The sequence below is a fragment of the Chaetodon trifascialis genome, chromosome 4, assembly GCF_039877785.1.
Source record: "Chaetodon trifascialis isolate fChaTrf1 chromosome 4, fChaTrf1.hap1, whole genome shotgun sequence".
Lineage (NCBI taxonomy): Eukaryota > Metazoa > Chordata > Actinopteri > Chaetodontiformes > Chaetodontidae > Chaetodon > Chaetodon trifascialis.
The window spans coordinates 8088889-8233067 of record NC_092059.1 but is presented as its reverse complement, the minus strand read 5'-3'; the positions used below and the strand labels follow the sequence as shown (position 1 = coordinate 8233067).

General features: G+C 43.0%; 5 protein-coding genes across 8 annotated transcripts; 1 reads left to right on the top strand and 4 right to left on the bottom strand.

Annotated features, from left to right (window-relative positions):
- The first annotated feature begins 4282 nt into the window (after nt 1-4282).
- Nucleotides 4283-49929, top strand: polrmt (polymerase (RNA) mitochondrial (DNA directed)). 2 transcript variants are annotated; one of them, XM_070961637.1, is made up of 21 exons: nt 4283-4476; nt 5165-5263; nt 5674-6557; nt 6782-6915; nt 12943-13129; nt 16229-16378; nt 18355-18522; nt 18991-19161; nt 20194-20433; nt 21745-22506; nt 22826-22948; nt 24567-24689; nt 25690-25869; nt 26963-27049; nt 29206-29319; nt 38998-39050; nt 41953-42051; nt 42409-42481; nt 44206-44297; nt 46584-46657; nt 49097-49929. In XM_070961637.1, the coding sequence occupies exons 1-21, from the start codon at nt 4335-4337 to the stop codon at nt 49144-49146; spliced, it is 4005 nt and encodes a 1334-aa protein (XP_070817738.1). In that variant the 5' UTR covers nt 4283-4334; the 3' UTR covers nt 49147-49929. The 2 variants fall into 2 exon arrangements, 1 of the variants encoding a protein (XP_070817738.1); XR_011602141.1 differs by lacking the exons at nt 38998-39050; nt 49097-49929 and having other exon boundaries at nt 4311-4476; nt 46584-46614.
- A 6999-nt stretch (nt 49930-56928) lies between these two features.
- On the bottom strand, nt 56929-97351 carry hcn2b (hyperpolarization activated cyclic nucleotide-gated potassium channel 2b). Its single transcript, XM_070960259.1, has 8 exons — nt 96461-97351; nt 94387-94810; nt 88543-88704; nt 79746-79964; nt 70079-70225; nt 69232-69472; nt 64413-64577; nt 56929-60919 (listed from the first exon to the last, which is right to left on the bottom strand). Exons 1-8 carry the CDS (start codon nt 97315-97317, stop codon nt 59949-59951), a joined length of 3186 nt encoding a protein of 1061 aa, XP_070816360.1. The 5' UTR covers nt 97318-97351; the 3' UTR covers nt 56929-59948.
- Nucleotides 97352-98965: 1614 nt separating this feature from the next.
- On the bottom strand, nt 98966-112154 carry bsg (basigin). Of its 2 annotated transcripts, XM_070960456.1 has the most exons (9): nt 111928-112128; nt 105959-106309; nt 104303-104471; nt 103227-103315; nt 102907-103043; nt 102399-102675; nt 100494-100518; nt 100322-100394; nt 98966-100145 (listed from the first exon to the last, which is right to left on the bottom strand). In XM_070960456.1, exons 1-8 carry the CDS (start codon nt 111989-111991, stop codon nt 100334-100336), a joined length of 1173 nt encoding a protein of 390 aa, XP_070816557.1. In that variant the 5' UTR covers nt 111992-112128; the 3' UTR covers nt 98966-100145; nt 100322-100333. The 2 variants fall into 2 exon arrangements, with proteins under 2 accessions (XP_070816557.1, XP_070816558.1); XM_070960457.1 differs by lacking the exon at nt 105959-106309 and having other exon boundaries at nt 111928-112154.
- A 995-nt stretch (nt 112155-113149) lies between these two features.
- Nucleotides 113150-119921, bottom strand: LOC139330606 (E3 ubiquitin-protein ligase RNF126-like). The gene is made up of 9 exons (XM_070961608.1): nt 119812-119921; nt 118227-118285; nt 117085-117145; nt 116404-116639; nt 116214-116282; nt 116049-116118; nt 115819-115912; nt 115033-115148; nt 113150-114931 (listed from the first exon to the last, which is right to left on the bottom strand). The coding sequence occupies exons 1-9, from the start codon at nt 119884-119886 to the stop codon at nt 114749-114751; spliced, it is 963 nt and encodes a 320-aa protein (XP_070817709.1). The 5' UTR covers nt 119887-119921; the 3' UTR covers nt 113150-114748.
- Nucleotides 119922-127940: 8019 nt separating this feature from the next.
- fstl3 (follistatin-like 3 (secreted glycoprotein)) lies at nt 127941-142652 on the bottom strand. Of its 2 annotated transcripts, XM_070961522.1 has the most exons (6): nt 142530-142652; nt 132344-132385; nt 131714-131899; nt 129799-130014; nt 129480-129707; nt 127941-129345 (listed from the first exon to the last, which is right to left on the bottom strand). In XM_070961522.1, exons 3-6 carry the CDS (start codon nt 131892-131894, stop codon nt 129293-129295), a joined length of 678 nt encoding a protein of 225 aa, XP_070817623.1. In that variant the 5' UTR covers nt 131895-131899; nt 132344-132385; nt 142530-142652; the 3' UTR covers nt 127941-129292. The 2 variants fall into 2 exon arrangements, with proteins under 2 accessions (XP_070817623.1, XP_070817622.1); XM_070961521.1 differs by lacking the exon at nt 142530-142652 and having other exon boundaries at nt 132344-132562.
- Between the last annotated feature and the right edge of the window lie 1527 nt (nt 142653-144179).

Here is a 144179-nt window from a genome sequence, read left to right as displayed (position 1 = left end):
GTAAGTGTATGAATAGAGATAATATCTCTATAATGAGGCCTGTTTTGTACCATCAAAGTCTTCAAAAGGGTCTGAAACCCGACCTCCCTCCTAGCACTGACAATCCCTCAGTAATAGCTCCCTATTATTAATTGTTTTGCCGTCCTGCTAAGTCCTTGTCTCCCTCTTTCTCTCCCTTGCTCTTGTAGTTGTGTTTTAGCGGCTCACCCCTGACCTGGTGCTTTTAAGTCTACTGACATTCTGCCAGTTTGTAACTCAGCGGTAGGAAGGTGTTTGTTTTCCTTTTTTTCAAATTAAAGTGTTTCCAGATACAGAACAATCCACTTTCTCCTTGTTGCAGATGCTAAGCTGCAGGGAGTTACAACACTCACATAAGGAAATTGTCTTACACATATTATTCATGGGCAGTAAATTCTTATAATTTCAGCGATTATGCAATTTATACTTTGCGTGTCCGCAGCCTGTGTTGCTGGGTCAGACCCAACACAGGTGTGCTTCATATCTTTGAGCTGTCTGGTGTGGTTGGCTGACAAACATCCGGACGTGGTTAAAGGAACTGACCAGACCACCCCAGCTGAGCCTCACTGAGGACATGGCCCTTTGCATATCCTGCTTCGTGACCATTGTCTATTGTCAGCGGTTTGATGATAAGTAGGCCATCTATCTGATGCTGTGAAGAGTTCTGAGAGATCCAGCCTCCCAGGTCTTCATAGGATAGCAAGAGATCCACCTGACTGATAGAGTCTGATGAAAAAAATCTGACTTGTCAGGGGTGATAATACATCTGTGCGCTGCTATCTGACACATCAGAAACACATAACAGAGGACATGGATAGAACAGGCTGCTGGTGGTGGTGAGGATGGAAAAAGCACTTTAAAAATCTTCGCTGACTCAGCGTTTCTTCCCCTCTCCTAATAGGTGCAGTAGCTTTGTGTTGATTGTTGAGGTTGACCCAACATCATTAAAGCCTTAAGTATACATCATTCTTTCAAATTATTCTATTAAGATACATTTGTAAATAGCACAGTGGTAGCATGACACATCTTAAGACATTTTAACTGACTCACTAATTGAATCCATCTTAGAATGCACGTGTGAGGAAACCCAGTAAGAGCCGTGTGAGTCACAGCAGTCCCGTAAAGGTCTGTGGATCAGCCCGAAGGATCATTTTGATGTCTGTGTCTCTGTAATGGACAATAATGGACATGAAGTGTGTGATGTGATGACTAAGGTTTCATAACAAATGTTATCAGACTTTCTGGAAGTTTACAGTGGATTGTAAAAAGTGCTAATGTGCCGCATGCCTCAAAAGTGTCACGTGAAAGAAAATGTTTAATAAAGTCTTCCTAAATATGACTTCTCGGATGTCATATGTGTGGAGCCTCACAGTGAAGTTCCTTAAGAAACACTTTTTTCCACATGGTGACAGGTTACTAATTCCATGTAAGTGGTGCAGACACACACACACACACACACACACACACACACACACACACACACACACACACACACACACATGCCAAAGGCATTTACCAACACAAGCATCTCACAGAGAAGTATCTCCATCAAAAACAGCCCTCTCTCCATCTGTTAAACAAATAGGGAGCCCCTACAAAGGTGTGCAAAAGAATCCACATGATCAAAGTGTATGAGAATGGCAGCCTTGTGCTGGCCTGGCCATTATCAGGCCCCATGAATGCCTGTCTTCTCCTCTTTTGTCGGTCGAGGCATTGACAGTCACTCACCCGGCAATGACTGTCACACCAGCGCAAAGAGCCAGCCGCCGACAGGGGCCAACCACATCAAACGAGGCTGTCAAGGGGCCCTGCTCGTGAACCGTGGCAACAAACACCTCCTGATCCTCACCTACAGCTCAGCAGCAGACACCCACCGCTGTGCTCTCAGCCACTGCCTCCACTGAGAAAAGATGTACTGCCTGGACCTCATTTCCCTCTCTGCAGCCCCCCCTTCTCTCTCGCTCTCCCTCTCTCTCTCTGTCAAGTAGCGCTTGTGTTAACCTCCAGCCTGCCGAGACACAAAGGGCTGCTAAAGTGTTTAAGAATGCTTTATGGATGCATGACAAGGGGAGGCTGACACTGCTGGGGGTCAGAAAGTATACAGGATGTGAATGAGATACATTCAGTTTTACTTTCAATTTGGAGCTGAGTCACACTTGATTTAAACTGTACGATGTTTGAACCTCAAAAGTCGACTGGGAGAAGAAGACAATCATTTTCAGTGAGCTGTGACAAGTACTTTGGTCAAGGCAGCCTGAGTGCGGGTTGCATGTGTGTTCTACCAGCTTCAGGTTACATTAATGGAAGTAAAAGCATGCAGTGTTTTTCCTCAGTTGATGAGCAGTTTATGTTAAGGACCACAATAACTGCACAACAGTAAAAGTCCTGAGACATCATATGGAATTTTACGATGTGTTTGAGTGCCAGTTTCTGTGCTTGGAAAGAAGCTTGAAACACTGTGAATTTCATTTTACTTCAACTTTATCATTTATGTCAGAGGTCCCATTCACAACACTGGCTGCTGCATATTCAATATTTCTGTCTACATAAGAAAATCTAGTACATGAAGTAAATTTGAGAGCTGGACTGTCAAGTTTCAGCCAATTTTCTGGTACGTAAAACCAGCACACAACAGTAAGTTAAACTAAACTATATACAATACCAAGGATTTTAAAGTTGTATGACCAAAATATTTGACATCTCAGAGAATTATAGATTTGTGTAAAATAACGTGAATGTGAGTACAAACATTGCTCGTTTTACTGTACAAAACTCGTTTTCACCTTGATCTCCTGTTTGACCTCTAGTCCTGCTTTGATTGGCTGTGATGAGACTGCCACCTGTAGGCCAAACACAATTCACTATCACTTCTACCTACAGTGATGTCTATGGACAAACCAGTCCAGCCGCTGAAAAGACAGAAAAGATAAAGATTTTTATGAATATTCAGCAATATGCAAGTGTAGCCCTGCCTATGAAATATTGAAAAAAGAGAAAATACATTAATAAGTCAATCTAACACGATGTGGGTGATAACTAAAACCTGTTGTCTAATTACTGCGATCCCTTTAAACAGTTCTAATTATGGCCTGAATCCACTCCAAGGACCATTTGCAAGGATGGTCGGAGAGACAAAAGCCCCAAAAGACCCTGGCTGCAGACAAGATGGCGGACATGAACCTCGATGCTCATCCTTATACAGGAAGCCATGTATCGACTGCAGGAAGTGGTAGCTCTATTTTGCTTTATAAAATGACTTTCAGTGGAAGAATAACAGCTATTTATTTGGAAACTTTAATTAAGCACCTTACTATCAGCGACTGAACTCAGGGGGATAATTTTTTCTGCCTTTCCCATCGTGTCGTTCATTTTTAACCTTTATTCGAAATGATAACTTTTTTGATTTATTTAAAAGATGTTTGAAAATATGAGCATTGATTTTGTACACACCTAATTGTAACAGATGGAAGATTTGTATAAACTGAGCCTTATTTCTAACTATCGTATTTAAGGTTCATGTGTGTTAGTGACATGAATTGTCAGTGTGCATCTTAGAAGTACATTAACTTCACCTTCAATTTGTAATGTTTCACTGACCACACAAGATCATCCACTGTATAACTTAAAGAATTGGTAATGGATAATTACTCAAGCTTACTTACTTGAAATTCACAACTCGCAGTAATTATAATTAATCATTTGTTTTTATCCAAAGCAACGTGCCTATGAATTCACTCACCGATGGCAGTTTTTTGGGTTCAGTATCTTGCCCAAGGATAACTCAGCATGTGGACTACTGAGGCCAGGGATCGAACCACCAACCTCTTGATGGGTGGATGAGCGCTCTACCTCCTGAGCTACAGCCACCCCAGGTGGTGTTTCACAGACTCAACAAATACTGCATGACTTCAAGTATGTGGATGCCTGAATTTTCAACTCATTGACAGTTGAGCATGTAAACCGTGGGCCTCACCAAAAGTAGTGTGGACAGGAGTGTCTACATACTTTTGGCAATGTAGTGTAATCAGGCCATAATCTAAACCTGTGCTGACATATTATCAGTATCAGCTGTTAAGATTTATAACAATGTAGAGCTTGTCCCAAATAAAGTAAAAAATAAATATATACGACCGTCATCTGGAAAACACAAACCACTGAAGAGCATAAACTTTAGCACATTTACAAAAACCACACTCGATTTATCTGCGATCTTCTGACCACGCCTTAAACCCTGATGATCGCTCCTTGCGACTAGTTTGGTCTTATTTAAGATGGCGGCCTAGTGCTCAGAAGTAGTGCGGTTATTACATGTCAACATGTCACTTCTCAGAGTATGTGCTTTTGCCAAATGTCTGAACCGTCGCAGTTTGTTTGAGAAGTGTGCTTTTCGCGTGTCTTTTGCGGACTGCTGCCAGCCGTGTGTGTCCAGGAGGAGCGGCGCAGTCCGACGAATATCAGGTGAGCTCAAGGAGTCTCACGAGCAAGTGCACTTGTATGATAGACAAGTTCACTCAGTTTCTCCGAGGACTCTCGTGTTAAATGCCCATGTACTTACGTGTTAATTCAACACTGAACTGCTCTTGTAATGTCGGGCTCGCGCATTGTTGGCTTAACGTTAGCTCATGTAACAGGTAAGTAAATAAATTGTTATTGAGTCCAGCGTGGGGGTGCTTTGTTTGTGGGCACGAGCTGGCGGTAAACGGTTTTTCACAATTTGTCATTGAAATTCGTCATTTGTCATTGCGTTTCATTGAAATATCTTAAGATGATAAAATGGCCACTACTGGGAAAACCTGCTCTACCGCTATCATTGATCACCCCCAGGCCCTAATTTAAGCCCCGATACAGGATCTGATTTAATTAAACTGGAACATTACTACTCAGCTGCGGAGTCACCATTTTGGCAAACTGTGTGGTACCTGAAGGTCAGGTGATGGAGCGGCTCAGCCAAGACGTTGTGGGTTCGATTCCCAGCTGCTCCACGTCTTTGATCGGGACTCTGAACCCCCAAATGCTCCTCATGTGAATATAGAGGAAAAACATATCAAAATCCACCTGATGCTAGTAATTGGCTGGGAAGAGGAGGCATATTTATGCAGGATGCTGATTTTCAATATTCATCATAACCTCTCTCTTGTTTTTTCAGAGACACCCTTTCATCTCCAGAGAAGCAATTTTTCATTTGTAATCCCAAAGATAGAAGATGGAAAGAAACGTGTACTGGAGCAGTCCCACTTGTTAGACGGTATGTTGTTGTAAAGGCAGATTGTCATGCTGCTATATTCCTGATATGTTTCCCAATACCAAACCACACTGAGTACATATTTTATTTCATATCAAATACTGGTATATCAGAGTTCTCTGACAGGTCTTTGAATGCTGCCTGTCACCCCATACTGTTTTGTCCAAGACTCCTGATGAATATTCTGGTGCACTAAAGGGTCCTGGGGAGCCTCATGTCACAATAATTGCTTGAAAGTTTTGCAGTATACTTCAGTGTGTGTCCCAGATGCTACAGCCTGTCATATGTTAGAAGACTCGCAAGGCTTAATCAGCTGTTGCAGCCTGTAATTCTTTCTGTAATTCAGTTTATTACTGTGAAAAATGGTTGTCAGTAGTTTTACATCAGATGCCCTCTCTGTTTCCCTCTTTCAGTGCTTGAGGCCAGGATCCACCAACTCAAAGCTGACGGCGTTCTAGATGTGCAACATGCAAAGGTGCAATTTGTCAAAGCCTGCTCCTCTGGAGGAGGGGTTTTTTCTGGTAAGGGTCCCAAAAGCAAACCTCAGGAGAGACCTGACATTCCTAAATCAGGACAGACTGCTGCTAAAGGAGCTTCTACCTCTCAGCCCAGCCGCTGGATGAAGAAGTTAACCGACGAGAAGAAAAAGAAACTCAAGAAACAGCAGCACCTCCAGCAGACAATACAGAAGAAGAAGAATGTGAAGGAGAAACCGAGTGCCAAATCTAAAGGTAGCAAAGGCAGCTCAATGCTCCCTGGAACAGCACATAAAACTATATCTACCACAGCTAAAAAGACTGTGCCCTTGAATAAGAAGAGCAAAGGTGACATAAAAGTGTCTGAGGAGATTTGTGCTGCTGTTTCTTCAACTGTTACCTCCACTGCTGTTCCTGCTGTTGCTGCTGCTGCTGCAGCAGCAGGAACAGCAGCCATGCCACATAAAGTGTCTAAAGGGAGACGGAAGAACTCTAAAAGTCAGGCCCCCGATGCAGAGGGCCAAAAGGCTGATGCCCTGGAAGAGGCCAAGGAGCTTGCTGAGGTGGAGAGGAGGCTCAGTCAGCAGGTAAGCCAGTGGACATCTTCTCAATGTACCTCAGAGCACCTATGGGAGGACAGTGAAGCAGCTGCGTGTGGGGACATCCAGCTGAGCATCCGGTCTTACCTGGAGGCGTGTGTGTTTGCTGGGGACATTGAGAGGGCACACCGTTTCCTGCTCAGCCAGCACAGAGTTAGGAGTCGCCGGAAACATCTGAACACAGACATCTACAACATCATGATGAGGGTGTGGGCCAAGAAGGTGAGTTCAACACCACGATACGATAGCCGGCCTAACACAGCATTTTCAACATTACTTGCACTGTTACTCTTAGTTTTTGTATAATAAATACTTGCACGTTCTTTCTCTTGCACTTTATTAATGAGCCACACCATTTTGATTCGTTTTTGTGTTGAGTTTGGTACCAAATGTACGTGGAAGCAAAGTTTAATGGTCCTCCCGTGTCTGTCTTTCTCTGCATGTAGGGCACGTTAAGTCAGATCGGCCGCATGTTCATTTTGTTAGAGGAGTCTTCTCTTAAGCCGAATCTGGCATCCTACTGTGCCGCCCTGGAGTGTATGGGCCGCGATCCCAAATGCTCCCCAAAGAGGGTCACAAGGTATGCACACACACTCACAAACACTAACACACCATCTGCAAATAAGGTTCATTAAGAGCTGTGTGTGTGATCACATTTGACATGAGATATTTGTTCAATATCATTTGATATTTAACAAGACGGCTGTTACTGTCAGGACTCAGAGAGCTGAGTTTTATATGAGCACAGTGGCAATACAGAGGCTCACCAGCAGGGGTCATCTTGTGTTCATGGTTTAGAGTTGTGCCATGCCATAGATGACTTATCAGGGAGGGACAGAACCCGACTGTGTTTGTGCCAGTTTCTTCTTCTTCCTCTTAGTAGCCGCATTATAGTATTAAACATTATTATTTGTACGCCGCAAGCTAGAATGAGAAATGAAACTTGGCTCAATAACTGGAAATAATGTGCTTATCATAAAATATGAGTTGAAAGGCCACGCCTCGTACCAAGTCCAGGTCAATGTGCTCTATATAAAAATATGTGGACCGTAAAAGTCCACCGTTTTAAATGTTTTGAAAAGCAGTAAAATCAGTAGAACTTGTTGGATGTTGACTCTATCAACACCAAAAATGGGTGTACAGCATCACAGCGCTGAGATTATAAATGAGCAGGATCATTTGAGAAACATGGCTCCACCAAAAATCTTCACAAGAGCCAGGGCTCAGCAGTAATATGGCCATAAGTCATTAATGATTTGTCGAATCATCAGAAATTGTGATACATATCTTCAGGCAGTGAGTGGGAATAGGCCTACGTGCGTACTCTGGGGGCAAGTATTAACCAAAACCAGATCAGTGGAGACATCCTACTCCATCTCCTGACCATACACACCGAGTTTCATTCAAATCCAGTGACGGGGGGAACTTTTACTGCATGATTATTGAGATGCTGCAGGCTTTGGTGATTCGCCTCACTCCCTCTTTAAACAGCATTAAATGAGGTGAATGAGGCCTGAAAACTTGCAGCTTTAAGGGCAGATTGAGCTGCTTCCCTCTGTTGAACGAATATGAGCGTCGCAGCGATTGTCACTATTTGTGGCCGTTTTTATCTAAAAATAATGCTGTCAGAGAAGAGGTAAAGCTTGTCTAGTTGTCAGTGATGTTTCCTCTGGTTGTGCCTTATTGGTCAGCTTATTTTCAAAGCATCCACTGCATTTGCTTCTTGCTGTGTTTATGTCAAGCTGCATCAGCTCAGCTCCCAGTTATCCTGATTACTAAGAAGGTCTGAACATGTTTCTCACTGACGAGAAGAGAAGTTAGTCCCATTGATTCCAGCTCCACATTTGTTATTAATATATATATTTATACTTATTCATGGGGCGGCATGGTGGAGCAGCAGGTAGTGCGAGTGCCTCACAGCAAGAAGGTCGCCAGTTCGATTCCCGGGTTAGGCGGGGCCTTTCTGTGTGAAGTTTGCATGTTCTTCCCGTGCATGCGTGGGTTCTCTCCGGGCACTTCCTCCCACAGTTAGGTTAACTGGTGACTCTAAATTGTCCTTAGGTGTGAGTGTGAGTGTGAGTGTGAGTGTGAATGGTATGTTGCCCTGCGATCGAGTGGCACCCGGTCGAGGGTGTACCCTGCCTCTCACCAGCTGACAGCTGGGATAGGCTCCAGCCCCCCCGCAACCCCGAAAGGGATAGGCGGTATAGAAAATGGATGGATGGTTGGATGAATGGATGGATATGTCAGTATAACATATTGCATGGCGTCTCCTACAGTCTGACTGTATTATGAACTCATGGTGCCTTTGCTTTGGGCAGCCATGATGCCATGTTGTCAGATCACCCCAAATAAGTACGGAAAAGACTTTATGTTCTCTGCCATAATACTAATCTTACTGAAAATGTAAAAGTTTTTTCATTGTGTCACGTTGTTCACTTTTGGGCTGTTGTTGATTTAGCTGAGGACAGCAGGGTTGGTCAGATGCTGGTTTTAGCACTTTGTTAAAAAGGCTTTAAGGAGGATTAAGGAGCAGCACAGCCTCAGGAGTCCCTCATAGTGGTGAATGTGCATGTGGATTTTATTCGTTTTATATTGTTTTTTAATTGGTTTTGCACCTTATATAATCTTTGATTCTATCTTCATGCTTAATTGGTTTACTTTTGTGGCTGTAACAGTATGATCTGCACTGGGATGCTCACCGCTCTGAGCCAGACGCGTGCCAGAGAGTTTAGTGTTCAGTGTCTCTCCTGTGTCAGGCTGACAAATACGAGTGTTGCGAACACTTTACACCTCATTCTGCTTTCCCTCATCGCTGATATTGTTCCCATGGCAACCAAGCAAACAGCTTTTTCTTGAATTATGTGTTGGATCACCGAGGTTTCTGTAATGGCCATTGTAGCTTTCCACTAGGCCTCTTAAAATTGTTTTGCAGCATGTTGACAGTGTTAATGAGGCTGACTTAGACTGACTGAATTGTTACAAGGCAGCAGAGCATTGTGGTGTATTGAATTTATGTTTAGACGACTGACAGTCCTTATCACAGAAAATTTGGGACGCCTGTAAAACTTAAATAAAACAGAATGTGGCCATTTAATGATTTGATTTTTGTAAATATCTGCTTATTCTGAGTTTGATGCGGCAGCATGTTTCAAACCAGTTGCGACAGGAGCAACTCAAGACTGGGAAATATGTGGAACGCTCCAAAAACACCTGTTTGGATCATTCCACAGGTAAACAGGCTCATTGGTGAGAGGTGAGAGGATCGTGAATGGGTGTGAGTCTGGGTTTTGTAGCGAGTTGCTGCAGCTTTTTCATCATGGACAACTTTGACAGCCAGCAGCCCAGTTGTGTCTCTGCGATAACGAGGTCATCCTGACAAATCATTGTTAAGTATTATTAACTGAGCCGTCATGTCACTGACTGTGTGTCAGCCCCACATGAAGGTGTATTACGTGACATTTATCGCATACAGAATACACCTGCTGGGCCGAGCTCACAGCCTCAGTTGAAGGCTACATGTGTCAAAGTGTGTGAGCCTGTTTGATGGCAGCCAACACAATCAGCTGGCCTGCTGCCCGGGCAGCACAGGGCTCATATCGAATTTTCTTTTTTTTTTTTTCTCAGGGGTCTAACATTAGTCTGGAGTTAAAGTGGGAAAAGCTACAGAGCACAATGGATTTGTTTAATTTATCCTAAGGCATGATGATATATAGACCCTGCTGAAAATGCGCTCTCGTAAGACATGCGCCGTCTTTGAAATGGGCTTCACGAGCCATGACCCAGATCAGGCGTCGCCTCCTCCGCAGTCTGCATTTAAAGAATGTGTCATAGCGTTTAGACAAAGCTCTCTTACTCCAAAAGTCCTTCTGATAGCAGGGGACAGATAGGTTTTTCTCTTTAATTCACTTTGTAGGACACTAATGGAGTATCTTTTGTGGTTCACCGCATCCCAAAATCCCTTTTACACTTCTCAGGTGTTTAGTGGCAGTTTAGAAGTAGTTCAGGTTCAGCCCACAGCCTTCAGTCTTCTGAAGATCTGACCCTCATAAGCTGCGTCCATTGAATACAGCCCCTTGTGCAGTTCCTAATCACACCAATCAGAATAGCCTACAACATGATTTTGCGATGAAATCCTGAAATCATATCACTCCACTGGCTTTATTAGGTATTTGAGAGCTTCATCCCAGTCACATTGAGAGCTGCTGCAAAAACCGCACACACACACGCACACACATACAGGCATACTCTCCTCCTGGACCCCGGGGGACATCACCCTATGCAGCGTGGTCCAATAGCGGGACAGGTGGCAGGGCAGGAGGGCCGGTGGTAGGTATCTGGTTGGTCCATCGATCACTGTAAGCCGATGCTTATATGACGTTGTTGTTCTGCTGCGGCGCTCGTCAGCTCAGCGTCTGGCCAGGCAGCCTCTCCTTCCTCTTACCTTTCTCACCATCATCAGTTTCTCTGTCACCCAATTTGTTTGTTGTCGGCCTGTTTTACTGTGTTGTCTCCCCCTTTATTATGGCCCCTGTTCTCTCCTAATATCACTCCGACGCCTCCCCTGCAGCATCCTTGTCCTCAGTGTAACAAACTCTCTCTCTCTCTCTCTCTCTCTCTCTCTCTCTCTCTCTCTCTCTCTCTCTCTCTCTCTCTCTCTCTCTCTCTCTCTCTCTCACTCACTTATCCCTTTAAGTTTTCCCTTTTGTAAGTGCTGTGTCCTCCAGAGCTCTTTGCTCCCTTGGGTGCAGCAGAGCAGTCACCAGGCTGATTATGCTCTATCTTTCAACCTCTGTGCTCTCTTTGTTCCTCTGGACCACACTGGCAGCACCCAGGCTAATCCGCTCTTTGTTCAAGGCTCTCTCATTTACTCAGACCAAAATTGCACATTGCATCACCAGAGACTCCGAGCAATGAGTGAAAACACTCCAAAATTTGACCTCCTTGGCTTGCTTTAGAAATATTTCTGAATACAGTCTTGCCAATTTGAAACTCTAGACATATAACAGAATATTGTAATACACATTTTCTTAGTATTATTTATTAATTCGTGTGCAGCACTCTGCTCACTCCTGATTAGATTAAGTCGATGGAAGTTGCTGAGCCAAGGTTTCCTCCAGATGGCAATTAGCGTGCTGTTTTTTTTATAATTGTTTTAGGAAAAGGTGCGCAAGGTGAAGCAGAGCTCTCTCATCCTCTGTGGTCGATGGCAAATGGGTTTTCCTCACTTACGTCTCTTGGCTGAGTCATGTAGTTCTGTAATTAGCCTCTAGGGAGCAGTGCAACCAAACATGGTCTTCAGGCTCCTCTCTTTGTTGGGCAGAGGCTTTGTAACTCTAAGTGTTCATGGCATGAACAGCGTTTTACCACTGTAGACATGCAGCATCTTTAATTACACATGTAAAAAATAATGTGTAGTTACACTCTAGGTCATAAAAATAGATGCATACATTACTTGGATGGCATTCAGTTAGTGTGTGTGTGTGTGTGTGTGTGTGTGTGTGTGTGTGTGTGTGTGTGTGTGTGTGTGTGTGTGTGAGTGTGAGAGAGAAATACGCTGCTAATTATATGGTTTTTTTACCCTTTGTTTCTGTTGACAGTTGTATAATTTGTAGTAGCCAATTAGTCTGTGCTTCCTCTTAATGTCTGGCTTTGTGAAAAATATCGCATAGGCCCAATTCATGGCATAGAGGAGTACATCAGTGTACAGTAAAGTAACATTATTTAGCAAAAATCATGAATATTTTAGCACAGACAAATAATTTATGTCTTTAGAAGTTGAGTACCACCTATCATAGATGATTAAAGCTTCACTAGCCTGAAAATATGAATTCACAGGCCTTCTTTGCCATCATATATGAGATTGAGTTATGGAGTAATCTTATTATTACAACTCATTTGTATTCCAGTGACTGGTTGCACATTGGCATTATCTGCATTGTGCAGTCCACTCATGGAGGCCGTGCTCTCTCCAGGAGATTCCATTTAAATAAACATTTCACTGATGTCGTCGGTGCCCATCTGCCTCTGGATCTCTGACAGAGAAGCCTGTCAATGCAAATAATTGATATTCTACAACTGTAAATCAGCCGTCAGTCAGGGAAGGCGAGATATATACGATGATCCCACAGACAAGAGTTTTTTTTGTTTGTTTTAAGATGAATTAATCAGAGGCCCAGCAAGCGACCTTAGTCAGTAGTTAGTGAAAATCTTCTTCCTGTATCATCCAGTGAGCTGGTTTCTGATTTGGCTGCTAAATGCTGTTTGTATGCTATACAATAATGTATTGAAATTCCTTCTGTTGTGTTTGACAGCTTAACCAGATGCTGTCTTCTCTGTTTACTGCTACTATAACACTCCCCATTGATCATGCTATTGGCAGTTCTCACTCATGGAGCTCATATGAGTCACTGGAGAGGGACTGGACAGCATGTTTCTATCCCACATCCAATAATTAAGATTCAAAAGCCAGAAATCTCAGAACCTGTTAACAAATTTAATGAGTCACTAGTTCTGACAGGCATCCCCGGGCCCCTACAGATGGCCAAAACGTGCCGAAGGGCCCATAAAACCATGGTACGCTGACTGTATGTCTCTGTATATGCAGGTGCCTGAGCCAGATGGAGGAGGATGGCCTGTGTGTGGATGATCTGTTCAGCCAGTGTATGTTCCAGCAAGATGAGAGAGACATGGTGCTAAACGCCATGCGCGCCGTCCAGCCCGACTACCAGCCCAAGTTCAGCGCGACTGCAAGCCAGTGCACTTCGCCGCTGGTGCAGGACTTCTACACTCAGGTATTACAGGCTGGCTGGTAGCAGTACGTAGCATTGCAATCTTCTCAGTAGAACTGTATCATGCTGAAACAATATTCTGTTATCAAGGTGGTGCTGTCTAAATTTGTAATATTAATACGGAGCTTGACCTTCCGCATGTTTGTCGTTATTGTGATTTAAGGTAATTTTACATTTCTGCATTTGTGTTTGTGTCCTTCCTTTTCTCACCGGGTAAAGTGAGAAAGGGTCTGTTATTTAAGAAAATGGTGATGTCATGTATTTCCATGCATCAGAGTTAAGCAGCATTTTTATCAAAATCTGTCCGTTGGTGGGTTGTTCGCTCATGTTGCTTTCAATCAAATCTGATCAAACCGGGCCAACAGAGTCCACATGAGGGAGATTAGAGTTTCTGACTTAATGAGTAATAACTGAGAATGACAATTTTCCAGACTTAAATCTGGTCTCGGATATTTGTTGTAATTTAAATACCTAGTTGTGAAACAGTACATTGGTATATATATTTGAATATCATCAGCATATTGAAGGAAAAGTTTGAGGATGTGGAATGTATTCAGCAGAGAAGGTAAGATCAAGAAGAGAGCAGACTTCTGCGTCTGCGCGGCTGCCATGACAACCAGTCACGTTAGCCTTAGCATCGGAAACAAGCTAACTCTGCCCAGCTGCTACATCACGGTCGCTTACATACGTACACGCTGCGGAGTGTTACTGTAACAGTCACCATATTAGTTTTATGGTTATTTGTTGTCTTAGCCGTATCTGCTGCTGTTGGCAGCGGCGGTATGGGCAGTTTCTCCTTTGTGATTGGCTGTTGCTCCACCATAGCTTTCACTCACCTCCTGATGCTGCTCACAGAGCTGTTTGACTGAGCGGCAGCCAGCAGCGTGAGCCGAGGGAGCTGGCGGTTCACAGCGTGCGTGAGTAGTGATTGACAGATGTCAGACCCTCCCTCAGATGCTCCTCTGGCTCTGATTGGTTGTTTTGTGTCGGGTGCGGTGGATTCTTGCAAATTGCAGTAGGAGCAGTGGGTGGGACCAATGGAGCTGTTTTTTTCACAGATTACATGTTTCATGTACTGCTGTCTGGGCATAGAGACAGTTTTAGCAAATATGACAAAAAAATTGCTTTTAGACAAGTTACCTATTGCAGCTTTAAGCATTTAGAAATGAATGGACTTTAGCATGCATCATTATATTATAGTATGGGAGTGTTGTCCCAGTAGTAGATTTATGCTTATAATTATACTTACTTACGTTCACAGAACATAAAATGACTATTTGTGTCACTAAAATAAGTGCTGGCTGCTGGACTTCATGCCTCAGTCTTAAATTAAATCCAGTGTGTGTATCTGTGACTGACATGCTGATGTTGGGATGGGAGAACTTTTATTATTTTACTCGAAAAGGATGAGATGTAGAATAAGCATCTTTGCCCTTACATGCACATTTGCACAGAAAGAAAGGATTTTCAGTTTAAAAGCAAAGCTAAACAGTATTATAGTTAAGGAGATGTACCCAGGACCTACACAGGGCTTTATGTTATGGTGATGAGTATAAATGCAGATTAGAGTTATCTTTGTGTGTTTTGAGAGTCAGAGCATCAGAGCGCTGGGGAAGCTGTCAGAGGGCTCCAGCGTGACTACGAAAGATTTGATTGTCACCCCTTCACAGCCAGACAGGCTCTGGCCTATTTATAGTGAGCCAACTCTGCTTTCTAATGGGTGCTCCGCTTTCCTTGCCTCTCCTCCTCTCACCTCTCCTCCCTTTTTCCCACCTCCCTTCCCCTCGTGATTCTCACACGATTCATTAACAGCTTTTGTTCAATCGAAGTATTTATAGCCTCGATCCTCGCACCACAGTCCTCCCAGTCCTCTTCATCTGCAGGACGTATTTTTTCTACTTTATCTAACGGTTGGCCCGTTTGTGTGTGATTGTGACAGTCAGCAGGTCATATATTTTTATCTTAAGAGTGTGTGTGAAACTCTACCACTCGCTGAAAGTGACTGCTCCATTGCTGCTGCCGTTCGATTGCGTTTGCAAGGTTGACCAACTAGTCGGTTGTTTATCTGACTGTGACTTCTTGGCAGGTTGATTTAATGACTGAAAGGCTGTCCAAATAACTGGTCCACCAGATAACAGAGGAGCAGACTGGATGGTCTCTGGAGGATCTTGAATCAGTGTTAGCAGCAGACACACAATCTAATTAGAATATTGTTTGTTGGTGTGAGATGGAATTTTGATTAAGCTGATGCTCGTACAAAATGCAGTCTGATCTAGTTTCAACTTGTCGTCTGTGATTTATGGTATCCTATCATTTGATTTTTATTTGCATGGAAACTGGCCTTTGTGTGCCCCCTTTAATTAAAACATTTAAGTTTGCTTTCCTCTACTAAAAGTAGTTTTTTTTTAAGTTAAGTTTATGCTTTCGAGACGGTCGCGCCTGCTCATTTTTCACTAGCTATCTACTGATTTCACCCCAGTCTGCTGATAATTAGTTGTCTTTTTGCTCATGTGTTGTTTCGAAGTTATAACACTGTACACGAACTGTGTGGTGAGTAGTTTCTGTGGTGGAGTTCCTTAAGATTTGCTCTATCTGCTGTCCTTTTGAGCTAATAATTTCTATGAGCTAATAAATGTTCTTACTGCTGTATAACAAGCACTCGTGCCTCCAACCTTTCTACAGTGTGTACGGATAATATCCTCCGCTCTTATTGCCTTGGCAATGTCGTTATCTCTTTAAACAGTGATTGACTTTTAAAGCCCGTTTTATTTCTTTTAGCAAGAAATCTGGCAGCGTCTGACAAGTGTGTTGCTCAGTTGGTCAGTGCAAGCCACTCTGATCTGGCGGGATGTAAGGAGCAGCGTATTTGGGGGGTCTGTCAGCAAGATGTTTTGATTGTGAGGGGTTGATTTACTAAGCCCACACACAAACACACAGCTATTTCTGATCAATACTGGCTTTAGAAGACCACTTTGAAATTAAGGCCCAGATTCTTGAGAGGTTAATCACAGGGCAGCAGCAGCCCTTGTTGTCACACTGTAGGAAGCATTGGTTATTTCTGTCTCTGTCTGTCTTTATTCCCGTTGTGTGTGTGTGTTTTAGAGGGCAGACCACCGGTACCCCAAACTGGACTTCACTCGGGAGGAGCTGCAGGAGCGTTTCAAACAACAGCTCAACATGGAACAGGCCTGCAACATCACCATCGACTCTGTGGAGGCTGCCAAGCACGTCACTGAAAACATGGTCAAAATGGTAAGCAAACCCACCTGTTGCCTCTCTTTTATCTTACTAGCAATACACAAGACCACTAGAAACCTTAGTTTTATAGTTCTGGGATGCTGAAAATCCACAAATACTTCTAAATATGTGTGTTACAAAATGAGTTGGTGGATAAATAAATGGTGGTTTGGTGCCCAGTCTTAAAAATCTGTGCCAAACAAAAAATCCTAAAATGTACTAGCCGTCCAACACATGGTGTTTTATCCCTTAAACGCAAAGTGCTGCCTCACAATGGAAGAAACAGCCTGTACTGTAAAAGGTGCATATTATCTTGGCAGTGCTGTGGTTTGTTTGGAGTAATTATGCTCATACGTGTAACACAATGTATACGATAATGATGTAGTGACATTTAAAATGCTTTCTCTACCAAAGGATGTCCATTGTCTCCGATGAGTAAAGTTTCTCTGATGTAAACTTTGAAATGATATGCATTTAGGACTGACAGGTTCGAGGGAGAAACATCATATTCCTGCGGTGTGCCTTCTTTCCAACTCTGGCATTTACAGTCCAGCTTGGCTCGTCTGCCTCTGCAGATGGGCTACGTGGGAAGCGAGCAGGCTGAGAGTCCCTGGTGGTCAGGAAGCATTTACAGACAGGCAGGGCAGAATAATAATGTATTGTAATGGTGGCCTCTGAGGAGAATGCAGTCACCTCTCCATCCACAATCCAGACTGTGTCTCTGCCTCAGTCAGAGTAAAACTCTTCAACTGAAGAGTGAACATTTACACACAGAGCATACATTCACTGCAGTACCTCCACAGGCACATGTATGTACATGAGCAGACACGTTACCCATGTACAGATTTGACATTTTCCATTATTCAGTTCGTGTCATGTCAGTCATGAAAACCGAGAAGCACATCTGAAAGCTTTATCATAGTGCACCAAAAGGGAAATGTAGTAAATAATGCTGAAGCAGACGCTTGTTCGGCTGCAGGCTTTCTCCCACGTTCAGAATACATCAGATAGACATATGTTTGTGCAGTATTGGTTTAAATGAAAAAGGAAGTCAACGAATACGGCTGAAAGATAACGAGATCTCTTCCGTCTGGCTGTCATGAAACAGGAAGGTTATTGAGAATTTATGTGTGTTTTCCAAATGATAAGATGACTTCAGTAACAGCGCTGGAAGTCAACCACAACCAATGCAAATGAAATGGCCTCAGTAAAGAGACATGCCAGCATTTAGCCATCTTTAACACTTTATTACACATATTCACTCTCTTGCCAAGAGTTTGATTAGAAGATCAATACCGCTCTCATGTTTCTGAACTGAATATGAAGCTATACCCAGCAGCAGATTAATGTAGCTCAGCATAAAAACTGGACGCAGGGGGAACAGCTGGCCTAACTCTGTCCACATAACTCCTCGCAAACCCACAACTCGTCATTTTTACATTCGCTGCAAGATATAATTTTTGCTTTAAAGCATCTGGAAGACAGATTTTTTTAACCTTTTGCAGTATCCAAGGCTAGCTGCTTCCCCTTTTTTCAGTCGTTGTGCTAAGCTAAGCTAACCGTCTACTGAGCATACAGTATTGTCTCAAAACTGTTTTATTAACGTGGATCTACTAGATTATCATCAGTGAATGATGATTTATCATTAGTAAATCGTATACCTCCCAAATGCAAGGCGTCTCTGTCTTGCCTGTGACCCGGTCGTGTTCCTCAGTGAAGAATAGTCTGTTTTCTCCTCCGTCATCCGCAGCCAAACAAGTCTTACCATCAGCTGTAATGCACACTCATGTTGCACAGTACCTTGTGTCCACTGAGAGGTGGCTCCATCTACTGCCTCATCATTTATGACGGCTTTCCATCCGGTCCTTGCAGTATGTGACAAACAAGGACTGTTGCCGGATTCTTCGTTTTATTCGACACTTTCTTTGAGGGTTTCCTGCTGGCAGCTACCGTCATGAGATTGATGACCTCTATTTGCGTTGGCCTTTCAGAGGGAGCTGCTGGCGGATCAGCGGGCACAGTGGCAGAAGATCCTCCTCCAGGCCCTGAGGGAGAGCAAGATGATCCTGGCTAAGACCAACACCAATGACTACAGGCTTAACCTTTATCCCTATCTCTGTCTGCTGAAGGATAGCGAGTATGTTGACATCATGATACAGGTAATGTGTAGCACCTTACCCAGCCTGCTGCTCAATGACATGCCCAAAGTCTCGGCTTTAACAAAGACTAGTCAGGGTTTGGGTGAAAAAGACACGTAGTGATGTCACTGCTGCTGCGCTCCTTTGTTTTCTCGACACGCCCGCTGCGCAATACGATCCCACCAATCTGAGAAACCACAATATACAAATCAAGCGGCTGACGGTGACAACAGCTGCAAAAGCATCAGGCTTGTTCTTTGGCAGCAAAGGAGAGCGCGCTTTGATCAGACACCTTTGCTTCCAACGCAGACAGACACACAGGATGCTAATTCTGAAAAGACCATTTTCACTTTGATTTCCCCTCTGACTGAAGGATTTCTTTTTCATTAAACTGAATCTGCCAAAAGATTTTTTTTTTTTTTTTTTGCAGAAATGTCATAAATGTTTTCTTCTGTTTGACCTTTTGAAATGTGTCCCGCTCTTCTCCAGAGTGTAGCCAACCTGCCTCCCAGTGGAGAGTCACTGAGGATTTTAGCCAGAGATCTGGGAAACAGGGTCTTTACCAAGTACTCTGTGCGGCAGAAGCACCAGAATCAGACGCTGGAAAAGCTGGCCAGCATTTACTACGCTTACACAGACCTGCTGGCCAAAGACACCAAGGTAGAGAAATAATCATGCTCCACATTCTTCCCATATGTGTGCTTCTTATGTGTATTGTTTTCACAGCTCCTGTTTATCTGCACACTTTGCAGTATGGTACACGACAGTATGAGGCCAACTTGATTGCGTACCTCCTACATAATCATATGTACTGTATTAAAATTGTTTAAAAAAAACACACACAAAATACTTACTTGATGCTATAATAATTAAGAAAATATAATTTTAAGTTGTAGCAGGCTGTGTTCACAGCAGACAAGGGTGCAAACTAAAGGTCAAAGGTGCAGTATAACGGCTCCAGCTACACAGAAAAGAAGAAAACACAATACATGGCTCTCAATTGGAGTCACCAGCGTATTGTATCGAGTCGAACGGTAATTTTTTCTGAATCATCACACATCTCCTGCACTTTAAGAATCTGTGGAGAAATCATGACAAGCCGTCAACCTCAGCAGAGAGTTGTGTGAGATAAATGAGTCAACTAAAACGAGAGACCAATGATTAGCTATTGATAATCGCCACAGATGTTTAAGCAGGTGGAGGACTTTGCGACCGTGTTCGCCACCTCATACCCTTCGTACCCTCACCTCACCTCACCTCACGCGTTCATTATTTTTTAGTGCGGTAGATGACAGCGTTTCCTCAAAGAGGTTTCACGGCCAGTGTTCCACCAGTGTTTTGATGGTTCTGGTACGCTAGGGAAAGAGGCGAGTGTCATCAAGACTATAATAAGCGAGAGCTCATTATACTGCGGCGGCATGGTCAAGTAGAAGTTAGTTAAGGTGTTTGTTTTATGTAAGTTAGTTCACATGCAGCCTTTGTAGTTAAAATGAGGCCTGTTACTGTGTTTTTTGTTGTTATGACACAAAACTCTTGCCTGAGTTTTCACTTTACATATTTACTTTTTCATGCTTCTGAGGCCGCCGTACATGTCACCTCACATCAAGTCTAAACAGTTGTGGCTTTATAGTATTCAACATGTTTCTTGAACTATGAAAACAAATGAAAACGACCCTCTTCCATTCTCCATAGGAGTATGACGTCCTTCCCAGGGAGCAGTGGTGTAAGCTGGAGATGGAGCAGAGTTCAGGACCCGTGCTGCAGGGTGGAGAGACCTCTTGGCCATACATGTTAACTCTGGAGCTGGGCACTTACATGGTGGACATTATGGTCAAGAACCTGAAAATTAATAGTGACATCCTGAACCCGGCTTACGACAGGAAGCTCATCCCCATCCTCTACCACATGTACACCTTCCGCAGCACACGGCAGGTACAGTATGTGTGCCCACTCGGTCTTTTCCAAAGGGATATCAAAGGAGTTAGCTGCCCTGGAGTTGGTAGCGATTATGCTAAAGCGATGGTGCCAAACAGACAGAGCTTTGATAACCTGGTAACAGGATTCCTGAGCATTAGCCCGGACCCAAAAAAGATCCTTTCAGCTGAAATTTATGTGGAGAAATGGTCAAGGATTACACTTAAAGGGATCTCCTGGAAACTAACATTGAGAGAAATATCGAAAAGGATTAAAAATAAGTGAGGAGCTGTTCATTATAAGAACCCTCCATCAGTCAGATCAAGTTTTGACTTTTTTAAAACTGCACAGTCTGGTTGAAAGATTTACAAGGTGCCATTAAGTAGTTGTAAAGTTTAAGTTTTCATTAATAGGAAAGGAACCATAGTGGAGCAGAAACAAAGGAAACACCTGAAAACACTTGACCTTCACTTTGCAGACGAACACTGGCTCTAAAGCCTATTACCTTGTACACTTGTGTTCCCCCTGCTCCAGTGTAAAGCTCCAAAGAGTGTGAATTATAAAACTGTTCCCCCCTTGTGTGAGTTGGCAGGAGGAACAGTGGAGTAAGATGAATAGGTTCCAGGCTAATCCCTTTTTTAGTGTCCCCTTAATTGGCTCGCTGATTTAGTGCCATGGGACCCTGCAGGAGGGTGAGCCCGCTGTGTCAGGGCAGAGAGGCGCAAAGAGAGGAGAAACGTGAACTTTTTTGAACTTTATGGACTTTGACAGCGGGGCATACTGTTGCAGAATTTCGTTCTGGTCTGTATTTTACGTATATATATATCTCTTCCCCCTCTGCTTTCTTTTCTCTTATTCTCCCCCTCCCCTGTCTTTCTCTCTTTGGAGGTTAGCCCATCAGGGGAGCATCCTAATGATTTTACAGCACAGCATGACAGTCTGACTCATGCAAGCAATGCTGAGGTGTTTGATTTTTCTGTCAGGTTACTGTGTGGTTTTTTTTTTTTTTAATCATGTCCTTTATGTCCTGCATGCTGTAAGCATGACACAATAACTGTTAAACATTACAGCCATGACCTGGGAAAAGCTTCATCCTTATTGTGCTAATTTGACTCCTGACCAGAGTTTTACATAATTAAATTAAAGAAAGAAGTTCCAGCAGATAATCTGCAATGTGGACGATCCAGTAGAAGAAGCAACAGTTCAGTCATCGCTTTCAATAAAGTGAAAATGCGATGGAGGAACATTTGTTTTTAAGAGCAACATTTTTTGTGTCTGCTCATTTAAGATTTCTGCTTCCAACTGGACTTCCTGTGTTTCACCCTCCAGATCGGCTTCATCAAGCCCCACCCCATACTGTCCCAGATGCAGCAGGATGCCATGGAGACCAAGCTGACCTTTGACTCCTATGTGATGCCGATGCTGTGCCCTCCTGTACCCTGGACGTCTGTCAAGTTTGGGGCCTACCTGCTGACACCTACCAAGCTGATGCGCACAGTGGATGGAGCCACACAGCATACGGCGTTGTTGGAGAAATGCCAGAACCTCGATGCAGTCTTGGACTCTCTCAACCAGCTTGGGAACTGTGCCTGGAGGATCAACAAACCCTTGTTGGATATTATTATCTCCATCTTCAATGATCGGGGTAGTGATAAGTTAGACATCCCTCCTCCTCTGTCAGAGGCCCCCAAAATACCCCACCTCAACTCCCACGATCCCGCTTACAAGAGGGAGGTGATTAATGCCAAAAAGAAATGCAGTGAGATGCACAGCCTGCGCATGGACGCTCTGTATAAACTCTCCATCGCCAACCACGTGCGGGATGAGATCTTCTGGTTCCCTCACAACATGGACTTCCGGGGACGTACCTACCCCTGTCCTCCGTACTTTAATCACCTAGGAAGTGACGTCACACGGGCTATCCTTGTGTTTGCAGAGGGGAAGCCCCTTGGTCCGAAGGGCCTGGACTGGCTTAAGATCCACTTAGTCAATTTGACAGGACTGAAGAAGAGGAGCTCACTAGAGGGGCGGCTGGAGTACGCCGACAGCATCATGGAAGACATACTGGACTCCGCTGACAACCCTCTCAATGTTTGTCTTTATTGCTTTTTCCTTTTCATTGACAGTTTAGTCCCCCCGTGCATTCATAGTTTCACATAGCAGTTGTTAGAACCACTTATTTTTGAAGTATCCATAATTACATTTTACAAAAACAGCGACTTTTCGATTTCTGAAATATGCAGATTACAGCGTAACCCCTGTCTCTTTCACTGGGGTAACGGCCACTTTAAGCAGTGACAATATCTAAAGGGGAGATGAATATCTGTCAAAACAAAAAGCGAAAATGCTTTTGGGGCATTGTTTATGTACGCAGGATAATGTGCCGTGTGCTTGTGTTTGTCTTTCTCAGGGTAAGAAGTGGTGGATGAATGCTGATGAGCCTTGGCAGGCCCTGGCCTGCTGCATGGAGATAGCCAACGCCGTGAGATCTCCAGATCCAACACAGTTCATCTCTCATTTCCCTGTTCACCAGGTGCCGTAAAACACTTGAAAGAGTTATTTATCTGTGTACAGAGTTGCATTGTGATTTGACTGTCATGTTCAATCTCCGATGTGTTCTTACATAAGACTGCATCAAGCTGCAAACCAAAAATGTCAAATTCATTATTTCTCACTCAGATCAAATAAAGAGGAAACGTATAAAATAATAAGGACTGATTATGTTTAGGTGTAGTTCCACTTTATAGGCTCCTGAAAATAAGGTGTGCCACTCAGTCATGTTTTATAATGCTGTTTCAGAGGGCACATCAAAGTTAACAAGGCGGGACCTCCCCAGCCATCTGTGGCCATTTTACATTATCAGCCATAAACCTGTAGCCCTAATCTTACCAAGCAGACCGCAGCCTCTGCTATCCAGCATTGGGATCTGTCATATAAGCACTCTTCTCTTATACAAACCAAAGCAGTAAATAAATCCTCTAGAATAGCGTCAGTCTTGGGTGTTTATTTACTGCACGATGTGGCCCTGGAAGTGTGCAGCCTTATGTCAGGAAATGAGTGATTTACAGGTTTAAGCACCTTGTTAGTGGCCTTGTTATAATGCAACTTTTGTTACTCTTAGGAATACTCATGTTCGGTAATTTCTTTGAATAGTTAATGTTAATTAGACCAAACAAGTTATTGAAAATTGTGTCAACGAAAGTGCCAATAAAACTGCAGATAATACAAGTGGCAATAATTTTCCTGACTCCGGGCTTTAAGCATAATGAAAAGAATAAGACAAAAGAAAAAAGCGGTGTAATCAAAATGGTTTAACGTATTTAGCATCTCCTCGCGGCTGTATTAAAAGGCTTCAGGGCATTCACTGAGTGCAGCTCTGAACCTGCTCAGGGACCGCACATGAAATTTAGCCTTTTGGCTAAATCTGTCACAGTTACATTAAATTGATGGTAATTAATGTGTGCTATTCCTGATGAAGTAAATAAAGGAGAGGACAGAATCTACACAGCCAGAAGGAGTCAGTTTGTGTGAGAGACTTTGAGTGCAGTTACAGGAACGTTGCCAGCAGCAATGCAATATTTATATTAACATTTACCTGGTGAGCTGACTATGTGCACGTTAGTGGTACCCAGATGCAGTTAATCTCATTTAAACTGCTCAGTCTCTGTCAGCTTCAAGCATTTCATTTTTAACAGGGACAGTGATAAACCCCCGACAAGTGCAATATAAAATTAACCAGTTACTCTTGATTCAGTGTGACCGGGCGAATAATTTATCATCGGTTAATTCTTCTCTTCTGATGCCAAATCCAGTCCAGATGTTTCTTTGAATGATGCAGTTAATTCAAGATGCTCATAGATGGTTTGAGAGTCACTGAGTACAAAATTCACTTTGTGGCTTTGGGCTGTGAGACATTACAACATCTTATTATTGAACCATCAGCCTCAACCAAATCTCTTTTCTCATCCATTGAGCCCATACTTGTGTGTTCAGTTTCTCCCTTGTCTCTGTCTTCTTCGCTGGTCTTTCACTTCCATATTCTTTGAATCATCTGTTCTTTGACTCGTTCAGCCTTTCTCTCCGTCTCATTTCTCTCCTCCTCCACATCACTGCTTTAATCTCTGCTCTCCTCCTCTCCGCCTCTCCTCCAGGACGGCTCCTGCAATGGTCTCCAGCACTACGCTGCTCTAGGCAGAGATGTTATTGGGGCCACGTCAGTCAACCTCATGCCCTGCGAGGTGCCCCAGGATGTGTACAGTGGAGTAGCCCAGCAGGTCAGCACCAGCGAGCTGTTTTTGCTTTGCATTGTTTTGTTCCCTTTGAACTGCACTGGGAGAAAGTGAACTGTGGTAGATTTCAGCAGCGAGGCACGCTGCAGTCGCTCAGCTGTTAATATTCAGATGACTCACTATATCCCACAGTGAGTAACAGACGAGGCGCTGAGGATGCATTTCAAGTTTCTCACTTTAGGTCTTGCATTTAAAAGCGCTTAGTTTCTCATGCCTTGCATCAAAGTGCGGTGAGAGTGAACTGCCTCCCATATCCGAAGACTCAAAGGGCAAGTCTGCACACAGCGCTATCAAAGGACCCAGCCTGCTGTGAACCTGCATATTTTTAACCAGAAACAATTACCTAATTGTGATGTAGTGACATTTTAGTGCAGGAGGAATCAGAGTGTGCTGAGGAAAGAAAGTCTGTCCCAGGTCGAATCCTTCCAGGGGTAGTGACTGCAGCTGCACAATATAATGTGGATGCATCAGTGAGCGGAAAAGTGGAGTACAGTTTGCCGCAGGACACTGTCTCTCTGTTGTATTTTTACCTCTGGGCATTGCAGTTATTGTTAGATAATGCTGTAGATTATGTCAAACGTGCGGCCGACCAGGATGAAAGAAATCTTGTGTCCTTGTAAAGATAAGCTGTTCAGTAAGTAACATTTCCAGCAGTCACATTAGTGGAGACCAACTGAAACTATTTGAGCAGCAAAAAAATTGATTGTCAGCTGTTTTTTAAGTAATTTGAAAAGCAAATGTTGCTTAAAAAATATCACTATGAGAAGCTTTTCTTTGTTTTCTGTGAAAATGATTGGAATATCTGGGTGTTTTGGACTTTCGGTGATGTCGCCTTGGGTTTTAGAAAGCCTATTTTCCGCACTTCTGCCCTGATTATGTGTACTGGGATTCGAGCATAAAGTTTTAGAATATCCTCCACAAGACGTAAACAGAGGCTGTTTGACATTTGCATGCCACCCGTGTTTACCTGCGACATGTGTTTCAGGTGGAGGAGTTCCGAGCGCGGGATGCGAAAAGCGGTCTGAAGATCGCTCAGGTCCTGGAGGGCTTCATCAGCAGGAAGGTGGTCAAGCAGACCGTGATGACTGTGGTATACGGGGTCACACGGTACGGGGGACGCCTCCAGATAGAGAAAAGACTGAAGGAGATTGATGACTTCCCAAAGGTACGGTGGTTTGGAGAAAGGTGGTGGTGGATTGGTGCTTCCCTCACCCTGCATGCTGTTTTATTTTTAGTGTTGTGTCAATGTGGTATGACAGAGTAGCCTTTCAGCTCAGGATCCCCTCTAAATGGGCCTCTCCTCACACCTCAGGCTATACATTCTTACACACACGTTGAGCCCACGCGGACCCGTAATGAAGCACAAGGTCCTCTCTACTGAGGTCTATCCTCCCTGCATATTATAGCTCCAATGTCTCCTGCATGTGCATGAAGGCATTTATCACGCAGTTGACAGTCACTGCATACAATCTCAGCACAAAGGCGTTCTCCGTAACTTTGACCTTGAAATTAAGAGTACAGGTGAGCTGCGTGCACCAAGAGCAGAAGCTTTTAGGTTGTTTTAGTATTATCTTATTGCAGTGAAAGAAGATATTGCATGGTTGTATCAGGGAGGCCAGGAGATAAACAGACATATTTGATATCCTGTGCACAGTCATTATGAATCTATTTTTAGCTCAAAACCGTTTCACTTCGTTTGGGGTCGACATAAATGGTTCTTTGGTGGATACACCAGTTCTGTCAAACGACACCGTGGCAGGAGAATGGAAGCGCTTAATCTTCTTACAGCTCTGTAGTGCTTGTTATCTGTCAAATAGCTATATACTTCCTTACAATAGTTGGAGTTAATCTCATTGTGTGTATAGATGGGATCGGCATGATCCTGCTGTCAGTGTATCTACCATCTCACAGCCAGAGGACTGTGCTAAATGACTTCTGCATAATGTCCCTAATTGTTTAAACAGGGCATAGGGAGGAAGTGTAATTGTGAGTGATTACAAGGGGATGGATGGGGGGATGAGACGGTTCCTCCCGAGGAGGAGATCGTATCACTCTAATAATATGAGAAATATACTGCTTTCATTCAGCGCCAGAGCTTTTATCACTTATATTTGCATTATACATTTAATCCATAATGATAACTAAGTGAAAAAGCAAACTATAGTTTGTTTTAATTGAGAAATGCAGTGGAGCAAAAAAAGTAATCTGTGTGACTGTGTGAAAAAATACACAAGCATAATCATATATTGTATTTCCAGGATCATGTGTGGGATGCATCTCATTACCTGGTGCGCATGGTCTTCAGTGGCTTAAAGGAGATGTTTACAGGGACCAGGGAGATCCAGGTGGGTTCTGCACACCTACATAGAGTCAGATACACAGAATTTTTCTCACTGAATTACAGCCAATACAAACTGTGTCACTCATTGCAAAGCAGGGCTGAACATTCGGTGAATATATTGTTTGTAAATACAGTTAATCCTCTTATCTTTATGTTCGAAGTCCATCATTTTCTTGTCAATCCATCCATCCATTTTCTATACCGCCTATCCCTTTCGGGGTTGCATAGCCTATCCCAGCTTCAACAGGCGAGAGGCGGGGTACACCCTGAACCGGTCGCCAGTCGATTGCAGGGCAACACACAAGACAGACAGACAACCATTCACACTCACACTCACACCTAAGGACAATTTAGAGTCACCAATTAACCTAATGAGCATGTTTTTGGTCTGTGGGAGGAAGCCAGAGTACCCGGAGAAAACCCACGCATGCACGGGAAGAACATGCAAACTTCACACAGAAAGGCCCCGCCCAGGGATCGAACTGGCAACCTTCTGGCTGTGAGGCACGCGCACTACCTGCTTGTCCACCGTGCCGCCTCATTTTCTTGTCATTTTCTAATAATTTCCTGGAAAGCACTACATAATTTGCCACTAATTATGGGGAAAACAGCACAATAAACAATAATGAATTAACAGTCTTACGCTTAATTGAGTCCGAGAGTCTTTTAGTCAAGTTCAGACTCGTTTCCAGTCGTGAATGAATGTTGAATTTGGTTTATGTTGATCTATTTTTTTCAAACAAATTTGTCTTTAAATCAGCCGCTGTGTATAAATCCAACATAACTCTTACTAAAAAACCTGAAATCAAAGAACTTATTCTCTATTTTCCTTGTAATTAATACCAAATGACATTATTCTTTCCAGGAATCTTCTTAGGAAACACCTGTAAAATAAAATATTTTCTGACCTACTACTGCACATAGGTTCTTATTTTATTTTCATTAATGACTAGTCTTCATCACTATCACCCCAGCAGCCATATCCATTCATCACACAGACTCCATTTCTAGATTAGGACGTGCACCTGGTGGGGGATTGTGCATTATCTCCACGGGCAGAGGAGTCTGCCGAGCAAACAGAAACACCACCTACTGATGCTGTGTGTGTGTGTCCTTTGGGGAATGTGTGGGGACAGCCCAGTCTGAGATGAAAAATCCCCTTCCCATCATACCTTGGGGCAGACCTGATGCTTTTGTGTGTGTGTGTGTGTGTGTGTGTGTGTGTGTGTGTGTGTGTGTGTGTGTGTGTGTGTGTGTGTGTGTGTGTGTGTGTGTGTGTGTGTGTGTGTGTGTGTGTGTGTGTGTGTGTGTGTGTGTGTGTGTGTGTGTGTGTGTGTGTGCGCTGCTATTAAATAGGTCACATCCTCTCACACTTCGCAGCGGTGAGTTAGAGAGAGGGAGCTAATCAATCCCCGACGCTGTCATCCCTGACCTCTCCTGTGTTCTCTGTACATTTATTCTGTCAACACCTGCTCATTCTCCTCAAACTGTGCTCCCACCGCCTGTCCGCTCTTCCCTCTCCCTCCCCCTCTTATCAATCTATTGATTGATCTCTCACTCCACTTTCTTTGCTTTCATGTTCTCTTCATACCTGGGAATATAAGGAGGGAGGTGATGATGAACGGAGCAGCTTTGGGCCAGACTGCTACCTCGAGTCGCTGGGACGTATTTATCTTTCTTTCAGCTCTCTGTGTGCCTGCGTGTGTGAGGAGGCTCTTGTGGGACATAAACGGGGGCTTCTATTCTTATAAACTGTGCCAGACACTTACGCAAACATCCAGGTTGCACTTTTAGAGTAAGCAACAACTCCCCACCTGTTCCTCAGCGACTCGGCAACAATTGTTCGCAGCTCTGGGAAGTAGAACAGCAGACCTCCGTGCAAAGATCGTCCACTGATGCCGCGGAGAGAAAGTTCCTATTTTCTGTTTGTTGTTCCAAATGCGCCGTAGTTTCTTGATTTTATGAAATCATCCACCCAGCAGAACAGGAGAACTTCATCACCCACCTGTCCAAACTCGGTGATTTCAACTTGATTGCGCAATCCCCCCCCTCCAAACACTTACAAACACAGCAGAGGTATTCACACGCTTGATTGGTGAAGGGCTTTGAATATTTTCTGAGATTGCTCATTTTACCTCTGCTGGCATCCGTGTGTTGCAGGATTGGCTGACAGAGAGCGCCAGGCTCATTTCCAAGTCTGGCCACACAGTGGAGTGGGTGACACCCCTGGGTTTACCCATCATTCAGCCATACCACCGCACACGCAACCAAGTGGTAAGTCCCTTCTTAAGGCATGTGTGGAGGCTCTCTAGAAGTCTCTCAAAGTGAAGTTATGATAATTTATCTGAGCCTAGGATCATTTTTTTGGGATGTACTCCACTTTCCGTCACGCTGCAGAGCTTTTGCATGATTTCAAATGTAATCTCACACATTCTTAAGGGGAAGTATTTACGCTCTTCCTGTCCTCTCTTTTGTACAGCTGGTAGTAGAGCCTACCTGTCACCTTGATGCAAAGCGCCACAACCACTCTGCATCTTCACCATAGTTTCACAAACTCGATGATAGACCACTTTTCAGAAATTCACCGGCTGACCTTTCGAGCGTTCTCCTCTCGTATCTATTCCTGTTTGTCTTGCTCCTCTTTGCTCCTTCTCTCACCTTTCACAACACTCTCAATAGCCCCACAACTGACCTTTCCATAGCGCACACTGCATCCAGTTATTTAACTCACATAGATACAAGTACTTACAGTAGTCATTAATCTCTGTCAGGACACACCAATAACTGCTGTGTGTAGCAGTTTAGTGCTGTCATGTCGTAAGTCTTTTGACTCATCATTGTCTTTTTCCAGTTCTTCCATGAGGTCCTAACGTGCTTTGGGTCATTATCATAATTTCACAGTGTAATTTCCACTCATTATGTTTCATTGGACTTTGATGGAGTTCCTGATGAAGCTGATCATAAATGAGGGAGGCCAGTTAGCCGTGAGTCGGTTGGTTGGTTGGTTGGTTGGTTTTCAAGCTGGAGGTATACAGCGCACACATATGAGTCCAATGAGTATTTACACGCCAACATAAGAACCATAGCTCTCCTTATAGCTGCCATCTTAAGACGAAATGTAAGTCTTGTTGTTTATTCTCTGACAGCAAGCTGTTGTCCTCGCACGGCCTGCCCGCAGATTTTGCTTCACTCGTTATGGTCTGGCAAGGCTCAATAAGCATTTGCTTGAATTGGGGGCGCTGCCAACGTGCATAGACCAAAGCTACTTTGCATACGAATTGATCAGCCTTTTTTCAACTGCTAGATTATTGACGAGTGTTCTTCTTGGCTCGAATGTGAACATGACTGGATGCCAGTCACTGGGGTGTCCAGGTTTTCAATAAGCGCTTCAGGAATTCAATCTGGGGACAAAAGGAGAACTCAGTGATAGACCGGCGACTGCTCCAGGTTTTCCCCCAGACTGATAACTCAGCTCACTCAGATAAAGTAAAAAGTGAGCTTGTGGGATACATTGTAGTCTGACTCTGGGTTTAATGTGTCATCCCTTTGTTTTTGCCACAGTCCCCTCTCTTATTTCCCCACCTTTAGCCTGATTTCTTTTTCTTCTGCTCCACAAAAAAAATCCACCTCCCTAAAATAACCATTGTCTCAGTCCTCTTATATGCGGGACACCCGACCTATCATGAAGCTTTAAGTACCGGATGCTTTGCGGCTGGAATGTCCCGGCTGGGCTGTCCAAGTCTCGATGGGATTGGCGCGGGAGTGCACCACTGATGGTGTACTGTGATTGCTGTGAGTGGCCCAACTTTAATGGAGCTCAACAACATCACTAGAGTTGTCCGACACTATGGAGATCCTGACAGTAGCACGTCTTAGAGATATGTCAGTGTGGCAGCACATGTGCAGATAGCATGCTTTTGTGAGTGTGTCTGTACATAGAAAGGAAAATACTGCATGTATCTGTATGTGTGCCGTTATATAAAATCCATTTTGACCTCTCGTATCCTTAAGCTCATTAACTAAGTGAGAGGAGGAGACTGACATATGCGTTTGCCAACCACAGGCAGACAGCTCGCTCATAGGCTGACGCAGCATGACGCCTGCTCTTTTAGCATGACATCAAGCAGAAGGTTGTCTTCGAGGGGCACCTCACAAGCAGGTGCAAGAGAGAAGGGTGACAGATGGTGGGTCCCCCGAGGGTGCATCTCTCTCGCTTGGAGCCGGGCGCATTCCCTTGATTTGATCTGCTTCTTTTAATGTCCAGCAGGGACAAGGAAGCTGATTAGCTTGTACTTTTTTTTCCCAAGGCCTAAAGAAGAATAAATGAGTGAGCAAGTGAAGTGATGACTTCATGGATGAGTGAGGTTTTAGCTTACATTTCACAGATAACTTTCTTCATCCCCTGCAATAATTCTATAATCCAGTTGCATCACTGGGCAACAAAAATGAAACAAACTTGCAGAAAGGTCACCTTTCCCCTTCATAGCTGGATTAAATTCAATCTCCCAGCCTCCTCTCTGCCTCTTAAATCCAAGGCGACGGTGTTTCTGGGGGTCATTAGTAATTAGACTCGAGATAGAACGGGAAGATGAAGTGTGATGCACAGTAAGAAAACCAATAAGCGGAGAGAAAGCGGCCACAATAGCATCACATAATCAGACACGAGTGTGTGTGTGCTTGTATGTGCATCTTTGCGTTTCTGTTTGTTGGGTCTTTCCAGTGAGCTTACAGAGACGAGCACAAATGGCGACCTGTGTAATCGAGTATTTTCCATGGCTGATGGGGAGGTGAGGAAATTAGAGTAGGATGGAGTCGCTGAATGCAGCATGAACATGCATCAGGGAGGCTGCTTAACAGGATTGGGAGATACTAATCGGATCAGAGGTCACTCTGGCTCAGATTCCTTCTTTATTTTTCATTCCCCCTCCCAGGCAAGGTTACAGTGAAATCTCACTCTCAGAGGATGGTGACACAGGGGAGTCGCCAACTGGATTGGCTGGATTTGACTGGATTTGTGAGTTTATCGCGTGACTAAAAGCTTGTGATCTAGTGTCCTCTATGTGGAAAGAATCAGTTTGGTTAATGCACTCAAAAACGTAGTAAAGTAGCAGCTGGTGGTCTGATAGTGATACAAAAACAGTCCAGTGTCACCAAGTAGTTAAATATAATGTGTTCAAAGAGTTAATACCTTTAGATAAAAGAAAATAAATGAGCTTATTGATCATGGATGGATTATGAGACGAGGGGCCCCTGGGCACAGACACATAAAAGGCCCCCCACCCCTCCCCCACAGGAGCGAGACACCTAAACTGAAAGAGACACTTTTTGTATCTCTCTGTGTCTGTTTTGCGTCTCTTTGTAGTTGTTTTGTGGGTTTTTCTTTTCATCTCTTTCTGCCTTACTTGCAGTGGTTTTGCATCTCTTTGTGGTTGTTTTACATCTCTTTGTGATTATTTCATGTCTCTTTGTGGTCATTTTGCAGACTTTCTGGTCATTTTGTGTTTCTTTGGTTGTTTAGCATCTCTTTGTGGTCGCTCCGAGTTTCTTTGTGGTCATTTTTTGTGTCTCTTTGTGGTTGTTTTGGCCACTCTGTGTTTCTTCCATCCAGCCATGTTATTAATGATAAACCCATATCAGAATTATGAAGACTTCTGTTTCTACTAGTGCTGTCAATCGATTAAAATATTTAATTGCGATTAATCGCATGAATGTCATAGTTAATTCGCGATTGATTGCAAATTAATCGCACATTTTCATGGAAAAGTGGATAGGCTTGCTTTGTGCAAACGTTTTTTAATTGAAAACAACGTGTAGTGTTATATTTCACACTAACATTCTCACTTTGTGCAGTCATTCACATCTGAATCAATCAAATCTCACGCAATTTAACACTGTCAATAAACAGATGATAAAAAAATAAATACTTGGTCACAAAAAAGTCCCTTCAACAAACCTTTCTAAGGGAACAAAACAGGGTGATACAAGATAAAGTCACAAAGTGCACATCATTGTAAACTAGGACTCAGCCTATAGTGCAGTTAAACCATGGCTTAAACTTTCCTTTCTTAAGTTTCCTTTCAACATAATAGCATGTCGAAAGCCATCCATTGTCGCCTGGTTTTAACAAGGGGTGGCGGAGAATTCACATTCGCCGTGTGTTTGGCCATCAACTGGTATTTCAGACTGGATGTGCTACGGCGATAACTCAGTTCACACGGAAAATACACACAGATAACTTTGGTCTTGTCAGTCGACTCATCTGGCAACTTTTTGAAACTAAGCTTTCCGTTCAGAATCTTGTTCGCATCCATTTCGACATTTTGCGCTTGACATCCGCGCAAACCGGTAGCCTACTCCTTTACAGCTAGCAAGCAGACAAGACCAAACACGTGCGTGGTGCGTGCCTATTGTTTTGTTTCCGGCTTACAGTTGGATCCTGTAGTTTCTCTTACATTACTAGCAGTGGCCACAGCTTATAAAAAAACTACAAATTCACAAAGAGCGTTAATCTCGCGATAAAAAAATGGCGCAGTTAAAATTGATTTGCGTTAACGCGTTAATAACTCAATTTTTTTTGACAGCACTAGTTTCTACGCATTTCCAATCCCATCTTGCTAAACAGGCGATGTGCTGTGTCTGTCTGACTTACTTTTCCATTGTAGAAGCAGGACTGAATCAGACTCGGAGACACGCTCTGGGCCTGTACAGTCAGAATGAGTCTGCTTTTCATTCTAATTCAGGGGAACAACGTGTCTTTAAATGTCGGCTTGATGCCCTCCATGCCTCCTTTTGCTTTGGAACAGAAGCGAGCCGTTCTCGGGGGTAACGTGGGGTTTCGTTGATCTTGCAGAATCTTGTGGCATTTTGGGGTGAAATAATGAATGCAGCTTGAGTTTCAAGGGCAAACCCGAGCGGTAGGAAAAGTTTGGTGGAAAGGAGGTCTGGAAAAGGTCAGTGGAAGTGTGCTGAGACACAGGAGTGTGCGTGACTCTGACTCTGTAGCTGACTTCATCTATCTTCAGGGGGAGGTAGAGGCCTAGGTGACCCCGTACAGCATAAAAAGGAGGAGTGTGAGGTGTAACTGTTTCCACTTAAATAGATGAGACATGTGATATTAACCTCTCTGTGATGAATGGGGATTCCCCTCTCAGCAGCATGGCTTATATAGGGCTGTTGTGTCCACAACCATATGTGCCGCAGCTCTCAGGTGATTTAGACGACAGAAGCTTACTCCCCACAACACAACAGGGTTATCCAAGGCCTCATTCATCACAGCATCAGGTTTTGAATCAGGTCTTGTACACAAATCATGCACATATGCATTATGATGATGAGGAGTACGGCGTATAGTAGTGACCTCATTTACAGCATGGCAGTCCATTACTCAGACCAAAGGTAACCTCCATTTCTTTCACACCTCACTCCTTGTTACACACAAGTCCTCGATGGATGGATGGATGGATGGATGGATGGATGGATGGATGGATGGATGGATGGATGGATGGATGGATGGATGGATGAGATAGCAGCCATGGCACAAACTAATGGGGTTTTACCACACTGCGCTTCTATTTTAAAGCCATTTCTTGATAATTGTGTGATCCTGTCATTCATCACACGGCGACCTTCAAGCATTTGACTGGAGTCACCAAACCGAGTAGCTGGCAGGCTGCCTGAGGCGAGCTTTAATGTGCTTTCATCTATGTGAACACCTGTCACTTAAATCCCTCTATGTTCATGTCTTTTTTTAATGCAACAGGGCTGTCATACAAAAATATTAATTACAGAGAAGTCCTATATACATTATTGGAGCCTTATTATTGACAAATCACCTCTGATACTGTTTTCATGCTGGCTGCACGACTCGATGGTCCACCACTTTGACTCAAACTGAAATATTTCGACAACTATTGGATGTGAAAACTGCCATTACACTTTCTTCCAGATATTCATGGTCCTCTGATGATGAATCATACTGATCCCTGACGTTTCGTCTAACACCATCATAAGGTTTACATTTTTATTTTTTGGGGAAATGTTGTAACAATCATTGTATAGATTATAGATAACAGTTGGTGCAGATATCCATGGTCTCAACATCATGAATCTCATACATTTTGGACAGACATTCATCCCTCTGAGACAATATACAGCATCCTAATGATTTTCATAAGCCAACATGAGTTGGCGTTACTGTTTTTGGAAAGTCTCACACACTATTGGATGGATCTCCATGAAATTTGGCTCAGACATTCCAGCATCTCTCAAGATGAATTTTATAACCTTGATGACTCTGTAACTCTCCATCTAGTGCCATCATCAGGTCAGATTTTTAGTTTATCCAATACTGTAGATCATCCCTTCGTCGAATTTGGAAAATGTCTCCATTAAAAACAGCAAAGACAGATTTAAGTGGTGAGATCATACAGAGAGGCGTCCTGGAGCTGCTCCTGAATAATGAAACTATTACGACACCTGACAGCACCCGCAGTGATTTCACTGAGACATGGAGACATTCATTCACAGCTGTATACCTAACATTCAATTAAACCTCATCTGGATGCAATATCTCAAGCAAATGGTCCATCAGCGATGCTGACTTAACAAAAAATGACCAGAGTCATTGACATAGCACGGTGTAATTCTGCTCTAGAGTCCGTTTTCCCCTCTAAATGCGTGAAAACGCCTCACTATCAGGATTCACAACATATTGCACTCTTGCTAAAACCTTTACAGCTCTCGAGAGAGCGTCCCACATGAAATGTCTGGTTTCCAACTTTCCAGAAGGTCATTATAGACTTGGAGGAAAGAGCGTGGAGCTGAATGGGGAATAGCTTGAATTGTGGATGGATGTGCACTTCAAAGGGCTCGTGCGTCCTCAGTGTTCATCCCATAGAGAAGCGAGAAAGATCAAATAAAAGAGCTGTACATTAGCACCGAACACATGGTTATTAAAGACTCCTCAGGGTGGCAGTGGTCATGCTGTGGTCTCATTCGCCCCTGTTCATGAGTTATTTGTGTTATGGATGACAAACGAGTTGAACTCAACGACCCCATCCAGCAATGTCAATTCGTCAGAGTTTACAGTCAGTCCATGGCAGTATAAAGCAAACATTTATTTTCTTTCTGCTTATCTCACCCCACACACAGGCAGGACACACAGACCCCACACCGAAAGGCTCGTTTCTAATCACTGAGCCACCGTGCTGCCCACTATGGATTGAGCTGTTTCTTTATTTTGCCTGTTTGTGATGCGATTCCGTGTATTTGACCCAAAAACAAGGAACTGAATGCAAATCTGTCCTCATGTGAGCCCATTAATAAGTGGGAACAAACAAACTCAAGCACATTTTCTATTCATTCATGTTGTTGCGGGGAAATCTTTTTCTGAACAGTAATGATGATAAAAGCACTTTGATTTGTTTTTGTTTTTTTTTCAGAGTACAGATAGATCTAAGTGTTTGTAGGGCCCTGAATATGATTCACTTGAAATGGCAGAACATTTCTGCGCCAAAGCTGCTCTCCATCAGCGAGAAAAGGAAATGTGCTCGGATACATTAGTGTAGGCTGAATGCAAGGTAAACAGGCTAATGCAAAGTGCTCACATTGACGAGGAGCTGGCTGCCTGCTGCCAGCCGTATCTCTTTCCTGATAGTAGCCTGTCGTTCCCACCCAGGCACCGTTCCAAGGGTCAGGGAAAGACTGCCTCGGCACGGCTGATTGGACGGACCCTAAAGGCTTGGGAGATTAGAGGACTAAGTCTTCCCTCCACAAGAAACTAAAAGCTTGAGTGTCGGTCTCAGAGTGTAAAAAATGGGGGAATGAAGCAAACAGCTGAGATCAAAAGCAGGTATCTGCCTGATGCCCTCTCAGAGTGCACAGACGGGCAAATAGCCTGCTGTGCTTAATTTATCCCGCTGATGGGCCGTCGTTAGGGTTGTGTTGATAATAGTCCATTGCTAGTGACTTTCTGAAGTTGTTCTTTAAAGAATAAAGATATTGTGTAATTGATGAGGTCTTATTTTGTGTTAATGTGCGCTCTTTGCCACCGCTCTCCTTCTTTTTTTCCTCAATTAATTTGCTCTAATAGAGTCATGAATCACCATGATTTATTACCACCTACTTTGAATAAGCTGTAATTTTGTGGCATATTCTTAGTTCCTCCGTAATGAGTTGTTGTGGCGTTTCCTGTGCTTGATTTCCCTTCTGTCTCTATCTTTTCATCCTTGGTAAAAAAGCTCTACCTCTTGTCCAGTCCGGGTGTGGATGCGTATGTGTGTGTATTTCCATTTACATGCTTGTGTAGCTGTGTCTGAATGTGTGCAGGTAGGGTGAAAATAGACTTCACAGCCCAACAAAATAGCATCTTTACTTCCTTAATTCCTATTAAAAGAAGAGGTCACGTGGGGTTATAAAGCTCATTTTAAACTGAAAACCAGTGGCATCGGTTAAGCAAGAACCGAAGGAGGGATGGGAAGTCTTAAAAAGCTGTGTTGGGTGGGGTTTTGTTTACACTAACTTGTGCAGTTTTCCAGAAAATAAAACCCCCGTTTTGTGGAAACTTTACAGAAACCAGTAGAGGGACTGAGGCATGCCGGTAAAGACGAGGTCTCTCTAAAGTGCTCACACACACACGATCCAAATCTCCTCTTCCTCAGCAGACTGTTTACCCTAGAATAATGCACAGTACTATCCTGATGAGCACTTTGCCACAGTACAGCTCACTTTAATCTCTTTTTTAGCCAAGATCCACTGGGAGTAGCAACACTAAAAATATCCACACAGAGGACGCTGCAAAATGACTCTGAAATGCAGCACAGCAGGAAAAAAATAGTAATAAATTTCCTGAAATTTAATAGAATAATCCATATTTGAATATATTTTATCTGCGTGCTGGGTTTAATTCACACCTGCCATTACAAAGATGACGCAGCTTTTTTTAAATTAAAGCAGAGTTGAACCTCTGAAGCAGTCGCAGCCTTTAGGGTCAAATGGCCTCTAACAGCTTCCTGTTGCCACATCGTCTCTGACCCAGATAAGCAGCTGGATGATGGATACATGGATGGATGGAAGGATGGTTATAGTTCTACCTGCGTGTAGTAAATTCATTTCCACGCTGGATTCTGGTCCGGTAGGCTGAGAATTTGCGATGACCAATTACAGGTCAGCCTGAAGCATGAAATAAAGATGGATTTAACTTTGGTTTGATCACTTTCGTGGAAATTTCCATTAGGTGAAGTGACTCATGTCAGCTGTGGCCTTGTGCTGAATTTGTAATCTGCAAAATGTCAAGCGCTCCTCAAGTAACGAACTGGGTTTTTCACTTTTTCTGCATTTCAGTTTAAAACCTCGAGGAAACTCTCACCGATCAAACTGTAACACAGCCAACTTCAAACGTGCTACATTTAAAGCTCATTGTGCACATAAAATCAGATCTTCTCATCCTGCATTCCAAGTTTCATCCTCCTAACTCTTTTTAAATCCTCAATATCTGATCTGTCCATTGTTACCTGATGTTTGACACTATGTTGCTTCAAAGTAATAAAAACTGTGTGATACTTCCACATTTATATGTTGCACTTGCAAAATCATTATAAATCAATAAATCCATTACCAGAAAGTTAATCTGCAACTGTTTTGATAATCCATAAATATTTTATGCAAATTGTTTCAAGATCCTCCAATGCAATTTAATGCTTTTGAATATTTAAAATTGCAAACAAATGTCTGATTAATCAATAATGAAAACAATTGTTAGTTGCAGCTCTAACATTTCGGATCCCCTTGATCCAAGATGTTAGTGAGGCTGTGTCGTATTTTTAGGGAGTAAAATATGAATTATTAAACTGTATTTTGAGACATTTGAGACTCACGCTTGGACTTGGACAACCATCATCATCCTGCTAGACTTGAGACCATTAACCCTCCCATTTCTTTGCCTTTGTTCTCCAGCTGAAGAGTACGATGCAACACATCAGCCTCCAGATCCGACATGACATCAAAGAGTAAGTCTTCCTGCAGCTCACACCTGCTTTTGTCTGTTCCTCCACTCGCACACTAAAACTGACCCACAGCAGATGTAATGCTGCCGCTTTATTCTCTTGTGGTGCTCATTGACATTTTGTGCTGAAATGTCACATTAGTGACCTGGAACAAAGACAGAGGATAGCCGCCGAGAGAAATTGTGATTCCAGCAGGTCTTTTTGTCTTTGGCTGCAGTGAGTTTGCAGCCTCGACTTTTCCAAATGTGGCTTCACACTTGACAACTTTCTGCGTAGCTTTTAGAGGTGAATGGAAGTAGAAAGTACGGTAGAGCTCTCTTGAGGCAATTAGCTTACATATTGAAGACTCACAGCAGCACAAAAGCTGTCTCCAGTGGATATTTTCACTAATTACCTCCTCAAACTTGGATGTAGCTTCGCATTTGTCAAAAAGTAGGAAATGCCATCAGAAGTGTTTGGAAGTGTTTTGAAAGCGCAGTGTTACACGCTCACTTTCAGAAGGAAGAAGTCGAACTTGGGCTTCTGTGGTCCAAAAGCTGCAAAACTGCAAAATCGCATTACTGCCAAAATACATTCATTAACCAGAAGAAAGGGGGACTGTGCAAGAAAAGGGCTTTTTGAGTGGCGAAACACAAAGTCCAGATATGAGACGCAGCAAAAACACATCAGAAAGCGCTAAAAATAGATTCCAAATGAGGTTTTATAATGAGAAGTACGTGCGGTGTTATTTAACCGTGTGCTCAACGTGACAAAGAAAACCTGAGCGTTTTATAGTCACACTTCAACTAAATTCAGTTTAACAATACACATCATATTATCATGTCCAGGTGTAGCTTGTTATGTCAGATTTCAGCTGACAGGTGGCCTACAGAGATAAATATGCATTTGTTTTACTCTGAGGCAGTTATGCATGACAAATGACAGCGAAGCTTCATCCCTTTAATGCTGATCGGTTGATCAGAAGAGATTTAACATGAATATTTCATATTGAATTATTGTGCCTTTTATGCACCTGTGATTTACTGAGGGGGAGTCCACTTCGATAGATTGTATTTGACCTTTTGGGTTAAAAAAAAGGCAGAATGATGTGTGGTCTTCTCTGAATAAGTGCTAGATTGGGGTGTGTGAATGACTGCTACAGTGAGGAGACGAGATAGATGCAGTTTTAAAAGAGATGACAGAGGAAGGGTGATGTGTTTGTGTAGAGGACAAAAAGAGACAGAATGAGAGACAGCGGCGGAGACAGAGCGAGAGCACCGGACTGGAGACGGGAGATGACGAAGACTGACAGCCGTCCTCCTGAAGTTGACATCTGCAGTCCATCGCAGATCCAGCTGTGTGAATACTGAAACGCCAGCAGGAGCAGTGGAAGAGATGCTGCTCTGAAAGGCCGTCCCGTCTGAAACTTGAAATGTGCCGTCAGAGAAAGCGTCAGCGTTTCACGGGCTGACATTCTGAGCCGAACGTGACACTGTCGCCACGGCTGATTTTCCTCGGCTTCTCCTTCCGCAAGCGGGAGGACACACAATCGCACTCGCTGCGATCAACGATCCTAAAAAAGCTCGTCCGGCGTCTAAACTTGTAAATGGATTCACAGACGGGGCAGTGATAGCCTTCAAGCTCTGGCTTTTCTTGCCGTTTCCTCCGTCTCTCTCCTGCTGATTATCCAGGCCTCCAAACTGCACTGGAGGAAAAATCTTAAATGCTAAGCCCTGTGCCAGCTTTCAGTATCTCTTGTGATATGAAGTGAAGCTTCAGCTCTATAGGGAGGACAGCTGCACTTAAGAGAGCCGTGGTTGCAAACCCTTAGAGTACTGACTGTGCACCTTTCCAGTCTGTCAGGCCTCTGGGATTTGAAGGTGACATGTTTGTTCAGCGTGTGAGACAAAGGGAAGGGAAGAGGAGGAAGACACTCTCGCTCTAAGCGTGTGCTAGCAAATACATTTCCAGGAATCTTGTTTCTGCTCAGCTCGAGCCCAGAACAGCAGAACTAAAAGCACAAAGATAAAAGTCTGACATTTCCAAGCCAAAAATAAAGCGGACAGAAGGAAAACGAGACTGACAGACAGCCATCGCGTGTGCTTGTGTGGAGCTTTGGGTTTGGCCCAAGCTTTCTCCGCTCTGTCTCCATTCCCATTAGAGGAGCGTTCTGGTCTGTGGCAGCCCAGAGGATTTGAATGGCTCAGGCTCAGGGTAATGGGAACATGGGGATACAGATTGGCAGGATGCTTTTTTCACTGCCAGTCCCATCATCATCATCAGCAGCAGCAGGACTGTATTTATATTACCTTGTTCTATTTCTTTTGTATCACTTTGGTCTTGGTTTGCTCTCATATTGACTAATTGGAGTCCCCCAGAGGTCACATAGTAGAAAATGAATATTAATGCTGAAATCCATGCACACAGATAGACCTTTTCACAGCAGATGTTGTGACGTGTCACAGTAGGGAAACACGTCCACAACACAAGGATGTCCCCGTGTTCAAGGAGGAGTTCAGTGAGGCTCCAGCCAGCAGACGGTTAGCTTAGCTTAGCACAAAGACTGCAAACAGGGGGAAACAGCTAGCCTCAGCCTGGCGAAAGGAGCCTACCAGCACCTCTAAAGCTGCCGAAATGACAAGTTAAATCTTGCTTGTTTAAGAGTAAAAAAACAGCTTTTATGGTCCAGTTGTTTTTATGTTACTGTTACTAGCATGGGCTGTATTCTAATCGGTGCACAGACATAAAAAGGAATCAAAACATTGGTTTGCTAACTGTCTCCCTGGGAGTTATCAGCACGGTTCATAATGAGGCCACATCAGACTTGTCTGACGCATCCGGCTGAGTCTTAGAAAGCATCGAAGTACAGGTACTGTTACAGAAGTATTTTTTTTATGTCTATTCCTGGTTTTTTGTCCATTCTCAGGAGGCCGGACACAGTGAAACAAAAGAACGCCTTCCCGCCAAACTTCATCCACTCTTTGGACTCCACACACATGATGCTGACAGCGCTTCACTGCTACAGGTATCATTTGACGAACTGTAATAAGAGCGTGAATATCTAAGAGAAAAACATTCCTCGTATGCCCTGTTGCCTGTTAGGAGTCATGTGTCTGAAGACAGTCTGTAATGCGCTTCTGACATTGATTCCTCATGTGTGTGCACGCTCATTTTGAATGCAAGCACCACCTCAGATAAGGATTGGACCATATGCGTCGTAACATAAGCTCATTTCACAGAGTTGGCCTCGTGACAGGTGTTTGAATGAAGGTCCGCCATGGCTTTTCAAAGTCTGCCAGACTTTAATGACTGTCTCTTTCTTTTATTTTCTTCCCCTGATTTCAATCCCCGCTCCCTCTTCACCCTTTTGATCTCCTCTCAGTGCCGGCCTGACATTCGTCTCAGTTCACGACTGTTTCTGGACCCACGCCCTCACTGTGGACACCATGAATAAGGTATCAAATCACAATACAGCCTTTTTTTTTTTTTACTCCCACCTGTTCACATTCTTTCACCATGCCCTCTGTCCTTATCATCCTTTCAGAACTTGTCTGATTATGCATCATCAGGGTTTAGTATTCTCCTTTTTTGCTCATTAATTAAAGCTTAAGGTGATTTAATTCTTCTGGTCCTTGCTCATTCGGCTCATTTTTGCTGAATGGAGCAGAGGAATGATTGTGTGTTTCTGAAAGCACTGCGAGCTGATCTTGTTTTACTACTTCTACAGTGGATGCTGGTGATAAAAATACATTTACAGCAACAGCAGGGCTTCTGTTCAAGTGGAAAGATTAGCTTTGTGCAGCCAGTAACCAAATATTTTCACTGTTTCATACATTAACAGGCTGCTGGCTGCAGGTAGCATCATTAGACAGAGCCTGTTGTGCTGGATAAATGACTGTCTGCCCCTGCCTGCTGAAACTAGCTTCTCAACAGGCTCAGGCTGTGAGACAGCATAGAATAAAATGGACCAAATTACCATAAAGTCCCAGTTTTCTCTAGATGTGGCTTCAGAGCACAGTCACAGTTTTATGTCTTCACCCTATCTCAGAGGAGTTACAACCAGTGAAGCAGTTCTCCGTCAGTGCTTTATTCTCTTGATGTGCGAGTGTACGCCTTCCTCATTACATAGGTGATTGAACGCAGCAGCAGAGGAGGGGTATTAAATATCTTAGTCAACACCTGAGCAAACGATTATTTTTTATGGTGGCTGAATCTTCCTGCCAGGCTCTGAATGATGTCATTGTTAGTGCACACATGAGGGCAGAAAGCAAACTGTGATGACTGAGACCAGATCAGTCTGAGGAGCTCTTTTTGTTCTTTAAAGTGAACCAACAACTGAAGAAATGCATGAAAAATGTTCAGTATTTCAATAAGGAAACCAGCCTGTTAGCTCAGTTAAGATTAACTAAATTGGGGTGAAAACTTCTATCGTTTGCACTGGGGGAAGTTTTATCTGTAAACACTGCAAGCATCAGAGGTTTTGCACTCACACATACTTTAACATTATAGAAGATATCTGACATGAATTTAAGGTAAACAGCAGGAAGTGCATTCATGCTAACAATCCATTTCTGTATTTGACGTTATGTTTGTGAGCCTTGCTAACCCCTGCTTCCTGTTGATGGTCTGAGACCGATGAGTTCATTTCTTACCACCTGTGGAGCTAACGTGTTAGCGTCATTACTGCAGCTAGCTGCTGTTTCTCTCTGGAGTTCTGTGTGTCATGTTCGGTAGCCACAGTCACCGCGTGTTCTTGAACAATTTTACGTCTGAAAAATAATTTTCTGCAATTCTAAATATGCAAAATCTTGAGCACACGTCCTGGGAAACCCATCTATGACCTGCACAGGTGATGCTGTCGTTGTACATTCTCCCTGTTTTGTGTTGAACCATGCAGTTCTCTCTACTCACATTTGACAAAAACATAGTTCACAGTACAATTGAAGCAGGAATGGAGAGGAGATACAGCCAAAGCAGAACTCTGGAAAATGATCCGTTTGCTTGACATGGTGATAGACTGATGCTTGTTCTCCCTCTTCCTTCTCTGCCCTCTTCATTCCTTTCCTTTGCATCTTTTATCTCGTCAAGAGGCAGGAAAGTGTGGGGAGCTTGTCAGTCAAGTGTTTGGACCGCATTAACTCAAAGTATACATCCCTCTGCCTCTTTGTCCTCCCGTCAGGTCTGTCGGGAGCAGTTCATCGCCCTGCACAACCAGCCGATCCTTCAAGACCTGTCCAACTTCCTGCTACTCAAATACTGCACCAGACTCCCGTGAGTTTACACACCTGCATGCAGGAACACTTATGATTATTCACACCATAAAGGTATGAAACATGGACATAGTATCCATGACATCATCTAAAGGTTTTTAAAGAACTATCGTGAAGCTTCGCCATCTTGGCAGTGCTGAAACCTAGCAGCTAGCTCTCACTCAAAGCAGCCATGCCCATAATTATGCATTATGCATTTAATATAATTTAAATTAGTGAGTTTTATCAAAATTCCCCCCTGTATGGTTAAGGACATTAGCCATAGAGACCAGGTACCAGGCTGTAAACATTGCTTATGCTGCTGTAAAGTTGAGCATTTTAATATTAACTCACTTTTGGAATCAGCCTCAAGTGGCCATTCGTGGAACTGCAGTTTTTATCATATTGGCTTCAATTTTCAGCCTGCGAGGTTGTCCTTTAAGTCCTTTAAGTCTCAGGAGCCAACCACAATAAGTTAGCTGTCACTTTTACGGTGATAAAAAAAGGTATAGCTATCTTTTTCCACGTAATAGTTACAAATTTTCACGTTTATTAACTCGCGTCTCCAATCTGAGCCTCTTGTTCTGCATGAATTGTTCTTCCACAACAAGCATCGCTGCCATCTGTGTTTGTGTAAGGCTGTGTGTTATCTTTATGGACTTTTACGGTTTAGACAAAAGCCATCAAACATGCAGCCCCCACATGTACATACATAATAAAAGAGTCCAAACAGAAGGCGTGCACTCAGAGGAGGTTATGAGATTATAAAAGTTATCTCAGCGTGCCGGAGTTTTTCCTCCACTTGTCTGTGACATTAGATATAAAATGATTTCTCTCTCTCTCTCTCTCTCTCTCTCTCTCTCTCTCTCTCTCTCTCTCCTACTGGCCTCAGGCTGGGTTATGCTCATCATCTGACTGTGTTTTTCTCTCTCTGGGATAATTGGACACCTTCTCCACAGCCTTTACTCCACAGCAGCCCTCGTCCTCTTTGTCTTTCTGCCTCCCTTTCACGCAGACACATGAATGCTCCCGAAGCCTCACAAAGACATTATTCATTCTCGTGGGCACCGGAGAGAAAGGCGTGTGGGAATAGAAAGACTTTTTGGTTTCCTTCACTTTCACAATGAAGAGATTTTTAACCAGGACAGAATATATAAAATGTGATGATAATTTAAGCCACTGCCTTTGTTAAACCAAATGTCACTTGACCCTTACAATGTATTTAGTTTTTTTAAATTCCAAGCATTTATTTCATTGTGCCCACCACTTTAGTCCAAACTGAAATATCTCAAACACCAACTAATGGATTGATATGAAATTTGATTCAGGTGTTCATGGTTGCCAGAGGATAAATCCCACTGACTGTCGTGATCCCCTGACTTTTCCTCTGCTGCCACCATGAGGTTAATATCTCTATCGCTGTTTAATGGATTACCATAAAACTTCATTCAGGCTTTCATGTCCCCTTTAGAATGAACGGTAATAATTTCGGTGATCCCTTAACTTAACTTAACTCCTCAGGCTAAAAATTAAATTCATCCTATGCTTTGGTTTGTCATTAGGCTGAGCTGTATGTGGTATTTAGTGCTAATTAGCATACGTTAGCATGCTAATACATTAAACTATTAAGTGGCCACAGCAAACACACCTGCATCATCAGCATATTAGCATTGTCATTTTGAGTGTGTTAGCATGCTAATATTAGCATTTAGCTCAAAACACAGCCTCAGAGAGCTGCTAGCTGCTACTTGACAATGTCATCAAACTATGTCTTTTGTCATTTTTTTGATGGAGAGACCCTTACTTTGAGTTTTTATGTATTATTTACTTTTTCTACAGCACGGTATTCTTTTTAAAAATGACGACCAAATAAAAGATGCATGTTCTTTTATGCGCTTTTCAACTTTGACAATAGTACCAGTCTGTTCTCATCCCACAGGCAGAACAGTGAAAGATTAAGTCAGACTTTTATGAGTGTACCAGTCACATCTCACGCATTGTCAGGTGTGTTGTGACAACTCTAGCACATCACATTAGAAGTAATGACGATGGGCTCGTTCAAATGCAGTCGCTGGACTGGCTGTTTGTCTAATAAAGGAACGTGGGTCCAGGTTTGTGCAGCCTGCAGAGGCTGAAAAACGTGGGACCATCAGGCAGCAGAGCCAGTGAATACACTTGATTGCAGGTTTAAACTTCTTGGACACCTCAGAAAATCCAGTTCCCTTTGACATATTTCACACTTCTATCATTAAACACACAAAGCATTTCTTAAGTCTTAACTTGTCTTTACTCCCCTCTATTGTGGCAGCACCGAGGCCAAGAACAAGAAGTACCAGGAGTACAGGAGGCTGATGCTGCTGCTGGCCAAAGTGCCCCAGACAGGTCAGTTTGCATGCAGCTGCCAGGCGCCCAAACACCTGGCCTCACCAAGGCTTGGTTATTGTGTGAGGGAGCCAACACACAGGAGCTGGCTTTAGATTATTTTTTTCTTTCTAATTGGATTGAAGAGGACTTTTATATCCTGAAGCTCTGTTCGAGGTTAAGACAGTCCTGTACTTTCTATCCTGTTCTCTAATTGCTAATTGTTGTTGCCTGTTGTTTATATAGTAATCCCATTGTCCGTAGTCGGCTGTCCAGCGGTCTGTGCTGCACAGACGACGCTGATTCAAACAGGAAAAGCCACTGAGTTCAGATAAAATTCAATGAGTGGTGGATTCATGTCTGCCTGTTCGACCACCAGCAGGTCCAGATTCGTTGGTTTTCCTTTGACGCCACTGCGAGCGTTTGTCTGTTGTTGTCCAGACTGGAGGCATCACCTCTCTGTCGATCAGGTGGACGGAGGCTTTGCTGTTATGCAACCCCTCTCTCCACCTCCATCTGTACACGTACTGTGTGCTTGGCACCGACAGCTGGGTTGTATAAATTGATTACTGTTAATTGTGTCCCTCCTCTGCATAATCAGCTTACGTGGCTGAGTTCAGTCAGGTGTGCTCCAGAGGGGTGTGTGTGTGTGTGTGTGTGTGTGTGTGTGTGTGTGTGTGTGTGTGTGTGTGTGTGTGTGTGTGTGTGTGTGTGTGTGTGTGTGTGTGTGTGTGTGTGTGTGTGTGTGTGTGTGTGTGTGTCCACTGTGTCTAAAATCCATTATAATCTTCACTATGAAGGATCCTGAATTATTATTAAGGTGAACCTGGTTCTGTTGTGGGTAATCCAGCAGGATGTCAGACAAATAAGGTGCATCTATGACCACAGAGACGAGGGAGAAAGGAGGGCTGGAGAGCATTCTGGGTAATTTGGAGCCATTACTGTGCAAAGACACTAATGCTTCACCAGAAGAGTCTGAGTTATTCAGCGTGCTCGTGTGTTTTCTCTTTTAAACTCTGACATTTTTTACTTTGGTGTCATTTCACACCACTGAAGCTGCGAGTTTATAAGACCCAAAGTGTTGTAAGTGGTTGTCAGGACATGTCTTTTCAGTTCTATGTGCCGCCACACGATGCTGTACATTATGCGGCCATGGTAACAGTCTGTCTCTCTGGTACCATGATGACATAATATTCTTACACAACACACAGTAACTTAAGAAAAAATACATGATAGACATAAACTACAAAGATAAACTGGATGGAGTAGACTGAGGTTTGGAGCTCCTTGCTGTGAGGATTAACATTTTAATGAGCTGAAACTGTTTCAAGAGTTTATATCAGTTCAACCTTCATGTTGATGTTTTGAGAACTACCTAAACCTTTACATAGTTTGTATTTTATCTTAAGTGTGCATGTCAACATCGCTTTGTAGCTAGATTTAGTTTTTTGTGGCTTTTCCTCAATAATTCACGCTGCAGCTCCTGCAGCTGTCAGGAGGCAAAGAGCACAGGAGGCGAAGGCAGAGTGCAGGGCAGCGTCTCATCCACAGCTAATATTAGTCATTCAAGTGGTGTTTTAAGGTTCATAGAAAATGTGCTGGTGCCCAGTAAAACTGAAAGGCTGTACCTAATTTAGATTAAAGTTCCTGAGTTTGACCCACTTTAAAAAACTCCTATTCTCCCTCACATGAGGATCATAACACAGGAACAGCCTACATCCTATCCACATCCGAAAATTATTAGCATCTTCCTTAATTGAGCATTGATCGCATTAAGGATAGATTAATCTCCATGCAAATTGTTCCCATAAATTAAAAGCTTCCAAAATACAGAGTTCATATTCTTTATCAGTGACAACCATCCCTCTCAGGATGAATTAAAATGACTTTGTTGATCCTGTCACTGCTCTAGCGCTAGCTTCTGTCCAATGCTTTGGTTTATAACCAAATACATGCAAAACTACTGACATTAGCCTCATCTGTGCTTTGTGTTTTGTGCTAATTAGCATATGTAAACATGCTAACATGCTGAACTAAGATGGTGAACATGGTAAACATTATACCTGCCAAACATCTGCATGCTAGCATTGTGATTGTCAGCGTGTTAGCACGCTGACGTTAGCATTTAGCTTAAATCAGAGCCAGTAGTGTAATCTTAACAGTTACACCATCTGATTATTCCATTGATTGATTATTGAAAATGTGACATCACAGATGCTCCTAAGTCTAGCTTGAAAGTGTGAGTATTAAAACTAAAGCAGGGAAATTAATTTTCCATCCGTTTTTAATGCTGTACTGGCCGGTTTGTGTCAAATTCAAAGCGTACCTATCTTATAATCATATGTGCTCATTTCAAGTTTTGTTTCTACTGTAATTGAAGTTGCAGTGCATGTATTTCACTTCAAAACTGCTATCCACAGACTTTAACCTGCTCTGACACCTCACCTCTTGCCTCTCCAGGTGATTTTGATCTCCAGCAGGTGAAAGAATCCACTTACTTCTTCAGCTGAGAGGCTCATGAGGGCGATCCAGCGGAGGGAGATGACTGGAATTGACACAGTACAGCGGGGAAGCTGCAGGCCCCTGGGTCTCAACTGAGCCCCTCAGACATCAGGACATTGATCCAGCCGTGCCCGCCTGCCTCCTGGTCCACAGTCTGGCTGGAGCTGCTGGAGTTACTGGAGGTGTTCACACACAGTAAACCCACTCGATTAACTGACTAGTGGGCTGATGGAAGGAGGGGAGGTGGGGGGATACTCATCCAGGCGAAAGATGAGGAAATCAGCACCAGATGGGAATGTTAAGACTTCAATCAGAGCAAAGTATCTCTTGTAATGGATATATTCAGGTATGTGTGTGTGTGAGTGCGTGTACATGAGCCTTACCGATTGAATCACATGTGAGCGGTGTCTGCTCATCACTCAGCAACACCCTCGACAAGACTGAGCAAAAGCTTTTCACCTACAGACTCTAATTGCCAGTGAATACCTGCGAATACCTCCACAGAGCGCCGACCCGCCGCTGCGACCACCTCACCTAATCGTCGATGACTGGATGGCAGGATGCTCTCTGACACAATGTTCAAACATTTAAACGTTTTTCTGAAGAAGAGGAGAATTTTGAGAGGAAATGAAAGGTGTACTTTCCTGAAACGGGAGATACTGGACTGTTGGAGAAAGAGAAATGCGGAGGGATGAGCGAAGCGGCTCTTTGACAGCACTGCGTCCTCATGATTCTCACCTTCTTGGAGTGACTAAGCACTTGACAATTGCCCTAAAATAAATGTGTTCCTGAAAATGTCTCCTTATTCATTCAGTGGTTCAAAGAAATTGCTGGTATTCTTGGTGTGCTTAAATGGGATGAATGAGACAGCCTCTTATTTAGTTATATCTGCATATTTCATATTTCTGTTGTGCATCACGAGATGAAGGCCTCCTTTTAGATGCACCACAAAGGGTTTGCAGGCTTTGCTAATCAACTCAGATCTTATTTTTCTGGGCCAGTGCCGCATCTAGAAGTAAAAATAGCAGAAGTGCTATCTGATCATTGCTTGGAAACGTTACAGCAGTTTCAGACAAAAGGTGCCGTTGATGTTCAAAGGCAAATGTAGGCTCAGACAAACAAAGCTGGCTGAGTGACAATGTAATGAAATGGAAATAATCTTCGAGGGGGCATGAATAGTGTGCTGATTAGACGGTAGGTTTCAGATGATCTGCACAGCAGCGTGCGCCTGGAGATGCTCGTCATATTTTCTGATGTGCATGAGATGTGACCTGTGACTTGATCAGTTGTTTTTTTGTTTTGGTAAAAATGAGCGATTGCCTAATGACTTAATTTTACAGCGACATCTTCTTTGAACTGTGTTTTTCGTTCTCACTGTGCTCTCTCTGAGGACCTGCCATTAATATTGCCAAATGACACATATATTCACACACAGGGTATGTGAATATGTTGAAGAGGGTTTGTGTTTCTGAAATGAAGATATCGCCTGATTTTGTGTTTACTGACATTTTGAATGAAAGCAGATTGATGTGTGCAGAACTATTTCTTGGCGGGAAAAGTAACTTCCTGGAATCGCTGCTGGTTCCCCGACAACCCCTTGATTTTTTTCTTCCCAAGGATGATGATGGCAAATCACATTCATCCAATCACAGTAAACCTTCTTGAGGTCAAACCGTTAAAATAAGGGTCTGGGGGCGGACTTTAAAGGGTTCACTTTGATCAATAGAAAAAAATAATAATAATTTGTGAACTACCATAGCTGGCAGGCTAACCATTGACTTGAATACCAGGCTGGCCCGGCTGGACTAACGCTAGTCAGTCATCAAATTTTTTTCTTTTGTTTACTTCCCCTGGAAATTCATTCAATGAAAAGTTATTGAAGGGGGAAGATAAAACTCTGAGAGCTAACAAGTTGCTAATGGTCAATTAGCTTTAGCTCAGTCGCTAAACTTCATATAGTTTATTTAAGAGATGTGCCACCGGTTTCATCAACTCCTGTGATTAATCTCTCATAACCGCCTGCAAACCAGTGCTCTTTGATGGGTCACTTTTTACTCCGATTTGATTTTGCAGCAAAAGTTTGTAGTTTGAAACCTTATTTTTAGTCGGCCTTTAGCACTTTGATGATGTGCTCAACTGTTTGTTCGGGAATATTTTGATTCACTGTGTCTTATAAAAAAAGTGCTGATTGATTCAGCCTGATTGAACCATCTCCCCTGCTGGGTATAATTATGCTATGCAAAATATTTAAACACACACACTTACACAGACACACTAGATGTGGCTGTATATTGACATGGTATGCTTTTCAGTTTGTCTCCTTACAGCAAGTCAATAACAAATAAGTCCCTCCAGACCCGAGGAATCAAGGTGGCGTTTTCAAAGGTAAGCATATTTTTATGATGTGTTATAACTCCTAATATCTTAATTACTGAACAGAATTATATAACTTGGTAAAACCAAAAAGTCTAATAAGGCTGAAATCAATAATCAATGTAATTAAAATTGACTGTTTGCTAAGAAATAAACTTCATTCATTATTTTAATATAATACATTATTCCATTTTATATATATGATTAAGTTATATTCTCAGTTGATCACTTGTCATTTAGTGTTAAGGATGCAATGCTAAGAGAAGAAATTTACAGACTTAAATAAAACTTTTTGGGGGGGGGGTTGTATTTGTAGTTCATATTACATACTTTAACCATGAAGCGATGTCTCCTGTGGTAGATTCCTATATATAAAAAAAATATAGTGGAGAATGTTAAAACGTTGATTGTTGTTATTGCTCTGGGGACACAGAGGGAAAAAATATAATATCCAGTGTTTTTTTCTTAAAGGGTTAATGCTAAGCTAAGCTAAGCGTCTCTCCTCTTCCTTTGTCTCTTTGAGGCGACTTGTCAAGGACGGAGCTCTCTCCTGTTAAGTGCTCTCAGGATCTCACATACTTAACACATATTACATTTCACAACTTAGCTTCTGACACGCAGCTGTACTGCACAGTGTGACCTGAGCTCAACACCAAGGAGTGGTCATGAGCGGATGGATGGCTTGTTGGAAGCTGAGGGTATAAGTGGCTCAATCAATACCTGTGACTCATGCCAGAGGGACGACTATGAATTAGCATTAAAATGCAGCTACAACACTTCATAAGGCAGAATACGTAGCTGGGTCCGTGCAGAGGGGGCAACGTGCATGCCTAACGCTTGTTTTTGTTGAGATGACGTTCGTATTTTGGGCGTGAACTACTGTTGACTTTGGCTGAGGGAGTAAACAGGATATTGAGGATGTCCTTGCAGCAGATTGCAGTTGCCGTGTAGCTTGATGGGCCTGTCTCAGTTTCTCTGGGGTGATTCCAAGGATGTCTGCTGTTAGATCAGAGAGCTGCACCGGTCCTTCCTGCAGTGATGGAACACAGCTTGTAGCATTCAGATGTCTTCCATTACGGGTCCCCTCCAGAGATAAAAGCGTCTTGTTGATGATGAGTGTATTACAGAAATATATTGTGCGAAGGTTCTGATGTCTCTTGAGAACAGAAAATGCAACTATTCAGTACCTTTTCAAGACGTTTTTCCCTTTGAGCCCACGTTTCACGTTTTTGTTCGATTTACTCCTCTGTATTTACTGATGTGTCTAAAACACAGCAGGATTTTCAAGTATCCTTGTTTTACAGCTCTTTAGAATTGAACATGTATGAAAAGCCTGCAACCTTGAATGTGCTTATTGTTTGATCCTGAGCAGCGGTTAAAAGTCCATGGATGTGCATCTAATTTAAGTTAAGCTATCATAATGTTTAAAGCAGCCAGATTTAGACAGGATGTTGATATGTTAAGATACCCAACTGTTAGCTTCAGTGCAGTAATACTCCAATGACACAATATAATATCAGATTCTTTGAGGTGCTCTGACGTTAGATTCTTTATTACTGTTAAGCTCATTTTATTTGCCAATTACGTGGTACATTTGACAATTTTGAAACAAGCTGTGCAGTCTGTGAGATGCAGCTGAAAGCTCTTGTAAAAAATCTAGTAAGTGTACCTTGAGTTAAGATTATGTTTTATGTTAAGCTGTTGCCAGTGTCAGATCATTGCGTGTCTGTTCATCCAGCTGATCTGCTTTCAGCCCACAGTCCAGCTCGATGCGAGACAAGTGGAGGCTTGAATTTTCTCATCAGTGTGAATGTGAGTGTCCCTCTATCTGTGTCAGCCTCGTGATTGAGCAGGGAGCTGTCTGCGGGTGCTTCCCTGTCTCACACCCAAAGCATGCTGGGATGGGCTGCCGCTCACCATGACCAGAAAGAGACATACGCCGTTAAAGACAGCGGACAATCATGATTGCATTAGCTGGTAGAATCCAAAATGTGATGAATATTCGTCATGGCAGACACATTAGTCTGGACCACGGCCTGTTTTACATTTAAATTACATTTGAATTGAATGTTTGCTGATGTGATAACGTGAGTGAATGACACCATACCTTCAGAAGAAAGCGTATCACATCTGGACAGCAGTGTGGGGCTTTTAACAAGTTCTTTATTCCAGCCACAGGATCATCAGAAAGTGGACACTATGGAACAGTCGGTCACTATCTGCCAGGCATGCCAGAGCTGGAAGCCACTCTCTGATAGCTGGACCACTCACTCTCACTGAGAGCGCTTTGATTTCCTTGCCAGGCTCCTGGGCTGTCCCGACCTATCTCCTGCCCCGCGGCGTCGCGAGCGGTCAGCACTCAGCAGCACAAGCAGGGGGGCACAGTGTGCAGTCCTGGAGGGAGCACAGCGGAGAGGGAGGCAGGTGGAAGTGTGTGTGTGTGTGTGTGTGTGTGTGTGTGTGTGTGCGTGCGTGTGCGTGCGTGTGCGTGCGTGTCAGGTATGTCAGTGTGACATTCCTTCTTCTGACTGATGTGATGGGTTAATTAACATCCATCAAAACGCATACAGTACACACACATCTGGTGCCTGATGCAGTGATGCTTCAGTTAAGTGCATCTTTTGAGAAAGAGTGCCTTCCTTTAGAAGTTTGAATCCAAATCAAATTTTTATCTCGGCGTAAACATGTTTCTTTAGTGGGTTTCTAACTGTGTGGATGTATGGACATCCATTGTGGTAATAAAGCTAGTATACTACAGGCAGAAAGTTTTAAATCTACAGAGGCTTCTTTAATCAGCTGCATTTAAACCTTTGGATGGCAAACTCACACGATGAGTGTCTGAAGTCTTTTCACTGTCCCCTTTGGAGACCATCTGTCCCAACTGTGGAAGGGAAAACTCTGGCTGCTGGACCAGCAACACAGACAAGAAGGCGATCCCTGATGCCTCATCAGGGATCATTAGCAGAGGAGAATAATGGACTCTAGATGCTTGAGTGATTTCCAAATTATGCGTCTGCATTTTCAAAAAGTGTTGGTCTCCCCTTCCATAACGCAAGCCAAGGTTTTCAAATGCATTCTCACTAAAAATCGGCATTTGACAGTTGTTTGTTGTTAATGAAAAGATGTTTTGTCATTCTTTAGTAGGGCCCTGAAATCACTCGTCACTAAGCACATTGCTGCAGGTGGAAAACTTGCTTTCTGACCTTTCCAGCTGTAGCTGCTTCACAGCAACAGCTTCGTATTAGTCACTGTTGCTTGTGGCTTATAACTCCGGTGCATACATCTTTGTAAAAGACATTTTTTTGTGCTTTTTTGTCAGCAGGTACGAGTGTTTAAATGCAGAAATGCATGGGACAAGTGGTTACTGCAGTCTGGCTGAACGCCAATCTTCCAACATGTTACAAGGTAAGAAGACTATTTCTAACCCTCTTTTGTATGAATGTAAGCTGACAGGTGCTAGCTAAAAAAAAATTTGTTTATACACTTAAGGTGAAAGAAAGTGTAGCAGATCTAAACTGGACAAGCATCAAAAGAAAGACCTGTATTCCAAATTATTGACAAGTGCACATAAAAATAGCACATTTTATCATGAAAGTGTTCAGATATTCATCATATGAATCCACTATTCCGCCCTGCAATCGGCTGGCGACCGGTTCAGGGTGTACCCCGCCTCTCGCCCATTGTAGCTGGGATAGGCTCCAGCCCCCCGCAACCCCGAAAGGGATAGGCGGTATAGATAATGGATGGATGGATGGAATCCACTATTCCACACAAGAAATAATGCAATCTTTTACTTAGTTTGAAGAATTTTTCTTTTATGTCTTGCTCAGCACGCAGATCATCAGTTGTTAGATCAGTAAGAATGTAAACAATCAGTAGCAAAGATCCAGAGGCCATTATAACTTTGACACATGTACAACAACATCATAACTAACAGAAAGCAGAGGCATTCACCATCACGTGCCTTTATTGCATTAAGAAGTTCCGTTCATGTTAAGCATATGCAAAGTTATTAACTGCTAACCTGCTTGTGGTTTTACAATATGCTAACGCAAATTATTGATCCAAACATAATGCAGTGGAATTGTACTGTATTCAAATACAATTTATTTGTTTTCCTTTTTACATGTATTGCAGTGGGATATAAGTGACAGTGATGTTTGCATTGTGAGGAGCTTTTTTTTTCCTTTTTTTTTTTTTTTTTTACAGCCACACACACAAAGAATATAATACATGTAGGTGGAGACTACAATATATGCTAGGCACCAGGTATGCACATTACATGCTATGGGATGGGACAGTAGAGAGGCTCACTGAAGGAGAATCAGGTCCCTGACACAAAAACGCTTCTAATGCACCGTCAGTGTCTGCCTGAGATCGCCTGTTTGGGGAATTCATGGCTACTGGTGAAGGTCTCAGTGCGCATTATCTGGCCTACATGTGTCTGCAGTGGTTGGTTTTAGTATTAATGTTGGCTTTGTATTCAGTCACTGTATTATAGAATACCATTACACATGCCAACAGGTCTGAGATCAGAGACAGAAAGCAGGGATGTAAAGGAAGTAACAAATAAATGACCGCAGTTTGATATTGATTCATGTTGTTTCCTTTAAAATACAGAAATAAGTAGCATAAAAGGTGCATTTTATGTTCATTGGCCAATAAGAGAAATATTCTCAACTCATTAGCATGAATCTATGTTGCTTGACAGAAGTTAGCACATTATCGCTGGATCCACATGAGCAGCCCTTATAGGTTCTAAACACTCTGACACTCCATCACTGACTTAGATGAACAAAGATACATTTGAATAAAGACTTAAATGAAAAATAGTTTGAGCTCTGGAGAAGCCGTAGCATTGCAGAGAAGAAAGAGGAGGATCTATGAAGGAGGAAAGCATTCTGAGATCAAACAACAGCTCAAATACAGATCTGCTGATGTTGCTGTGTGAGTGGCACAGATGCCTTCCCAAAGTCTGAAGGCTGCACTGATAAAATTGAACGGCTGAGTTGCTGTAGAATTTACATCACACTAAACATCACATTAAATATGTTTGTAAAGTTGCAAAAAAAAAAGAGGCAAAAGTGCATTCACGATGGTCTGGACAACATGCTGATTCAATGGCACAGAAGGAGAAAAAATCTAAAGGACCAGGATTTTGCAAATGGGCTGGAGTGAGAGAATGGAAAAATAAAGAAATAAAACAAACACAATAGAGACCATGCAGACCTCACAGCAGCTGGCACAGGATTATATACAAACTGTGGGTGGTACTGTGAGCGACTGTAGGAAAAGAAGTCATACATCTTTTGTAATGCAAACGGTTTTGTTCTGCTTTAATTATATGCTCAAGTAATATCAGTTCATATCAGATGATAATATGCATTTCGCCAAAGATTAAAAACATACGCCATTTTCACACATTTTCTTTTTAATTATGTCTACAGTTACAGTAAACTAGGCTAAATAAATTAATAGTCTGGTTTACAGGATGAACACTATGTTTACACATAGAAATAACAACCATGTCAGTCAAGTAATTGTCACCAAAGAATGTGTTTTAAATCTGAATATCTGCTCAAGTTCTTCCAAAAACAGACTTTAAAGAAATCCTCTGCAAAGTTTGGGAAATCAGTCCGAAAGGTGAAATATTGCATCTCCATTAACACCTCGAGGATACAACAGAGCATCGTCTGCATAAACTCACTCTTTTTCAGACAATTATTGCTTTGTGCGATACTAAACATCACTTTCATACAATGTGACTGAATGAGTTTAGTGTGAAATTCTCTGATTTGTATGTTTAGTCAGTGTGAATGATTCAGTCTGCAACTTGCCCTTCATATCTTAACAGTTTGAAACATTTCCATAGAAAAAAAATCCAGCCTTGAAACTTTGGTTTCCCTGTTCATTCTTCAGCTTTTATTAAAATTGTGGGGTTGAGCTGCTATCTGCTTGTGATTTAGGTTTAGCTACTGAGCCTTTTTTTTCTATTTCATGTCTCTCTCCTTTATTCTGTCTTCCTCTATTGTGTGCTTTCCAATGAAATACAAAATGTCCATAAACTTATTTTGTCACTAAATGCATTTCCTGTCAGTGCTTCCAGGACTTAATATGAGGTTCAGTGAAACACTGGTCTCAAAACAAGCCTCTATATTAATTATTTTTGAGCATCCAAATAGGTTCCACAGGGCATAATTTGGGCATAAAATAAAAACACAACAGACCTCAAAAACACTGTATAAAAATACTCACAAACCTTCAACTTTGTCCCATTCTGAATTCTCAAGGTGGATAATGGTGCAGGAGCTGAAACTAAACAATGAAAATGCAAAAATGATCATAGAGGAGGAACTCATCATTGGCACTGCATAATGAAACCGAATCGAAGGAGAATAATAACAGTCCCAAACAGACCCGAGGGATTCCAATTTCCAGTCTCATTACCCAATAATGGTTCGGGCATTAGTGAGATGAGGTGAAGAGAATGTCAGGTCTGGGAGAAAAGGTTCCCTTCCTAATGCTTTTGGACACAAATCAGCGGCATCTGATGAACTCTTACTGAGGCATTAATGACAGAGGTACACTGTAATATAAATCCTGCAAAGTCTCTGCACTGTCCTTGGCTGTTGAGCAAAACAGTAGCGTTTACAGTAGGGCTGAGCTTTGTGGGAGTTTCATTATCTGTATGAATTGACTTTGGCATTGTGACACATTGCCCAAACTGCTGCTACAAGAAATGTGAGATTCAGGGTTGGAAAAGAATGGATTTATATTGTGATTATGTGAGTATGAATGACTTTACATACATTTTGAGTCATAGAAAATTCTTTGTTATTAACTGGCAGTGAATTATTATTTCTAAGATACAAGGAAAATACTTTCACAAAGTGTGGAATATTACTACTCTAGTACTACCCATTACTTCAGAAATCAAACCTGCTGTTGAGAGAAAGTGTCTTTTAGTCAGATTTATTTTCATTAGCTCTCGGTAATTCATTAATCTTAAAGCTGCAGTAATCAATTTTTGGCCACTTGGGGGCACACAAACAGCAAAACAAGCTGACAGACAGTCCTGACATATTAAGTTGTTATGGCAGAAATGTTGGAAAACAACTGGCTACTTACATATCCAGCAGGCACAAGCGAGACATACTTCAACTGGAGTCCTCTTTCTGGCCACCTGACAGATGTAAATCTGATATTTACTGGCCTTTTAGATCTCGTTCAGTCTACACCAACTCCTGAGAAAAATATCTGGCTCTTCCTAAATGTACAGGTCACACATTGTGGGTTTAAGTGAGCTTTTTTGCTAAAGAGTGGCTTTTTGCTACTGGAAACAGGGCTGATGAGCAACACTGAACTGTAGAGAAAATCTGTGACCTTTTTAAGTGAAAAACAATGATCTAAAAAAAGGCTTAAAAGCTCCACAGAGATGCAGAGTTGAGTGATCATTCTCTGTGGGTGCCTCACTACGAGCGTCTCCCTTCACATTACCCTTTGTCATTTGATTCTCTGTTAATAAAAAAGAAATTGATTAATGCAGTGTTAAATTAAACAAACATGCAGACATTTCCTGTAAAAATCGATGGCTTGGCTGGAACTGGACAAGCTGTCCCACAGCTGTAATTTCAGTATGAAGGATATTCATTGTCTGCAGCTGACATATTTATCTGTGGGGACAATCAGAGGCAAGGAAGACTTACAAAAGAGGCCAGCTAGATTCTGAAAATGCCAGTTTGATTTATAAATATACTCATCCATCCCTCCATTCATTCATACAATATATTGAATGTTATCTCTTATTGAATATTATCCAATTTTGTGCAAATTTGGTCTTTAGGATACTTCAGAAACACAAGAAAATACACCATTTTAATGTTCAAACTTTTTAGGACTTTTTAGGAAACCACAATTATTATGTCTTTGTATTGTCTTTTACAGCCAGCCAACTGACAAAATGTGGTAGACGGAGTATTTAAACCCCATTAAAGTGCCAACTGCTGATATCTGAAGTAGGTCCCTGATTTTCTTTTAGTCCCATCCGAGCCCAAATTTGCATTAAATGAGGTGAATGAAAGGATAATGAAGCGGATGTGCCCCTATGGTGTTGACTATGCTGTGAAATACAGTAAACAAAGGAGTTGGACATGGGACGATGCTACTTTACCACTACTGATCTGTGCAAGTACTATGGTCTGTGAGTAGAAATGTCTCGATGCTGCAGATTCAAACGTCAACATACAGGCTTTATTATGTTAGAACAGTCTCCTCGCAGATTCTCCCTGCTGCCACTCACTCAACAGTCATACATTCGGATAGTCAAACTGGAGTGGGTAGAGAGAGGAGGAACTGTAGGAGAAAGACCCCCCCTCTGTCCCATGTTCCTGCAGTCAAGCCCCTCATTGAGTCACTCCTCCAGATGATTTAATTAAGATCACAAGTTTGAGGACAGCCTGGATCTGACTTTGATGTGGTCTGTCTCAGGAATGCTCACTATAGAGTCCTTCTTGGGTAGTCCCGAGTCCCCCAGCCCTGTTCCCACACCCCCTACTGCCAGCCCTGCACCAGCCCCAAAACCCTGCAGAGAACCGGGCAGGGATGGTACAGGGAAGGCACCCACAGACATCTGGTGGGGGAGTACCACCCTAGGTGGTATGCCACCCCGGACGCCTGTGTGACCTGATGGGGTTTGAGGGGGTCCAATAGAAGTGGAGGAGACTCTAGTAGACTGGGGTGGACTAGGGGCACCTGGTTGCACCCCCTCATGAGGCAGTGAGGGCTGAGAGGCTGACATTGACCTGGCGTCTTGGCTCAGACTGCCCATTTGCAAGGAATGGGTACTCTTATGTGTGCTGGGCCGGTGGGCAGGGCTGACTATGTGCTGCTGGGCAAGAGAAAGCTGGGAGCCTGAGGTGGGACCAGCTAGGGCACTGGATCCATACTGGAATGATCGTCCTCCAACTGCCAGTGGGCTCTGGACAGTGGGGCTGGACAGGATAGGAGCAAAGGCACCAGAAGCAAGGAACTGAGACTGCAGTGGAGAGGCTGAGACAGGGCTGGATACACTTTCGATCACCTGGAATCTCCTCACCATCCTGGGGGACTGCAGGTTTCCCGCTCCTACTGAGTTCCCTTGCATGGGGGGACAAAAGTTCATGGCTACGGCCTGCTGCAGACTGGCAATTGCTGAATTCTGGGGCTGGGTGGAGGAACATGGATGAGTAAAGATCCCACCATGCAGAGGAGGCGTCATGGACATGGCCCGTGGTCGCGGAACATCAACTTGCTGAACCATCTCCCGATCGTATTTAACTATCTCCTGGATCATCTCATTCTCACGGTTGTTGAAAACACCTGAGTTCAGATCATGCTGAACTTTGTGCATCAGGATCGAGTTCTTCTTGCCTGGAATGACATGGACACAGAAAGTAGCATTGTTGCTAAAATAGCTGCTATTAGTTGCAAGAAAAGAAAACCAGCCTCATTTGTACAAGTAAAGTTTGTTTTTGCAGAATCATACCTTTTCCTAATCTCACTTAAGTTTTTCTAGACATGGAAATAGCAGCTTTACTGTTTACCTTTATCTTTTATTCTATTCCTGGCCACAGTAGATATATATATATGGGACTATCTGACGTTTTCTGCACAAACACAATCCATCACTGACACACACACACACACACACACACACACACACACACACACACACACACACACACACACACACACACACACACACACACACACACACACACACACACACACACACACACACAGGGAGAAAAATAGAGAGCATCTTATCTTTCTGCACTGATTCTCTGTTATGGGATTATTGGCCAGTGTTTTTGCCAGCCAGAGTTTTTGCAGAGTCACCTCAGTGCTGACAGAATGAGAGACCATGTCTGTTGCCAAAGCATTCGTTTATTTGTGCTTCCATGTCTGTGGATATACTGGCTTCTCACTGCTGTCACATAAGTAAGATGAGCATGTTAGAGATTGTTGTGCCTGAAACCTGCTGACAGTTGAATTTACAAGTTCCTCCTCTTTGACATGATGACCAGGATGGGTGATGGAGGAGGTAACAGAGACATCTTTCTTCTTGATGAAGCAAGGGAAGGAGCCCAGAAGGGAATAATTCTTTCTAACCCATGAATCAATTGCTTTGACATGTGAAAAGAGGTAACTAATTGCAGACAAACCCTCAATACGTCAGCTGTTTGTTTTATTAGATTTTTCCTTCAGAGATGCTGTTGTGTGATGGGCAACACCTCTTTTCATCCAATCTTTACTGTACTTTCTGCAAGACAGATGGGGTTGGCTTCTCCAGGCTTGTACCCAGCTGATGGGAGGGCTGAAATGTTGGAATATCTGGAGCAGCAAGCCAATGATGATGATGACTGTAAAGGTCAGTCAGAGCAGCTCTCTGCTCAACAAGCGCTGCTGGGCAAGAAGGTTGGGACCAAAGACAAGATTTCAGCTGCTTGTTGGCTGTCTTTGCTGCACCCAGATGACCCGCCATCTGCTGTACCTTGAGGACAAACTCGGTCACAGGCGATGAAGTCACAGGATGTGTGCCTGTGGGAAGCTTTAGTAGTATATTGTTCTTCTGCACCTCTGTCACTGTCAGCTTAGCTCTCTGACGCAGCAGGCGGTCTCGAGAGCTGGCAAGAAAGCAAGGTTGTTAGTCAGCACAACAGCCTGAGTGATACCTATGAAACAAAGAAGTCTAAAAAGCTGGTGATGAACTTGTTCCTCTAACACTGTCAGACGCCTAGCCAGTGGGAGGAGGTAGATCCAGACTGCGATGCCTCCTGTGCTTTCCTACCACAGGAGTTCCACCTGTGGACTGAAAACACAAGCCTCATCAAGCTTGAGGTTCTCTGTCAAGATGTGGACGGAGGTTGCAGATGACGCTGTGCTGCATCCTGGAAGAGCCTGTCAGTAATGTTTGAGTTTTTGCTTAAACGGCAGGGGTTGTTCTTGGTATGTTTCTTCCTGACGAGGCTGGAAACTGGTAGAGCAAGAGTGTCTGCCTCTTCCTGGTGGCACCAGCCGAGTGGCCATCTCGGGCACTCACGTATTGCAGATTCTACAGGTGACATACAGGGGTGACAACAACTTGCCGATGGCACTTAAGGGTGAGTGAGCAGGGTAAGCACCACCTGATAGGAGGGTAGGCACACAAGTCGTCTCAGGTGCCAATGCAGAGCATCACCGGGGGTTATGAAGCCTTTTAGAGGTCAGATCCCTTTTGAGATCAAAGCAGCTGGGAAGCTGAAGCTGCCTCATGTGCAGAACTCACACATCTGTTGTGTTGTTGCTTTTACAGCAATGCCATGCTAATGTCATTACTAAGTAACGCCTCCATCCCCCCTTAAATCGCTGCTATACAGCATCTTCTGCTGATCTTATCTGACACTGTGTTTCAAATCTGATGCATTAAGAGTATGACGACAACAGACAAGGGATTAGCCCTTCTCTATGTAGGAATGGCTCACAGGTCTGAGACTGTTTTTATGAGAATGTATGGATGGATGGCTGTCTGAGCAGTCAGGTCTGACCGTAGGTACTGATTGTAGATACACATTCCTGCTTGCAGGTGCTCAACAAAAATCTTAAATGTGATTGAAGCTAAAAAAAAAAAAAAAAAAAAAAGAAGACATTTAAAGCATTGGATTGCACTGGATTTTAATATCCAAATGGCATCCTTAACTCTTTTCTAGCTTTTGTCATGATTTGCAAGTCTGTATTTACTTTTCATATTCTTAATAAGGCTTCCGACAGCCCTGGATTGTTTGATCCTGACTAAAACAGTTGACAAAGCAAAACAAAAGAACAATTATTAGTGGTTAGTATTCATCAAGTGCACATGGAGCCCAATGGGAATATTTGGTTGGTTAGGTCCTAAAGCAGACATGTCAGTCTTCCTCCAAATATGCGAGCTGACTGACTGAAGGCTGCTCATGTGTGGAATCGGGCTGCTATGGCAACAGCTGGCAGGTGGCGGATGCAGGGCTTTTGTAAACATGTGAAGTGTGGTCATGTGACGGGGGGTGTGACATCAGCATAAAAATAACATGTTTCTGTTTGCTTGTTAACACGGGGCTTCTGAAGCTTCGCTACGACAAAGCTGTCTCTGCACGTTTGTGTGTGTGTGTGTGTGTGTGTGTGTGTGTGTGTGTGTGTGTGTGTGTGTGTTTCTGCATTCGAAGATCTTGAGCTAAGCAATCATTTTAACAAAACAGTGAATTCATCTAGAGAGAGTACAGAGGCACAAAAGGTGATACTGCGGTTTCTGCCATGATATTCACAAGTGTCATGTATGTTAAAGAGCTGTTTTCTAAAACGACAGATATTCACAGCAAGCACTCAAATGTCAGGACATATTTACACTCCACAGACAATATAATAAATGACTGACAGCCATGAATGCGTTTTCAGCCTCGACTGTGCTCCTTCATACACATTGTCCCTGTGGGGATCATCCATACATTACATCACAGCTGTCAGACAGTGCAGCGTTTTGACAGAGACATCGTGTTAATGAATGAATATATTTTCCTTATGCTTCATTTCATCTCATGAGTGACTCGTGTGCTCAAGAAGGCACCATACCTGTGGCTTTTATCAGTGATGCGCAATGCTAATCATCTGTGACTGAATCTCTTAGACCATTGTTAGGTCTGGAGGGAAAGATTCATTTGTTATAATTTGGAATTTAGACATGATCAAAGGCTTAAAAACTGGACTCACGTGAGCTCGTTGAGTGGACAGAGATTTGCTTTTAAGCTTTGGATATATGACTAACATTGACACCTTTACACACCAATTAACGCTACGCTACCTACCATGCTGTATTGTACTGCATTGTTAAACAATATCAAGGTGGACGTCTTACCTATCCTGTCCAATCTGTCAATGGCAACCGTCTCAAAGGCCCTCCTCATCATGGGATACTCCTCCAGCACCTCATTGAAATTGTCCACAGAGAGAGAGTACAGGCGACAGTAGGTGTCAGCTCGCACGCTGGCCGTCCGTCTGCCACGGGTCAGCAGACAGATCTCTGATGGGGTGAAAGAGAGACCAGACGAGAGAGGGCCAGATCATACAATGGCAGACAGATTTCAGGGTGTCAGACAGTGACAGAGAAGAGAACAGAGACGCTATAAATGAGGAGGGATTAGTTGAGCAGTCTAAAGATGGTTAAAAGTTGTCTTAGCCTGGTCCTGTTTGCTTGTCTTAACTCTTAGTAAGGAAGGTTCTTCGATTAGTGTGGAATTCATAGCTAATTAGGTATAAAAAAATAAAAAAAAATCACTCTTTTCAGACACTGCATGTGCCATTATTTAGATTTTTTCATTATTCTTTGGCCCAAACTTTCAGTCACCTGACAGTGTTTAAATATTTGGATTCACTGAGCTTTCCAAAGTCTGGGCTGCACCAAACTCTTTCATTTTATCAGAATGAAATTGGTTTTTGCATGAACTTGTTGTGTGTAGCGAGTATGACCCACTAACAGTCAGACTCAGTATTTCCTCCAGCACCGGCACAGCACTGACAGCTGTGTGAAAGAAGCAAACTCTATATTTGGAGATGTGCAGCCAAGCTTCATTACATTTAGTTGTTCCCCATCCCTTTCTCTGGTATCTTCTCCTCTCTAGCTTTCCTCTTCTATGAGCTGGGGCTCACTGTTGTCTTGACAACCATATGCCCTCCTTTTCCCTTGCCTGAAAGGTCGACCTCCCTGACTCTCTGTGGAAAAGGGAGAAAAATAACGAAAACGCGAGGAGACTCCATTAAGAGCGTGCATAGAGGCAGTATGCTGTGAATGGACTGTAGCTGTCTGTTCGCGACTGTGGTGTCTCCAGCACAAAGCAAACAAAACAGCAGGGCTTCAGGAGACACTGCAGACAGACAAATGATGCATATCATTAAAAGTCACAAGAATATTACAAGCCTAAGTAACTGTGCAATGTTCCAGGAATAGTTCAACATTTGGGAAGTGTGCTTACTAGCTGTCTTGATGAGAGTTTGATTGATAAGACTGATAAGATGAGACTGGCACCTCTGTCATATCTGTCCATTAAATTTGAAGGTACAGCCAGCAGCTGGTTAGCTTAGCTCAGCACAAAGACTGGAAACAGAGGAAATCACTTGACTGGCTCTGTCAAAATGTGGAAAATGGATTAAGCTCACAGAGTGACTTCCTGGGATCTCTGATGGTTACTTTGCCACCTTATGATGATGAGAAGAACCTATACTATGTCATTTATACTCTTTGTACTGATGAAATGAAGATAAAACAGATACAGCAGATTTTGTTACTTGCAGACTGAGCAAGTCTTCATGCTAAGCTAAGCTAACTGGCTGCAGCTCTAGCCTTATATGTACCTTACAAACATGAAAGTGGAATCAATATTCTTGTCTAACTCTCGAAAAGAGAGAAAAGTATATTTGCCAAAACCCTGAACTATTCTTTTAATTGTCTTCCCCTGCATACAAACACACACAATGTCTCCATTCACCAGATGCATGCAATGCATAGAGCACATCCACATACATTCACTGACTATGAGTCAGGATACAGACGCTTATTAATCAGAGGTTATTTCAATGCGGCCTTGAGTGTGACCATGATTCCTGCCTATCTAATACAGCATTTATACATCAGAGTAGATTAATGATTAATAAACTATTCAGAGAGACACTCTGGTGATTATTGCTTGTGGTTATGCTCCTCGTGGTCATCCGCTGTGATGGAGGTTAAAGCTGTGTGATGTCCTGTTTAAAGCTCGTGCATCAGAATTATAACGCGCTCGCAGACTGAGTTTCCTTCCTTACGTGCATGAGTGTGTCATGTTTGAGAGACAGGTTAAGTTTTAAGCATTACAGATGCTCCAGTTTTGTACGAGTTGTGGAAAAACTCTCCACAAGATGCCCCAGACATCCTTGCATAAATTGCCACTTGGGATCTTCCTGGTTTCCATAACACAACCATTTGCATATTGCTTGGCATCATTAGTGGGAAGTGCTGGGAGAGGATAACTAATGAAACCTGCAGGGCTGCATTAAAAAGCTGTTCAAACCACAGGGTAACCATTTGTAGCTTGTGGATAGGGCAACTGCCGTCCTCAAATATGATTAAAAATCCAGAAAAGTCCAGGATGGCTAAAGTGAATTCCTGTTCCCATTAATGGAAAATATAATGTCCAAAATTCTCCTTTACAGTGTCATTGCCTTATATGTTGACAGCAAAGCTCCTTCTCCTTCTTAGGGTACCAACAGAAACACATTCCCTCATTGTCCTCTTTTATATTCTAAAAATCTATTCCAGTTGATAAATAATCACTTAATTACAAAAGCCCCCCCACCTGCACTGCTGTGAATAAAAGTTATTGGTTAATTATTTTAATTACAGACACAAAAGTGATTTTGAGGCACATATTGCAAAAGCTTTGGCAGTTCAGAACAGTCAGTTAACACCTACCTATGCACACTAATAGTCAGGCTGCGAATATGCAACTGTAAAACTCACCAAACCCAGTTTAGGATCAAGCAGTTATTTCATGAGTAAATGCTAAGTAATGTGATGGCTGTGGATGGACGACTGCTGCATTGTTCTGCCAGGCAGCAATTTTGAAAAAACAGCCAAAGGCTAAGCTGCAGCTGCATTTCCAGCCACAGAAACTGCTTAGTGAACAATAACGACGCCAATCCAGCCAAAGTTTGCAGATGAGAAATGTGAACGGCAGAACATCGCTATCTGCTTCCTGCCACTTACTAATTGAGTGATTTTACCACAGACTCACACACTGCGCTGCTGTGGTTAAACCATGCTGTCCCCCCAACCCAAGCCCACCGCTAGTTTTGTCTGTGAGCTGTGATTTCCTCCCCGGCAGCAGGGATGACTCTGAGTCTATGCTTGACATTACAAACGGCCCCGTCATCACCATTGTGCTGTGCTAATTAGCTGTTAATAATTGTGTGTGTGTGCCGTGTATCTGCGGCGCTCCAGCTGTGCCGCGGGCTGCTGGCACATCAACATTACTGCCAGTGAACTCTGGTCTGCTGCGAGGGGCCGCCGGATGCTAAAAATGCAGCCCGAACGCATCAACCCACGAGACTTGCAGAAGCGTGCGGGTGTGTGCCGGTGCACGCCTGTGTGGGTTTATGGGTGGCGATAGCGGCAGAGGCACCACATGTTTTTAAACAGCCACAGAGGAACAACAGCCGGGGAAAGTGGGACAGACGTGGCTGTGAGGCAAGAAGTCCGAGCAAAATGTCAGGGTGCTGCTGTTTTTTTCATCTGCTCGCTGCTGCGACTCTTATTTACACAGTAAACACACATCTGTGATATTACTGTGGTGGATTCTGTCGGGATTCAAAGTGTAAACAACATATGACTGCAAGCATAGAATAAAATAGTAGAACTAATCATTTATGTTGTACTCTACTCTTATATTACATTATGTCTTGTTATTAGCGCTGTCAGTCGATATTTATTATAAATTAAATATTATTATAATATTTAATCGCGATTAATCGCATAAATGTCATAGTTAACTCGCGATTAATCGCAAATTAATTGCACATTTTTATCTATTCTAAATGTCCCTTGAATTTTCATTTTAATACTCTTATCAGTATGGAAAAGTGGATAGGCTTGCTTTGTGGAAATGTTCTTTAATTGAAAACAACAACGTGTAGTGTTTTATTTCACACTAACATTCTCACTTTGAGCAGTCATTCACATTTAAATGAATGAAATCTCACACAATTTAACTCTGTCAATAAACAGGTGACAAAAAATAAATACTGGTTACAAAAAAGCCCCTTCAACAACCCTTTCTAAGGGATCAAAACAGGGTGATACAAGATAAAGTCACAAAGTGCACATCATTGTAAACTAGGACCCAGCCTATAGTGGCTTAAACTTTCCTTTCTTAAGTTTCCTTTGAACATACAAGCATCCATATGCCTGTCGAAAGCCATCCATTGTCGCCTGGTTTTGACAAGCAGGCGGCGGAGAATTGTTACTAGCTGTGGCCACAGCTTATAAAAAAACTAGTTCACTAGGTCACGGAGAGTGTTAATGACGAAGTTAAAATTAATTTGCGTTAATAACGCGATATTTTTGACAGCACTACTTATTATGTCATGTTGAATGAACAGAATGGAACAGATTATTCTGTTCCATTCTGTTCTATTACAGAATGGAACAGAACAAAAGAATAACAGACAACATCCAGATAATATATAGAACATGATAGAATGGATTACAATAGAACAGAACATACAAGAAATAGAAAATAGATTATGTTATATTCTACTCTGTTCTGTTCTATTGTGTTGTGACAACTGTAAAGAACACTGTTCTGTTCTGGTATGTTCTGTTCTATTCCATCGTGTTCTGTTCTTTTCTATTATGTTCTACATTATCTTCTATCCTATAATTCCGCTCCGTTCTGTAACAGAATGGAAAAGAACAGAATAATAAGAAAGGCAGAACAGAGCGGAACTGTTCTGTTTTATTGTTCTATTCAATTAGTGAATTATGCGATGTCTGATTATGTTGCTCTGTTCTGTTGCATTCTGTTATTTCATATGGAAACAGAATAGAATAGAATAGAATAGAATAGAATAGAATAGAATAGAATAGAATAGAATAGAATAGGGCAGTAAGTGATGATCGTCAGGTGACAGAGACGGTGACTTACCTCCAAAGTAGGAGCCGTCCATCAGCTTCATGCCGATGTTTCCTTTGGTCAGGACGCTGACCACCCCGTGCTGGATGAAGTACATCTTCTTGCCGATGGTGCCCTCTCTGACGATGTAGTCTCTGGGCTGGAAGACTTCAAATCTCAGTTTGGTCAGCATGGCCGTCACAAAGTTGGGATCAGCGTTGGCAAACAGCGGCATGGAGGCCACCAGCTTACGGCAGTTGAAGTTGACGATTTCCTAAACGGTAACAGGAAACAGCGTCGACATCAGACGGTTGTAGAAACTGGAGGCTAAGATTCAGCTTTTTTGGTTTCAACATTTTGTATCTGAAAACTGCTGTTTACCCTCAAAATCAGATAATAAAAGCACCATTTCCACAGTAAACACTTTGTACAGGATGAACCATTTTTGTTTTTAATTACCTTGAAAGACCCTGGCACAGCTCATTTGAGTATTCTCCCTATTTTTCTCTTAATTTTCTGTTACCTGAAGCGTACTTTGAGCTGTCCTTGAAGCAGGAGGACCTTGTTTACTGTAAAATGTGGTAAACTGTTTCTGCTGGCAGCAGGAAAAACAACTTTAGGCTGCGTGGGAACATAAAAAGCATGTGAAAATCACTCCTTACCCATCTGTTCATTTAAAATCTAGTTATTTTTTTAGTGAAAACTGGTAAAAACGGGTGACTCTATTGCCCAATGAGTGAGTAAATTAAGAGCAGTTAATACGTAAATCGATACAGAGACGTTTTTTTAACAATCAGGTTGTGCTTTCCAGACAAAAAAGACCATAGATGAGCACTTTTTCTGCTCCATTTACTCTGTGGACAGTTGAGATGTGTCATACCTCGCGCAGAGGCTCATTAAGCTCCTCCAGGATGCTCTCCTCATCGAACATCTTGCCCTGGTACCTGTGCTCGTAGTAGTCGTGGATTTTCTGCCGGAAGTCGGCGGGCAGTTTGTGGAACGACATGTACTGCTCCACTTGTTTGTACTGGAGGATGGAGAGAGGCGTGAGAGGGGTGGTGGTGGAGGAGAAACAGAAGCATCAGTGAAGACAGGATCCAGCAACTCTTTTGTTAATTGTGAGGAAGAGGTTTGTCTTAAATTGCGGCATCACGTTGATCTTACTACACACTTCGTTTATACTCCGAAACGACTTTTTCTCAGTCTCTATTATCATCAGCTCCGGCTCGTCCGTGCGTGCCGTGATTAAGATGCACACCTCTGTGAACATGAAGATCCTGTGACCCATTTATACCTCGTAGCTATGAGAGGAAAGCTGTGATGAAGCTGTTGAGGAAACATGACAGCTCTGTTAAGCCCATGAGGATTCATCACGCTCTGCTGTGTATTGTACATCTCAAGCACACCGAGTCTCTCTCTGGTGGTTGCGGTGTACAAAATGCTTTATTTTGAAGGGACAAATATACAGAAAATATTATCACGATTGTTCGGTTTCATGAAATAACTTTTCCACAATCCATGAAGACCCTTGTCCACAGGAAAAAAAAGACAGTTGCTTTTCTGAGAAAGCATCATCTTTCTTATTTATGTTGGATTTGATAAATATATAATTATGTGGCTCCGAAAAAAAAAAAAATAAATAAAAGCTGAAAATGGAGGCTGTCTTCAGTATTTTTCTCACCCAAGTAATTCACACCATCACAAACTCACCTCTGTTTACCTACAAATGCAGCCCGAATGTCCGCTACTCTCAACTCATTATGACGCTCCATAACACATTTCATGCCTGGATTCCCTGTGAAAATAGCGACCACGGGATCTACTGTATGGCTTCTTTTGTAAGATGGAATTGCATGGCACAGCGTCAGTCGGGATAAATCTTGCTTTTATTCCCCAATCACGGCACAAAAAATGGCTTTTGGGTTTGTTTCATGTACACCAGGGCGATGGGGGATTGCATGTGGTTTCGTGTGTCACCACCTTCCTGTAGAAATAGATAACATACACCCTTACATATACACACAACAACATCCTGAGGCTGGAAAAAGTGACTATGGATGACCCCTACATCGAGAGAGCCGTTCACTTCCTGTTACATCAGCAGCTGACTCCAAACACCAAGAGATGCAGAGAGATGCAACAACCGGCGCACAAAAAAGCCAAAATCTCATTAAGTAAAAAGAAAAAGCTTCAAAATATATGAGCAGAAACAATATGAATGAATCAGCTTCTCAAAGCAAGATGACGTTAACTGAAACCAAACGGAAAACTAAAATCAGGTGGTGTGAAAAACATTTTACTGAACTAAAAATGAAAATATACAGAAAATGCTTTTAGTTTTAATCAATTTGGTTAAATCTGTCAACACAACAATTCACAAAGAGTTGTGTTTGTATTGTAAAACCAAATCTGTACTGCTTAAATCTGACCCCTGAGCCCTATATCAGAATAAAAATAATAATAATAATCTGAAACTAACACTGAAACACTGAACTAAAATCATTTTAAACAATAAAACTCAACTGAAACACGCTCTGGAAACTAACTGTACAGAAACCCAGAATTAAAAACAAAATCAAAATAAAAACTAAACTTCAAAAGAATAAAAAATCAATTGTGTGCCAGAAGTCCCCGTGGCCCTGTTGTTGGAGCGGCTTTAAAACATTACATAAGGTCTCCCGAGTGTGTGTGTTTGTGTGTGTTAAGCAGAGTGAGTCATCCCCCCGTGGAATAAACTGTCAATTGGATGAGTAGTAGATTTCTAGCAGGGGGTCAAGGGAGAATCTCCCCTGCCCAACACCACACTGGGAAAGATGCGGCGGCTCAAACCCAACGTGACGGCTGGATAAGAACTGCTCCTCTGAACAGCTTTGGGTAATAACACTTTGAATTTTCACAGTGCCAATTACTGGCAGTGAAAAAGAAATTGATTGCACCCTGTCAAGCAAAGCCGTCGTTGTTTGCGGCGCACCTGTGGTTTCTGCAACGTCTAAATTAATCAGCAGAGTTATAATTTTTCTGCTTTCCACCTTTGATGTTCGAGCTGTCACGGCTGTCAGTTTTCATGCAGGTGAAGAACCACAAGTTGGAAAGACAAAATCAGAAATTTGCTGATGAAATGATTTCAGCTCTCAGACTCAAACTCAAAAGTGGTTGTCAAGCTAAAAGGAGAGGTGGAAGTTAAGAGATATCCACACAACGCGCTCATCCATCCATGCATCCACGCCTTATGGATAAAATCCTCTGTCACAGTGCATCTATTGTGTGGTGCGTTTCCTGGAAAAAGAATTGAGAAGATCAGAAAGTCTGTTATCGACCAATGCAGCAAATGAACTAGCTGCTTGGCGCAGTGGCTTTAGGTGTGGAAGGCTGTTAGCTTCTACCAAAAGAAGAGAAAGCGGTCTGATTCACATGCTGTGTCTTCTTAGCTGGCGTGCTAATGTTAGCCACCGCTAAGCCAGGAAGATTGGAGGGCGCCTCAATGACATGGAAGAGCTGCTAATGCTGATGGAGCTGAGTGATGCAAACAGCTATTTACTTTTGCTGTTGAGTAATTATAAAGTAATGAGACTAATAATTGACTTCATTTTCAGGTAGCTTTCCCAACACTGTAGACATCATCCTGTCACTCAGCCCTTGCTATGGCTGCCACAGTCATCACATCGCTCAGAGCATATCTTACATAGACCTACAGCAGCACTGCTCTACAGTATGTCAAGAGTCAGTGGAGGCTTCTGGTGGCTCAACGCTTTTCTGTGACTTTATTTCCTTTAATTTGTCACCAATCTGCACCTCATTAAACCACTGGATGGCCAGCAGATGTATGTAGTGACTGAGGTGTGGGAACGGTGCAGTAAATATAACAGAAGATTATCTTCAGCTGCCTCTGCGTGCACATGAATCAAGAGGAATCTGATTCTTTCATTACCTAGAGTGCAGATACTTTCCACCCTGTGAGTCTTAACCAGACAGTCACGATTTATTAGGACACGCCACGTATGGAGGACCAGCGGGGGCGCTGACAGTGACCTTGCTTGTAACAGTCGATGACACATGCATGAGATAGGATGGCTCGCTGTCCAGGAAATTACATTTTGTCACACTGTAAGGTGACATATGGGCTGGAGAAGAAAATGGAGGCTTGACCCTGGTGGATTGGGTGACACGGCAAATCACAATATCCTTAATACAGCACATACTTGCTGTCATGGGAGGACATCATTAATTTTGTTCCTCTGCAGGGGGATTTTCTCTCCATGATATAAAGCTGTGATTGGTTCTTACAAAAGGGAGAAACTTTATGTAAGAACATCTGTGGAAGAGATGGTTTTCCCTATTTTTCTTATTTTTTAGCCCATTCTCGTTCTCCAGTGTGATTTATATACTGCACACATAAATACTATATACACATACATACAGAACAGCACAGCCTTGCACACGACAAGATGAAATTCTATGTGGATCACTTATGAACTCACTAATGAACCATGTAACGACATTACATCTGCAAAAACAATTTACTGCATCTCTTTCTTTATGACATGAACCAATTTTGTATTTGAATCTCATTCAGTCTTAATTAATTGCCTTCAGCGCGCTTCATTGAGCATGAAAAGCCACAGCAGTGCTAAATGAAAATCTCACAGGTTGTCACGTTCAGCCATCTTTTCAGATTTCTAACACATCTTGAAAGGGTTAACAAGCAACAATAGTCTGAATTTTCTTTTGTTTTCATTTGGGACGTGAGATGGGATTCAGCAAAATGAACTAACAAACCAAATACAACTAAAAAAAAGGAGGAAAGTCATTTTACTCCTCGCCGTGTGTCAGCACCAATAAAGATGCATCTGACTCCCGGAGTATCCAGCTCATTCAATCAAGCATGGGGATAAACTTGGATGCTCCTATTAAATGTTACCCTGCCTCGAAATTCAGCGTGTGACAGTCTCAATTAAACTGAAATGACGTCTCTCTCTATCTCTTTCTCTCTCGTTCCCTCGCTCTTTTTAAAGAGCTTGTTGGAGGAGCTGGGTTTTATTGACTTTCTGATTTTCTCAGCATTAGACTCAGATTAGTGACCATGTCACTCAAAGCCAGTGGAATGGGCGTGAGACTCAAAAGGCCTCGTGTTTCCAAAAAAATAAACTAAAAATCTGCTCACTTCTTAATTGCAAAATTGAAGTGAGACACAGTTGGAGCAAAGCTGAAATGCATCTCCCTCAAGTGTTGCATTTTGAGAGAAAATCAAAGGGGAAGATGGGACAGAGGACAGGTGTCAGTCAATGCTCTGCCAACAAACACATAAAAAGACATAGAACCTGTATATATGAACAAACCCACATGTTTAGAACCAGGTTTACAGAACTTATATTCTCCAAATTCCACTTCTCGTGCAGTAACTGTATTAATAATGTCGTGACCATGAATGCAGATAAAACTGGACTTCCACTCTCCTGCAGTACTTGTATAAAACTAACAAATGCATTACATGACTTACATCAAATCTGCTCCTCTCAGCCTGTGGACTTAGTTAGGGGGAGAGGGCGAAGCAGCATGGAGGTTTTTTTATGGGACATAAAGCCTCTAGTTTGTGGCTTGCAAGCATGATGCATGGCTGTCACTGTAAGCTGCCACAGAGGGAAGGGAGAAATTGAATTGGCCCTTCTATTAACGGGCCATGTCACTGAGCGTCAGGGCTCAGGATATGACAAGTCTTATATCTGTGTGTGTGTGCGTGTGTATAAAACCCAAGTTGACTTTAGCAGCATCCTTTAGCTCGCTGACTGAAGAGCACACAGGCCGACAGAAATAAACACACAAATGTGAGCACACATAAACACACCCTCGGGCACACACAAGTAGGAGCGCAAACACTCGTCACATTACAAGTGTGTGCGTTGACGATGGCGTGGAGGGACTGAAAAACATGTCAGAAGAGACGAGAAAAGCTCACAGTGTTCGCATGAGAAGATGTGTGATGTATTTTAACTTATTACTGATATGTTGCCATTATCACATATTCATTTGTCTTGATGTATATAAACCAAACTTAAAGGAGAAAATGTAGATAAGGAGAAGCAGATGAGGAGCACTTACAGCGGTAACATCAAGAAAGCAACCACTGGGGTCAGAGACGCAGAGAATGAATGAGCTGGAAGCAGCATCTAGACTCCACCAGTGTCATCTGGACCAAAACTTATCCTGTGGGATAATTAGTGAACCTATAATCACAACGATAAATCGACATGTACTGGCTACGAGGATGGAAAAGTGTTGCCTAAAATGAGAAATAAAACAATAACAAGATTAAGTCAAACACATTTCAATAGAAAAATCTTAACTCAGGGTCCACTTATTGGCTGTTTCTGGAGCTTTCAACTGTATCTGTCTCTCTTTCATTTATGAGGTGTGGTTGAAAGCTCCAGAAAGAGCAAGTAAGAGGACCTCAATTTTATTTTTTCTCAGTCTCTAGCTGATGTGTTTAATCTAATATAAGTGTCAGAGAGCCAGATCGTCCAGGTCAGGTCATCGTGCAGGTTATGAAGTCGCTGTTTGACGTGTCAAGGCCCAGTGGAATACTGCTCGTCACCAGAGGCCCACAGGGGTCACATCTACCTCCTCTCACCACTGTTCGGACACCCTGCTCTATTGTGATTGAGGGGGAGGAAGTGATGGGGGAGGAGGAGTGGGAGTGTAGTTACATAATGGCTAATGCCCTCTGTCCATGTGCGGTGTCTGCTGGCAGATGGTGTGTTGCCCAACAGTCAAGGACGAATGGACAGATGAAGTAGGGGAGGGCTGGAGATGGGAAGAGTGGAGAAACAGGGGATGGAGGCACCAGTCACCTCAGCACGAAGGAGGGGATGACCGCCGAGCTGCCGCCACTGCCTCATTTATACTGTATTGTTTGTGGAGATGGCGTGAACAGACACGTGCACAAAGAGGCAAACGGCATCTACAACATCTTCACACGTCAGTACCTCTCTTTAACTCTGGCCACATCATCGCTTCGTAATCCTACAAGTAATGGATAAACAGTTCTGATCGCTAGCTAAAGTGCAGTGGTTGGTATAGTTTGCTAAGAGTAATGGATAAATGGTTGAAAAGTGCAGCTTCTGCCAGTCCAAGTGAAAACAGTCTGTGTGTAAATTTGAGCAAAACCAACTTAAACAAAGAGTTCAATGGTGCGAGAAATGGATGCCAGCTGGGAAGCGCTGCTCTCCAGGGTTTCCCATGAGCATCTTCTCTTCTCTCACGTCTATATTCTTATATCTGGACCTTCTAAACACACCGCTAACCAAACAACATGTGTCCATTTTGATAAAGCAGTAAAAATACCAGCATGCTCTGTTTAACTCTTGAACCGACAGTAAACAGTCAGAATCCACGTCTCTCTTTGGTCAGCGGGGAGAAGACGCTTAGTGCTGGAGCTATTATGACATTTCTGTCTCAACGCTGAGCACGATGCTCACTGTTTACTCTGTGTTGTGTCAACAGAAGTCCACACTGTCGCGAACATTTACACTATCTTAGACAAAGCTTGCGTTTTGTCAGAGAGGCGAGTTCCCGCCCATGGCTTTGTCTCCAGCCTGTTATCTCGTGGCGAGACTTACTGTGGACCGCAGTGCAGCATGGTCCAGTTCATTGGTTAATGATAAACAGAGTCACGGGGGACCGGAGAGGGAAGGCATGTTGGATGAGCTGCCTCGGAGGCTGTTGCCACTTTGTTCATTATTTCACTCGTGTGCACAGAAGAGGACGGTGACAGCGATAGCAGGAGCTGACAGAGTACAGCTACATGTAGCTGACAGAGAACAGAGACTCCAGCATAGACTCAGCAGCTCATTTACCCTTTCCCTCAAAGCTTCTGTGCTCGCTGCAAGAGGACATCCTTCAGACTTCTGGCATTAATGTCAAACAGCCCATCTGGAAACCAATTACAGAGTAATTGTGGAGCAACTTTTTCCAACTAAGTTACAAACCAAATTTAGCAAAGGACTGGATGAAGTTTCTAAGAAGCATGGTTTAAGGAAAGTAAGAAACGGTGGAACATCTGTTCTGGCAGAAATGGGCACGGCCAACCAAAAAATCCAGGAAGCAAGAAGTATTCCTCTACGCCTTCAGGAGTTTGGAGGCAAAATGCTCAATGTTTCATAAATGGTCAGTTGACAGTCCTTGCCAAACACTAATCACAGCCTCCTTTGAACGATGTAGCTTTCCAGCAACTTCCATTAAAATCTGCCAACAACATTTTGAGAGGTGCCTGCTAATTAACAGACTGGACCGATGGTATAACCCTGTTTGCAGAAGGACAACAAATATGAGAAACTTTGTTTAGTGCGATTACAAAGTTTCCAAAGTTCAAGAATGAAATGATAAAAGACAAAACAATAAAGTATAAAACACAGACAAAGATGTAAAGAAACATCATCAAAGGAAAAATAACTTTGAAAACTGGATTTTAAAAAATGCACGGGGAAACAACACAAGGTTAAAAGTTGGTGAGATCAAAAAGCGATTACATAAACGCAAGTCTGTGAGAAGTGGATTTACAAGATGGTGCTGAATTAGTGAGTCTCTGGATAGTCTTCAGATCTGAGGCCGCTGAGTGGAGAATCGGGTCTAGTCTCAGAGTCTCAGGTAAATTCCCCTATAACATGTAGGAAATTTAAGCAGGACTGACTCATTTAAGGGTGAGTTTACCCAAATTACAAAATTAAAAGCATTAAAAATGACATTCAGAAGTTCTAAATTGATGGCCAGCTTCTTAGCTTCCTCTCACCTCCTCTATATCGTGATGGCAGCAGAGTCCTTTTGTATTTTCAGTAAACCGACCCTTTAAATTTCACTTTGTCTTCCACCGACTTAGAAACTGGGGTCACACAACATGGACCTCTTGTGTGTTTGTCTGCATCCATCGCATACAGCTATATGCTCAGTAATTATGGATGCTTTATGGATGTATCTATTAAATATGTACCATTCCCTGCTGTGGATACCACGCTTATGAAATCTGACACATATATACAGCAGCTTCATCATTTTTTAAGACCCCTACAGCCCCTCCCATGGGAGAGCTGGTGTGATATAAAGTCAGCATCATCATGGATACTCACTGATATCATGACCTAGAAAATAAAGCAAGATGATTATCCCTCAAACATGTTGCACAACCAAGCCACAAGAGCCGGAACATCAACAGAATGAAGCTCCACGATGAGGCCGGATCAGCATTTGTTGCAGAAGGAGAGACGTAAACCTGATCACCCTTTGTTCTAAACACTGGCCAGAGGCTTTAAGTCAACAACAAAGCTTGACCAACCGCTCTGATGTGTATGTGCGAGTCTGCATGCATGTGCACGCGTGACAGACAGCATGAGACATCTCCACATCACCCAGGATCTAAGGAAGCTAACAAGACACAGAGCAGCGCTGACACCGTGGCCTTATAAAGCCGGAGCGCGCGCCCCTCCCTGGCCCGCAGACACAGAAAGCTTTGATCTGCTGTTGTATGGAGATGACAGACAGGCCGAGGCCCAGCAAGCTGCAGCCATGAATATCGAACTAATGGAGCAGATGCTGTTCCTATCAAAGTGTGTTGGAATCAAATGAGCAAACCCTCTCTGCTCATATCAAATGTGATAACCTTATCCACATTGTTGTAGAGGACAAGCACTATAGATTAAACCTCTGCATGCAGTCTCCTTATGGTGTCTTGCAGTACTCGAGACAGAGGGGCCACCTGGGTACAGATAATCCTGCAGCCAACCCCCTGTTTGTTTCTAAAGACATACACTGGTAGAACATCACTCCTTTTTTCTGTTCCTTTTCTCCACAAGATCTCTGCTGATAGGTTCAGATTTATCCATCCAAGTCTTTGACATATCCTTTTCTGAGATTTCTGTGGCACCTGAGTGGTGAGCTGGTGCTCACGCCAACACGAAAGGAAATTAATATCAACGTAAACGTCTCTTGTGTCCCAGTGACTCTGGATAATCCAAAGAACACAGAGTCCAAAGTTCTCATAGGGATTATTCCCTCGGTGAAAAGAGGTGTTGCTGCTGGATTTATCGACAGAACAGTTTGGGAAATATGCCTATTGGTTCTCTTTCTGGAGAGTGAGATGAACCAGGTGCGGATTATTGTATTTTTGCAGACTGAAAACGGGGGAAACGCATGTGGCATGTAACTCCCTGTAAAAACACAACTTGTCATAATTTTTGTCCCATATAACGTGCTATTTAGTGAGCTATAAAGCTGCTGGTAGACATAGTTTCAACTTTAAACAGAGCCAGGCTAGCTGTTCCCTCTACTTCCAGTCTTTATGCTAAGCTAAGCTACTAACCTCCAGGATTTAGCTTCATACTTAAAACTAACACAAGAGAGTGGTATCAATCTTCTGATTTAACTCTCAGCAAGAAAGCAAAGAATGAATTATTCTGCTAAAAACAACAGTGCTCTGAACATTGCAAAGAAAGCTCCATTTTCCACGGCTGTAATGCTGAAATCTCAGAGACGGGTACCTCAAAAACTAGCCAGATCCTTACCTTTTCTTGGTATTGTCGTCGGGATGAGTCCAGAGACTGGATGAGCGCGGTTGCATGGCCGATGAACATGGCGTAGCAGGTGGCTCCGACGATCATACTGAGCATGGTCAGCCAGATGTCCGACATGCTCTCTGGGGCTTGTCTTCCGTATCCAATGCACAGCATGTGGCTCATGGCCTTAAAGAGGGCGAAGGAGTAGAGCTCGCTCCACGAGTCATTCTGTAGGGAGAGCAGACAAAAAGGCAAAAATAAGTAGGAAAAACAGACAATTAGGAAGGTGGAGGAGATGGGAGAGAAAATCTGGGTTATTCTCCTCCTGAAATATCACCATACTTTTATATTCTTCAATGCTACAGTGATTCTGACCTGATGACCCGAGCCTGTCGTCTCTGCCAAAGGGAGACTTTAACTCCAGTTAAAGCTATACAAGTTAGAGTGCGACAGAAGTGGTGATAGAGAGAGCGAATTTAACAATAAGAGGGCTCAGGAGTGAGGCATTCCTCATAAGTACATGACCGCGTGTCTGGTGATTGTTTCAGGTTTGGTGGAGAGCCTTATCATCATCAATGAGCACCACGCAAAAGGAGAAGAGGAAAAAAGCGAGCGCTAATGAGGAGCCTGTACATCTGCCTGCTCCCGTCTGCCTTTGATTGGTGCGCTCGCACTCAGTCAACCCTAATTCTCCCATGTTAGATTCATTAGAAAGCCCTCCACAGGCACCGCTGAACCTCACATCCTCCCCTCCAACAGCTGTGGTTCACACACTGTCCAGAGTTCACCGCTGTGTGTGTGTGTGTGTGCGTGTGTGTGTGTGTGCATGTGTGCGTGTGTGTGTGTGTGTGTGTGTGTGTGTGTGTGTGTGTGTGTGTGTGTGTGTGTGTGTGTGTGTGTGTTTCTCCTCCAGCTCCCTCTCTGGGACAAGTGGTGTCTTCAGTCACTGATTGACTGGTTGGATTCTTGTCTGATTTGTGTTTTTCCAGGGGCATTTGCATTTCATTTGAGATTCAAATTCGGCTGGTTTTGGAGGAGGTGAAAGAGGACGAACTGGCAAAAATGAGCGTTCGGAGAGGTGATTGGGAGGGACTGCACAGAGGGATGATTTTAAAATTTTTCACGCAGCAGGATAACCAGAAACCCTGGTGTCAGACTGTGAGCTTAGCTCAAGCCCTCGAGCACAACTCAAAGTTTCATATCTGTTTTGAGCTGTCAGCTGCATCAGTTTTCCGGATTTCCTTGAGGAGATAAACTGGACCTTGTAATCTTTGATACAAAACAGAGAAACCCACAGCAACAGTTTGAAGCCTTTAAGATTATGAGCACCATTGTCACATCTCTGGCTTTGTTGTTATTTCTATACGATGCAGCCTTGTATCTGCAGTCCTTGTCTTGCTGTCATCCGCAGCCCTTAAGCCCATTATAATAAGGAGCATTTCCCACAAAACCCCGACAGAACATTTACATTGCCTGAGCCTCATCCCTGCCGGTGAACAGACGTGGAGCTGAATCCCTCCAGCCAGCCATCAGCATGCTGGCCACACTGCTGGTGGGTAAACAGCAGGAGTAGGAGGCCCTAACCCACAGCTCAGGCACAGAAATAAACACCTTGTTACACATCACACGGCTGCATCTGTCTGTCACAATACTATATTTCAGAACACAGAGCACCAGGCAGTCTATTCTAAATGTACTGTATAATGGAAACTGGATTACACAAACGCTAACAAAAATGAAAAATGGACTGCTGCTGAGTAGATACTGTACAAAAAATCAGGAAACAGCCCCGGGCTTGTCTGTCTGCGCTCTATACGACTCCTGATGATAAAACAGACTATCTACTACTGTCACATGCTACTGTGGCATTTATAAGACAACATTACTGTAAAACCACTGGCGTCCTGCCACTAACAGTATAACTCATCTGTGGGTCGAAGATGCATTACTCTTAGTCTGTCTGTGTGTCTGTGTGAGCGTTGGTGAAAGCCCACTGGTATGAATCAGCTCCTGTATTCCTAGAAATGATTTTGTTGACGTCAATGCCTACGCTGCGGGCGAGTCTCCTGTTTCTGATTTCCATACAAATACACATCAGGCACAACTGATGCTCCAAGCTCACGTATTGAACAGAAAAAAACATTATACGTGTAGTATGAAGCTACAGCTAATTAGCTTAGCTGAGCAAAAAGTTTGGAAACAGTGAAAAAAGCTAGCCTGTTTCCTGTCTTCATGCTAGGCTAAGCTAACAGGCTACCAGCTTCATATTCAACAGAATGGGATGTACTTCTAATTTATTGCAACTCTTGGCAAAATAATCATATTTTCCCCAACGTTTCCGAAGCTATTCCTTCGCATGTTAGCGGCTCTAACAGGTCAGCGTGTGTTTAAGTTTGAGATGATAGCTCATTAAAGCCGACGCAGTGTACAGCTGTCTCTTACAATTGGAAATTACAGCCCTCATAGTAACACAATAAACTAATTCTACGGAGATATCACCCTGTGTGAGGTGGGGGGGGGGGGCAAATTAAATTAGCTCCTGTGTTCATCTTCTTTGCCATCAGTCTTCACTGAGCAGCGTGGATGATAGCTCATTGTGCATAATACATGTAGGAAGGAACACAAAGGGAGCATGGGACATCGACGATGCATGATGGCGTAAGTATAGACGCTCGCACGTCCATCTGGGTTTACAGGCTGTTTTTTTTGTGTGTGTGTGTGTGTGTGTGTGTGTGCGCCAGTCATGCTGCTGAGCATCTCTTTGACAGGGTGCACCACCTCTCTGATGGTCTAAAACTGACATGGTGAGTTTGGTTTGCTTGAGAGGGCTGACATTTAGATGACACTGACATTAAGAATTTTAATACGTAAACTGCCATAAAAGACGTTGTTAGCGATGTTAAGATTCATTATTTAGAAGCTGTGGGTTCATGTATTCATTATTTAATAGCAAACAAGTATGGAAAGCTGCAAGTGCTTGACAATAATTGAGGAATGCCGACATTAAAAGCTAAAATATCGCTTTTGCTTACTAATGCATAAGCTTAAATTGGAGTGTGTGTCGAAGTAAAAATAACAGACTAATGAGCAAACGTTAGGGCATCGTGGTGTGTTTGTAAAGGCAATTGCAACATTACAAGTCTGAATTCATAACTTGAACTGCAGCATCAGATCCTCGTGTCACTCTCTGAAGTAATCTATTAGCTTTTACTCAAAATTAAAAGTGGTACCAAATGGTTTTTCTGGGGGAGTCATGAAGCCAATTAACATGTTGTGGAAAAGTCAGGAGATCATCAAATCAGCAGGATTAATCCTCTGAGGACCATAAATAAGATTAAAGTATTTCATGGCGATCCTTTCAATAGTTCTTGAAGTGCTGCAGACTGGACCACAGAGGACCAGCAAACTGACCAACACTGCCATCCCCAGAGCCTCATCGTTAGCGTAACTGCAACACACCGTGTGCTCTACTCGACTTTAATCTCTCAGTTCCGTCTGCTTTACGAAAGTCTTTCCGAGCCGACACCTGTGTGTCCTTAATTGACTTCATCAGATGTGAAATGGCTGCTTGTAAATCATGTTGCAGCATTTTAATTGATTTGCACAAGGAATTTGACTCAGTGGATCATAGCTCGCTGCTCAATAAGCTGCCGTTATTGGGTTTGAGCTCATTAGCATTAATTGGTGTTTCTCCTTTGACAGATGAAGAGGAAGAAGCCCGACATTGCGTGTTCAACTGACTTCCACATAATGCAATAGATTAGATGAAATGATCTGTTTATGTGTTGGTTAGACTAACGATATTTAATGTCTCCGGTATAATTACAGTTTAGGCTCAGCAATGACATTATTTATCCATCAATGAACTGCTGCATGAAAAAGTTACAGCGGCTAAGAGGAGAGTCTGAGTTATTTTTATTTTTGTGTGTTTCCTGCCCAGCTTTATGTTTTCAGGCCTTCCTCTTCTGGTCCATTGTGCTTCTTTATATATTGTGAACTTCTCTTCTCTGCTGACACAACATGCAAAAATTCAATGAGATCTGTTGCTTTGAAAACTTTGATCATTTTCTGAGTCTTTCCTAAACTTTGTTTAAAGTCGTGCACCTTAAATTTTTTTCCTCTACACACCTTGTCTGCAAAAGGTCCACTTGCATGGCTGACTGTCTTGCAAAAGCTGAACAGTTTTCAGTTTTTACTTTCATCATGTGGTCTGACCAGCGCTGTCTTGATGCAGAAGTGAATGCTTATGGACCACATGACCACCAGAGGGCCCTCAAGAGCACTTTAAATGAGAGGTTTACAAAGGTACGATATTATGCTAACGGGCTGACGAGCTAATACTGCCATTTTAATTTCCCTCAATTTCCTCATCTCAGGCATTGCCAAAAGCAAAATGAAGAAAACAAAGACAGAGAGCAGAAGACAGAAAAAAGGAGAAAAAAAATGTAATTGCAGTTTTCCTAAGATTTGACAACTTTTTTTATCATTGAAAATCTCACTTCTTTCAGAAAATATTGTGAATGATATTATTGTAATAATTACCCATTGTTATCTAAAAATCATTACCTGTACTGCAACCAGCCACCAGGGGGCTTTCATGTAGCTTTTCACGTCATCTGTCTTTATACGCAGTCTGCGGTACGGCCTCACAGAACCACTGGCACGGCTGTGGCATATTCTTTTTTTTCAAAAATATACAGATCTGTACATTTTTCCATCCTAAAGAAGCTTTATTTAACAGTTCAAAATAGTCTGTGTGTCTCTGTCATCTCCTTTATTCTTAATTCTGCTCTTGTCTTTACAGAATATTATCCTCTTCAATAACACTGCATACCACTGCAAAGCTAAATATGACAAGACAGCCTTTATTCTTAAATTGGGGTTGGTCTCACAGGGGCAACTTGCCCCACAAAGATTGCAGCTCCAACTAGTCTGTGCAGCATTTTCTTAAAGTTAGCTAACAGATGGCTTCGCCCAGCAAAACACAAATTAACCCAGATAACAATAATAATTGCCCAATGCATGTATCCTTATGTATTCATTCAACACATTATAGCTTCATTATAATCAAAGACATATAAATTCACTTTACCTGAAGGTTTCAGGTCTCTGCGATAATTGCACCATGTGGGACAGCAGAAAAACATTCAACCCCTGTAGTCAACCAGCCCACATGTATATGCACTCTCCCATTAAAGAGAGACAAAAATACCCTGAGAATACCCGATTACAACACACTGAACCGCACCACCCACTTCAAACTTTGACCATTTGAGCACTGAAAGAGGCTGTTGGATCCTAGCAGGCAAGTGTCACTCGCTCACATACACACCAACACCTCCACACACACATCTGAGTAACTGTCCATTATTGTCATGTGTGCTGACAGCACTGCCTGCCATTTAGATCACTTCAGTAATTGAAAGAATGGAGGATATCCTTATTAACTTTCAAAGCAGGAGGGTTTCTTGAAGTGCATCTGTGTGTGTGCGTATGCATAGATAATAAAGCCTCACAAATCGGTGGACTATTGCAATTACAGCAACTCTTCCGCTACAGTACGATGCCTCTCAGCAGCCGAAATATTAAATACAGAGAGCGAGCTCAGAGTGAAGCAGAGGGAAACTGAGAGGAAGAGAGAGGCTTTATTCTAATGCCACTGATCCAACAGCCAATCAGGCTGATGTACATGGAGCAAAACCACCTGTCATCCATGTAACAGAGAGCCCCCTAAATAACAGCCATGATGATTTGGTCTCTTGTGCTGCAGGAGCCTGATTGTCAGGCTTATAATAAACAAGTGCCTGCTGCGCACATATCTTTTACAAGCATCAGATATTGTTTTTGAGTGTTTTGAAGCAGAGCTGCATACATTACAGGAAGGAAAGGAGTTTCAAGGAGACTATATTGACTCTTTGTATGTTACATATTCTCACATATGCACAAAGACAGACACATGGAAGCAGGTATGAAAGTGCACATGAGAGCGCCTTCTGAGGGAGCCAATGAATCACGTGCTGATCCTATCAGGCTGTAAGTGCATGGACGCTGCCAAGAGGAAAGCAGGGTGGAATCCGGTAAATGTCCAGCGCAGGCAGACCGCCCGTCAGCCTGAAGCGAAGCACGAGGATCATTTAACGCTGCATCTCTCATTCAAAGCCGCTCCGAAGAGGATCTCCGACCTTGATTACCCCGAGATGAGAAAGCAGCGCAAGCACAGCGGGCGGCCACGCCCACGTGGGTGCTCGCTGGCACGGTGGCATCGAAACAACACGCCTCAGTCTGAGGCATCACGGAGGAAAGTGAATGTAAATACGCAGGAGGAAAGGAGTGCAGAAAGAAGGGGAAAAGAGGGGATTCATGGGCGACAGCTTGGAGAACAATGTGCTTTCCCTGCATGCATACCCTCTGGTGATCATTAACACCGTACACAAAAAAAGGAATTGTGCAATGTAGAAGCTGCCTGTTCTCTGAGATTGGAAAACGGAGTGATAATAAGGGATCAGCACATTTATATCTGCATGTTTGAGCACTGCGGGCAGGAAACAAGTGGAGGCCTGTCAGAAATAAACTTCAGCCACTTTATTCCTTCAAACCAAGTCAAAGTCTACGACGTTACTGATGTTTACTGTCAGTCAGAGGGGACATGCAGAGCTGAAGTACTGCAGTGGACTTCTTCTTGGCCTCCACCAATGATGGAAAGTAAATTACATTTACTTCAGTGCAATATTGAGGTACTTGTATTTCCATTTTCTGCTATTTTATACTTCTGCTGGACTACACTACAAGAAGGAAATACTGCACTTTTTAATCCACTACATTTATCCTGTATCCTGGAAAGCCTCAGTCGTTCACAAACGAGGATGGAGCGAGGTTCACCACTTTGTGAACACATGATTGTATGAAGGATGTTACTACATGGACTCAGGAACACTTTGGAAAACTGCTGTCAGTAAACAAAGTTTGTTTGCAAATGATTATACTCTGTTTTAATTTACATTTTACACAGTGGCCCAACTTTTTTGCAATGTATTGGGGTTGTATCTCTGCAGTGTAGTACATTCTTCTTCCTCCACTGTCATCTAGAGGTATAGAAGAGATGTGTGAAATGTGAGTGTGTGTGTGTGTGTGTGTGTGTGTGTGTGTGTGTGTGTGTGTGTGTGTGTGTCTATAGGGACAGAGATGGGCAGTGAGAAAGAGAGATGGCCAGAGACGAAAAGAGAAACGAGAGATAGAGCGACAGTGAAGCAACAGCAATGTCCCCTAAGGTCAATGGGTGTGAGATCCATCTGGTCCTGGAGATCTCAGGCACGCACGTGCGCACACACAAATGCACGCACGCACACACCTATACGCCCAGGCGTGCGCAACAGTGTGTCATAGCACACAGTGTTTTCAGGGGAGTATTTTCGAGGCCTGAGTGTCACAAATCTACGTGCTAAAATTAGAAGGTTCATTCTCAGCATATGAAACATTTCTTAGCGACAGCAGCGTCAGGCCGCTCAGGAAACAGCCTGCGCCTGACAAAGGCACCAGGAAGGAATTATCCAGTCTGCTGAACTTCCCTAGACACAACGACGATGTGATGCTCCCGCCGAGAAAAAAAAGTTTAGGCTTCCTCGAAAGCCAGCTTGAATTATTTGCAGCTTCTGATGCTGCAATCAACAGCAGTCAACCAGAGTCTCTAACTCCCATTTGTCCTAGTGGGGCTGAACACAGGTAATACAGGGAATGTGTTTAAATGTGTATACGCATGTGAAATACAGTAAGAAAGAAAGAAAACAGGTATATGTGCTTCACTGCTCATAAGCTCTGACTCAAACCCACCAAACTCAATTTAAATTCTACTTAAGTTAAGTTGCTACTCAAAGTTTCTGAAAATAACAACATGCCTGACTAACTGTTGGGGAAATTTGTCTACAAATATGCAAATCAGAGTGAACTGATTTAAGCATTTGGGCATCTTTGGTTTTGACAGTCTTGCACAGAATCCTTCCTTCATTAAGGTAAAAATGTTCAGTGTTCATCGAAGCCGTTTGGCCATTTGGAAGCTGCTGTGTGTTTCTGTTGAATTTAATTCGTGTTTGTGGACTTTTTCTAGTTTTAAAGCTCCTTGAGATTGGATTTAAAGAAAATTTTAGGGTTCAAAGGTTGACTGAGCAAGTGATGCTCCTATTTGGCCAAAAACTGGCTGGTTAAAGTTCAGAATGAACACACTTTTAATAATGATTTTTCAGTAATTGCCTGGTTCAATAATTGTTTTTCATGCAGCTTGAATGTAGCACCACTCGCTCCCCAGAGAGCCTTTTTCTTTCTTGCCAGCACTCGTTTTGGAGAAAACCTCTCCTAATGGTCTGTCTATCAGCAGATGGCCAGAAGCTACCTGCCAGCGAGAAGGAAGGAAGGACATCTGAGAGCAGAAGTAAATACGAGAGGGATACAGAAGAGAATGGACGAAGAACAAACCGCGTGACGGGCTGCACGAACTGAGCAAAAACAGGCTTTTTTCATCCCTCGCTTTGTGTACACTGGCATGTCTCCTGGGTTTAACGAGAGAGGGTTTAATTGAGGCCGGTCCTGTGTGTGTGTGTGTGTTTGTGAGCGCGAGTGTGTGTGCATGCATGTGTGCAGGACTCAACCTTAAATAAATCCCATTTCCCCATCTGCCTGCAAATAACACACCTCTGTGCTCCGTGGAGGACACTGCATGATCTGCTTTGCAGTAATTGTTCAGCCAGACACTTTTGCATACTGATGTTCATGTGACAGTGCAGGACAACAAACACACACACAGCATTTTACTTACCACCATCTTGTTAAGGGAGACCCAGCAGTCAGACGGAAAGTCCTGCAGCATGGGCACCAGGAACTGGAGACAGCCATCCCAGTGACACAGCAGCAGCATCATACCAATCAGGTTGAATATTCGCATCACAGCACTGGCCAGGTCATAGGTCATGTGGAAGATCTGTCAGGAGGAGAGGAGACAAGCAGAGAGGGGGTTATGAAAGTGGAGAAGAGGGAAGGACAGATAGATGTGTGAGAGGAATGAAAAATCAGTTTGTTTATCCAGACGGAGGTAAAGTGTTGAAGTCTTGAATGTGTTTTCAGAGACGGGACGAGCAGCATATCGTTAGACTGAGAGAACAGGAAGCAGCTGAGATACAGCTGTTGTGCAGCTTGTGCATATTTTAACAGTACAGATCCTGATTCACGCTGCAGTTTGGATTTTAATTAATGATCAGAAAACATTTAGCACGTTATATTACAAAGAGGAAGTCATTAGGAAGTACATCAAATCAATCAAAGGTCTTAAGGTCGTAGCAATAGGTCCCTCACTGTTATAGGAAATAGTTTGACTAGCGTACCTTAAAAGCAGCATTAATTGATTTTATTTCCTTTTTTGCCACTTGGGGGCAGCAGAGCAAACTGTGAACACAACATTGATATATTATCAACTTTGATATATTAAGTTTCAGTTGTTTATTTATACAACTAGCAGATACAGAGCAACATTAGCATTCAGCTGCAGTTGTGTTTCTGCCCACCTGGCTAACATAAGTCCAATATTCCCTCTTTTTCTAGCTAGTTGCTAACTTTGCTCGTGTGCCGTTTGATGCTGGGCAGGTAGAAACAGTGTGTTTATCGGAGCTTTTAGCCAAAAACAGCCATCTGCTGTGTCTGATGTTGAAATGCTCCGTAGAGCCGAAGGGAACTGCAGAGTCTGATGATGACACCAGATGACGGGTAGTCATTTGACTGTCTGTTAATTAAAAAGTATTAAGTGCAGCTTTAAGTAGAACAACAGCCTGAGAGGAGAAGCTGCAGGGAAGTAAATGTTAAAAACTTTTTCAGCAGTGGTGAAAAACTAACAGGGTTTCCCACTGATGTATGTGTGACTATAACAGGAAACGTGTTGTATGTCGCTCCTCCTCCATCCAAGTAGAATAACATGTCGGGTTGAGGTTCTACGTTATGAGCAGGTGGGGAAAACGAAGCAGCACAGAGTCTGTTCTCACTCGTGATAAAAACCTCATTGGACTCTAATGAAGCTTTGATCAGCAGCCCGGGCCGGCCTCTCTCTACATTTACCCCCCCTCAGGTGTGGAGGCTCATTTGTGTGGAGCTGGTGTTGTGGTCGCAGCCTTGTAAACACCACTCGCTGTGGCTTTGCTGGCTGCTGGCCAGGCCTTGTTACCAGTATGTGTGACTGTGCATAAGGGGAGACGTCCGTGCATGTGTGTGTGCACTGGTGTGTAATCCTTGCTTAGCTGGGCCAACTGGAGGCTTTGCTAAATTGTGAGAAAAGCATATTCCCCACAAGGGACAGAGAATTGCCCTGTAAGAGAAGTGGGCCAGATGCTGCATGTTCTATATGCCTGCATATTATATATATACATACATATATCATACATATATTCATGCTTATTGGAGAGCCCCGCCTTATGGGCTAATTTGATAGTTTCTGAAAAACAAGGCTCATTTCTCACTTCAGAGAAGAGAAGCATCCAAACATATGAACTCGGCAGACGCACACACACACACTGCTGTGAGTTTAGAGTTTGGGAGCAGCCAGGTCAGGACATTCGGTGACTCATCCCTGCTTCAGAGGCCTCGCTGCCCTAAACTAGCAGCTTTGCTTGAATATCAAAACCTGCTCTCCTCTAAAACCCCGGGGTGCAAATGTCTCTTTTTAAATACAGTGCCAACACAAGAGAGCAAAGCAGTCGAACGTATTCCTCCATTCAGCGCGGCCAACACGCACTCGCTAATGTGCATGTGCTCCTGCAGCTCTGGGTCTTTTCTTACAGTCAGTGTTTGGCTGCATGTTTACCAAACCCTGTGAATTCCTCTGACTTTATTCTGCGTATAACTTACACATCGACTCCTTTAAATGCTCATTACACATAAGTGTTGTGTACCTTGGCTGCCTCATTATCCTCCATATATCCTTGTGTATTCAGCATCAGGGTGTTGTTTCTACTTGGCAGCTTACATCCTGTTTGAATATACATGAAATATATGTCGAGTTTCATCTTTATTCTTCACTCTTCTGCATATTTTAAGACCAGATGCCAAAGAAAGTACTTTCCAGACTCTTTTGGATTATTTCCTATCGTGGCTAATGAGCTTAGCTAATTGGGAGAGGGGGAAAGGGAAACACACTGTAAGGCCCTGCCCTGTGATTAGGAAGCGATCCCATCATGATTAATGAGGCTCCAGGACTAATGTCCCCCCCGACACCAGAACAGCACCTGGCCATGTGTCACTGTCAGACCACAATCTGGGTCAAGGCGCATTACTGTGACCACAACTCACAGCCTGACAAAACACAGATAAAGTACTTTCTGCCCCTCTCGGCTGCACATGGTCAAGCGCACGGTGATCCAGACGATTCCCCCTGAAAACATTTAGAGGAAGCTGTTTGAACCTGATTAATATTACTCCCGCTACCGATCCCCACTCTCATGCGTACACTCCCGCTGCCACCCTTTCACCATCATTGCCTCGCTTATGAAAAAAGGCATCCTCTGAGGCATGTCAGCGAGTGGAGAGCCTTGATACAAGCTTCCTGCCTCAGGAAATTGCTCTGGTAATTCCTGACAATACTTATCTCTGCTTCACACCAGTGTATTCATGTCAAAAATACACTCTGTTAACTTGCTGTGTCTTTTTTAATGTCTGAGCATTGTTGTTGACCAGCACCAGCCCGCAGCCGAGCTAAACGGCGAAATCATCACAACAGTAAGACGATCTTTTAGGAAACCCCCGCTGCAGCTGATCTGAACTAAGCCGAGCCAAGCCGGGCAGAGGGGAGCCACGCTCGGATCGAGCTGAGCAGACAGAGCTCAGCTGAGCTAAGCTGATGGAGGGCAGGGCTGAGGCGAAGCAGAGGAGCGTTCAGCTGCGAGCGCTTGAATCAGTGATTAGGGTTCTCGTCAAGCTCAAATTACCACTCTGTAATCAGAAGAGCGGTGGTTATTTTCAGAGTGAGGGAGCGCACACATAGATGCTTGATTAGCCCAAACAGGGATCCTCAGTTTATATACGCACCAATCACGTGCACGCAGCAGGCCTGGGTTAATTGTGTTTACGCAGCATATTGTTCCATGATGGATGATAATGCATCTATCTATCTATGGACCAGCATTATTTCCTGTCATGCCATCAGAAAGCTTGCATTAGCCGGTCTGTGATTTCTATTTTGAACAGTCTGACGCCTCGACTGGTTGAGATGCAGCATAGCAAAAGGTAGCTCTTCTTCTGAGAGGAGAAAAAAAAGTAATTAGTGTCCCCGGTGGTTCATTCCTCGGAAAATCCCTTTTCGCTTTCCCACCGATAAGCACAAATGAATTTTTCATGAATTCTTAACTGCATCAGTACACTGAGTTATGATGAGCTATTATCCCGCTATCAGGCTCATTGTTACACAACATGGTGAAACCTCGTTTTTGAGTGTCGGGAAGTAATTATAGAGGGGAGGATTGTTTTGATGAACAAACAGAATTACTTGCATGCTGACAGAAGCCACTGCGCTGGAATCCAATATTTTATCATTAATTAGCCAGAAGTCAGACTGCTTTCAGTCTTTCTTTTTAGAAATTAAAAACGGTAGTGCAGCTTACTGGAACATCAGCGACGATCAATACAGCTTTGATCTGGAGTGAAGCTGACGACCCTTAGAGTCATCAGCAGGATTCATAATAAACAAACTGCTGTGTGAAGGCTGTCTTACAATCTGTATAGCACGGCATCAATGCACAGCGTGTCTTCATGCTAACTCGAGATGCTTCATGACGTTCAAATAAATGTAGGAATGTTCGGAATATCGTCATTAAAGGCACCAGGCATAGTCTCACATAGCCCGACCGATACTGGATTTTTGAGATACCAATATGGATATATGGGAGCACAAAAATCAGAGACACACACTGAGTGGGACATTTGACAGTTGAAAAATCTACTCGTCAGCACCCTGTGGTGGAAAAACTGTTACACCATCGACAGTGTTTTTGGCCAACAAATATGCCGATACAGGTATACAGGTATCTGCAATTAGCTAAAATCAGCAGCTAATATCGAGATCTGGTGTCTTAACGGGACAACAACTAACAAACAAGAGGACGCAGAAATTATTGAAACACGTCAGTTCCCGAGCAAGCTGATATTATCGGCCGATACTTGCTGATCAGATAGAGGCAGGTGAAAAATAAAAGGACAAAGCAACATAAAGTGTCGTTGTAAGGTGCACCTTGGTGTGGACTCATTAAATCGGTGTTTTGACGATGGTGATGGTGGAGAGTGCTGTCTAACTAACTCAGTAACTGAAAAGCCGTAGCGTACTCCCAGCCCACTCCCAGCAGGATAGAAATGGTTGATCACTCTGAGCAATTTTGCATTGATTTGCTGTGAATGGACCCAAACCATGGCAGCAGAACGCATCGTAACAGAGCCTGCGGATCCACTCGCTGTGGGGGTCGAGCATTCAGGCCAGCGCTGTCCTCTTGGTGTGCGTCACACATGCAATCGCATGTCATGGTGAAGGATGACTCGTCTGATCCTATCACTTCTTTCCACATCTCTGTGGTTTTTGCACCACTGAACGCGAACATGCGCATTCATCTTTGTAATGAGGGGTTTATGCATCGCAACCAAACAGTGATTTCCCTCTCTGTGTAATGACTGATGGACTGTGGCTGACAGTCTGATCACATCCTGCCTCCACATTTAGTCACCTGAGGAAGACTTTTTCGCATGAGCATCTTGGTCATCAAATGAGCATCGACCACAGTTTCCGACCCCGTTTACGGATGTTTTTCCCATAGATCTACAGCCACTGGTCCCATTGAATCACCGGCCAGCTGAGCAGTCTTTGTGACTGAAGCCCCTGCCGTCCAAGCCCCAACAATGAACCCTCTTTCGAGGTCTTTTCCTCTTGCCATCTTCAAACAAAATCGGAATCAACAAGGCCTACTCGACACTTTTACATGTGCCACAGAGCAGGAGTGGGTGTAAACTGTTTGACTGCACACTGTGATGCACCTGTGTGGAAGCACCTGCTTTCCTTATGTTTCTGCATGTATCCGCATGTGTGCAATGCAAAGATAAACTGAACAGTAAAGCGTGTGTGCATTTGTGTATTTCTGTATTGACTGCTGGTTATTTTGCACATAAAATAATTTAATTTGCAGTGATTTTAGCTCTTATAGAACATTGACTGTTACAGTAAACTTATAACATTCACGCTTCAAAGCATAATATTAAACACAACTCTTACATAATACAATTTGAAGCATTATAACTACAAATACTTATGGAATATGGGCCGATATATGGTGGGTGACACGGTGGAGCAAGCAGGTAGTGCGCGTTGCCGGTTCGATCCCCGGGCGGGGCCTTTCTGTGTGAAGCTTGCATGTTCTTCATTACAGATGGCTACCTTTTGCATAGCTGTGTTTTGAGTATTTCTCATGTACCTCCATTACATGATTTTGTCATCCTCACTCGTCTGCTCACTGTGTACCTAGTTTAAATGTCATCACAGAGACTCATTCTCCAACCTAACTGCTTCTTCCTTTAGTGGTCGGAGTAACAACCAGACTCTCATTCGTCCCTGTCACTGCATTATAAATGTTGAATGCCAGCCTACCTCCTCCCATTGGTGGATGTAACGGATGAGTCTGGACAGCCTGAGGAGCCGCAGCAGACTGAGGATCTTGGTGAAGCGGACGATGCGCAGCGCCCGGGCCGTCTTGTACACCTCCGAGTCGATCCCTTTCTCCACGATGAGGAAGATATAATCCACAGGTATGGAAGAGACAAAGTCCACCACGAACCAGGTCTTCAGGTACTTCTTCTTGATCTTGTCGGGATCGAGGATGATCTCGGTGTTGTCCTCGAACACGATGCCGGTCCTGAAGTTGAGCACCAGGTCCATGAGGAAGAAGGTGTCCGAGACCACGTTGAAGATGATCCAGGGCGTGGTGGTCTCGTCCTTAAAGAAGGTGATGCCCACGGGGATGATGATCAGGTTGCCCACCATGAACATCAGCATGGTGAAGTCCCAGTAGAACCTGATGGGGCAAAGCAGTGGAGAGAAACCGCTCTGAAATATGAGGGGAGTCAACACAGAGAAGTGCTAAACCTGAGCCGGGTTCAGTGTGAAGCAACTGAAATAATGAAGTCTAGATGCTCACAGAGTTTCTAGCATCACCTGTTAGCAAACATGCTGATGCTACGTGATCTATGACAAATGACTTGACTCTCAGAACACAGCGCCACTCCTGAACACAGTGACAAATGGCCGATCGGCCCACTAAGTGCGCCGTATCATCTCCTGGTGAGGCAACCAATACCATCTGACTGAAGACAAGGTCAAACCAAGGACAAGGACAGAGACGGGAACATTACAGGAAAGATAAGCTGAGTCCAAATCAAAGGACAACAGACAGTGAAGTGGCAGACAGAGGATGCATCAGCGGTTATCACAGAGACAGCTCTGTGTAATGTGTTGATCCACCGTAGTTAAGAATTTTAAGCCCTGCGTTACAAGAGCGATGCCTCTGAAGTGATTAGTCAATTCACTGATTAGTAGATTAACATGAAGCTAATTAGCAACTTTTTTCATAATTGATTAATCAACATCTTTTCCAATGGGATTACTTGCTGCTCTTCTTTAACACATTTAAAGACGACACACTGGGCGTCAGGAAACTGATTTTTCATTTCTCTCTAATCTTTTATGCACCAAATGATAAGACAAGAAAACAACTGGCATATCGATCCATAATAGGAATAAAGCCCTATATGTTTCTGTCAGGGTTGCCAGAAATCCAAAGTTACTCTGCTGTCTGATCAGCTGGAAGTCAGAGGGAGCCTGCAAAGCAAAGGGAGGAAGTGAGTGCAGAGCGGTGCTGAGTCACGACTTGAAACCTCAGAACATCTTTCAGTTTTGAACGTTCCTCGACACAAAACCTCATAAAACAACTCATCAGTAGTCTAGGAGATAATGTGTCGATTGCAAATTGGGAGTGAAAGGCAGCGAAGAGCTCAGATGGTGGGTTTATGGACAGACTGCTGCCGTTTCACACTGGAGATGCCTGGAGGAGCTGCCCTCGGAGCTGAAGCAGATGTTCAGACACGTTTCAGCTCCATGACATAACTTTTACAACTTCATCGTTAAGACAAAACTCATCAGATGAAACCTGCTTTGAGGACACTAGCTGGTTACAAAAACACAAACGCCCAAATGCTTCAGTTTAACCAGATGGTCCACAGCACAGCCTCAAGGTTTAAATCAGTATTTCTCTGAGGAAATACACAAAAACAAGCAAAAAAGAGGGTGAGGGTGTATTACATATGATCCCATTGTGTGTCTTGGGGCGGGCACTGTGGAGATCAAAGGATTTTTTTGCTCAAGTTTAACCTATTTGGCATCCATACATAATTTTCAAAATAGCCCAAAACCCCATTAATTTTCAGAATAACAAATACATAAATATTTAGTAGTATTTATTTATATTTTTATTTCTGTTTTTATTTGATTTTCATCTTGGCTGCAGCTACAGTACTTTCTATGGAGTGCCTTTCATAAACACGTGAATATTATATTTTCAGTCTTTTCTGAAGGAAAAGTTTGATATGGAGGAGGAGTACAAGCCGACGTGTTCCTGTCATATCCACAGTGTGTGCTGTTGATGAGCCTAACTCAGTTTGACCCATACCTGAAGTCGCTGTATGGGTGGATAATCCAATTACCCGCTGACTTTACGCGCTCTTGTTCTTTCTCCACCGCCTTCTGGCTGCCAAACATGCGCAGGGAGAACTTGTTAACTCCGGGCTGAAGCATGGCGCTAAACTGCCGCTGCATGTAAGTCTGATTCCCCCGAGAGTCTCCATCGTCTGGCACTATCTGAGAGCCATCCTCAGCTTTGGAAAATGTGACAGAGTTTCGGGACTGTTGGCTCGGGGTCTGTCCTTTGCTAGTTGGGGCATTGGAGAAGGAAACTCTGGAGTCCTTTTTCTCCATCGCTGCCGCGGTCTTGACCTCGGCCCCCGGCCCCTGTGTCAGGGACCCCGCTGAGGGGACGGAGCCGTCCATGACTGCAGCCTTGCCGTCTTCGGCTGCTGCTGCTACTCCATCTGTCTGCTTCTCCTGCCTGGAGATGAGAGAGGAGAGGCTCCCTGAACTGGTCGGGTCCCTTCTACAATCTCCGTTTTTGTTGCATATCATGCCGATGGCTCCCGCTCCTATCACGCCCGCCTCTGAGACTGTGTCCCCTCCACCTCTGTGGTCTGACTCTGAGCCGCCAGCAGCATCCCTCTGGCACAGCCGAGCAGAGGCTGTGCTGCTACTGGCACTGACGCTGACAGGTGCGGAGTCCTCGTCCTGCAGGAGCCACAGCTCATTGTTGTTGGAGTTTTTGCGCGCAATGGACGCGGCTCCGCCTCCTGGCGTAAATTTCTTCATCTTGGCTCCTCCGCTGCTCCCATGGTCCTCGCATCCGACCAGGCTGGCTACTTGAGGTGATCGAGGCTGCTGGAATTTGGACTCCTCCTCGCCGTCCTCCGCCTCGTCCATCGCAGGCAGACAAAGACTGGACTTTGAACCTGGCGAAGACTGGGCGGCGGCTGAGGAAGGAGTGTGGAGTTCAAAGCAGCAACAGCCCTCTGCTTTCCATCCACACACCACTTTCAGGATAACAGCGCACCGGTGGCGTTGCTATGGCTGCAACCTGGCTCCAGTTATTGTGTGTGTGTGTGTGTGTGTGTGTGTGTGTGTGTGTGTGAGAGAGAGAGAGAGAGAGAGAGAGAGGGGGGGGGGGGGGGGGGGGGGGCATTACCTCTAGGCTGCAACCACCGACAGGTAGTTGCAGTTGCAGGTAGTAAAAAAAAAAAGAGCAGGACACACCCAATCACCTGACAATGTGATAAGAAACAAAACTGTTTAGCTGATAAATAAAGTAAACATCCATGAATTCACTCACCTGAAGTCACAGCGGGACAAAGGTGACACGTGAAGGTCAAGACACGACTAAGTTCTCCATCTTCTGCCATCCACAGCTGATCTCAGGTGGATTCAAGGCAGCCGGTGATCTATACTGCCACGGTCAGGTGATCCATCAAGTATCAGTGTAATGCTAGATTTTTCTTAATTATTATGACAGACTGGAGAAGGAGCGTCTGCCTGTTGCTTTCGGTCTGCCAATAAGGTCGAGTCCTCCCATTCTTAGCTAAATGGCTCCACCTAGTGGAAGAATACGCACACTGCACAGTCTCCAGCTCTCTGAACAGATGTTTTTTCTTCACTCAAAGGCACCAATAACCCATGTTTGCTTTTGTGGCAGCACCAACTCAGACTGGACCTTAACTAAACATCAGCTACTTAAAAATGCTTCCTCGTTAAAATGTTTACTCTAATTTACAGTCGCGTTTTGCACCACTTTTATTTAGATGGTCAATATTCCGCTGAAGCTTCCCATTGGGCTCACACACAGTCCAATGGGGCAATCATTCCGGCTTTCAATATCTAATGCTTAAAGATAAATGTCTTCACTGCGAGGGAGCACACAAGGTAAATCAGTGATACAGATAAACACGGGTCACAAACAATGCCTTTTATTGGCTTTTCCTGAGCACGTCTTGGCCTGAAACAGGAATTTATGTGGGGGTGAAGTCCATAAGACAGCACTGAGGTAGAACATTTAGACACATCTGAACTTTAATATGAATTTCCAGTTTTAAAAATAGATTTTATGTAGCTACGACTGCCACGCCGGATCCTGTTTGAATCCACCGTGCATGCAGCTGCAGGGGACTTCGGTGAGGTTTACTCTGCATGTTGATGATGATGATCAACATTTCAACAAGGTACGGTTAACTCGTTTGTTTGTCTGTCACACTGTGTGTCTGTTTAAGCATGTAACAGTCTCCAGTGATAAAGCTGCTGATTCTCAGCCTCAGTCTTTATCGGCTGCAGACTAAAGGTAACAGGCACTTTGATGTCATGCTGACGTAGTTAAATAATGACTGTTTCTTTTCAGAAACGCCTTCCACTTGTTTTAACTGGGTTTTTCTATACCTTGATACACTGATGGTGTTCGTTTGCAGGACAGTAAATACAACAGATTACGCTCTTCTGTGCAGGTATTTGGGCCAACAGGTCAAGGCTTCACGACCCGCTATTCTAGGCCACCCTTTCATCATGTTAAAACAAAACTACATAGACGTAAAATCCAATATTTATTCAGTTTGTGCAAGTTGTACAATAGATGGTGTCTCGTGTATTTGGAAGGTACAACAATTAACACAATTCTGACTAGGTCTTTTTTTATTTGTAACTCTGAAATGGTAACATCCAATCACAACACTACTCAGATTAAATGGAACATATGGCTTCTGAATCATCTACACAGTGAAAGGAACAGAGACGACGGTCCTACAGTCGCACACAAACGTTTCATCTCAGATCACATCGAGTGAGAAAGAAAAGCTTCTTGTTAAACGTTTATGTTCTGTTAGATTGAAACATCAGCGCTTAGTATTCATGTTGCCTTCAACAGACGCAATGGATGTTGCATCTCTTGCACTTGGTCCGCATTTGTATTAGGATGTGACGTTGGCAGCAAAAATATTGGTGACTAAAACTTCCGATTTAAAATTATGTGAAGAGGAAAAGGAAATAAAAGCGTGATTTAAAGGGACTCAAGCTCTCCTACTACAAGAACTGTAATTTCTTACGGCAACAAAACCCAGCAGACATTGAACCTACGTCATTTCTGCATTTAAGTGTCACATTTAAATCCTGTAACAGGTAACAAAATGCAAAAAGACAAAGAGAGAAATGACGCTTGTTAAGGCAAAGTATAAAACTCTGCTAAGGGAGGTGTGTGGCGGTGTGGGGAGAGATCAAACGTGTGAATTCCTCAAACACACTGCAGTCGTTGCTATAAAAGAATGGCAGTGACGCATCAGGATCAAAAAATGTTTCAGATCCTTGAGACACAACTTGTGCTGCTTTCCAACTGACCATTCCAGATCGGACAACATAAAAGCAGAACGACTGACAAATGTGAGGTCAGTGTAGGAAGCGTTGGCGTCAACAGAAAATAACCACAAACTAAGCATTCCTCACATGAACTTTCTAATGATTTTACAACAAACACACACTTTTATATAACAGCATTTAAACTCATGCAATATTTGCCCCACGGCCTCAAGCAGAAATTATTTCACGCTATGTTCTCTGGCTGAGCAATGTGGAGGAGAGAAGAAAAGAAAACAGGAGGAAATCAGTCAACTTCTTAAAACATTAACACCCAAGCACAAAAAAGGTACTTAAAATTGCAGGGTGCACAGTATAATGTGCAACACGTCAGCTGAATCCTGGACCGCCATCTGGACGTCCATCTAGGAAAGAAAAGAAGCTGCATGAGTGAAGATCGACATCGGTTTCAAAGCCTCTGTCTTCGATTCAGATTTTACATTTGGCTCATCTTCGATAAGTCTTTTGGGTCAAGGGTGGTATTAAGCATGCAGACACTGAGTATTGACCTTAAAGAACTTCATCTCACATGGATATTTACCTCTTTCAGCTTCTAATTAGAATTCCTTTGCCTCACATTCTTGTCTTTGTGATTTGCATTAGAATTGCTCTTCCTGAAAAACACATTACACAGCAAGCATGAGTTATAAAGAAAATAAATCAACAGAAATCTACAGTGACAATCAAGGTAGTAAACTGCTGGCTGTACTTACAGAGGAGCAGATCCTGAGTCGTCATCTGGACGGCAGTAATGATCAATGAAGGGAAGGCAAAAAGAAAAAAAGTCAGTCAACGGCAGGCTGCATGGCTGTGACTGGTGCAAGCATTACATGCTACCCCCTCCCCCACAAGATGACGGTAGCAAATGTTATAACATGAGATCCTCTGCAACAGGATTCCAATGAAGTTATGATTAAATCTACCATGACCTGAAGCATGCCCCCCTGTTGCACTTCTGACAATGAATGGTTCAACAAAATCCTTAGAAAATCATTTATCGGGCAATTCCACACATGTTCTACAAAAGACATGTTACTGAATGTCACTTGAGTAACGTAGGTCCCTTTAGGAAATCTCTTGAAGATTTGACATCGGCCATTCGTGAACATTTTTGTACATTGTCCAGAATCACCCCTTAGCATCACAGAGGCTCATGCAATACAAGCAAATGACACCAAAGGAACACTGCAGAGGCTGTATTAAGATACAAACATCTTTAAAGTGGCAGCGCTAACACAACCTAGCATGTATAGTGGCAGTAAGTGACAAGGTAAGGCAAGAATACGCCATTTCTGTGTCCAAATGGTGAATGAGAGAAATGTAAATGATGTACTGCTCTTGAGAAGAGGGTTGCCCGGCATTTATCATGCATAGAGTACAAGATGCAGAAGGCATGCAGACAGAATGCTGAAACCTCTCACTTATCAGCCTATCCAATTTCATGTCAAACCATTACACTAGCTTGTGTGACTCATTTGACTCTTTCATTGGCTCACACGCAGTCATCTTAAAGACCAATACATGACGTGAAAAGAAAATTATTTGAAAGCTTGCTCTGATGGCAGGGCCAGTGAAAGAGTGAGCAAATCTTCGAGCACATTCCTGTCAGAAGTGGCGACTATGAAAGCCGTTCATTCAGACTCCCATAGCTTTGTCCACGCGGTCATCGCAGCTCAACCACTTCAGTCTGACATGCAGTTTTGTTCACTTACCAAAATGCAAAATCAGCAGCGAACAGAGAAGTAAAAATGTAAATAAAAATAATAGTTTCTATCACAGATTGATTACACACAACATGAAGCTAACACCTGATCTTTATTTTAAAAAAAATAAGAAGAATAGCAAAACCAAAGGGTTCATATGGAATGCATGCAACTGCAGTAAATACACGTCCCCCTGAAGAGCAATGCTTTGCCTCAACAGTCTCCAAGTAGCCACTGGGGGGGAGCTAAATCTTCTCAACGCACAGTTTGGTCAACAAGGCCTAGAGTTCGATATTTCTGTCCTGTTGGAAGTTTAATGACTTTATCCACACATTATGACAGAGGACAGAAGTGTGTGTTGGAAAAGGCCGCAATCTACCCTCCAAATTTCAAGGCATGTTTTCAGGCCCCTTTGGTAGCCAATTACTCAGGATATGAGGGTGCTGTTCTACAACTACAGTAAAACCTGTGAAATTAGTAAAACTAATTTTTGGAACTCCCCCAACCACTGTGGCCAATTGACAAAATTCTCAGCTCTAATTGGCTATTCAGACCAAAAACAGAACAGTGCACTGACGGCGGTGTGTTTCATGTATCATAAGATTAAATATGACCTGGGGGGTCCAGTGCTGGCATCATTAGTACTTTATAGTAGCATGAGACAAAACTTTACAACATAGTACTGTAAAAGAATTTGACCATGCATGTGCTTGACTAGCAAACACACAGCCACACGGGATGATGTGAATGACCCGCAGTTATTTTTTTTGCCTGAACTCTTACTGGGTCAACACAGTGGTCTCATTGAAATGAATGAGACGGTAGTGCTTTATAACGCAGTGCTTAGTAACGCAGACCTGTTGGTCCTAGGAGTTGATGTAACATGTAGTGGTGGAAACAGCGTGGTGTACGTACCGTCGTTGATCTCATCGGGCTTTCTCCTCTTCTCGTAGATGAAGATGATGGTCACCAGGATGATGACCTCGGCAACGATGCCAAGGAAGGGCCAGAGAGCAGCCAAGCGACTGCGGACACGCAGGTGAATTTTGTCGCTGGCTGTGCCAACTTCATTGGTTCCAAAGCAGAAGTAGTCTCCAATGTCGTTTTCGATGCTCAGGTCGTTAATGGTCAAGATGGTCTTGTTTGGGGTGTTCTTGATCTCATATTTGTCACTGGTGCCGTTGCTGATGGGCTGAGGGTTAGGTTAGCAACAAGTCAGTAACACAAACAACCAGGCAGGTGTGACCATTCTGCATTATTTCAGTTCATTTTACAACAGGGCACACATATCTGTAATTAATAACCCACAATATGAAGGGTGACTGAAATAGATAGGTGCATGTGCTCTGGATTAACACTGCATGTCAAAAACACATCATGAATAATTTCAAGATAATAAAAATGGTTATGTTGAGGGACACACCGTTTTGGCACCATCCTCCTCTTTGAACCAGGTCCAGTCAGTGGGCAGCGGGTAGCCATGGGCCACACAGACCATCACACCTTTGTCCTTCTCATTGCCATGCTCAGAGTGTTTGTAGGCAGCAACATGGGGGAGTGCTACAGCAGGAGGGGAAAACATAGCAAAACCAGGATTACTGCCTTGTGGTTCTATGACTCCACCAACCACTCAAGTTGCAGTTTTTAAATCGATGTCTGTCTAAACTATGAGATATTTGAGTCAAGTTTTGTCACATGGAATGACAGATGAACGCAACTTTGATGTATGATATCCAAACTTACTTTTGACTTCAATGGTGCTCTTCACTTGTGGGTCAGTCAGGAACACACATTCATACTGTCCACCAGAGCTGTACGTGATCTTGTCCAAACTATGGAAAGAGAACAAAGTGAAGCTTTGGGAAACAACTTGCAACCCTCTCCATGACAGAAATGAGGTATACGTTTCTCTACAGACCTAGTGACCGAGCACATAGCAAGTGGTGACTTCAACCCGACTCAGCCGAAGCCCCGTTTATGACAGTGACTATTTTTCCACTTAGCTAAGTAGAAAATTCACAGTAGAACCCTGTTTATGCTCAAGAGGCGAAAATAAATATAAAGCTGCTTGTCCATGCAACAAATACATTTCCTCTGGTAATTACAATCCCACTTTTGTTTGGTGTTTCTGTCCCATGCAGTCCTGCCTGCTCTCTCTAATGGGGAATTAAGGTCAGGGCAAGCAAGCACACTGCTAAGGGCGCTTATCCCTGCTGCCAAGACTACTGGCAAAGCTGCACGATTGCACGGTCCATCTCTCTGCTAATGAAGAGCAGCGAATGCCTGAATAGCGCCCCCAGCTCTGCTGCTAATGGAGGCAGCCAGGGAGGAAGAGAGGACAGTGAGGACGGGAGGAACGGTAGACAAGCAAAGGGCAAAGTGGGAGGGGAAAAAACATTGGAGGACAAAGAAGGCTATTGACTGTAACTGAGCCAGCAAGGAACAGTATAAGAGTTGAGTAGGGAAGAAATAAAGACTAGAGCAAGACATGCAAGGCCAGCAGCTCCCTTTTAGACTAGGAAATGGTTAAATGTCTTCCAACATGAGTGATGCTCAGTCTTCCAGCCCAGAGGACATCTACAAGTATTAAAGCCAGCTGGATTTGCCATTTTCTTGTATGGTTCAATCACTCAGTACTGCTTATCAGCAAATTGTACAATTGTACAAAACAGAAAGAAGCCTCTCGGGGGTAAAAAGCTTTACAAAATAGTGGGAAACAGAACATTTATATCACTATCAGAGAATGAGTGCCTTTATTCTGCTACAGTAGCTACAGGGCATATCTGCCCATATGGCACACACGGGTGGATGTAACTTACCGGAGGATAGTGAATGGAGCAGAATCAGTAGACTTGGAGTCTTCAATGACTTTGCCATTGTGTAGCCACTCGGAGCCCTTGATGGGAAGGCTGGGCTCCGTCAAGTTGCAGCTCAGGACGGCAGCGGTCTGGTTGATTACCTCATCAGGGGCAGTAATGATGTTTGGGGCTTGAGATAAGCAGAGAGGGAAAAATAAATTACTATCCTTTTCTAAAACAAGAGAATGACAGCCTTAACACCCTTATTCTTCACTGCTTACCTCAAGGTGTTGCCTTGAAATGTATCAGTGTTTTAAGCTCTGGACAGACATTCTGTCTTGACACTCAACAGTTGTCTTTACAGAAATAATTAATTTGATTGTACAAAATGTCACAGGGCATGTATATGACAGCCCGACGCCTTATACTCACGTTCACGAATAAGCAAAGACATAAAAGGTCGGCAGGGTGGAAGAAGTCTACTGTGAGATCACAGCACTTGATTGTCTCTGTTATTCCTCTTAGTGTCACCAGGGTATGAATGTGAACTGGGATACAAAGTCATTTTATTTTTGTTGAGACAATTGTTGAGTGTGAAGTGGTCAGGTTGAAATCAAAGAAGAATTACCAACTACATCCTTTGTATTTTGCTACAACTTACCGAACTTGAGAAGGAAAAAAAAAAAAATCTGTTTTCACAAATTAAACCAAGAAAACAGATGACACAAGTACAAGTCCTGAACAAATGCACAGAAGTTTCCAAGAAAGGTGGAAAGAGCTCCCCAAAATGAGGAGATCTGTCCCACCAACAGCAGAATGGGGGGAAGAATAGGAGCTGTACTGGAAATCTAGTAGATGGTCTAGAACAAGGTCATGGGGAAAAGATGTTTTCATAAATACTTGCAGAAGAAGCAACAAAAGGGGACGAGGAAAATAAATTGTTGACAGTTTCACTGCCAATCACACGATCAAATGTAGCAATCCAGTATTTTTGCTTCAATTAGGTGAAGAAACTGACCAATTCTTCCAAAGAGACAAAAAATAATACTGGACCACAAGGCAGAAAGATGCCCCATGGCTGAGAATCTGTTTTTAGTAATGAGTTGCCATCTTCTGTGCCTACCGTTCAGTAGGCTATAAGCCACAGCAATGGTCTACAAGCATAAATGAAAGGGGCACTGCGAATGTTAGTATCAATTAAGGAAAATATGAGCAAAATAAATATCTACCAAGAAGCAAAACTACTCAAGTAATCTGACACCCCTTTTTTGTTTTTCTCAAAATTATTAAATATTTATATTTTACTGATATACAAAAATTTTCCTGCAGGAGCCATTTGCAAATTTCCAACCTTATGACCAGTATTATACGCAAGAAAAAACTCATAATGGTCCCTAAGCCTTAAAACGGGAAAAAAAAGGCATCAGATTGAAGACATGTTTTGTGCGAGGTAAATACAGGATTAGGGAGCGGTCCAGCCACGCTGTAAGACCAGGTTCGTGTTCTACTACAGGACAACCTTGGAGCTTTTGGGGAGAGGAGAGGGAGAGTGTATACTGGGTGAAGCAGGGTGGAGAGGGTACTGGACCGGGAAGCATGGGAGCTGAATGTCCAGGACTTAACTAATGAGGAGGTAACAGCCAAGCTACTTCTCCTCATGCTTCCTCTGCCACTCACTTTCGATCACAATAATGTTTGCCTGCGAGCGGATCCACTTGATTTTTGGCGTCTTCTTCAGTTCATTGCGGTCGGGGTCGTTGGAAGCGCGGCACTCGTACGTGCCCGAGTCGTCGAAGGTGAGGCGAGTGAGGTGAATGGTGCTAGTGGCATGTGCTATATATGTGGCATTGATCTGCACACGGTCGTCCCGTGCCCCGTCAAAGAGCTGGGTGAAGGTCTCATTGGGCTCCTCACCCTCTACAAACCACCACTGCACCTCAGGGATGGGGTTCCCTATCACCTCACAATGCAGCTGTGCACTGTCATTGAACAGCTTCATCTGAGACAGGGGAGACTTGATGAAGCCCGCTGAGCACCGATTACAGCCAGCCCAGCAAACAGATTTTACAAAATATCGAATGTGGTGAGTTTAAAGCAAGCCAGGTGATTTCATGGATGATAAAAGGCAGTGATGGAAGACAGACAAGCAAATAGGAAAAAGAAAGAAAAAGAAACAATGTTAATAAAACACAAATGAAATGAAAATATGAAAGCAAGCACACAGAAAAAGCACAGATCAGAGCAACATTTTCACCCAGCTGTTTTGGGAAATGTTTTGATCGTTCCTGGTACCCTGACCCGTAACGGCGAAAGTAAGAAATGCAGCATAAAAAGCAATTTGGGATGACCAGAGCTGATTTGAGAGCACATTGTCATGCCATACAATTTAAATATAATGAAATCTAACACAGCAGCCTTGCAATAAATCCTACCTTTGTGAAGATTATAATGTTTCATTCTTCACACTTTTTTTTTTTTTTTTTAAGAAAAACATTGACTCAATGTTAAAGTGCTTTTGGAGGCTGTGATTTGTGTTGTGGTTGAACTGTACCGCATCACAATTGGAAGTGTTTCCAATATCTTGTCCACCTCATTTATCTCAATGAGAGTAGATTTAGCAACATTGGGCGATCCTCTCTGTTATCAGTGGACTTTCATGCCAATTTCATAAGTACCTTCCAACAAAGGCTTAGTATGAGCAATTACTTAGTAATGAATGTTGGAAAAATGCTTGGTCGAGACATCCCTAAAGACACTTAGAGCAAGAAAACAACAAAGACATTAAACGCATATAACAGCATTCCCATGAAATCAAAACTATGTGCAATGGGTTTAACAGAACATGAAGAGAAAAGCAGATGAGGTTGAAATGAAAAAAATTTCAAATAATAAAATTAAATTAAAAATCCATGAAAGCCTTCGGGGCATTGGGTTGGTGCCTTTTCTCTGCTGTGCTTAGAGTCAGCCAACAGCGGTTAGTGTGTTAAACTAGGTTAACACATAGCCTACTTTTCTGAACACACTGCTGATGATTTAATGCAGGAACTGCATGACCTCAATGTACATTGAAGTCAACATGGTCAAACCCCACTGAGTTCAGCATCTGCCACTGATGCCCTCACATGAGCATAACACTAAAAACACTTGTTTTTAGTGGTTGTGGAACTGACTGTACCAAACAGATTTCAAAAGAATACGTGTATTTTGACTGAAATGTTTTTACAACCTACTGGTGGATGATCAGAATATCCTTTTAAAGAGCAGGTGAGTTTGATTATACTGTGTGTACGGGAGTCTGTACGGGTCAGAAAACTTGTTTTCTGGCTATGCGTAAATGCTCACAAACCTCTTTTTATTTTGTCATACAAACTCACTTTCTGAAGGATTTACTTCTTCAGATATTTGTCTCCTTCCCACTATGGCACCTCTCCACACTCATAGTGGGCGGGGGAGATCTGTTTGGCTACTCAGTGTTGGTCAGCAGGGTTTAAAAACTTAGGAGGGCCCAGGGAGGAATAACATTCTCACAGTGCTGGCCATAGCACAGCAAGCTTGTTCCACTCCTCTCAGAAAAATTTAAGCCTGACAGAAAGCAGAAAAAACAGGGATGGGCCCAGGCAACAATCCAAAAAATAACTGCACAAATGAAAATTGAGTTCATCCTTGATATCAAACTGCTACGTTTTTTAGATACTATAAAGATGCACTCTTTCTCTGCATTCCCTTCATGAAAATAAACTTGATCAATTTTCAAACACTTCCACTCAAAACTGTCAGCAGATGTCATTTAAAGAAAAAAAACAGGCTGACTTGGGGTTAACTTGTACAATAGTATATGCGACGGTAGAAATGTGTCCACCCACAGAGATTTGGTAATACCACTGCAGGAGATATGCCTCACAGCCATATTTACATACAGTGTTTGCACTGCTACCCTACCATACAGTAAGCAAGTGGGCATGTGGATAACATTGTACTGAGTGCAGTGCTTTGTACTCATGTCTGCATGTCTGTATACTGCTTTCCACTCTTTTGTTGATATTGCAGATAAGTCCAGTCACATGTAGTACAGATTTAAGCAGTCTTCATTACAGAGGAGTCTTCCTATTCCTCCTGTAAACTTTATGTCGGCACCACCTCTTGCCTAAACTAAACGGAGCCTTTCCACTAAATGAGAAGAGGTCTGACACGAACAAATGCGCTACGTGTATGAAAGGTCCTTTGTCTGGTCCTGATTCTGTGGTCATTGTCCACAAGTCATATGAAGAAACTGTTGTATTGTCTCCACTATAAATTTTGGGCAGGCAGCAATCCAGGTACCTCATCAAGTCACTTGATTTGGGCGGCAGGACTAGAGTTGGTGGCAATAAAGTATTTGTCTATTATTATTATTATAGTATCTATCTATTGCATCTCTGTTCTTATTTGGGGCCTTAAAGCTACGATTTTGAAAAAAAGTTAGTTTCACTGTTATGCGTATTTTGTATTTAAACTGAAGTGTTGTCTCATGTGAGGTAGCTGTTTCTGTTTGTATGGAAGTTCCAAATAAAAGAAGAAACGGATCAAATGTGATGAAGTACAGTACATTGTGGTTATTTAAACCATTTCTAAATGGAATTGACATAACAATTACTATACTGTCATATATAACATTACCGTGATATAAAATACAATGGCAGACTTGTGAACTTGTCAACAAGAGCCTGAGTTTCTACATGTTTACCGTGTAACCTTTCTTGTACTGGTTTCCAAAGGTCAACTTCAAAGCAATACCTTCCTGCCATGTTGTATGAAAGTTCAAAATTAAATATAGACAAGGCCTCAGTCCCAACAATGATTAGAGGTAAACTACATGAAGCATGACAGTGCAGATTAAACTGTTACTGTCTTCAGCCCTCTGCTCTATAACATGAGAACCAGTCGCACATGTTTTGTGTTGTTTTAGAGAACAAATTCCACAGCTGTTATTCTATGTTTACATGTGGTCAACAAAAGGCTAAACGGCCTGAACAATGTACAAAACAAGCCTGGAAATCTATGATTTTAACATACAGGGGGGAAAAAAGCTTAAATATTTGATGTAATGCAGAGTTAGCATGAGATTGGTTAAAGACAAAAAAAGTAGTGTGGAGCAAATAAGCCCAACTATGGGGATACATTCTCACAGAAAGTTCAACTTCTCACCAGCTGGTTGAAAATTAACAACTCAAGTTGAAATTTACTCACACTTCAAAAGACAAACGGTATAGCAAAGACTAAAACACATTATTCTGAGGTCATTTTCAACACTCACACAACAAAGTATATTGAAATTTTCTTTCAGTGCAGGAAAAGCTAGTACAATGCATCATTCTTTCCAACAGAAGATGGATGTCAGTGGTTCCAACATGATGAAAGCAGTGTCAAGCATGGAAGCAGATATTGTTTAAAGCGACAATTCAAAGCTTTGATTTGTATTCTGCTATGTTGTATTCTTGGGTCAAGGTCACTGTGTGGAAATTAACGCCGTCTGATGAGGGGGAAAGTACTCGTCACTCTCAGCCCACATAAATCCGTTGAATGTGACCTGATCTTTGAAGTCTTATTCTCTACGTATGTGGAGCGCACTAATGAAGAAGCTCACTTTGTCCAATAAATTCATTCAGCTGTTGCAGACAAGCAAAAACTTGCCACCATAATAACAAAACCTGTCAATGTTAGTGCTACAATGTAGACTGTAGGCTTTTATCATAAAATTATCATATTAGTCCGAGTAGGTTAAGCAGCTGGAGTCTCAAAATGGTGGCCAATAACAAATGAGTCCATATTCAACACCATTTACCAAATTACTGGGACTAAACATCAAGTTTTTAAACATAGGCTGGGGAAATAAGGCCTCCTCTGCTTCAAGTAACCTTACCTATGTGTCTGCCTCGTAACCCACTTTTCGCACCAAAGTTAAGCTAGAGAAGAAGCTGAAACTCTAGGGAAATCTAATTTTACTTCTGGTCTACTCCAGAGCTGTCATTACCAAAGCAAGAAACATCGAGTGGCATGGGGGCTCCTTGTGTGTGTTACACTAATATGCACATGCACATTACATTCATAAACAGCCTGGTTGCTGGTATCAAAATTAAAAAATAAAAATGTTACCCTGTCTTACCCATGCTTTAGGAAAGGATGCCTACTACATGCAACTACTATGACAGTGTATGTACTTGCCCATCTCTCTTAACTGCCTTAGGATGATGACATACTGAGGAAAGAATGACTCAGTTTTGATTCTTACTCAGTATTTAAATAAATATGAGTAATTCTTTTGGTGTTAAAACTCAATAGCAAATTTCAACATTATTACATATAAAACAAGACATAGATATTAATGTCATAAAAAACACACAAGAAACTAAAATCCAGACACAACTGAGTGCAATGACAAGTGAATCAATGTGCATTTCATATAATATGTGGAGTACCGTTATGTTTTAAGACTAACTTTCTCATTGGGGTGATAATTCTTTGCTAGTTAAGACAATAATTGTGAGCTAGCTTTTAAAGAAAACTGAAACACTGCTACCATTTGTATTGCTAAAAGATACAACATAATATCGCTCCCATCTAATTCTTTGTAAGTCTTTAATCAGAGGTTGTTCACAGCAGAAATGCATGTGCTTTTGTCTGTTATCTATCATACTAGCTGTTAATGGAAAGTTGGCACGTGACACATTCAACACATAACAATTCGTTTCTGTTAGCAAGCCAAGGGTCATTAGCTGACTGAAATGGAGATCTTTATCGAGTATGTCAATGACGACCTTGTGGAGACTAATGGAAAGCATAAGGGCTAGTAGCAGGCAACTTAAGGCCCATCAATGAGACATGGTTCTCAATCCTTTGGTAGCAAACAACAGAATACTGGAAACACTGTATCGCGACAGCTGATCCACATCACGTGGATTGGGCCTACGGCTCACTTGATCAATGACAACTTTTGACCGTTTAATCGGAACAAGGCACCAACTCAAGCAGTACATTTCAACATTACAAGAAAGGGCTCCAATTCAGAAAAGGCAAAGCTAGACTAGGACTATTTTGCCCTTCTGGTTCTGGAAAACGTTGCCCAGAACAGTGAAAACAGCTGGCCTAATGTTAATTACTAACATTGATGCATAGAAAACATTTTACTGCGAGTACAGTGGATATGGCAACAACAAGCGTCTCTTCACCACCATACGTTTTAAATTAACGTCCGAGTTCACGTGACCGATTACATTTACTAACGTTCGGCATGAAAAATCCCTTTCTGTGACCTAAAACAGTGACGGACAGCGAGGATTTGACAAGAATACACTCAATGATATCGCTATTTGGTAACGAAAAACTCGAAAGGATTTTGCAACTGCAAATTAGCTAACGTTAGCTAACTGCGTCGCTAGCAATGACGCTACGCCTAATGCAGCTAGCGTTACGATGTTTGTCACCAACGCTGCCTGTGGTGTCTTACATTTCGCGTTAATGGCAGCAGTGAAATGTATTCGACATCGAGAAACACGACTATCGTGACGTTAACACACGCGGAATCGGAATGAAACATTTTTGGCCGTTAATGTTCGCAATCAGGGTAAAGTCTACATCTTCAACCAACATGGCTGACACAAAATTCTTACCTGTGGACGCGTCGGCTCGCCAACAGCACAACAGCAGGGCACTGACAGCCCACAGTAACTTCATGGTTTAGTTTAGTGTTTACTAAGTCGTCGAACACACGCAATGTTAACTACGACGTGTTGAATCTTCTTCCCCCTTTCTTGCGAACTTTCCGGCGAGCTGCAGGAGCCGAATGTTGTACAGTGGAGCCGTCGGTCGTCCTCTAGTTGCACCTCACGCACACGCCCTGATCAGCACGTACACATGACGCAGGCGTCGGGGGCGTGGTCACGTCAACAGCGTTATATTAGTTTTCAATAAAAGCAGTTTATAATTATGTAATGATCATATAATGTGGTAAATCATATCCTCAATTTGATATCTAATGAAAAACAGAAAAAGTACTCGCCAGTGATGATGATTTTTGAAGGCTATTAAAATCTCCAAAAATATGGAAGGAAGCATGGGGCTAGGCCTAGCATATATGTGAGCCAACATAGCATCAAAAGGAAAATCACTCAGATGTCACTGTTTGTTGCAAAAACTCTCAAAAGTGCAGGGAAATCAAATGAGAGACTGAGCTGTAAGGTTTCATCTCCTTGGCTAAATTCTCAAATGGAAACTCATGGAGGGAATAGTAATTTACAAACACATAAGGCGAATCCCTGACATGTTTAGAGTCAAAACACAACTTCAAAGAGCGTCTGTGGCCAGATTTTAATCCTGTTAAAATTTGGTGGAACTACTTTCAGATTACTAATCAACTCCAACAGTGTTAAGCAAATGTACGTTAGAAAATCCACGTGGGTCATGCAGATGTTTCTGAAAAGAGCAGGACTGCTCCCAACTCATTAAAATCTATTTGAATATTTTCACAAGACATTTTGTGCAGATTCACAAAGTATAAACCCACTTCACATTCAGGCTGCAACACTTTAAAAACATACGCACCAACATATTCACAATTCTACAACGGTCTAAACATTGAATCTGTAGTAATTAAACACTGAAACAGCTTTCCATGTTTCAAGGTAAGTGGTTACAAGGGCACACATGTAACAATAAACTACAAGTATGAATCAGCAATTTCACATTGTGAAGTCAAACTCGTAGCTGTAAATCAAGCGTATTCATTCCATCTGTCCACAACAACAATCCCCTCAGATTAAAGGCCTTTGAACCAAAACCCCAGAGGAGAAGAGAGGTACAATGTAGAGGAAATACACCCATGGGGCTACACAATAAAAGGAAGCAGAATTTATTGGCTTATTGATAATATTTAACAGGCAAGTACCCTGTTGAAAGATATAATATGAATTCTGTTTACTATCTCACATCAGGCCTTACTTTGAAAGTACAAAACAACTTCAAAACCATATTATGCATTGAAATCACTTCCAGCAGTGCTCGCTTGTGTTATTGTTCCCTGGTTGATGCTTGGTTGTTCTCAGAACTTGCAAGACGTCATTAAAGGGACAAAGAATTCAGTCCAGCATAGCTCAGAATTGGCCAGAAAATGTTTACCATACTGCTATTTTATTTATTTGGTTTTAGGACAAACAAGTGACTATTTTAGTTTTTTTCAATCGTATCTTATTTGCTATTCCAACGAAAAAAATTCTGAAAATTTTCCTGCTTGTTTTACTGCACTCCCATCTCGTGTCCGACCACAGCACCACACAGTAAGTGCAGAAAAAGAAAACAGACTTTGCCCCAGTGGTTGTTTACATACAATTAAAACACATTTGTTTGCAGTTACTGTCAGTTCTTGAAACACGCTGTTTGACCACTGTGTCCAAGTCAATTTCATGACTCCTGTTGCTCATATGAGAGTTCAGAGAACATTACATACACACACTGTGAATGCTTTACATGGATTGTGAATGGTAGCACTCAAACATCTTTATTTTCATAGCAGTTCATATTTTTTGGGGACACAATCATACTGCAAATCAATATTTTTTTCAACTGGCAACTTTAAAAAATATTTAATTTACCTTTAAGTTAAAATGCACATATTCGCTGTGTATTCTTGAAAAGCTGATCCACATTGTAGGCTTGAAGATGAAATTAAATAAATCCTTGTGTGTGTAGTTTGATAGTGATTATCCACAACATTATCTAAACAGCACAAAATTACTGCAATTCTGCATAATTTCAAGTGCAAACGAGGATACCTGTGTTTCCTCAGGTAATCTTAAAACTATAAGAGGATCTTGACGATAAAATGATTTTAGAAACTAAGTCATTTTGTTTTAAGAGCTAAAGGGTTCAAATGTAACATCCTTCCAAACCACGAAGAAGTGCACACTTAAACAGTGCACTTCAGTGCACTTTGGGTCATTCTACCTGTGAGATATGAATGCTACTTATAAAAAGGAATAACTGTACATTTCTTTTTGCTTCATTGGCAAACGTGGATCACTTTAAATCATACAAGTCTGGAGATTTAAAAAAAGAAAAGAACAACAGCGACTGTCTCGTTGTCCCGAGTCTTCTACCTTTGGATTCCTTTGTGTTCTCTTCCTGTACGAAGTGACTGAGGCAGATCTGAGCCTTTTGAAGTTTACGTGATTCTCCACACATCCTCCCTGACAGAAGCTGCAGTCCAGGCCTCGGCTCCTTCCTTCGGTCAGGTTCCTGATGAAGGTGGGAGCAACGGGACGGGCAGAAACACATGGACCTCACGTATCATTTACCCCTGAATCAGGCTTGAGTGCTCCTGGCAAGATGCATTCAGGTCTCTGCCCAACAGCAGGGAGAGACTGTAGGTCACCCCTCTGAAGTACGGCAGCCTAGGAGCTATAAACAGCTCATAGGGTGATAAGGACAAATGGTTCTCTATGAGTTATCGGTGGAGTTCTCATTGCTGGTCGAACTTGATGACTGAGGGGTAGAGGAAGATGAAGAGGAGGAGGAGGAGGAGGAAGAGGAGGAGGTAAAGTTCATCCCTGATAGTTCTGGAGGGTTCGTTGCTGTGTTCTGACCACTTAAGCTTTTCCTGCACACTGGACAAGTGTCATGCTGGAGAGAAAGAGGGGCAAAAATATGAAGCTGTGTCAGTGTCACTGTTACCCCAAAGCCCACTGATGTATAAAGAGCATTAGATGGATGGTATCTAATACCTGCTCCAGCCAGGGGACTATGCAATCATTGTGGAACATGTGATTGCATGGGAGCTGCCTCACATTTTCTCCAACACTGTAATCTTCTTTACACACTGGGCATTCCAGCCCAGAAGCTGAAAGACAGAACACGTTCAAGACAAAAAATTGCTAAACATGATCCGCCAAGTGTTTCAGGGTTAAACGTTTAACAATAGTGACATTACATTATTAAATGTTATTCAGAAGAACGTGATCTTTTTTAGCCAGCAGCCAAAGTAACGCCCTGCCAGGTCTGCTGGATGATACTGGTCTGACTTGCCTTCAGCTATGCAAAGTGACGGTTGAACAACCAGTTCTCTAATCCTTATGTGACTGGTGTGTTAAACAAGGATAATAAGAAAACCGGCAGGTAAGGCTGGGACATTTATGACGCATGCCAGAATTTGAAAAAGGTCCCGTTTACCAACTGTCAGATGATGCTGCTGCTAAAATAACCTGTGTCACCAGCATTTTTCTTTCTTTTACAGAATCACGCCTCTCAGATCACTTCAATTATTAAGTCCATGACAAGACGCTTCAAATGAAGCATTCCCATAATGTTCAAAAGCAGCCTCAGCTTGTCTGGCAAAATGGTACTTGCATAAAAACTAGACTGCAATGTAATAAAAGGGTGCAGCCACCTGCTGTAAAGAAAATTACACAGCTGTCAAATGTGCCAATAATTCAGTCCAAAATATCAAAAGAAAGGAAACCAGCAATAAAACAGTCTATTACACCAGTGGCGATCATTATGCTCCAACTTACCAACATGCTCATCTGTAACTTGTACTGTAGGAAGACTTTTTATTTTATCCCGATCAGCAGGCGGAGGCCCCGTGTTCTCAAACTGGTTTAATAACTACAGATGAGAGGGAAAAAAAAAGATTACAAAAGAAATTTAATGAAATACATCTGTTATTCTAAAAGATAAAAATCAAAACCTTCTCCTTGTTATTAAGCACTGTAATCAATTTAAAAAGGTTTCTTAGAAATACCTGAGTTATGATTGCATCTAGTCCATTAGCACCCCAGGCATAATCCATAGGATTTGAATGAAGAACACCCCTTGATAAAAAAAAAAAAAGAATCATGAGCACAGTTAGGAGTCACATAGCACATTTTGTTTCCTGCTTCAATAAAGCTCTGTTCTGGAGACTTACCAAGGTCCAACACCAATATTTGGCATTGCAGTAGGTGCAATTATTCCATTCACTAGTTGCTGAATGATTCTACAAAAGAGAACAGACAGCCATGATACAGATGTACCGAGGGCGAAACTAAACTGTTTTCCAAGTGTTAGAATGTGACATTATTAACTTAAATCGCACAGCCACAGACTGTGCTCCTCACCCCTCTAAAGTGGGAACTCCCTCATGCCTCCCTGCTTGTCGTCTTGAACCATGACGGCTTCTCGGTTGCCTGGCACCGTATCGCTGCCGTGATGCATTTTCCCTTTCCCGCCTGTTTTCAGCGTCCCGGTTGTCCTCTGCTCCCAGTCCGGCCCCGAAGTCAAAGCGGTCATCAAACACACCCAGGGTAAACTGGCCATAGCCCGAAGGGAATGTAAACAGGTGTTGGTCTGGATTCTGGAAGAAAAAGAGTTGAAATTTCTCCACAAGTCTGCAGCTATTTATGGTCAGTACAAAACACTTGAAGCACTGAGAGTTTTGTTGACAATCAGGTCAAATTTCAACCTGATGGAAATGCATGCTGACATACAGACTTTCCCACAGCCCCAGTATTTTTCAATAAAAAGTATTGTACACTTATATGAACCACATATAAAACTAAGAATGTTAATCATCTTCGGGGAAAGTTAAAACAGCTGAATCATTTAATTTAATGTTACTATAAAGAGCGAGACTGTGGTCAGTCACAAAAGAAGAAGCAGAAACCTTACGATGACTTCTATCATGTCCAGTACTTGATCAGCAAAATGTCAGTGGAAACTATTTCAGGAATTTCTGACAATATTACGCAATAGTGTAGTTCGACAGAGAGAGGTTGTGTAGAGAAGAATAGGTTAGAAACCTCAAATGGTTGCTGGTTCTGGGGCCCACTGGAGATGGTAGACATGGAGCCATTGTCAGCACTAAACAGAGGATAAACAGTTAACGAAGTTGCATCTTGACTTAGTTATATTAATAGAGAAAATAAAATAAAGAGAAAATATTTTTTCCACCATGCACCATAGTAGTTTCCATCATCCCTAACAGTTATGATACCAAGTGATTTTCTGTGTTTTCCCTCTATCTTCGCCTCTCCACCCTCTGATTTCAGAAATTTAACTGTAACACCTTGAAATGGGATGAAAATAGTTGAAAAAGAGACCGTAATAGAACATTGAGCTGACCAAGAAAAAGACAGCAATGCATGGCACTGTTGTCGAGTGCTTAAAGTTAGTTATCCTTTCCAAAAGAGAAAGAGAGCGGGAGAGAGAGGGAGCGCTCTTCATGCAATAACCTATCTCTGGGGTTACTTCCTTCTGGATTGTCATTGGTGTTTCTATGGTGAATGTGGGTGGGTCGCTGAGCTATTGATCGGCGTAACTACGCAGTTAGTTTCACCGCTCCGTCTCATGAATGAGCAGAGCGCTCACAGAGGACTCTGCTGAGCAGCCCGAAGTGTTATTTCACTGTTTTATTTGCATTTCATCCTTTTATGAGCGCTAAGAACAATAGCAAGCAGAAAAAAGGCTGAAAAACAGTTTTCAACAGAGGAGTTTCTCCGTATGCTTGGACAAGATAACAGTACTCTGCTCAGATGCGCCAAAATGAGCGCAAGGACATACCTGTGTTAAAACATCTGTACGACTGCTCGGGTTCATTCTTAGCATGTACTTTTGCACAGTCACCTTTTCCTCGAGTAAAAATTCAACCAGATACATTGAACTGTGTGGACTTCATTTTTGTTATGACGATGCTACTATTATGTTCGACCCCTATAGACCTATATGCGCAGCATTTTTTTAAATGACGGTAATGAAACTGATACGTTGCTATTTTATACCTTATTACCGGATTACCGCCCAACCCTATTTTAAATGTCAGCTGCTGTTGCTGGTGAGTAACATAACTGTTAGGAATGATGGCCAAACAAATGAAGACCCAGATTAAAAAAGAAAAAGATGCCTCGATCAGGACAACTGTATTTAATATACACTTTATACACACCTTCTCTCCTCCAACAGTTCCTCAATAAACCCTGAATCACATCTTGGACATGTGTACTCCTGTAAACAAACAAAATGTTGTACAAATCATCACATTAGGCTCATCATTACAAGCTAAACTATCTATTTTACAAACAGTCACTGATATTCTACTTCACCTCTTTGTTTCTTAGTGTTACAACAGCTAAAGCCCATTAGTGTGTCATAGTAGTGCAAATCAGATATGTCAAACACAACTCTGCTAATGGAATGGCTGGACAGTGAGATAAAAAAAAAAAAAAGACAGATGATAATCCATTTCACATGACCAAACCTAGATCTAACCTCAAAAAGTCAGGAAAAACAGTGTGAAGTGTCTGGAGGTGTGACAAAACACTGTCATGCAAGCAATGCCTAATCATCACATTTCTTTGAGCACACACCGTTCACTAGAGGATGCTGAGTGGCGACTGAAGTAAGCAAGTCTTCCCACCCCATCCTGTTCGGACACTGTTTAAAGTGTCCTGACCATTGTGTCACTGTATACAGATACAGGAACTGTAGTCTGTAAGGCCCTTCAGCAAACGCAGAGGACAACTGAGAGGATCAACCAGGCCTCTCTCTCCTCTCCGTTCAGGACATCTACTGGTAAGAGTTATTTAGGAAAAGCCTCCAGGTACAGCAACCCGAGACACTGAATTAATATAAACATACACGTACACCTCGTCACCTTATTCTTGGATATAGAAATGTTTTTGTCCCTGTGCTTTGTTGTATGTTTTGTGGGGTTTTTCTAACCTGACCTAGGAGAAACATTATGTCAATCAGCTGTATTTTCTATGGCTGAAATGCTGAAATGAAAAACTTCATTACACGGGCTATTTTTAAATAATTAAACCGCAGTTGCACAGCTGTATGTGGTATTAATACGACCACAGGTCATTGCCAGCAACCCACAGAAACCTATAGCGCATCTTTTACATTGTGAAGGGCACGTTTACAGCTCATGACAGATCATTCTAGCCTGTGACAGGCATGCCACTGGTGTGCCTTACTGAATAGCAAAACAAGAAAAGGACGCAGTGGCATTGTTGCCACTAAATAATTCACAGAAATCATTATCAGTGGTACTCAAAGTCTTAAGGCACGCGGAGTGCTAACAGCATTTGATTAATAAAAGAAATGGCTAGGGTCGATCATTATATGCGATTAGGTGTTATCGTTGACAGTTAACGTTAATGCTAGCCGATATAGCTAACAGTTAGGTTAGGCTAATATCTCTCGTAAATCCTCAGTGATAAACAAATGAACGCACCAAACGCTGCTACAAATTATGCAAAAAGGCAGCAGCATTTTGTATGCAACACTGATGACTACGCAGTTCAGTGTTTGTACTCAGACGGATCCACTACTTGGATAACAAGCTAACTAACACTAGGTAGAGTTAGCAAGATAAACAGGACCCCGCAGCAAGCCAGCTAATACTGTTAGCATGCTAACAGTTGGCTCCGCCGCTACAACGATTTCTACTAAAGTAACAACAATACTATTGTGTTTTTTTACTTCTCCAAATATCTCTATCTTTAGTTTGTGTCTCGGATACTTACGGGAAGCCGAGGACTAATCTCTGCCGAGCATCTGTGACAGAAGAACCGGCTGGGCCATGGAGGAGCTTCCGCCATCTTTAGCCACTAAACAGGTAGAGAGGGGGAAGGACTACGGAGCACCGAAAAGGTCAATGTTAACGTCCTAGAAAATACGACAACCATGTGATGGTCACGACTGCGGTACATCATAGAAATATTAAACTGTGGTATATGAAAACAGGTACTTCCCACCATGACTAGAAAAATTAGATTGGAACATTACTGGATAGATGATACATAAGCTATCATTGAATTACATACTAAAATTAATGTGAGGATTGTATTAAGTGGATTAATTCTGCAAACACAATGCATAAAAAACAGCTTATCTTGCTGTAAACAGTTGAGTTTATTAGTTATTTGCATGTGACACAACCACTGGCGATTATGTGTCTTATGAGATATTGCCACATGGTGGTGCTTTTGTGTATCAAGTGTTACCGTATTTCACACTGTAGCCAGAGACTGAGGATATAATAAACTCTTGGTAAGATTCCTTTGGAATTTATAAGGTCTTCAGTCAGGTTATAAGTGTTGGGAAAGCCGGGTTATGGTGTCTTTTATTCATGCTGACATAAAGCCTCAGAGAAGAGAAGAACTGAAGACCAGTGAGAGTAATACCCCCAACAAATGTGTATCATGTATCACCACACTGTGTCTCCACTGGCCTCACATCTATCCCTGCGGGTTCGGGCCCCCTTGCTCTCCCGGTTCACATGAAAACCTGAGATGTGTTTTTGCAATCTGGCATTGCGCTGGATTTATTTTGACACATGTTACTTTTCCATTGGATTCCTTACAACCACCTCTTGAGCCCAACAGACATACTTTTAAGTGTCCAGAGGTTGTGTAGCATCTGGTTTTGAGCAACACATCGCGTCAAAGGTAGATTTGTTTGTTGTCCTCAATGATTTGACAGTAGCTGTCGTAACAATTTATCAAGAGTCAATTCTGAGACACAAAACAATAAATAAGTAGCCTCCCGCATGGGAAAGACATTGTCTCCTTTTATGTGAACACAGCCAAGTTCTTGCTGGCAGCTATCTGGTAGCACTGAGATATCAGCGAAGGTCTCCGAGATCATTTAGTTACATAAGAGCTGGAGGGGGACATGATTGATTTTATTTAGTCCGTTTCAGGTCTGTTTTTATTTTGAAAGTTATAAATTAAAATTTCCTCAATATTTTTTTTCACAGGTATTTTTAATGTGATCACCATAACTGCAGATTGATGGAGATAAACATGTCACACACAGTCCTGAGCATTGTGTGTTTGGCACCACATGTTGAGAGTTCAGTAGGAGTTCCCATCCGACTGCCCATCAGCCAATCACATTTCTCAAGCTGTCTGGCCTGATTTTTATTGACAAATGTTCACTTTTATGCTCTTGAGAGTAGCCCTGAATGCAACCAGTGATGTTTTATGTGTGCGCGCTTTGAATGAAATGCATTGGTTGGCTTGAGCCTTGTACTCATATTGTGTCCATTATCAACCATGCAGCTAACACACTGCATTACTCTGTTTCATTATCATGCAGAAAAACCTGTTCTGTTGCACGTTTTTGTAGCCTAACAGTGAAACCAAGGCAAAATTTCACTGACACCATGGCCTAATTTCCCAACGCAGCACCTACAAGCGCAGATATGATTACTTATAATAAGAGCGGATGTTTCCTCATAGCAAAACTCAAAGTGTAACCTATTATGTCCTATTGCAACACTTTACTCACACCGATACAACTCTACACTGCTGCCATACTTGCACTGTACTTATTTGTATTGTACATACATATTTTCATGCACTGTCTCCACCAGCTTACACACTTACTTACTGTTTACAACCTGTTTACATCTCATCCTATATATTCATTACTCCCTGTTTATACCTGTAAACAACACAGTATATATATTTACTTTACTACCTTTTATAGGCTGTTTATCATCACAGTATGTATACATATTTATGTGCATACCTGTATACAGTCTGTTATTATGTATATAAATACTACATCGCTGCATCACTGTGCAATCTGTTTACATTACTGTCTATATATTCTACTGTTACCCACCAGGCTACCTCATTATCATATTTGACTTAATATTTTATGTTTTAGTTGCTGCACTTTTTTTTTTTTTTTTTTAGATTTTACATATTTTCTTGTATACATCTGTAAGAGCACAGATGGAGGGAGCCTGAGGCCGAAGAATCACACTGCCAGCGACTGCTTCACTGTAACTGTTGTTTACGTGACAATAAAAGAACTTGAACTTGAACTAATGTCCTCCCTCTCAGCCGGCGTTGTGTCTGATCTGGCCTTGTGGGAGCAGGAAAGACACGGCTGTCCCATGGGCTGAGATTAGAGAGGGTCTGATAGCACCGAGGTTTGCTATGTCTGCCTGGCTGAGGTAAGCTATTGTCTCTCAGCGCCCAGTGCGTCACTGCCATCCCAGTCGAATGCTCATGCAATCTGGGGAGTGAGCGACTTCGGGTCAGAGACAGGTCATGTGAGCAGCAGAAAACAGCTCTATCAGCCAGAGGGACCTTCTACATCAGCTTAGGTCACCACTAATCTGGATTTAGAATACAATGACCAAAAAACATATTATTGTACAAGTCAACCACAGTGTTTTTGAGGAAGTAGAAGTACATTAGATGTTTTCTTGCTGCGATGAAATTTGAAACACTGAAAGCATGCTGGAATACACTGCAAGGGGTGGAAGTAATTAATTGCATTTCTTCCTGCCGCTGTAATTAAGCGTTCAGACTGCACATGCACACATGCATCCACGTACAGTGACGTACACAATAGAATAACTGCTTTCTTTAGCCTCCTTTTTACGGTTTCATTCCTATCACACTCTTAAAGGCACTAAAGTGTTGCAGCCAAGGCAGCAGACAGATATGTTGCAAGGGACACTGTTGCTTTTGTCACTCCATAGAGTTTTTCCAGACACTCCAGCCGGGATTGCCCCACACAGTCCCTCTGGGCCCCTGAGTCGCACTCACACACACGCACATAAACACACACATAGACACACACACCCACACACTCAGCAATAACAGCCGCCTGCTGGAACTTCCTGGGCCTCTTAGTCATGCGTCACTTGTTTTCAGTCCCACCCATCGAAGACTCTCTCTCCCTCCAGACACACTCTGTCTGAGGCCATGTGTCACAAGAGCTGTGCATCACACACACAACTTAAGATCCCAGGACAAACAGCAAGAAGGCAGTAAAGGTCGACATTAGTGATGGCCACAGCGGCCTTTGAAAAAATAAACCTAACATGTCCTCAACATGTACAGTATATACACATATTTGAATCACAGCAGGTATCCCTTCTGTTCTGTACAGTGTTTTTCCGCTCTGCTTGTGTCCCAGAACACAATCTCTCCGTATTACATTGGTACATAGCTGTTTGGGATTACATCACTGGGCAGCTAACAAAATATAGATGTTTCTAGACTAGAGGAACATATGTGTACAATTAGCAACTTCAGTTCAACCACGTTTGTTGTTGCGGAGTGTTTGTGGTCTCTCGCTGCAGATGTTTCGGCAGAGTTTGACTTTATCTGCTTTTATTGTCCCATCCTCATTAAAAATACTGTTGTTTTCCAGTTTATATCCTCCTCGCTCTGTCAATGTCTGTTTGGATTTACTCACAAGGCGACTGGTGATGTTACTTTTTCACCACGTTAGCAGCATCGTTGTAGGGATGGAAATACTGGCGAGGTTGACTTTTTTGGTTTTTAGTGCAAATGCCTCCACAGCATTCTCATCGGCCTCAGTAGTACTTTGTGATTACCGTTAATTAGCAAACGTTAGAATGCTAACATGCTGAAATAAGCTGGTAAACATGATAAACATTATACTTGCTAAACTTTGGCTTGCTTTCATCATCAATGAGAGCATGTTAACACGCTAACATTAGCATTTAGCTCAAAGCGATGGTGTGCCTTGCTGCTATAGCTGTGGACTTTTAGTTTTGCTCAATGATAAACATTCACTGGTTGTGAAAATGCCATTTTGAGGATGCCAAAATATGATAGAACATAAAGCAAAAGACAGCATGCTGGAAAGACAGCGCTATCTGTTCTACCCAGCTGATGCTACATAGCAACACCAACCGCAAACCTCCACAGGAGACAAGAATTTCCATTTCAACAAGAAATTCCCCAGCAGGTGGCTGAGTGTGAAACAAGCACCAAAAAAAAGAAAGAAGACAATTACAGAGTGTGTTTGAGAGGAGAACTGTGTAGAATATCCCCTACAGGAGTGTCTGCAGTGTTATTTTTGGCATGCACTGTGTGTATGTGTAAATCTCTGTCTGCTTGTGTGTGTGAGAGAGCGCTGTTTGGATATTTTGCATGCAGATCGTGTATACGGTATGTGTGAGTCTGCACATATGTATTTGCTCACACGGTTGTATCTCATAGCCATCATAGTCCATACCAAGCAACACTGGGGCTAACAACACAATGCATGGGTGCAGTTGCTGCCCTAATCTAAAACTGATCACCAGTTGTTTAAAGGATGTGCAGCTCTGCAGTCTGGAGGAATAGATACCACATGGGCCTCCCGAGTTCATTTGTGGTACACTGTCCCACTTCAACAAACAGAGTATGGTCTAACGGATGATTTAATTACATGTGTCCTGGTGGCTATTTTAGCTGTTCAAGTAAAAGAAGCTGCCGATAATAAGCGGATAAAATCGAATGAAACCCGAAACTGAGGCAACTTTCCCACTCTCATCTTTGCTGAATTGACATGGCATACCGTAACGCATGATGGCAAATTAAATGTTCAACAAACTTTCCATGATAACCAACCAACTTTCCATCATAAACAAGTAGGTATCTGGGCCAAGGCTTATAAAAAAAAGGTATTTGTGTCTTGTTCCTATGCGAGAGCCACCTGCAAAGCTGATGTGAAATTATGGTCATGGCCTGGTAATTTTCCAAGCCGCAAATTGCACAATTGGACTCAATTTGAGTCAAGTTTGGGAACTAAGTGCAGCCCAATTATCACACTTCATTGACTTCTTTTAGTTATGTGGCTTGATATTTCAACATGAACTCAAACCAGAGTTAATTCAATGACCTTGTCAGTGCCAAGACGGGGCCGGCAACAATCTCACATTATACTTGTCTCAGACACACGCGTTCCAAAACACTTCAAACCCCCAGAGGAGCCTCTGACAGTACCCACATATTTACTGAATACTGTAAGAAAGTGGCTTAACCTCAGATAAAAATTCATTTTTTTTTTGTATTAACATCTTTTTCAAATCCTTACAGTATATTTTTTTTTGTATTCCCAGCATTTATCCTCACATTGTGTGCCAGACCACACAGAGAGCCAGAAGAGAAGCCATCCCAGAGGTCCTGACGAGGAAGTGAAACAATTCACCAAGAATAATTGGGGACAATTAGCATTTGCACAACTTCCTAACTCTGCTGATTTGTTGTTGGTGAACTGATCATGACCAAATCACTGACAAACGTTCCTCATTTGCAGTAAACCTGCCTGGATTTTCAACTGTTGCTTAAAGTGGTGAAAGCAGCCATAGCAAATGAATCACAAGCCTGGCAAACATTTCCATCCCGAGGCTCTAAAAGCATGAGTCTATGATTAATGTGGCAAATCAAGGCGCAAAATCAAACTTCGGCACATTTCCTCAACAGTTATGCTTTCTTTTTCTTCTCTGTCAGATGCTGTCATCGTGTCTAAAAACTGTTAAACGAGTCTTCGTCTGCGATGACGGTGTGGCTGATAGGACGTCTGACATGCCTCATTAAAATATACATGAGCTAAGATCAGAGATCGTGAAAAGCGTTTCTGAGAAATCCAAAACATCGTCTGCAGCAGCAAGAACCGGAGTGTGGGCTGTTGCATCAGTGCAGTGCAATCATCAAAAGCTAAATGTCAGGCTTGTGGAAAATTAAAAGACTTGCTGTGTAACAAAGCAAGTCTGGGAAATAATGTCTGAGGCAGATAGATTGTGATGGAGTGATGGATCTGATATCTATTAGTTTCAGCTGTGGGGCCGAGCTGTTTACAATGCAGTGGCGCGATCCAGAGAGTGGGTGGTCTCCGAAACACTCCGCAGTGCCTGCTCTCATCACAACATCATTTCAGATCTAAATGCTGGCTGTTAACTTACTGGAAGTAGTAAGGCAACTTGGCGGAAATGGAACCATGTGGACATCGTTGAGAAAGAAGCTCGACATATCAGAGCAGGATGATTACGCATCCCTGAAATGTCAGTGTGGGCGTCACATTGTACCCCATGTGTTTGCAGGGATATAAACAACTCAGGCAGAAGTTGTGATGTAATATGTGTGACTGATCCCATGCTTATAACAGGTGAGCTCCAGCAGGAGAGAAGCACCCACAATCACACCCACACACTCAAACAGACGGACAAACACGCACGCAGACACACACATACAAAGCTGCGCTCCAGTGGAAGTGAGGCTGACCCCTCACCGGCTGCACCGCAGACCATAACATGCAGAAAAAAAGGATGAAATATGGAGCAAAGTGGGCAGAGGATTCCTGAGGTTTCATGTGTGTAATTAGAATAGCTCTGAAATGGCTCATAGGTTTACTCTGCGGTTATGTCATTACCACCAATGGTGTGACACAGGCGCATCATATCCGACATCAGTCACGGGGCCGTGCGTTAACGACATGCAGGTTGCTCCTGGAGAAGGTATTACACAGTCATAATGACAACAGCAAATGGGATTTTATTTGACTTCTATCCATCGAGACGGTTCGTCCACATTTATGTATCAAAAGTGCTGCCTCAGCTTATTGTTCAGCTCTGCATTTTACTGCAAGGCCGCAGCCATTTCAACATATGCGCCGCAAAGTGTGGCAAATGCTTTATTGTAGTGGGTGTTCACTGCAAATTCCTGCGGAGCTGCCACTTTTCAAACTATGGCGAGGAACCCTGGTTTGGTGAGCTTATTGTGTGGGTGGCAGAAGAATTTATAGATGGCTCGCGCTCATAAAGGTATAGGAATGATTGGCTTTAGCATTATATTTTCCACATAGTGAGGTTTAAGGCTAGATGGAATATCTGGAATATGTTTCTGTCTATTAAAGATGAAAAACTAAACAGACATGAGACGCTTCACTGGACAGAAAGTCGTCCTCTGCCCAGACAAGTCCGGTGTGCCACACTGAGGTCATGTCTGACCAGTGTCCCTGTGTGGTCAAGCTAAGTCATTTGGATCAATCAGTCATATATAACTTTACCCACCGTACACAGATATATTTCTGAAAAGACAATTTTGAGTGTTTTACGTGCGGGCACAGCCACAGCCCCTCGTGGCATTGTTATTTGCCCTGTTCGAACTAACAAAACATCTAATTCCATTCCCAGTGTAATAAAAGGGTACTTGGACAGGAATATAAACATCTCCCTAAAGTTGAACCAGATGCTGCTGCATGACAGAGCGCAGGATCCAGAGGAGGGAGAGAGAAAGACAGAAAAACAAGGGAGGTACTTTACACAGGAAAGTGAGTCAGTACCCAGGCCTCGGAACTTCGAAACATTCATTCCTCCGCTCCTTTGCCCTCCGTTCCCCTGTCCCCTCCCGCCGAAGCCAGAGCGGGGGGATATCCCTGAGGAAAAAAGCCACCCAGCCTGGATTTGATTCTCCGTCGCCTCTCGCATGAGGCCTCGAGAGGCCTGTCGGAGAGGCGACGCAGCCACGGCACGCACAGGAGAGGAGGTCTAACCACCGCACGCATAAACTGACTGGCTGCTGGAGCCTGACCCACCACTCACAACCCCAGCACGACTGGAAAGCTGTCCAGTTTCCTTTACGGTGCAAGTATGATCTCATTAGGCTGAAACTGGCTATGATTAAGACTGTGACACAGTTTAGAAAAAATCCAAATATTATAAAATACATGTCAGAGACCGTTTCACAGTTGCAGAGTACTGCGTCTTTTAGTCTAATGGACTGCAGACAATGTGTTGAGGTGAGGTGAGTAAGAGGAGAAGCAGGTTGCAGAGTGAGTCCTGTGGCTCAAGTATGTTCCCGTTTCAGAAGCAGTAAAAGAAAGAAGACACCTTGTGACAAATATTAAACTTTATGTTGTTTTGAAATGGCAGTATAAAAATACAAAAATATGTTGATGCATTCATCATTCAAATTTCACAGTAAGTACACAGGTAGGTACACACGAGGCTGTTATTTACACGAGTCGTCGAAATGTTCCATCATACACTGAAAGGATTACTGAAAGTATTTCAGACATCTGCTTTGAGTTGTAAGATTTAACTGGATCACTTGACTGTTTGAAGTTGGCCATTTGTATCGAGATCTACCAGGTTAACCAGCGTCACCACCGAACAGACTCACCTCTGATGGCACTATAATCAGGTATGCTCACTTGGCCTAAGCTGCGGTCCATTCTCAGACAAATTTAATTTTCCTTTCACTCAGACGATGCTAATTACATTTGTCTGTCCAGAAGGTTCTTTTAAAAAAAAAAAAATCCACTCAAATCAAAGCAGCAAAACAGCAACGGAATGAACTAGCATGACCTACAAAAATGCATTTGGAAAACAAAGCCAAGCGCTCGACAGAGGAGGTATTGTGGAGGGTTTGGGGTTGTACCAGCAGTCCTCTGAGACTCCTACAAACACAACCAAACTGTTAATTTGAGTGATCAGCGGGTGGCCGAGACTTTGGATCAGCATCCAGAGTAAACATGTGTGGGGGGAGAGAGACTATACAGGTTTGTTTAGGCTGAACCCCTTCCTCACCTCCAGACAAAGGGCACACAGCGCAACCGTAGTTGTTCTGTTCTTGTTTGTTGGTAAGTTGAAACCACATTGGCACGCTCTTAAGTGGTATCAACTTTCCAAACAAATTAACATTGTTTTCCATCAACTTATGAGGGAAAACTGTTTGTTTGTGGGGAATGGAGACCGTAAAAAAAGCTGTAAAATGCCAATGCCAGTGGCCGCTTTTGTACATACACAATAAACAAAACACAATAAATACATTTTTTTTTTGCATCAGCTTTCCCAAGGATATATGGATTTGTTACTAGGATAAAAACATAAATAGAGTTTGATACCTTCTCCAATAAATAGTAATGGTATTCTATTTACAATATGCACACATCTCCCAAAGAGCTCATGAGATATTTCTATCCCGAGAAACGTGTTCACCTGCCTCTATTTCCCAAACTGACACAAGATTAACACAACTTATTTTTTGGAGCTCTTTTAGAGGCGGTTACACTCTTGTACTGTAAGTCTTCCATATCAAACCTATTGTCATTCTGCGTACCAAAGGGGAGGGGGAGTGATGCCAAAAAAAAGAGGTCATCATGGGAAGCTAGTGGTGTGGCACTTCGGAAATGTTTGTCGCTGAACTCTTCTCTTGAAAAAGGGCCGTGTCAGGAGTCGTCCGTCTAGACCGCGTTTTCCTCGCTGCCTTCCAAATCGGATACTTTCCGAGGGGGATCTGCACAAAAGGAGTCAAAAAGAGTCAAAATCTACTTGCATGAAAGCTGTAATAGCCTAAATGCTTCATATATTATTAGGGACAAGTGAGACAGGCACAAAGAGGTGAAGTGACAGGTGTTTTTGCAGCCTTACTGTTGCAGTTGCCGTAGTGGCGGACTCCTATGGAGCGGCCGAGGAAGCAGGTGGCCCGGCGGAGGTGGCAGGCGCTGGGGTAAGTGATGTTGTCATTGCCACAAATTGCCTGCTCAGACAGCATGGGTATTGGGCAGGGGGTTGTGCGGCACATGACGCAGTGGGCGCTGTTGGTCTGGTCGGTCACACAGGTGTGGGTACCTGGACACACCACGTTGGAGCACGACTCTGTGCAGGGCAAGAAGAAAGAAGGACTATTAGCAGAGAATAAACGTGGTGTTTTGCTGCTGTGCATCAACTTGATGTCTCTTTCGCTTACTTTTGCAGTCTCCTTGGTACATGACCTCCAGGTCGGGGTGTCCCATGCAGCGCGCCATCAGCAGAGAACACTCATCTTTGTATGACTTCCCGTCGCTGCCGCACACAGCATGCTTCCGGGAAATGTGAGAGCAGTCTGGAGAGCACACACACTGGGGCCTTCCCGTCTTCATTTTGCAAACCTTCCCGGGACTGCATTTGACTCCCTCGCAAGTCTCTACAAAAGCACAGCGAGTGGTTTCATATGTGCGTGAGCGCTGTGCAGTGTCAGTATAATGTTACTGTATTAACAAGTCTGCAGACATCAGGTGATCTGCAGGCATTTTCATACAAAACAAGCTCGAGATCTGGGGTTTTCCCAGACCATAACACAATTTTCACCTTGCATAATATTTACAATAATCACATCTCTTTATTGACCATTACACACAGGGGTGTCTCGCCTGGTGGAATGTGAGGCTGGCGTGTTTTCATAACAGATCTATGTGTACGGCTGCACACAGGCTGGGCTAAGCTCCTGCAGAGGGATGGAGGGGCTGTGAGGTAGACGGAGTTCAAATAGCTGTCAGAGAAGTTTGCAGGCTGAGAAATGAAGGAGCCCCGGGCTGCTCTGACACCCCATAATGTCAGAGCGCAGGAGGAACTGTAATCCTACACAGTGCAGAGTCAACACTAGACAACGCACACAGGTCTCTTCCCAGGACCTTTCGGAGTCTTTAGAGATGATGCCTGCTCAGCTCTGAGTCCTGAGGATTCTGTAAACAATGAGCAACTTATTTCTTATTTCCTGTCTCAAGCAGCACTTCAATATCCTGTTTTATTCCAGAACTCTTTTTTCTCTCTGTCTCTCTCTTTTGGTTGATTTCCATTTTTCACTGTCTCTTGTCGTGTATACATTTTCTCTCCATCGCCTCCGCGTCTCCCAGTAAGGGAATGGAAACGAGGTATGATGTAGGTGTCTTACATCTGAAATGACAGGCCACCGCTTAACTTTCATCGACGTTCGCGATACTGACATTTTCCTCCCACGGAATTCCAAGTGATCAAGATAGTGTTGCACATTATGAGTCCCAGACGTCTGGGCATGTGGCAGGCATTTATTCCAGCCTGCAGGAATGCATTTTCTTATTTTGCTAATGGAAGCAAACAGGCTCCTTTTTAACTAGCTGTTTACCTTTAGGTGAGATGCAAGCTGTTCAGCTACCTTTGACTGCGGCAGCTTTATTCAGCTTTATCTAAACACAATCCACATCTCGGCTTCTCTAAGCCATGTGACGAGGCCGGAAAAACCCGGGGCTGCAGTTGCCAGTTGCTCGATCTTCACTGGAACTTATCAGCATGGAGAAATTCACATTTTTGGCCTGTGATCACATAGTGTAACGCTGCTTATGAAAACAGAATTTATCTGCGAGTGAACCTGAATGAACCTTGCAGAGATTCCAGGAGGGGAAGCTTCTCAGGACAGCTGGGTGGAGTTATGTGGAATGCCTCTCCTCCATCCACGTCTGCATTTTGTTAGAAAGCCGCCCCGGGAACTCATTGTTTAAATATCTCGATTCACAAATGACGTGGTTTCAATTAACTTTCACTAACTCCCCACAGACTGTTATTGTGTGTTGCGGAGAAGCCAATTTTGTCCCTGTGATATTTAATGATGATACCTAAGCAGTGATTAAAACAAATACTTACCTTAAAACTTGCACTAACAGCCGCAGCATGACTCCAGTGAAACATATCTATCATGTTTATTCACAGCGTGACTGTTAAGACTTTAAATGTGGGCTTAAAGCAGCTTCGTGCGTTTGGTTTGCATGCAATGATGAACGCCACGCTCTGCTGTGATAAAACGAAGCGTGAGTAAGTGATTCCTTCTACTTGGCAGATTGAGCTTGCTCTTTAAAGGTTTGTTTGTTTACCTTTGCACGGTTTACAGGAGACAATTCCGAGGAAACCCAGCAGGCTGACCTCATTCATGGGCAGGCTGGTGTTGGACCACGCTGTGTCCAGACGGCCCCCGGCACAGCACTCCTCTCTGGTCACCCCTCTCATCAGCACCATGTCACACCTTTGGTCTTGACTCTGCTGCAGCCAGCACATCCCAGCTGGAGATAAGGACATATTACAGTGTTTAAAACATATATGAAATAAGCCAATTTACTCAAGCACATATAAGGTAATGCATAAAAAAGCATATCACAGCAATCTGAATTATTCACCAATATCTATCAAATAAATGGCGGATTATAAAACTCAACTTCTGTGTTTTTCCCATTACAAAATGCTAATACGTGGCACCTGTCTGCTGGGATGTTTTCACATATATTAACTTGTATATAAAGAAAACACATATAAAACAGAAGGAAACACTATTTTTCCAAAAGGCTGACGTAGACGCCACATAAATATGATTTTTTTTTGAGGGGGGAAAAAAGACACCTCATCATTCTGATAACTGCAAGAAGATTCATTCATTCAGTTCTTCTAAAAACACATTACATCGTGGTCTTAAGTTTTCACAAGAAAAAGAAAGAAAAGAGTCCACTCACCGCTGGCAGGATTCCTCCCAATCTGGTACAAAGTGAGAATCACTGCAAAAGCACAGATGAAGAAGCTCATTGTGTTCTCTGGTTGGTACAAACCCGTTTTCTGAAAGCTTGTCCAAAGCAAATATCAGCAAGAACAAGAAGAAGTGATGGTCCAAACAGAGCGGATCACTCTAAGTCCACTCTGGAAGTAGCTCTCCCTTATGTGAATGAACGTGTTGTGGATAAGTGATGTCGTTCCCCCTCTGTATAAATATTTAGCCCAGATGGAATTATGCTGCTGGGATGGGCGATCCTCTCAGCCAGTAATAAGCCAGGGCAGGACACAGTTTGACTCTGACTCAATTTCCAGAGTCGGGAAATGATCCATGCCCTCCAGCGCCAGACGCTGGGCACTTATATGACCTCACAAAACATTTTCACACCATATTAGACTAATTAAGGGCTAATTAAGTCCTGGAGAAGATCTAGAAAGAGTTTTAGATTAGCCTTATCATTATCAAACTTTAAATTACATTTTTTCATTCAGCTTATTGAATAGACTAATTGAATTAGCTGTTCAGGTATTTGGGGAAAAACTTTATTGCATAATGTGAATGTGACCTAATAAGACACAGTTAAAGTCACATGTTATTTCTTTTTTGTGTGGTGGGTCCTGAATGTTTTGTTCTGAGTTGTCTCAACTCTCTCTTTAATGTGGCGCAGCTCAGACATATTCATTCTCCTCATAAATAACATACTGTTCGATAATGGCAGTTTTGTCTGGAAGCCGCTCGCTGTGGTTTTGGAGGGAAAAGCAGCCTATAGAAATTCCATACTCATTTCCTCTTATCTCATTATTGTGTTCAGAAATAATCTTTTGAAGCAACGTGACCCAGCACTGACCAGAAATTGCGTTTCTTTGTAGTGTAAATGCAGAAGAAAGACAGGACCACCGCAGCAAAGTGGTTACAGTGACTTCTGAGGGTATTTTAAAAAGGTTTCTGGCCATATGATGCTAAATGAAATGAATTTCAAGTGCCCGAAATATGCAGAACAACAGTCCTTGGATGGAAATGACGCCTTTCACCTCTCCAACACTGTCAGTCCTCATTTTGTTGTCTGTGTTAATCAATGAATGCCGATATTTCACTCCACAGCTGCGGTTAGAATGATACTGAGAGACGAGGGGTAGAGTGGGAGTGAAGGTGGTCTGCCCTTGAGCAATATATCAAGTTCAATAAACACGACCATGTTGGAGCTTATCAAGAACATTCATGTCTGCCCCCTCAGTTTCAGTCTATGATCAAACACAGACAGCCGCAGTGCGAGACTGAAAACACTGAAATACTGTGGATACATATACAGTATCTGTCTACCAGAGGGACAGGCGTGTTTGTTTAACACCATCCAGTCTTCAAAAACCAGGTGGCTGGAGGCGAATCTGCATTATCATCATGTCTGATCAGAACATCTGTGCTGCTCGTCTCTCGTCTTGCACTCATTCACCTCTGACACCGAGGTATGCTACTAATGCCAAAGTAATGCGAGTCTGCCCATTCGTCTGTCAGTTTTTTTTTTTATTGTTCCCGTTTGATCGCTGGGGGGAAATGAAGGTAGCATATGCTGTAGTATCTGAGTCTTTGTGAATGATGTTCCCTCCTTCAGCGGAGATCCCCAGGGCACTGAAGGAATGCTGCCTGACCTAGGAGGGGAGGAAGGAGAGCAGTGAGCGATGGCTGTGGGTGGCCTGCCTCTTCACTGGGTCTCTGCAGATCCACTCAGCTCCTCATATGGTTTGGATCATCACTGCTGAGCCATACAAATGAATGCAGCATGGTGGGGACCCACTAATGTATGATCTTCATTAGGGTGCAGCTTACTGTGTCCCATCTTTTAGAAATACTGGTCTCTTTCAAGTGGTCGGGCTCTATGGGGCAGCATGAAATTGAAGGAGCCCATGGTGAAGTGTGTCTAAAGTGAAATAGAGTGAGTGCATCTCTGATAGGGCAGGTGTGAAGCTGTGTCACTGTACATTTGTCCATTAATAAAGCAGAAAAGGCAAAAACACCACTGCCATCTAGTGGTGAATGTGGGCAGGTTTTTGCACAGGGGTTTTATGTATTCTTCACCCACTTTACTTCAAACTTGTGTTTTTCTGTGTATATGTTACTCCAGTACGAAGAACATGACAAAGCAAAAAAATTCAGATAAAACTCTGCACAGGGCAACATGGAACCGCATGGAAAAAAAAAATTCAGCAGGCTAACCAAGGTGTATCTCTCCAAAGTAACGTTTTTCAAGCTCCTCCTGGGAGGTGTTCCCAGGCCAGATAAGATACATCGCTCCATCGTGTTCTGGTCTACCCTAGGGTCACTAACCAGTTGGATGTGTTCAGAAAACCTCCAGGACGCATCCTGATCAGATGCCCAAACCAACTCAACTGGTTCATTTCACCGCAAAAAGTTGCTTCTTGTATCCAAAATCACATTCCTTCGGTCACTACCAAAAAATCGTCTCTCTTGCCATCGCAAGCCCGATACTAGGTCAGCATAACTGCAATCTGCCTCTTCATTTCATACTCTGTTTTTCCTTCACTTGTGAACTCTTGAACCCCTTCGCTTGAGGCAGCAACTCACTCCCAACCCAGAGGGAGCAATCCACAGATCTGGAGGCGCGATTCTAATCCCAACTGCTGCACACCTGGATGCAAACCGTCCCAGTGTGTGCTAGGTCACAGTCTGAGCAAGTCAGCAGAACCACATCATTAAAAAGGAGAGATGCAATTCTGAGGTCCCCAAACTGGACACTCTCCTTCCTTGGCAGTGCCTTGAGATCTGTCCACGATGGATGGCAACCCTGGCACAGGCCAACACCTACTGGAAACATTCTTGACTTTGTGCCACAGCTCTCACTTTGGTTAGACAATCGTGGCAAAAGTCTGGTAAACACACTTCAGCAGTATCCCCCACAGGAATCCCCAATGGACATGGTCGTAAAATGTCCAGAACCTTCAACATCTCAGGCCAAATCTCATCCACACCTGGAGCTTCTTGACTCTGGGTAAGGCTCCTCCACAGACGAGGAGGCTCGGGTTCAGGAGTTCCTCAAAGAACCGTTTCCACTGCTGTACAATATTTGATCATGCCCTTAAAATGTTTGTGTTACAACCTGTGAGCTTGTCCCAGTGAAAGCAGCTATGCAAAGGTTTGACATTATGGCCTTCTTCATGCGATCCATATCATCATTAATTACGACACCACTTGAGGATATCATAAACGACCACTGCTAGTCATACAGTTTGTTTTTTTTTACCATATGTAGCATAATACCAGCGATGCATGTGCATGCTGCATTGCTGAGTCCAAGCTGTTGCAATTGCAACTAACCTAAAATACCAGAAGGGGGCGCCACTGAACCATTTCTCAATCTTCCACCTTTTTCAGCCAGTGTTAGTTCACCTCTTCAGCCTCCTTATGTCACCACATATCCTCACTTCATAAAAAGGTCACTGGCCTTTAATTTTGGACATCAGAGAAGTCCTAAATTTAATTCGTACTTGTGTCTCTCAGACACATCTGTCATCTTCTACATACACGAGTGATGTCTGTCACAGCGCCTGCCCTGGGGAATGGCAGCTGACGCCTCAGTGAGGAGCCCAAGCTGTTACATGACCATTGGACCTTGAAGATAAGCCATATGTTGTCTTCTTTTGGTTGCAGTCACACCGACAAATTGTCAACATATCGATCAAACCTTCTCCTGTTTGCTGCAGAACTGCTTTCTTTAAATTTTACATTTATGTTTTCTCAATTTCTTGAAATATACAGCTACTCCCCTTCAGTGACATCATTCTGTGGCTACTGTGTGAACTACATCCTTCAGTTTACAGGTGATAGAGCTTCACTCCTGTCTGATAGAGGCTACGAAGTCGTATCTTGGCACAGAGCATGAAAGAAAGCACTTGTTTTATTACTAATATAGCCACCAAATCAGTTGAGAAAGCAGAACTGCTCCCATTACAATCCACCCACTGCCCTGTCTGAAGTCACAGAGTTGGTGTGTATGTCACACCGCTGAACAGGGCTCAGCAGTGGTAATTGCTCTTTCTGCCCCAGACTGCCTGAAAGCAGCGTCATCTATCCACTCAATTTACTCCTAATGTGTGTTACTGATTGAACCGGCAATGAGAGCGGGAATAGTGACAGGGCCGGATTGAATCACCCCCCCCCGTCCCTCAGCACACAGCTCTCCTCCTCCTCGTCCACCTCATCCTCTCCTTCCCTGCTTCCTTCCTGTGTTTAGAGTCGCCCATGTGAAGTCCCTCCAGCGGTTCATTAATGGGGAAGGTTAATGTCAGCACACGCGCTGCTCATACAAACAGCCCTCCCCCTCTGGCCCCACGTCACCTTTTCCGCTCTCCGGCCCCCTCTCATTTTGTAACCAGAGCAGGGCGCCGAGGTGGTCGTGACTAAGGGTCTCCCTCTGTGTCAGAGCGGCTGTCATTTCGCCATGGCCGTGTGCTGCTCCGGCTCTCTCTCAGTGGGCAGGAATACCCCCTTGTGTTCATCTCCTGAATAGACGCCTCACGCTCCTGCATTCATTCAACTTGCATAACAGACCTTCACGACCCTGGCGTCTCCAGACTTATCAGAGACATCTATAATAAAATACATCGCTTTTGGAAGTACTTCTCGTTTAAAGTTTAGCCGAAGTTGCAATTTCCAAGTCAGCTAAGGGTAATTGTGCAGTGATGCCGATGCCACTTATTATGAGTATATCCAACAAATATAATGTGCGTCAAATTATTGTTGCGTGGGGTCATGAAAGCTTCCAATTTGTCTTTTTATGACAGGAAGGGAGATTGCGTTGGTTAACAGTTCAAGTATGCTCATTGCCATATGTTAAGTGGTAATTTCCTTAACTGGGTTATGCATCGATGGACTACTGAGAGCACAAGATGCAGGGAAAAGTGAGAAAATGTTTCCTGTGCGTTCGGTGCTTTGGTGTGTAATTTTATTACAGCGCATCAATAATTGCTGCTGTAGTTTCATCATACGAGCACTGCCAGCAGCACAGTGCTCAGTTCAAAATGCCATGCTGGGTCTCTTTTAGCTACTTCTGCAAGTTACTGGAGCACCTGCACAGCGAGGGCAAGGATCAAAGTTTTGTGTTGTGTTTTTGAAGCGGTTTGCAGATTTCATCTTTATGGTTTTCTGCTTTAGAGAGCCTGTAGCTGTTTGAATGTCTCAGCTTAGCTCTGATTTGTTACTGTGTGCGGTAAATGAATGATCCCAAGCAAAATGTCAAGAAAAACTAACAAAATAACAATGATTTACACTCGAGTTTTCTGTGATGTGATGCGTAATGGTGGAAGCAATTCATCGCATTAAATATCAGTTTGATTATTTTAAAGTACATCACTCAACCTTGCTGTCTTAATTCATCTTAAATGAATCTAATTAAAGATTCAAAAGCATCATTAAACATTTTCATTTATTCTTTGTAAAGTCAGTTTTGCATAAACAGTGGTGAACTCCAGCTGTGCCCTGACGACAGCTACACCACAGCCGCACTGGTCTACATGCCTTGTCGAGCTCGTGACGGCGACCGATGCGCCGCGAACCATCTGCGGTCTTTATACTTCGAGCCGCCTTACATTGCCCTGAGAGCTCACTTATACAAACAGTGTTTGTCAGAGCTCATCTAAGGCTGCCACATGCCGTCCTGCTAATTGGTATTCAACTCAATATGACTCACTTACTGTAGGCAGGCAGCCACTAGTAACTGTAGTCGCTTCCTGGATTGCTGGTGCAGCATTCCCAGACACTGCAACATGATGTAATGTGGCAAAGGAGAAAGTCCCAAAAGTCATGATGATATTAAACAAACACAGAAAAGTTATTGGAAACGAAGAACAGCGAGCACAAGCTGACTCTGAAGGACACTTGATATATTTGCTGAACAACAACACAAACTTTCTATGTGAATCAACACCACTGACAGTCTGGAGAAAAAAATATTTTTTGAGCTTTATCAGAAGTGTTAGTGTCATTTTTTCCAACTCCTTGCAAAAGTGAGATGTGATTCTAATGGAATAAAGAGATTCTGCAATCTTGTGTGCCGGGCCGCTTGTCTGAGATACATCACAACCAGTTTGGAGACACTCGAAGCTTTAAGATTCACAAGCTCTTTGAGGCCACAGTGAACATGGAGTACTGGGAGGTTTTTCTCTCTCTGACCTACTTAACGTCTTCTTTTTAAAACTGGATGATGAGAAATCAGGTGCAAATGCATCCAGGTATATAAGATGCTTTCACTCCAGGAGCTGGCCAGAAACGATGCAGCTTCAGTACCGTCGTCACATGCTTGGGGATATGCAGTGAGAGAAAAATCTAATTTCAGCTCGGACCAGGAGTGTAATTCCAGTTGTGAAAACAGTCTCGCAGTGTCAGCTGTAGGTGCAATCCGGATATGAGTCACAGGTGTAAAGCAAGTGTCTGCCAGCCTGTCTCTTGTGACGGCTTTGTCCTCTCTTACGTTGCATGAATTTACCACCAAAGCTTTAGATATCAGGACATTACTGAGCACATTTTCCAGGAGTATGCAGCAGAAAACATAATGACTGCTTAGTTTCCAAAAACAAATATGCAAGATAATCTCATCCTTTACAAAACGCATCTGTTGATCACTACTGAAATCCAGCGTGTCTGATGGAAAATGCTGGATCATGACTGTTCCGATTCGGAGAAGAGCACAGAACATGTTTGTTGTTTGTCCTTGAATGACACCTTTTCTGCTGTTCCAGGATGCTCGAGTATGACCCCGCTGAGAGGGTCTTGAAACAACACATCACACGGCGTAAGTAAGTAATCTTTCTCCTGTTCGCCTCCGGAGCAGCAATTCAGCTCACCTTGATACAGGCCTGAGAGTAAGTGCTCCTAAAAAATGGAGTACAGATTACATTTTAGGCGAAACATCGTTAGTGGGGTTTTTTTGTGTATGTGTGTGTCCGAAAACAAGCTCTCGTTTCGTCATTTGCATTAAGCCTTGTGTTCGTGGCTCCTTTTCTCTGCAGCCTGTTTTGTGTTGAAGTGTACTTGTTTCAAGCCTTTCGGCGTCATCTCGCGTGTTTGTCTGGCCTGTTTTGTCGAGATGGATTCGCAGGCCGTCGTCGAGCCTCGTGCACGGATCACACCCTGCAAAACGAGGCGGACTGCGGTTGGCTCAAAGTAAGAAACAGGACACCAGTCTATGCCGTGTTATCACTGACAAAGAGTCGGTGAGAAACAAACAGGGATGAGCAGATTTCAGTTTAGTTTTGATTTGATTAAAAGTTTGCTCAGGTGCTACAGAGGAGCATCAGCTGATCAGATAAACAACAGGTGACCCAGAGCTGCAGCATCGACACACTGGAAGGACGTTTTCATAGTTGTGATTCTAGTCTGTATCATCTCTTTAACTTCCCAGCCGGTCTCCCTCTGCGAGCTAGCCCTTTAAAGACTCTTGACTGCACAAGAGCTGATGCTCATGCTGGCAGCAGTTACCATGGCAACAAATGACTGAAGTATATTTGTTGCCGCCGTTATGTCGAAAGCTGTCAGAAACTGATAAATAAAACAAAACAGGGGAGGGAAAGTTTGGATTCTGTCTCTCAGAACCGAGCGCCATGTGACAGCTCTGCGACCGCGTGACTCTGATTCACCGCATTTAGGGAGAAAATGAATCAGTCAGAGATGAAAACAGCCACATTCATGTGTCAAGTACGCACAGAGCGATACTACTATCGCTTACTGTCACCAACGGCGTTATTTTACATTTCAGCTCTTGATGTTTGCTGCTGTTTTTTGGGTTGTGGGTTAATGTTCGACAAGCTGATTAATGGGCCTCCTTTGCCAAACCGCTCTTTGGTCATTAACAGCAATGAATTATTCCAGAGAATTAAATCAATCTCTCCATATATGGTCGCTGCTTCCTTACAGTCTCAGGCTGCTGTATAAATATTTAAACAAGCGAAAGGGCAGATGGGTCCATTTAGAATTAATTACCCCGCTCAGTGTAAATATGAACATTAGGCGACTCACAATCGGTCGAGGCACCATGCTGGTGTGTATGCAGTATTGATGCACCTCACCTCTTGGAGTGGAATGCGTTCACTGGGCTGCGAGCCTCACCGTGTTACCGTTGCTAAGTAATAAATGTCAGCATGCCAACATGCTAAGCAAAGATGGTGACATAGAAAGAGTACTACTGCTACTGCTACTGACAGGTTAGCATTGTTGTTGCGAGCATGTTAGCATGCTGATGTTAGCATTTTTTTTCACAGCACCGCTGTGCTGAAGTGCAGCCTTTGAGAGCGTTTAGTGGAGTCATCCGAGCAGTAACCTGCAGGGCAGAAAAATGAAGCCAGCAGTTCCACAAATGGCCACTTGAGGTTAGCTCCAAAAGCGAGTCAGTCCCCATAGACCCCGATATCAAAATGCTCAACTTGCTAAACATGTTTACAGCCTGGTACAAATAAATGTTTCTGCCTCTATAGCTAATTTCACCATTCAACTGCACAGGGGGTGATTTTTTGCATAAGGACCTTTTAAAAATTACATTAAGGCTTAAAGTTGCGCATAATTATGTGCATAGTCACTTTCACAGACAGCTAGCCACTAGGTTTCGGCAACCAGGCTTCATTCAGCCCACCTTAGATCCACCCACACTCCACTTCTTTGCCAATTTTTGGACAAGCCGGGAGTTTGGTGGAGTCAGGCACTGCCAAGGTGCTGACGGTTGGAGCCACTGTCATCGAGCTTCACAGTGACTCTTCAGAAACCTTTGGAGGACATCATGGAGACTAAGTCCAGGCTAAGTACTGTCTATGAGTCTTATGATTTATACAGCACATAATGGGAACATGACAAAGGACCCTATGTTCCTCAGCTCGACGGTCAGGATTGGAGTTATATGAGCCAAAACAGGATGGTTAAAACTCTTATTTTCAGCAGTAAATTGTCCTGTTAACTACTTATCTTCATTGCAATTACTTTATGATTTATGGGATGTTTATATCAGCCTTGAAAAACAGAATCTGTTGGGCTTCAATTTGTATTTGTTAGATATGAAAAAAAGCAAGTAGATAGATAGAAAAGTCTGTGCTCAGTGAAGACAGACAAGGTGCTAACAGCACAAATGGACCATGGAGAGAAAATAAGAGGCTTAACACTTGCTCCTTATTAAATACAGTAGAAAGCTCTTTTCATTTAAACATGAGTTTGGCCGTGATGACACATGATATTTTAATTAGGAAATGGAGGTTATACAGTCTCTACATAAATACTGTTGATCCTTGTCTCTCCAAAATCAATATGCTTAAAATACATTCTCCTCAAATCCATTTGTCGCTGCCTTTGTGCTCTGAAAACAGAGTCCAAAAATATACTGACATTAACATGACAACTGCACAACTCTAACTGTTGGCAATATGCAATTTAGAGATCTAAAATAGAGCGGAGCACGCTGAGAGGCTTTGTTATACGCTGCAGTTTCTAATGTGATTATCTAATAAGATGCTTTTTAAATAAAGCTCAAAGTCTTGGGTACACCGTGCACCAGCATACGTCCAAAAATCACTCTGCCAAAAACATTTCCTGTCCTTTTTTGAACTTGTTGAAAGTACAGATAATTGCCCCTTTTAATGTTTTTTTATGTAACCGCTGTGGTGGAGGTGGCGGAGTAAGATGAGCTGTTTAACGTCGGAGAATGGGAGTGGGTAGAAGAGCTCTCAGTCGCACACAAAAAGGGAGAAAAACTCATTTCTGGAAATAATGGATATCACTGATTACGGAGAGAAATAAAGCGGAGCGATAACAAGTCAAACAAACATGGACCGTACATGTGACAACAACACAAAGACAGCAACATCTCCCAGTGTGCACGTCTCCATCTACAGTACATGAAAGCATACACATGCACCTCCCACGCATCACACACTCTTCACTACACTCACACCTTCCACACTTGTGCCCACACGTACACACATACTACTTCATGCAGTTGGGTTATAAAAAAGCTCTCTTCACACACACACACACACACACACACACACACACACACACACACACACACACACACACACACACACACACACACACACACACACACACACACACACACACACACACACACACACACACACACACACACACACACAGCTACCTACCTCATGCCCCTGTGGCTCAGCTGGCATCACTCATGCTCTGTGAGCTGTTACAAAACGAAAGGTCTTCAGCCCTCCATCTCCAAACATTACTCACTGCTCTCACAGAGAGGAAGCTGTGTGTATGCAGTGGGCCGCTCTATTCAATATATCTGGCAATAGGAAGGACATGTGGGCCATTTTGACGATACGTAATCTGAACATGAGAGAGCCACCTACTGAGGACACATGGAGTATCGCTGACTGTGACTGTGAATGCAACCGTTGTGAAACCATCTTTTGTAAACTCTCTCCGGTCCTTTTGTGTGAAGCCTTGGGCTTGTTTTCTATTGGCTGAGGGCAACTGGTAGCACGTTGAAAGTCAAGCAAATTTTTATGTAATTTTTCGGCTTACATAGTGTGTTTCGCTCGCAGGTTAGATTGGAGGGGAGCCTCCCGTTTTCATTCAGCTTGTGTTTATGTTTCCATCAAAATGTTATTTCCTCCTCTCCATCATTTCAAAATAATCATCGGTGATTATTACAGGGTGGAAGTCTGTCCCGGTGCAGTTCCACCTTTTATTCTGAATTCAAAAATGGATTTTGATATTCATGAATGGCAAACTTAATATTCATGCCAGTCGGGAGGGAGAATCTGAATGGGTTTCCACCAGGCCCTAATTAAGACCAGAGAAGCTCCATTACTCTGCGTGTGTGTGTGTGTGTGATGAGAGGACAGATTGAAATGTGTGAAAGAGACGTACTCCATTATGAGATGACACGAGTCACGACGCCGTTTGCCTGCACAACACACACACTCACACACATCTTTGTCCCATGGTTGTCAGCGTGTCCTTTGTAGATCGCTTCAGGTCTACTAACAAGCATTCAGAAGGCTGATTTATTGTCTTTGTCCCTGCTGCTGAGATGCTGATTTAAAAAATAAAATAGACGTGAGGATAACACTTTGTTCTACTGTGCATGGACAAATGTTAGTCGCAGAAGGAGAAACGATTGAAAGCATAACATGATGTTCATATTTTCCATCCTTTCCTCTGGATGTTTACTGTGTTGTGATGAAGAGCAGGAGGACGGCGAGGATGAGCCTTCCTCTGGGGAGAATGATGTCATTTACCTCCAGCTAAGCGAGCGCTATATAAAGCAGAGCCCTGGAGAGCAACGAGAGGATGCCGGCAGAGGAGAGGCTTAGAGTTTTCAGACTGGCACAACAGATTTCAGTGTGCGACTGTGATGTTATTTTCAATTTCAGAAAAACTTTATTTATCCCAGAGGGTCAGTTCCTGAATGCCAAGCCCCAGCCGTTCACCACAAAAGCATTAAATAAATCATTGATTAACTAAATCATTTAATATTATCAACAAAACAAGTTGTTAAATTCATAAAAATATGCTTTTCAAGATCAACTTTTGCATAACTCTTAATTCGGTGTAATCGCATTTGTGCATAATAATCATTTATGATTTATTACTACTTATAATCATTAATAATAATTCTAAATATGATTAACAAAATCATTCCCTAATTTTTTAACTTTGCTTTGTCAGGTTTGAGCCATTAGGGATGAGCCACTTTGATCCACATCAATTAGAAAATCTGAATCATCAAAACACGAGCGCTGAGATTAAAGAGACGGCGCTACTCAGAATTAAAGAGC

Excerpts from the sequence above, each read along its gene's own strand:
- polrmt (XM_070961637.1), top strand. The coding sequence starts at position 4,335 with ATGTCACTTCTCAGAGTATGTGCTTTTGCCAAATGTCTGAACCGTCGC. Across the intron at positions 18,523-18,990 it reads ATGTTGACATCATGATACAG|AGTGTAGCCAACCTGCCTCC; the intron begins GTAATGTGTAGC and ends GCTCTTCTCCAG. Across the intron at positions 46,658-49,096 it reads GGCCAAAGTGCCCCAGACAG|GTGATTTTGATCTCCAGCAG; the intron begins GTCAGTTTGCAT and ends TTGCCTCTCCAG.
- hcn2b (XM_070960259.1), bottom strand. The coding sequence starts at position 97,317 with ATGGACGAGGCGGAGGACGGCGAGGAGGAGTCCAAATTCCAGCAGCCT. Across the intron at positions 70,226-79,745 it reads GACGACAATACCAAGAAAAG|TACAAACAAGTGGAGCAGTA; the intron begins GTAAGGATCTGG and ends TCCATCCTCCAG. Across the intron at positions 64,578-69,231 it reads GGACGGCTCCTACTTTGGAG|AGATCTGTCTGCTGACCCGT; the intron begins GTAAGTCACCGT and ends TCACCCCATCAG.
- bsg (XM_070960456.1), bottom strand. The coding sequence starts at position 111,991 with ATGAAGTTACTGTGGGCTGTCAGTGCCCTGCTGTTGTGCTGTTGGCGA. Across the intron at positions 106,310-111,927 it reads GCGAGCCGACGCGTCCACAG|CGGGCTTCATCAAGTCTCCC; the intron begins GTAAGAATTTTG and ends ATCGGTGCTCAG. Across the intron at positions 103,316-104,302 it reads GCTCCATTCACTATCCTCCG|TTTGGACAAGATCACGTACA; the intron begins GTAAGTTACATC and ends CTCTTTCCATAG.
- LOC139330606 (XM_070961608.1), bottom strand. The coding sequence starts at position 119,886 with ATGGCGGAAGCTCCTCCATGGCCCAGCCGGTTCTTCTGTCACAGATGC. Across the intron at positions 117,146-118,226 it reads GAACTGTTGGAGGAGAGAAG|TGCTGACAATGGCTCCATGT; the intron begins GTGTGTATAAAG and ends TCCTCTGTTTAG. Across the intron at positions 114,932-115,032 it reads TAGTCCCCTGGCTGGAGCAG|CATGACACTTGTCCAGTGTG; the intron begins GTATTAGATACC and ends CTTTCTCTCCAG.
- fstl3 (XM_070961521.1), bottom strand. The coding sequence starts at position 132,413 with ATGAGCTTCTTCATCTGTGCTTTTGCAGTGATTCTCACTTTGTACCAG. Across the intron at positions 130,015-131,713 it reads CTCCTGTAAACCGTGCAAAG|AGACTTGCGAGGGAGTCAAA; the intron begins GTAAACAAACAA and ends GTGCTTTTGTAG. Across the intron at positions 129,346-129,479 it reads CCACTACGGCAACTGCAACA|ATCCCCCTCGGAAAGTATCC; the intron begins GTAAGGCTGCAA and ends CCTTTTGTGCAG.